This window comes from Stenella coeruleoalba, assembly GCF_951394435.1.
Source record: "Stenella coeruleoalba genome assembly, chromosome: 5".
Taxonomy (NCBI): domain Eukaryota; kingdom Metazoa; phylum Chordata; class Mammalia; order Artiodactyla; family Delphinidae; genus Stenella; species Stenella coeruleoalba.
Genome location: NC_137150.1, coordinates 41,772,071 through 41,916,249, shown reverse-complemented (window position 1 = coordinate 41,916,249; position 144,179 = coordinate 41,772,071). Strand labels below are relative to the sequence as shown.

General features: G+C 39.6%; 1 protein-coding gene across 1 annotated transcript; it reads right to left on the bottom strand.

Moving 5' to 3' along the window:
- Positions 1-26,047: 26,047 nt before the first annotated feature.
- Positions 26,048-90,320, bottom strand: OTOL1 (otolin 1). The gene is made up of 7 exons (XM_079922865.1): positions 89,989-90,320; positions 85,837-85,904; positions 84,566-84,685; positions 41,065-41,436; positions 37,862-37,951; positions 27,846-27,917; positions 26,048-27,181 (listed from the first exon to the last, which is right to left on the bottom strand). Exons 3-7 carry the CDS (start codon positions 84,648-84,650, stop codon positions 26,283-26,285), a joined length of 1,518 nt encoding a protein of 505 aa, XP_079778991.1. The 5' UTR covers positions 84,651-84,685; positions 85,837-85,904; positions 89,989-90,320; the 3' UTR covers positions 26,048-26,282.
- Positions 90,321-144,179: the final 53,859 nt, after the last annotated feature.

The following is a 144,179-nucleotide window of genomic DNA, read 5'->3' as shown; positions in this document are numbered from 1 at the left end:
TGGGAAGTTAGATTAGCAGAATTTGTGCTGAATCTATGGGGTGGGGGGAGAGAAAGAGAAAGAGATGTGGAAACCAGAGTACTGAAGTTTCCAGCAGAATCAAGAACAAGGTAGTGTCAGATTTTAGCCCCAAGAAAATGTCATAAAACGAACTCCAACCAAACTTGGACTTTTCAAAGTGGCTATAAAATTGCAGGGTTCTGCCCACTTATCAATTCCCCCCGCTCCTCCCCCCCCCCAACACACACACATTCTGAAGTGTGTGTAGCTGCCCAGGTGTGGTATTGGTGGAAGCGGTGATTGTTTGAGTGGGATTGGTTTATTCTGGTTTTGCTTTCATTTTATATCAAGAGTCAGAAATGTAAAACACCTTTAAGTTGCCCCTTACATTTTCACGGATAAGATATTTAGGTGGATATGTTACAAGTGTAATACAAATATATTGAGTGGCCATGAAAAATAAAATGTATGGATTCTGGGGATATATTCTGACAGTAGTAAATGTTTTCACATCATATGATTTTATGGTATGGTCAAAAATTCCCCTAAAAGTAATTAGCTGAATAAAATGTGACATCATGTAAAGGTAGCCCCTATTAGCAATTGTTCTGACAATCAGTATGAATAAAGCCAGAATAAAAACTTTATCAGATCAAGAGGATAAGATTACATTTCTGGAAGATGGCACGCATGAAACTACATGTGCTGAGACTGGGGAGACAGAGGACACCATCCCAGCCCAGGTTCCCTCTGCCTGGCTCCCCTCCACAATGATGTCCTGGATGAAGGCTGGTGTCTTCATTTGTACAATGACAGAGCAACCCAGTACAACTCCTGGGACTGTCATGAGGTTAAAAATAAAATAGTTTGGTAAGAAAGTATATAGAAATCTAGAAAACTATGTGTCACTATTTATTATGCATTAATATAATTATCAAAGATAAAACCATTCTTAAGATATGCGGGTAATTAAATACTGGGTGAGAAACTGAAATAAAGGAGCAAAGACTTATTAGAGGCTACATTTTGTCATATTATCATTTACAAAAAACTAGGACAATGCACTCTGTTTAGTAGAATGTTTCAGGAAACACAGTAATAACAACAGCAACAATAATAATAATAAGTTTTGCATCTGTATGCTAAACAACTAAAACCTCACTTCACCTTCCCAATGTGGATATTATTCCTGTTTGATAATCAAAAAAAACATTTAGCCACCTGCCCAAGGTAGCTCAGCTCTAAACTGCAGAGCCAAGACTGAAATCCAGTCTCCTGACATGTCCTCATATGCTCTTTCCAAAAAGTGCTATTTAACAAGCAAATTTGTTAATGAAGCTAGATGCTGCTATTAAATGACCAAAGTCAAGTAAAAAGTTTTTAAGAACAAATAACACAGAAAATAACAAGTGTTAGTGAGGATGAGGAAATTGGAATTCTTGTGCACTGCTGGTGCAAATATAATATGGTACAGCCACTATAGAAAACAGAATGGAGTTTCCTCAAAAAATTAAACATAGAATTACCATACAATCCAGCAATTCCACTTCGGGGTTGAAAAGTCCACTTCTGAATTGAAAGCAGGGTGCAAAAAGATCATTGCAACCCATACTCACAGTAGCATTATTCACAATAGCCAAAAGGTGGAAGCAATCCAAGTGTCCATCCACAGATGAATGGATAAACAAAATGTGGCATATAATTCAGCCTTAAAAAGAAGGAAATTATGACACATACTACAACATGAGTGAACCTTGAAGACATTTGGCTCAGTGAAACAAGCCAGTCACAAAAGACTAAATGTTGTATGATTCAACTTATGAGCTGCCTAGAGTGGTCCAATTCATGAAGACAGACAGTAGGATAGTGATAACCAGAGACTGCAGGGGAGGAGAACAAGGGAGTTATTGTTCAATGAATACAATTTCAGTTTTGCAAGATGAAAAGAGTCCTGGAGACCGTTGATGGTGACAGTTGTGCAACAGTGTGAAATACTTATGTGAACATACTTATGTCACTGAACTATCCATTTAAAACTGGTTAAAATGGCAAATATATTTTCCATAATTTTTAAATAAATAAATTGTACTAATAAAAAAGCATCCCTTCAATGAAAAGTATCTGTGATGGTTAATTGTATCCATCAATTTGGCTAGACTATGGTGGCTAGACTAGTTTGGTCAAATACTATCTAGATATTAATGTAAAGGTATTTTTTAGATGTGATTAACATTTACAATCAGTTGACTTTCAGTAAGGCAGATTACCCTCTGTAATGTGGGTGGGCCTCATCCAATCATTTAAAAGCCTTAAGAGCAAAACGGAGGTGTCCCAAAGGAGAAAATTCTGCCTCCATACTGCAACATAGAAATTCTACCTGAGTTTCCAGGCTTCAGACTCAAGACTACAACATCAGTTCTTACCTGAACCTGCAGATTGTCCTATAGATTTTACACTTGCCAGCCCCACACTTGCATAGCCAATTCCTTCAAGTAAACTAAATGCCTCTCTCCCTCTCTCTCATAGTCTACTGATTCTGTTCCTCTCCAAATCCTTGATTAATATAGTATCTAAAAATCTTAAAAAAAAAAAAAAAAAAGAAACTCATGTGTTTAACACTAGTAGCCAGCAGAAATGCAAATTAAAACCACAGTGAGATATCATTACAGACCTATCAGAATAGCTAACATGAAAAATGTCAAATGCTGGCAGGGATGCAGAGAAACTGGATCACTCACACATTACTGGTGAATGTAAAATGGCACAGCCACTCTGAGAAATAGTTTGGCAGTTCCTTTCCCAACTGAAAACGGAATTATTATATGATACAGTGATTGTACTATTGATCATTTATCCCAGAGAAATACACATTTATTTTCACAGAAGAACTTACATATAAATGTTCATAGCAGATTCATTTATCTTAACCAAAAACTACAAACTACCCAGATGCCTTTCAAAGGATGAATGGTTCAACAAACTGGTATATCCATGCCATGGCATACTACTCAGCCACAAAAACCAATGATCTACTACATGCAACCACCCAAATGGACCTCCAGAAATAAATGATGCTGAGTGAATAAAGTAAATCTCAAAAGGATTCGTACTGCAAGATTCTGTTTCTGTAACAATCATGAAATGACATAATTATAGAAATGGAGAACAGATTAACGGTTGCCAGAGGGTAGGAAAAGGGGAGGAGATGGGAATGCTATAAGGGGGGAACACAAAGGAGCTTTGTGGTGATGGTACAGTTGAGTATCTTTATTGTGGTGGTGTTTACAGAAGTTACACATGTGACAAAATTGCATAGAGCTACATACATACACACACACAACTTGTGCATATATAACTGATGAGGTTGGAATAATCTGTATGGATCGTGCCAATGTCATATTCTTGGCTGTGATATTATCCTGTAGTTGTGTGGGATATTGGCATTGGATGTTTAGAAGGGATACGTGGGACTTCCCTGTACATTTCTTTGTAACCTCCTATGAATCTATAATTACTTCAAATTAAAAGTTAAATAAACTAATAAAACACCTGTTTTTTAATATTCATGTAAACTTTCTCTCTTTAGGAAATTAGACCTTATTCTAAATAAATTCTTCGTTCTAGAGTTTCTTTAATAAACATGCATTTTTCCTGATCCACTCTAAGACCAATTTTTTTGTCCATTTAATCTGCCGGCAATTTATTTCCCAAACAATAACTGCCTATGTAATAAAATAAAATTACCAGGAGGCAAACTTACATCTATTAGGACTGTTTACAGGTTTGTGAAATGTAACTACACAAAAGATATCAAGAGCAATGAACAAAAGAGTAATTCTACTTATGCAAATAATGTGATTCTATTATTTTAATAGTTTATGACCCCCTTTAAGACAAATAAGCTTCAAGATTAGGAATGCCACAGACCATTCCACCACTAGACATTTCTATTGACTGGGTTAGTTCCCTTTCAATACCAAATTAATGAGCAATCATGGCAAACAATCTTAGTAAGGTAGTTTGCATATTTATGAAGACCCAGTAGCTTAATAAACTGTTATAGGGCAATGAAAGTTTATGGAGATCACTAGAAATGTCAGACTAGTACTCTAAAGATACAATAAAATTTAGTAATCCTCATTTAAATCCCAACCTATCTAAAATAGAAACTAGTAGGGGATTTTTTTTATTAGCCTTGTCTAACTCATAACAGAATCTAATTTTCTTATGTAGTGTTCTGTTTACTAATATTTAGTTGACCGTATGGAAGGGCTGCCATGAGCTAGATCGTATATAATAAATTTAAGGGATTTAGGTTTAATTTTATGAAAGATGATTTCTACTCTCTTTAGCTGTACATATAAAAGTTGATGGATAGTTAGAGAGAAGGGGTATGGTAGTTAAGATTATAAATAAAACATCATACCAATAAAACTACAACAACACTACCCCTAAAGCTAAAATATTATGCTACCATGTCACAGTAGGGTTTGGAACTAGGTAATGAATCAGATCTTCCAGTTTTAAGCAGAGCATTTATCAGCTTAGAGTTTATCTCCACATTGATGACTGTCACTGCTCAAAGTAAAATCATTGTTAAGGTTTTATGTATTATGTAACAACTAAAAGCCACTGACAAGTGTATAATGATAATAGCCTTTAAAGGCAGGATTCTGTAAGTTACTTGTCAAGCTCTAGTTAGTGGCTGGCCCTTTTCCTCCCAGCTGCAGCATCTACCAATCTTCCCCACCCCTGAGTCTGTTAGTCTCCTCCCTCTGTGGGGGGTCAAACACTGGGACAATCTGGACCCATTTTCATGTCTGGCTGAGAAGGAAGGAAAATATTAGCATCTAAAACTATACTATATATCCCAGCCCATCACAGCATATAGGATTATTAAAGTGATCTCTGCAAAAATCAAAGAAGAAATGTTTCTGAAAAGGTATTTCTTGTCATTTTAAGTAGCTCGCAGAGATAGCCCCTGAGAAAATCATAGTGGAATTAAAATCTCTGACTCAACAAGTTTAGATGGATACGTTTTTTTAATTAACTTGCTAAATATTTTTTCAAAGGGGCTTCTCTTTATAAATCCAGCCAAAACTGTTTGTACTTATAACCCAAATGCCTCAACAAATATGTTTTCTACATATTCTACCAGCCAATGGATAATGTTTGCAACAGCTAAGAGTAGAGGAAAAAAAATCTGGATCTAAACCAAACCAGAGGGAAAAGAGGTACTAGATTTTGCATCCTTTATTTTACAGTCAAATTAAATAATTTTTGAGAAGACTTAGAGTTTAAATATTAGAGTGGAAGCTTTTCTCCTCCACATCAAGAGTTAATACCTTTAATTTTTGAAGAGCACGTTTAAATGTATAAGAAAACAATTTCTAAAAAGAAAAAGAATATAAATGGAAATATTTCAGAAAAAAATGATTGAATAGCACGTTGTGTATGTTCAACTTCATTAGTGGTCAAAGCATGTTGGCCAGGTTGGGATGAAAGTATGGTAAAGGTGCTGCCAAAGGCACTGTGAACTGGAAAATCCATTTGAAAAGGACTATAAAAATATGTAGTAAGGAAGGTAAAAAAAACTTCATGGCACCTTGACCTGATCAGCCCACTCCTGGGACTGTATGTTAGATGTGGCAGACGCTGCAGAATCACTGACTCATCCTTAACCCTTTCCTGTGTGCCATCTTCTGGCCAGGTGTGGCCACATATCACAGTTCTAGTTAAGGAAAGTGAGAGCAAGTCTGCTGGGTGCACCTTTCTTTCTCCTTCCTCCTACTTTAAATGGGAAAGTGGTAGCTGAAGCTGTAGCAGCCATCTTCTGGACATAAAAGAAAGATCGTAGAAACGCTGGCCCTGAAATCAGTGAACCACCGAATCAATGCCAACAACCAGCACATAACCTCCAAATTTGCTGTGCAGGAGAAATAAACCTTGGTTTGTTTGAGTCACTTAATGATATACAAAGGAATAAATTCAATAAGAGAATTGCTTAACATGCTTCTGACTAATTCAAGATTTTTCTATAGGAGTGAAAAAAGGAAAGCAACCAATTGCTTCCTAACTGGGAGATGTTTAGGAATAGTGATGCAAACAAATCAGATGATCAATCTGAAGATCATGTGTTTGGTGGATTGATTGTATTAATGACCCCAATTTTTTATCCTTTCCTAGATTCACACCTTTTCCCATGAGACTTTGCAGTTACTCTCAAAAAAGAGACAAGATGACTCTCCTGCCCTTGATTCTGAGTTCAGCCAAGGCACTTGCCTTTGAACAATGGGATGTTAGCAACCATGGCAGAAGCTGTCTTGAAAAGCACTTCTGCAGCGTACTTGTCCTCACGCTAGCACCTCGGCCATCTTCATGAAAATCATTCCAGGCGAGCCTGCTGAAGGCCAAGACATGTGAGTAGTGCCAGGTCTCCCCAGTTGTCTGAGCTGAGGCCCTTCTAAGCCATCTGGCAGCCAGGCAACTCTCAGACAAATAAGAGAGCCCAGCCAAGATCAGCAGAGCTGCCCTAGATGGCCCATGGCTGCCACATAAGGAAGCCCAGATGAGATCAACTGAGCCCACCCCAGACCAGCTGAACTCTATAGACTCATGGAATATTTACTGCTGCATGTCACAAGAGGTTTTGTGGTCGTTACACAGTATTTACATGGCAATAGGTAATTGATATAATGCAAAAAACAAATTTTATTTAATATCTGATGCTCATCTACAATATACCAGGCCTTATGTTCAGCAAAAAAGAAACAGGATTGTATTATTCTGTGAGGACAAAGTTGTAAACTGTATGACATATATGGGAAAGGCTAGGAAGGATGCTAATGCCATTTATTGTCTTTATTTTGTTTGTTTTGTCTTTCCTTTAAAATGGCTTTCACCTGCCAAGTTTGTAGGTCGGTGGCATGCAAAGGATGAAGGAGTAAATGTGAATTGAAAAAAATGGAGAGAATGAATGACAAGAATGGTGTAGAAGTGGGTAAGGAGACATTAGAATGACCAATAAGTCCTTTTTGGGATGGAGAATACAGAAACATGTTCGTAAGCTCAAATGAAAGCACTGGAAAAGATGGAGCATTAGAAGAGATGAGAGACAGGAAAATTGATGTGTAAAGTCAGTGAGGAGAGTCAGGAAGACACAGGTTGCCCAGCACAAGTGAGGGCTGAGATGGAAGGAAAAGAAGCTACCTCTGTCTCTAAAACAGTGGAAAAGGATGGAAGAGTTTTATGTGCTTTTAACTGTAGAAGGTGATAAAGCTGCTACCTCAAGGGCTGTACTTTCTTAAGCCGCAATGCAGCAAAATTATGTACCAAGGGTGAAGAGAATGAGGTGGGAAGGGAGCAAAAAGCGTTTGAAAGAAATAGTGAAGGTCTGTGAAAGGAGGCTGAGTGTAGGTAACACCAAGGATTCCTGAATTGTGTTGCAACTTATTTCCTGTCTCAAAGAAGAAGTTATGTTTCAGAAGAATTTTTAAAAGCACTTTAAAGTGACAGCAGAGAAAAATCTATATAAAAATAATGCCTTCATTAATACCTTGCTTACTGGTATTGCTGAAGTTTCATTTTTAAAACTCCTTGATAGTTTATTTAGGGGTCAGCATAGATTCAATAAGATATGGAAATTTAGGTATAAGGTATAGTGAATTAAAATATAGACCAAAAATGCACAAATGAGAAAAAATTTTAAGTTATCTTCATGCACTCCACTTACAATTATAATTTTAATTAGAACATCTTAACTGCTCCATTACTTGATGAGGATTTTCTTTTCCTAATTCTATTGTTGCTGCCTTAATAGTTTCTGCCCTTAACTGCGTTAAAAGATTCTATGGTTGTAAATTCCTTAGTAGCAGTTTGGGAATAAAATAACCAAAAAAAAAAATGGGTATTACCAAAAATACACATGTAAGAGATAATGGTGTTTAGTGTAAAAAGTAGGATTTAATTTCCCTTCCCTACTGCCACCATGTTACTTTTTTTTTAAAGCAAGGGGAAAGAGGCTGATATTAACAATTTTAAAACTAGTTTAACTTTGACAACCAGGGAATTAAAAGTCATAAGTTTTGAGGAAAAGAATGGAGTAGGGTCCAAAGTTACTGACGTCCACAACCTCCTTGACTTCACTCAGTTACAGCATAACTTGAGTAAGCAGTCGAGTTATTCCTGTACTCCTGTATGGATATATCGACCCCCCAAAAAAGTACTTTATGTGCACAAACACTACCACATTTTTTCCCAGAGCTTTCTAACCTGTTTGGGGCCATAAACCCTCTAAAAACACACATTTGCACACATACATTGAAATTTTGCACATAGTTCCGGGAGGTTTATAGATCCCACAAAGCCCACCTAAGGGTCCTCCTTGAATCTCTTCTAGATCCTGTTTTCCAAGGTTCTACTAGATTAATGAATCTATGAAACTATTTTTGTTCTGTTCAGCGCTGCATCAGCCTTACCTAGAGGGACAGTTGAGTGTTACCAAATTGATGTTTCACCTGAGGCACTGAGATGCAATAAATCAAAATGAAGAATTTACAGAGAAAATTATGAAAACTAGTCCCCTGACTCTTGGACCAGTCAACCAGGTTAAAGATTCTTTTTAAAGGGGGTCGAAGGAAGGATTTTTTTTTTTGGACCCAACAACAGTCTCAGCCTCCACTACCCCTCTCCTAACTGCACCCTCACCTAAAGCCTAGTAAGCAGGGGCAGGGGTCTTCAGTGGGACAGTCGGAGAGCCCATTACATGTGATGTATGTCTCCCTTACTCTGCAGCAGAGTGGACCGGGGGCTGACTCCTAACCTGGGAGATCCAGAGGGGCAGAGAAGTGACCAACTACTACAGAGGGGAATTGCTGTGCACCACTAAGAACCAGTGTGGGGTCAGTAGGTGAGGAAAGACTCAGCAACAGAAAGCTCAGGTAAAAGTCAGAAGCCCTAGGGCTTACAGATGGAAGCTCAAACATCCACTGACATCAATTTGCATCCCCCCTCCTCCTTCCAAGGCAGCTGCAGGTGAGAAGTTCCTAGAGATGGGGATCACGGAGGGAGCTTTGAAAGAACCTCACAGAGAACGAACTTCAAGTCTGCCTGAGCCAGCTCACAGCAGCACCATTTCAGGTAAGAATTTTATTATAGTTTTCACACCCTTCACCTGCGAGTTGAGAGAAGAGGTGAAGACGAAGGGCGATGACACTCTCTCACAGAGCAAGGGACCAGCTGAGGGAAAAGAGAAGATGGTTGACAGATCAATTATGAAATTTTGATTATTGTGGAGGACTGAAGACTCTAATTTCTGAACTGAGAATGTTTATGCCTTAAATCCATTGTGGGCAGGTCTTTTACTTACCAAAAGTCCTTTGAACCTGCCTACAGTTTTCAGTGGAAAAGTCTCTTCCATTAAATGCAATTTTAGAGAAATCAGGGGAGACCGAAACAAAATTGCATTTTGATTGTGTCTCTCAAATTATTTGTTCAGTCTATAGCATGAAACAGCATTTCAGAGGTTGCAAACTCCTGGCATGCATGCTTGGTGAGTCTAGGAAATAAGTGTGTCTAGCTGCTGAAGCGATTTTTAATGATTTAATTTAACGTGAATGCCTTCAGGTGCCATTGGTACCCCCCAGTTCAGCCTCACGTCCCCTACCACCGACCATTCACAGTCACTCATTTATGTCCCTGGCTAGTCGGTGAACGCACTTGAGTTTGAGGCGGGAAGGTCTCCACCTTAGAGTAACAGCGATGGATTTTATGTAGATTCAAACAACTCTAAGTCAAAATCTTGGCTCAAGCATGTATTGGCTTATCCTGGACAAGATATTTAATGTTTCTGAAAGGTCTTGTCTATAAAATATGTTCAATATCTATCTCATCAGTTACTTAGAAGCTAATTAAGATACTGTGTGCAGTGCAAGTCACCTATCACAGAGTGATGGCCCGATGAATATTAGCTTCCTTCCTCCCCTTAATTTTTTATTGCTAAGTACATCAGATGAGAAAATAGCGTTGTATAAATAACTGTTCATTGCATATACTGCTAGCTTTTCATTTAGCTGTTTTGAAGTCTTTATAGCAAAATTACATTAAGAGAAAATTCCACCTAATTATAAATAATAACCAAAAATTGAGTTGGCCTCAATTAAAACAATTTCATCCAAGACTCTTCAAAACATTAAAGTTAAAATATGTGGCAACAATATAATTAAAAAGTCAAAAGTCTTGTAATTGCCTTGTTTTTGCAGTGAGTAAAGGTAAATGCATGAAATCTTTTAATTCTCTCCAAAGGACTGTTTACCTTTCACATGGCCTCATCAATTTTTATTTGTTTTTTGTCATATTAAGGTCCTTTTCAATTACTATTTTAATAACTATAGCTTCAGGGTGATTAAGCTTTGTCTTTGAATGAGTAGTTTTAACTGCTGGCTTTTCTGAGGAATTACACATTCTTGACTGGCATTGACAACTCACCAAGTGAAGAGTTACAATGGCCTGTTGATAGATCAAATTCTAAATGAAGGTCATATTTATGTTGACATGACTAGGAATTAAGACATAATCAAAGCAGCTCACATAAAAGCAGTTACCTAGTCTAACCATGCATTCTGTGTGTGAACCTCTCAATTATATTGCTGATAAATGATTGTCCCCCCTCTGCTTGGAAACCTCCAATAAAACAACTCACCACGACCATGAGCATCTGATTAAATTTTAAAACATGTGTAAGTTTTAGAGACTATTTCCTTATATCGAACTAAACCAACTGGCTCATTAGCAGAGATCCCTCCAGTCACTGCCACCTGATACCTATATACACAGCCATTCCAATTTTATCTGCCCAGAGACCTCAGCTAAAATGTCATCTAAGATGAATGCTGCCCAGATGGTGGCACGTTATAGTTAAGCCAGTTGATAATTGTTGCCAATGGCATCAAAATTGATCCCTTTTAAAGTTGCCTGTGTGCTTTAAAACTTTAAAAGTGCATGTGTGTGTGTGTGTGGGGGGGGGGGGGGTGTGTTTAATTTCTTTATGAGTAAAACCTGGGATAAAGAACATTCTTGATCAGCATTGCTGAGAGATGGTATCTAAAAAAATGATGTCCTCAACTTATGAGAAAAAATAAAATCCCTTTTTCTGTGTCACCTCTACATTCTTCAAAATGAAGACACTGCTGGAAAAGAAGCTGGGGACCCATGTGACCAGCAGTGACTTTTGTGATGTCAGCTCTGCTTTGTAACAGACCCTGAGCTAAATACCTTATTCTCATTTAAACCTCCAGTCACCCACATGGTAGGTGCTATCATCATTGCTCTTGAATGAAGAAACTGAGACAGAGAAAGATAAAGCAATTGTCCAAAGTCATACAACTAGTCAGTGAAAGAGGCAAAATTTTTACACCATGAGTTGGAACTCAGAGCCCAATCTCTTCACCTCTGCAATTAGTGTCTTAACCAATCATTGTAATCCCATCCCTCTTGCCAGTGATTGGTTCAGCAACCTAGGTTTAAGCCAATTAAAACACTCCATAGGTTCCCTTGGAGACAATTTCTGCCCCAAGGATGAGCTGGTGATCTAAAGTGATTCACAAAACCTGGAGAGTGAACTTTTTTCAGAAAACTTAAACCTAACTCACAAAAACTTTAGGTAAAACCGATAGTTTATTATTCTTTAATGTAAAATTCAAGCTGATAAGGTAGCTCTCCTCCACAAAACTGTCAGATGTCCCAGCTCCTTCTACCTTACTGCTCTGCCCTTTTCCATAACAGACCATCTCAAGGACTAAACCCATCAACAAACCCTCATTCCATCATGTATGTGTGTGTGTGTACACACACACACACACACACACACACACACACACACACACACACACGGACAGAGACAAGGAGAGAGAGAGATTGGAAGAGAAATGTTATTATAGGAATTGACTCACGTGATTATGGAAGCCACGAAGTCCCACAAGCTGGAGAACAGGAAAGCCAATGGCTTAATTCAGTCCAAGTCCAAAGGCTTCAGAACCAGGGGAGTCAATGGTGTAAGTCCCGTTAGGAGTCCCAAAGCCCAAGGTAGGGGGGTGGTCCAACTTTGTAAGTCCTGGTCCAAGTTTTAAAGCCCAAGAACCAGGAACACTGATGTCTGAGGGCGTTCAGCTCAACACAGTGAGCAAATCTACCCTCCCTCCCCCTTTTTGTTCTATTGAGGCCCTCAGCAGATGGAATGATGCCCACCTGCATGGGTGAGGATTATTTGCTTTGCTCAGTCTACTGATTCAAATGCTAATCTCTTCTAATGTGTGTTTCTAGAAGACACATTTTACCAGATATCTGAGCATCCCTTAGCCTTGTCAAGTTGACACATAAAATTAGCCATCACAAGGAAGAATAGATATTGGGTTATAACTAAGGTGTCTGACATATTCAAGAAGACATATTTTCTTCTGGACATGACCAAGGAAGCATGCTTCCTTGGATGTTGCTGGCAAGTATGTTAACACAATGGGAGAAGCCAGCCTGAGAATAAAGATAAGGCAGAGAAGAGGGAAGAGCCAAAAGAACAACAGAGAAACAGAGCAAGCATCCTGATTTCCTCATGCCTGAGGTCCATGCTACCTGTTAACCGCCTGTTAGGTGAGATAATAAATTTCTTTATTGGTTGAATTAGGTTGCCCATTAATTGCAGCTGAAAGGAATCTAACTACTACAATGGCCAAAAGACAAACAAGAGCAGGGAAGGAGAGAAGCAGCTGGATCCCAGTGACCTCATAATAATTAACGAGGGCTTTCATTTCTCTTTAGGTATAAGAACAAACTTCCCTACCGCTTTTTACTTTATCCTCTCAGTAAACTCTTAGTTTTCTACAGGAATGTTGTACATCATCTGTATTTGAAAACAGAACTAATTTGATACCCCTGACAGGATGGGCTGCCTTGTGCTGAATTGCAGGTCTCTCTAAGTGTGGTACACAGTGATACACCTTAATTAGAGAGGGTCATTGTAATCTCTAAGTCAATTAAAATTGCTCAGTGGCTTAGTTGTAAGTAGTGTTCAGTGAAGCTGCAGAATTGTGAATAACAATCTAAAATCATCATCATTGCACATTAAGAACAACACCTAATATCAGCATAAAGCATAAAAGTACAAGAAGGAATGAAAATGCAATGTTTTCATCATGCTATGTAATGCCCTGCAATTACTTAAATATCCACACAGCATACACTGCAGTTAAGCTGTTCTAAGTTTTAACCCCTAATTCTATAACCAAGTTTAACTCATAAGTTCATACCTCAGCCAGAGCCATATTTACAGTCCCATTACAAGGACTAACTTATGCTTTTGCCACACACCAGGAAAATGACTATTTCTGTCACTCGTTAAAACAGAAATCATACAATATACCACCTGGTCTTGCAGGGGAAATCAGTTGTAAGGCAAACAAAACATAAAGACTGTATCAGTAACATTGCAGTTATATGTAGCTTAGTCTACACTGTAAAATATTCACCATATCCCTCAGTCCACCCCAACCGCCCCCCTAAAAAAATGTGTTCCTATGTTTAAAGACCTGTGGATCACTCTAATCCTGACTGGATGATTAGTATTATTACATCAGTTCTAAATTAATGAATAACTGCTCAGATATTTCTCACACATGGATACCTCCAAATTATTACAGTCTAAATTTTAACTTTTCCCCCATAGCAATCTTACCCCAAGTCAAGCATTTCAGATCATGACAATGCATATTCTTCTAATATCAACTCATCTAATATAGCATGAAAGAAAATCTTAGAACATTTCCTTTGCACTGTAGTATTTTCTAATAACTTCTGATCACAACACTTCTGAAAGCGATTTCAGTTTATCTGTAGAAGTTATTTTATTTAAAAAAGTACATAAATACATATATACTTACATCATGGTAGCTTGTATTTATCAGCAAACATTCACGCTACCTACTCCCACCCTTGCTCTGTGGGAAGAGTATACTTCTCAGCCCAGTTATGGGTTTGGTCAGAAGACTTTCTTTGCAAATGGAATTTGAGTGAATATGATTTATGTCCAAGCAGAAACTTTTAGTACCAGTTTCTATCACTCATTGAGCTCCAGCCCTCCACCATGAAGAAAACTTTCCCTACATAATGGCTGCTCATTCCACTTAGGTCCCCAGAATGAAAGAATATATGAAACAGACTTGAACCCAGTCCACAGCCTGGAGCGCAGTCCAGAGCAGCCAAGCAGAGCTGAGCAAAACTACAACCAACCTGTAAACACATGAGTGAGAAATAAATATTATAAACCATGGAAATTTGGCGGTTGTTTGTTACTGCAGGAGAAGCTCACTAATATATACCCAATGCTTCTGAAGGGCATTTAAGAGGATATATAATAAATGTAACCCTAAATTAACCCCTTTGAATCAGATACTTAAAAGTTATTTGACCAGAACATAGTCAACTGGAAAACCAAAGGGCCATTTTCTTCTTCTCACTTTAATAGGCTTATTCTTTGTCTGCTCTGACACCTCTCAGTAGAGACAAATAGCCCAAAACTGCTATACAAGTCTTTGAACACTTGAGGGTAAAGGATGGGAAATCCCTATGAAAGAGTTTCAAATTCTATCTTGATTAGGATAGAATGGAGCCAGGTCAAACCCTGAATCTAGCTCCTTCCATTTTCATCTACCTCTCAGCTACTCTCACCTTCATATCATTGGGATATGACATTCCTACATTCTAAGAACTTTTAAGGATAAGATAGGGACCCTGTCATATTCATTGCTGTATGAATTCCCCCAGTGTTTATTAGTGCCATCCATAGAGTAGGCCTTACATAGATAGGATGATAAACAGAGAGACAGCTAGATGCATCTAGCTATCCCAGCCCCTGGTAGATTTAACTGCCACATTACTAGAAGCATCTACTTCACTGGATTCTCATCGCATGCATTCCACATGACGTCAGCCCACATCCCCCTGTTTGCAGTTCTGCAAATTCACCAATCTCTTTCCAAACTGTAATTCTATCTACAGGAGCCCCTTACAGGCATGGCTTTCCTCCCTTTTCACCAAAAAAATACTTCAAGACACGGTTTAAAGTCATCTCCTCTGTCTTTCCCACTAAAGTGCCAGCTCCATGAAAACAGACTCATCTTTCTTATTCAAAGCTGTATCTTCAGCATCTATCTTGATGCTGGTATGAGGTAGATGCTCAATGAACACTTCTTGAATGGGGAAAGAAATTAATGCAAAAGCTCCCCTAATCCTCACAGACTGCTTTGAACCTCTCTTCTGGTCTCCTATTATAGTTAATAAATACTTTAATTAAGGAATTGACAAAACTGTATGATGACTATCTATCACAGTACCCAACTGTTAATGACCAATAAATATTTGAGGAGTGAAATATTTATGGCAGAAACAGACTAAGATTCTCAAATCTGTGCCTGTGGGGGGTTTTTTTTTTAGCACACATAACTGAGAACTGGTTTTATAGTGAGAGATTAAATAATACAGTTTGCTTAGGTTGGTCATCTCCAAACCCTGTTTTCTTTTCTAGCAAACTCTCAGCTTGAGGATGACCAGAGACTGCTTTGGGTCTGGCTAGGCACACACACACACCTCTATTTTAATTTTTTTCACTATTTTTTGTCCTCTTTGTCATCACTAAAATTGCTTTCAATGATATTTCTTATTTTTTTCTGAGTTTTGCTTCCACTTTCAAATTATCTTAAATCATTTTCCTGCCTATAAGGTGTTAGACTCCACTTCCCAATGTAACACGGCTCATTAACTTAATAAGCATGCTTTGTTATCTCCTAACAAGTCATTATTGCAACATGAAGCCTGGTTTCTAGGACAACAAGCCTCCCTGGAACATCACACCATAAGGTTCCCAGGTTGGTGTTAACCACTGATGCCCAATCTTTGAAAATAGTCCTGAAACCAGTGATCCAGGTTTAGCCCTATATTCCTTAATCCTTTCTTTTTTTTTAATGAAGCAATCATTTGTTGATGAATAAGTGTCTTTTTCCTTTGTCCAACATTTAATTGGCCCACATTCAAAGAAAAGTTTAAGAAATGACAGCAATGTTGGATTTCAGAGATATAAAAAATACCTCTTGTTGGTCATTCTTGCCCCCCAATTTCCCTCAAAAAATTCTCCATCAGCTTCCCAGTTTCTGAAATTCCACCATCAGTATTCTGTTGATTTGTTTCGTTTCCTTTCAAAAGATAAATATCTAGGGGTTAAAGTAACAAAGAATTTTCATTAATATCTAAGCATTAATTCACTTATATCTAAGCATGAATTCACTTTGGGGAGCAATTTTAGTCCCACTAGGGGAGCTTACATTTGAGAGTTCTGGAAATCTAAGAGGAATGAATGAAAAGGAGGAGTGGGCTCAGGAAACAAACTGACCCACTTGTAGAAAAAGTGAAGTAGATTAAAACTCAAGAGTCTTGCATGCAGACAGTCTAAAGAACTCCTATAAATCAAAATGAAAAAGACAACCCACTAAAATTTGGCCAAAAAATTGAACAGGCACTTCACAAAAGAGGATATTCAAGTGCTCAATCAGTATACGAAAAGATGTCCAACACTTTAAGTACTACTGATACACGCAACACCATAGATGATATTCCAGACAGATGTTGAGGAAAGAAGACAGATATGAAAAACTCTAAACTGCATGATTCCATTTATATGAAGTTCAATAACATGCAAAATGAATCTATGGTAATAGACATTAGAGTCATGGTCATGTTTGTGGGATGGGGTGATTTGACTGGAAGTGGGCACAAGGAAGCCTTCCAAGTACTGGAAATTTTCCATATCATGACATGGTGGTGATTTCATGGGTATCACCGTCTGTTTAAAGCCACCAAGCTATACATTCAACACAGCTAAACTTTTCTGAAGGTATATAATATACCAATATTTTTTTTTCTTTTTCAAATCAGAAGCCTTTGGTTGCAATGTGAATGCTGCAATATTTGGGTCCTTGGGTCAACCATCTTGAGTTACAGAATCCAGGCTTTGGACTCTCTTCCCTCATGAGGAGTTGGTAAGGTGACTATAGAGATCCTTTCCAGGCCTGGGTGAAAGCTTCTGCCTCCTTTGGTTCTGGACTTTGCCAAGTCAACTTCTGATTTCCCCACAGAGTCTTTAGCCCTCTCCTGCTTGTCAGTCCAGGATCTTAGAAACAAGACTTAGGGTCCCAGATGGTAATACCCAAATATGAAAATGTCGTTCTTGGATTTTTGTTTAACATGTTTTTCCTACTGAGACTGAACTTTTGAAATAAATTGCTTATCTAGTACTCCATGGGGTAGTTAAATAAGAACATCAATCAACCAACTTGCTGGATTAAGTGTTTTCTCCAGTTCTCTTATAATAGCTATGGCATTTAAGTTCTTGGTCATCCCTGAGACAAAAGGATGGAACAACTCTTGTCTTTACTTAGTCACCTCTTCCATTCGACTGTGACTTCCTTGAAGACAAGAAATTATCTCATTCTTCTTTGTATCCCTGGCATCAAGCCCAGTGCCTGGTACATAGTAGGTGCTTATTAATTTTTCTTGAATTAAAATGAATGAGTAAGACCTTCACAAAACCTTTTGTCAGAGGCAATTTTAACTTGCGTTCAACATCCAAGGAGAGTGGGCGTGCTGCTTTGGCTCTGACATTGAATAATCTGGATGTTCCAAATTTCTTCTTGCTCATTTATCCTCAGGAAAAAAAGGGAAGCAGGGGAAGATCATGTTTGTGGGCCTGGCAGACACATCTCAGACTCATCACCCTGTGTGACAGATCAGATGAAGCAGGAGCAAGACCAAGGCCACCTGCCCTGCTGTCTTCTGACTGCTGATGTTGCCTTAATCACCGAGCCGATGCAATTTCCTGCTGCTAACCCTCGCTATGGTCCACTGGGAGGTCTCATTTGTCACTGTCATTACCTTTCAGATCAGCAAAACATCCGTCTTTAGTTGGGCCTTCCTTCAATGCCTTGTTCAGGTATATAGGAAGCTCATGGTCAGCAATGGCAATCCAGGACAGTGGTCCTCAGTGCCTCAATATGAAGGTGGATTCATGCACTTTGATATACTAACTCTATCAACAGTAATTTTGAGGAGAGGGTGAACCTCAGTCTCATTTCAAAGGAGTAACACTTTATTTTTATATATCCTTTAGAGAACATATTCTTTGTATTTTTTTAATAACTCGCATATTCTATGGAAAGACCTTGATTAAATGTATAGCTCCAGGGCTTCCCTGGTGGCGCAGTGGTTAAGAGTCCGCCTGCTGATGCAAGGGACGCGGGTTCGTGCCCCGGTCTGGGAAGATCCCACATGCCGCGGAGCGGCTGCGCTTGTGAGCCATGGACGCTGGGCCTGCGCGTCCGGAGCCTGTGCTCCACAACGGGAGAGGCCGCGACAGTGAGAGGTCCGCGTACCGCAAAAAAATGTATAGCTCCAATTCCACCAACGCTCTCACCTCTGTTACTACCCTGAACCCAAATCAGTCCTCTTCCCCCTCCACTCAGCTGAAAAACTGAAACATACCTGACCCCAAAAAGGAATCTGAACCATATGCAAAATGCACCCTCTCACATTTGACTTGAATAGAACTGGCTTTCTTATCTGACAAACGTCTGTCTAGCATTCACTATGTGCCAGACACAGTTCTAAGAGTTTTGCAAATATAAACTCATTCATGACACCAGAATCTCATTTTATGGATGAGGAAATGGAGGCACAGATAGACTAAGCATCTTGCCCAAGGTCACATGGCTAGTAAATGAAACTCTAACCCAGTGCATCCCATTCCTGAGTCCATGCACTTAATCAATCACTACAGTCAGACAATAGGAGGTCTTTGGACCTAAAGGCCAGGCCCAAAGCTTCCAGTAGTGTTCTGACAACATTACTTAATTACCTAATCAATTCTTTCAGCCCTGGCTCAGAACAAAGGAGAGGGGTATGTGTAGGTGTGGGTGTGGGTATGTGGCGGGGGGTGCACATGTGTGAGTGCACAGTGAACAAATAGTCCACAAAACTGTGCCTCTACCACTGTCTCTCACATTTTCCATCTCATGGTCACCAGTTGGGTCTCCAGAAGCAAATGTTCAGAGAGAATCTGAGGCACAAGATGTTTATCAACCCCTGTGAAGGGAAGGGAAAGGAGGCAGAACTGAGCAGGGAAGAGCCCAACTGTAAGGAAGGCCCAGCAAAGCCTCAGTCAGGCAGCAGAGAGTCTGGAGCACATATGGGTCATCCAGGTAACCACCAAGGGCTGAGGCAGCTGGGCCTTTGTTCACCCACCTTGCTCGGTTATCAGTCTGGGGCTGCCCCACGAAGGGCAGCCTCAAAAGAGGCAGCCAAGGCAGACCTTGAAGGAGCACAGTCCCTCAGGAGCGCATCTAGACTTTCCTTGAAGGAGGTCTGGGTGGCGCAACTCCACATGTACCAAACCAAAATCCTACACAATCTGTGACCCCATTGCCTCTCTGACCTCACCCTCCGCTTCCTACAGTCTCACTGGTCTTCTTGCCAAGCAAGCCCCTAACTGAGGGATTTTGTCCTTGTGTTCCCTCTGCTTGCTCTCATGTCCACATGATTCGCTCTTTTGGCTTCATATCTTAGCTCAAATATTACATCTCAGTGAAGCGTTTTCTGAACACTATTTTAAATCTCTCTCACCACCCCCCAACCCTACTCTGATACCCCCAATCCTTCTTCCTGCCATATTTCTCTCCATATCATTTATCATCTTCTGACATAATATATAGTTGGTGGCTTACATATTTTTAATTCTTTCTCTTCATAAGCACTATGAAGACAGAGGATGTTTTCCCCTGTTGTGCTCACTGATTTATCCTCAGTACCAAGAACAGTGCCTGGCACACAGTAACCCTAAGGCAATGAATGACTACACAGAGAGTAAAAGAAGGAAGCTTCTGTCTCCTCAGCGCCCTCCACAAGCTCAGGACAAGAGAGATGCCTTCCATGCATTTCCTACCTTAGAGGCAAGGAACCCTGAACATGCAAATCTCTCATGTCATCTCTATTAGACACAAGGTAATTCTTATACTTCAAGCAACAATAAATATGCTTTAATTCTAGTTCCTAGAACAATCAAGCACTCCTACTAAATTTTCCCACCAAACTCACATGGATTATTCACTAGGCTGATCCGAGCGCCCAACTACACACTCCATTATCAGTAAACCCCATCGGTTCCAACTGCAGTTTTCCATGAAACCCATTCTTGTATACCCTGCTGAAATATCAGTGGATTCTTGTCCCCTTCTCATCCCCTTTCCCACTTGGGGTGATAGCATTGAGAAACTGAGCTACTACCATTCTTTTTCCCATTATATCAATACCAGGTCTTACCAGTTAAGCTTTTTAGTAAACACTGCTTTGCTCCATTGGTTAAGAGGGCGGGTTCATGATATCTACAAAACAGAAACAGACACACAGACATAGAGAACAGATTTGTGGTTGCCAAGGGGGAGGGAGTGGGGGAGGGAAGGAGTGGGAGTTTGGCATTAGCAGATGCAAACTGTTATATATAGGGTGGATAAACAAGGTCCTACTGTATAGCACTGGGAAGTATATTCAGTATCCTGTGATAAACCCTAATGGAAAAGAATATGTATATGTGTAAGTGAATCACTTTGCTGTACAGAAGAAATTAACACAACATTGTAAATCAACTCTACTTCAATAAAATTTTTTAAAAAGAGTGTGGGTTCCTGGCTCCCCCACCTACCAGAACGGTGTCCTTTGGCACATTGCCTAATAACCCCATGCCTCATTCTCCTCACGTGATCTATCACTTAAGGCACTTTAGACACATAAAGCTCAGGGCCTGGCACATTGTTGGGACCTAGGAAATAGCAGTTTCTATGACTCCATAATTCTCTCTCTCCTGCCTGCCCCACCCCCATCTTTGTCACTGGTAACTGCGTTGCTCTCAATTCTTCCTTCTCCCTAAGTCCTTCTTCCAAGTTTTACAGCATCCTGAAATCTTAAAGTCTTACAGTCTTCTTGCCTTATTTTAAAATCTTTTTGTAAGTGGCTTCACAGATATAGAATATAGTAATTCCCAGGACTCAGGATGACCCATTTGGGGCTGGGTTAAGTGATAAAGATGGATTAGACGCCCACTCAAAAGGAGCATCATCGCCAGCAACAGGAGACACGTTCCCCTTCCATACTTGTACGTTCCTTATTGCAACCCCGTGGAACCGGCCAGTAGTCCCCTGTCCCCACAGGAAAAAAAAATTCTGTAGCTCTTTGAAACACAATGAAACATAAAACATGGCATTTCATGAAGCCAGTTTCTTAATTATGGAATCTAAGAAGTCACAGTTTTAGTTACTTTGCAACTAGACTAGTAGTTTGTCATTGTTGTTTTACATTAAGATGGAAACCAAAAGCAAGATAACCTGTGAGCATCACCTTGTAGAGAGATTTACAACCACCACAGCAGCTTGGACCCCATCAATCTTCATTCACTGAATTAATGTGCTGGTGCTGGGGAAAGGGCAATAAACAGATAAAAATCCTTGGAGTCCTGGAACTTACTTCCTAGTGGGAAGACAGAAAATAAAGATCAGTAAGGGAAATATATATTAGATGTGGTGAATGCTGTGGAGAAAAAAGCAAGGATGAGAGGATGAGAGGCAGGACATGGGAATGCAATTTAAAATTTAAAATCAAGTAGTCAAAGACCTTACTGAAGAGGTGATATTTAAATAAAGGCTCTAGAGAGAGGAAGGGGCCAGTCATGCAGTTACCTGGGATAAGAGCCATGTAGGTAGAATGGCACGTGCAAAGCCCTAGCCCTAAGTGGAAATATGTGAGTGAATTTGAGAAATAGCATTGAGGGCAATGCCCAGAGTGAGCGTGGAGGAGATGGCAGAGTCAGAGGGAAAGCAGGGGCCCGATCACACGGGGCCTTTCCGGTCATAGTAAGGATTGAGCTTCTACTCCCGATGAGATAGGAGCTTCAAGAGGCTTTGAGCAGAGGAGTAAGGTGATCTAACTTCCTTTCTAACAGGATTGCTTTGATTAAAGGAGTTGGAGACAGAAACAGGAGATACTGCCTTTAGACCCAAGCAAGAGGGGCCCCTGCCCTGGGCCCCATGTTGTACGGGGTCCTGCATAAAACAAACTCACAACATGTACATTTATGATAGTACCCAGGGCATCCTTCTTAGTGATCAGGCTCAATTCCAGCACAGAACAGCCTGCAGTCGTAAATATGTATTCCCATGACTACCACGTTTTAGACCCTTTTAGACTCTTCTCCACACCTCTTGCCACATGTGCAGCAAACAAAAGGTGACTGCCCCCAAATGCCATCAAGGCTGCAAACATGGGAGCTGGACACTGCTTAGGAATGTGGGGAGGATTTGAGAAATGGATGTGCCTAATTAAGAGAAGTACGACTTCACTTACTTACTTCCTCTTGGAGAGCATAAGTGCCATAGATAACAACATATTATGTCTCAGTTGTGCTGAGAGTCCATTTCCTTGCTTCTCTTTGTGTTCCAATTCAGCATTCTTGAGATATTCACGAATGGCCCAGGGTTTGCAATGGTTGCATACTTAATGGCTAGAAATATTAAACAATTCATCTCTCTCTAAATTTGTATTTATGCAGGTCCAAACAAAATTCATGCTGGAGCTAAATTCTAGAATATTGTTTCAAGAGATGACGAAAATGGCAATATAAGGGATCATAGTTTATAGGATGAAATTTAAATATTTTGAAATATTGTTTACAATAGTGGTAATATATCATCTGCAACCCCAGTTACAATACTTGAACATGATATGTAGAAGTTGTGGTTCTTATTGCTAGTTCAGATGAGCAAAGTTTCTCCAAACTGAATTGAAATTAATATGTTTAATTAATTTTTAAAATACAAGGACTCAACCAGAGTGGTCTAATTTGATAAAACTATCAATAGAACATCAATTACATGGAAATCTTGGTTATGTGGCATATATTTTACTGAAATTAAGTTTTAAAAATAACATCTACAGGATAGACATATAGTAATTCATAACTTAAACTCTTTCTGTACTCATCCAAATATCACCTACCCATTAAGAGAACACCCAGACGCACACAACAGTAATTCAGTCATCTGTTATGTTTTGCTTACTGTTGGTCATATAAAAATCATTAATTGTTTCTTACTTTTTCAACATAAGAGTATACGTTAAAGTAGGAGGATAGAACATATTTTAAATAACTTTGTTAGATTGACTCATAAAGTTCGAATATTTAGATATTTATTATGTTGGGTCCCATTTGTATTTTGGCCCCTTGTATCTTAGGGAAATCCAATTTGGAGGTTACTGTAATAAAAAAATCCTGGCAATAAATGATGGTGGTCTCATCAGGGTATGTCAATGGAGATGTGAGAAGTCATCAAATTCTGAATACTTTCTGAAAGAAGCACCAGAAGGATTCCTGACAGACTGGATTTAAGTGTGAAAGGGAAGAATCAAATGACACAATGTTTTCAGCCTGAGCATCTCCATAAAAAGTTGCCATTATGTGAGCTAGGGCAGGATGTAGGAAGAGCAGCTTGGGGAGACTTTCAGAAGCTTGTTTTGTCATGTTAAGCCTGAGATGTATTTTAACTCTCAGCAGTTTTTTTTTTTTAATACATTTATTTATTTACTTACTTTTGGCTGCATTGGGTCTTCATTGCTGTGCACAGGCTTTCTCTAGTTGCGGCAAGCGGGGGCTACTCTTCGTTGCGGTGCGTGGACTTCTCTTGCAGTAGCTTCTCTTGTTGCAGAGCATGGGCTCTACGTGCACGGGCTTCAGTAGTTGTAGCATGCGGGCTGAGTAGTTGTGGCTCACGGGCTCTAGAGCGCAGGCTCAGTAGTTGTGGCGCACAAGTTTAGTTGCTCCGCGGCATGTGGGATCTTCCCGGACCAGGGATCGAACCCGTGTCCCCTGTTTTGGCAGGCGGATTCTTAACTACTGTACCACCAGGGAAGTCCTCTCAGCAGTTTAATACTCTGGGGAGGCATTCAAGGGAGAGGTCAGGATATGCAACAGTCACTAGGGTAGGAGCAGGATATGGGTTGCATTCAAATCCTTGGGATGCAAGAGATCCACTTTTGTTTTTGGGCTTTCAACGAGACGGAAGACATGGTATAGTTTAAAGAAGGGACATTGTTGTGCCACTTCACCCTTGTAGCAGAGAGTGGCGTACAGAACCCAGAAGTCACCTCCCAAAGCCATCCCAAAGGCTAAGAACTTCCTTAGTTGGGATGCCCTGAGGAAAATTCATAACTAACCACCAACCCTGGATCCTAACCCTAAACTCTTAAGTTCAGACTTCCTATAAAGTGTTTACCACAAACACACATGTAAGACACCGCTGGATATCATAAATCCTCCATGTGAATTGTTCCTCTCTTACTGGCCCTCTGCCCAGCTACCTTTTGCATCACATCCTTTGATGTGGTTTCTCTTCCATCTTCCTAGGTTAGTTGGTCTCAGCCTCCCAAATCCCTCCGACCCAAAGATGGAAAAGGCATAAAGAAAGAAATATATCTATAAGAAAATACAGAGAGACAAAACTCTAAGTTCCTGGAATCTCTTCACTATCCCGTCCTCAAACTGGAAAAGAAAAGTCTAAGTGCAAATATCGCTGTCTTAATCATTTGTGAATTTTTACTCTCCCTGTGACAAATACAAGCAAAGCCACAATTAAAGCAATATTGCAATCTAAATAGAGAAGAATTGCTGAAGCAAGGGCTAAATGTCAAAAGTAAACTTTATCCCAGCCTGCTGGGTAATCTTTGGATGAGAAACTAATGCAACATTTCCAAAATTGGCATCTTACAGAACGCTGTTCCATGGGATGCTGCTTGATGAGTTCTATGCTCAAAATAAATATAGTATCACTGGACAAAACAAAATTAAACAAATTTCTTTTCTGTGGGAACATCAGGGACTACACTAACATGCTCTATGAATCTTTAAAAGGGAGATAGAATATAGCATTTCCAACATTTGTTTGACACAGAACCCACTCTTTGCAGTAGCTCATAATAACAACTTCCAGTAATGGTTTTCCTCTGAACACAGTTTGAGAAGTACTATTCTAATATATATATACATATATATGAAGATCAAAAATAAATTATGTTTTTCAGAGTTTGTTTATCTGGCAGAGCAAGGCCAAAATGTTTCCCATCACTCACTCCCTGACTTGACTCACCAAGATTTGCAAATCTGCATAACTATATGCCTTCATTAAACCAAATTCAATTTAGAGTCAACAAATTCACTTCTTAATAAATGAGGCTGTTGAGTTATTATATATTCACAGCTTTAAATATTCACATTGCAAGTGAATTCCCAAATACCCACCTGTTACAGCAATGTTATCACTGAATAACTAGAATTAATTATTTTAGAGATGATGATAATGAAGCCAAAGAATTTATCCAAATTAAGTGTTCTTCCATGAAGAAAGGGCTGAAACTTTAGATCAATAATGATTTAATTTTACTCTGAAATCTTTGGGGGACATTCAGTTCTTCTAAGCACAATAATTAGATGAATCGCTGGATCTTTGCTATGATGAAGCAATATCTATATCAACTTTCTTTTTACCTTTTACCCAACACACAAGTCCATATAATACAGGTTTTTTATGAGCAAACCCTTACACACTGATTGATCTTAAAAATACTTTAGCTAGTCTTTACTATTCTTTCTGTGTATTCTCCCTGAATTAAACTAACATGGGAATAGTTCTATTTTGTGGGAAGGCAATCCTCCCAACAGAATTAGAAACTTTTGAGAAATACCTACCCATCATATGTCAGCTGTTAGCCTCACATTCACACTGAAAAGAGTTACACACATTTTTATGAGACAGAAAATATTTAGTAAGAATATATTTATTTATTACAAATTTCATTCATATTTTTGTATACAAATATTATTTAAAGGGCTTGAGAAATGCCATTATAATGCTAAATGAAAAAAGCTAGCTACAAAATTAATAGACACATGCTCTCAAATACATATAAATATTTTTTAAAGGTGATGTTCTAAAATAGGAATTATTGACTCTAGGTGATATAATTTTTTCTTGATTTTTCTGTATTATTTTTATAATCATGAAAAGAAGTGAAGCTTACTTTTTTCAATAGCACTACCCAATGTTACCTGACTTATTCCACTAAACCCAAACTACAGTGTTGAAGATACAAGTTTATGGTGAAATGCCAGGGTTTTCCTCTGGGTACAAAAGGAACCCAGTAAAAATGCTATCATCCTCAGCACTGACATACACCCCATTCCAATCTTTTGAAACTTCCAGCCAGACTTGGTCCCCTGCTTTTAATTTCAAGATGATGAGGAGAGAGGCCTGGTCTATTTCATGACCATAGAGCGTTTCTCTGGACTTGAACTGCTTCCTATTCCAGGCCACCAGGCTGATCTGAGCAGGTCGGCCCCTCACGGTGACATGGTAGGAAAAAACATATGCCCCAGGAATACTACAGTTAAATTTCCCAGTGACAGGGCTGTAGTTCCCTTGGTCGTTATAGAGAACCTTGTCAAACTTGATAGGGGCATTTGGAGGGGGGAAAGGCTTGGATAAAGCAGCACTGAAAGCTGACTGTGGGACTCTGGCCACCTCCCCCTTGGAGCCCTTGAGGCCCCGAGAGCCCTTCTTCCCAATAGACCCTCGGACCCCTTTGCTCCCAAGTTCACCCTTTGGCCCTGCAGGTCCCACAAGACCAGGAGGACCCAACTCTCCCTTTTCTCCTTTAACTCCTGGATCACCTTGGGGCCCAGGCAGCCCGTCTGAACCACTTTTCCCTTCCATTCCAATATCTCCTTTGCTACCTTTTTCTCCTTTCATGCCCTCCTCGCCTTTTTCTCCTTTTCCCCCCCTCTCCCCAGAATCTCCACAGTAGCCCTTATCCCCCATCTCCCCCTTGTCTCCCTTGGCCCCAGGCTCTCCATTCAAGCCTGGTGCACCCACAGCCCCTCGGTCTCCTTTATCTCCTTTGGTACCATTGGCACACGTGTCCCCCTTCGAGCCTTTTTGTCCTTTCACTCCTGCCAGGCCAATATTTCCTCTATCCCCCTTAGGACCAAGTCCACCTGAAATGGAAAAATTAAAATAATGGTTAAGGTTCACATATGGTATGACCATTATGCTATTATTATGCTCACAAAATGAAACAAAACCTCTTAACTGGAGCTGGAAACCTGCTTCTTGCCTGAGCAATGGCCATGCAGAGGAGATTCTTACACTGAGCCATTCAAATCAAGCTACTCCCTCATAAAGGAAAGAGTTAATGCTACTGAGAAGCAACAGCTTATATTTAGATCTTATATATCTAGTTTGCCTGTTTGTTTGTTTGTTTGACTTTTAAGATGATGAAGAATATTAGAACTATAGTTGCCCATTGTGTTCCATTATACTTTGCATTTTGGCCCAACCCAGCTATTCTCCTAAATCTCCATATTGTCCATCCAAACCCAAAATCTTACAGGCAAAACACCTGCAACCCAGAAAGATTTAGAGATCTTTTTCCCAAGGACAGCGAGAAAGAGGTGCAGAGTTCAGATACTTTTACCACTTCCAGACTCCTACACTAGTGCTGATAACACTCCATCCAATCAGTACACTAAATTATTAGAAGATTATTACTAATTGATATTTCCATCTTACCTCCCTGATAACTTTAAATACAAACAGGAAGAAAATTAAGGGCCATACTGCACACGTGACTACACACAGTAGATATACTTTATACACTACCTGGTACTCCAGGTTTTCCTGGGTATCCTGGAACTCCATTTGTTCCTTGCTCCCCACGTTCTCCCTTAAGTCCTAAAATGATACCAAGATTAACTTTTTTCTAACTATATTAGCTATGATATAACAAACACCCATTTCACAACTGTGTCACATTCTAATGCTTCCTTTACCAAAATGTGTAAAGGTAAAACAATATGGAAAAAGAATTTATTGAGTAACATTAGGAATATTTTATTCCAATTGATGGTGAACCATTTAAAGTATATTTGGAGGTAGTGCCAAATCTCTTCAGATTTCAGCTTTTCCCTCAGCATTCTTGTAGCTCTTCAAATCTCTTACAAAACCTATGACATTCTGCCTTACATTATGTATGTCTGTGTTTGTGCTCTTCTTATTACAAATTCTGAACGACAGTTAAAAGGTCCTCTTTTTTTATATCCCTCACAATGTGTGAGAGATCGTACCGTGCACCATATAAGCTAAAACACAGAGCACAACACTCTGCAGTCAGCTAAAACTATTCATGATAAAAACCCACACAGGGGGCTTCCCTGGTGGCGCAGTGGTTGAGAGTCGGCCTGCCGATGCAGGGGACACGGGTTCGTGCCCCAGTCCAGGAGGATCCTACATGCCGCGGAGCGGCTGGGCCTGTGAGCCATGGCTGCTGAGCCTGCGCTCCACAACAAGAGAGGCCGCAGCAGTGGGAGGCCTGTGTACTGCAAAAAACAAACAAACAAACAAAAAAAAACTCACACAGGATAAAAAATATTGTCCTTGATATACATAAAGCACCAAGGAAAAGCTAATTTTCATTTTGTTTGGAAATTTTTTCATATACTCTTTGGGCAATTATAAAGCTGCTGTGAAAATTCATGTTTGAAAAAATAAAAATATCTGGGCTTTTAGATATTTGCCATATTACCACAAAATGGACTTTTACACTGGGCCTGGCCAAAGGCCCATCCTGTTACAGTACAGCCACTCTAGATTTATTTTAATTGTAACTAATAATAGCAAAAATAACAGTAACAATAATACCTAACTCTCATTGAGCACTTACTTTGCACCAGGTAATGTTCCAAGCTCTTAACATGAATTTTTAAATTTCAAACTTTTAGTTTAATATTAATTTTTATTTGATAATAAAACAGCCTCTCACATAACAGGGAGGCTCACATAACAGAGTACATTTCATCAATTGGAATATTTTTCATTTACAAAAGTTTGTAGCATCTCCCATCAAGAAAGGTAGAGCACATATTTTTGTCACCACTTTCATCACAAAAGAAACTGAGGTATGAAAAAGTTTAGCAATCTGTACAGAGTCAAACATAACTGTATATAATATTGGTTGGCATCAACTTACCAGCCATATTATTTATGATATAACCAACAAATTTTGTTTCATTTTTTCCAGGGAAAAAGAAACCCTAAGTCAAATTAAAAGTCATGAGAAGAGGGGACTTTTCAAGATGGCGGAGGAGTAGGAGGACATGGAGTTCATCTCTCTCCACAAATGCATCAAGAATACACCTACAGGGCTTCCCTGGTGGCGCAGTGGTTGAGAGTCCGCCTGCCGATGCAGGGGACGCGGGTTCGTGCCCCGGTCCGGGAAGATCCCACATGCCGCAGAGCAGCTGGGCCCATGAGCCATGGCCACTGAGCCTGCGCGTCCGGAGCCTGTGCTCCGCAATGGGAGAGGCCACAACAGTGAGAGGCCCGTGTACCGTGAAAAAAAAAAAAAAAAGAATACATCTACAGATGCAACAATTCTCACAGAACACGGGCTGAACACTAGTAGAAGACCTTGGACACCAGAAAGGACAATAAAGATGCCTGCATAACCAGGCAGGATGAAAGAAAGGGAGAAAGAAGAGGAGAGGAAATGGGATGGAACCTGCTCCCCAGTTGGGGAGCTGAAGCAGAAGAGAGGTTCCCACATCTGGGGAAGCCCCCTCACCGACAGAGAAATTGGTTGGGACAGAAGGGAAGCACCTGAGGCTGTCAGAGGAGGGTGGAGCAGCCAGTCTGTGGCAGAGAGCACAGAGTGAGACCTACACAGACAGTCCATGCAACAGCACTGCATGCCCCACACTGGGACATGTGTCCACTGGTGCACACAGTGGTGGGAGCTGGAGCATGGGGATTGGAGTACAAACCCAGGAGGAGTACTATTGTTGGCTGCAAGGAGACAGCCAATGGGGATGGGAGGGAGGAAATATGCAACTGGGAATGCCTGTAGAGGAAACCTGGACTGCCATGGAAGCAAGGCACCACTGTTGAGTGACATGCAGGGGATGCAGCCCCCGCTGCAGCCTCTCTCCCCACGCACCAGCCCCTGCCCATCCCCGCAGGTGCTAGGAGAGGGCCCTGACAGGGCTGGCCCTCGCACACCTGCCACTGGGCACTAGAAAATGCTCACACTAGGCCAGATCTCTTGTGCCTGTGGCTGCCACCTCCCTGCACATCTGTCGCCACTGGAGCTCCTGCGACCCAGGCAGCCATACCACCTCCACGCCCTGTCCTCACTGGGGCAGGCCCAAGTGCTCCAGGGCAGCCTAGGGAGCAGAATCCTGTGGGTGGCCCACATGCAGAAGTGGGGCTAAAATCACAGCTGAGCCCCAGGGGCAGGGTGACTAAGGAAGAGGAACAAAAATCTTTCCATCAGTTGCACAAGCTACATATTAAGGCCCTGTGATCAGCTTCGCAGACCCTGCATCTATGGATCTGAATGGACAATGAGTGTTCCCACAAATGAAACTGGTCTAGCTCTGGTAGCTGTGGACTTTGGGGGCAAGCACATGCATGAGCTGGGCCAGATCAGAGTCTGACCTGTCCTCACAGTGCCCACAGCAGGTCGAGAGACCAACCTAGAGGCACTAGAGGGCCTACTGGGGAGGTGGAGGTGGGCTGTGGCTCAGAGCAGGGGCTAGCACAATGACAGCTGAGACCCCAGGAAAATATTATTATTACTATTATTATTATTATGTTTTGATTTGTTCTGTTGCTGGCTTTGTTTTTTGTAATTATTATTTTTATTTAGTATTTTGGGGGGGTTTAGGTTTGTTTGGTTTTTCTCTGTTTTTTTTCTTTCTTTTTATAATTTTGTTCATTTTTTTGTTTCTATTTTTAATTGTTCTGTTTTTTTCCTTTTCTTTGTTCTATTTTGTTTTTATCTTTTTTTCCCTCTTTCTGTTTTTTCTTTTAATCCATTTTTTAATTGTTTTTGTGTGTCTGTTTTTGTTTGCTTTATTCTTCAGTTTGCATTCTGTTTTAGTTTTGTTTTTTGTTTTCTGTTTGTGTTAGTTTTGTTTTTAATTGTTTGATTTCATTTTGGGGTTCTGTTTGTCTGGTTGTTCTCTTGGGTTTTGTTTTCTTTGGTTTTGTTTTTGTTTCTTTTTGTGTGTGCATGAGTTTGTTTTCATTTTTGTTTGGTTGGTTTTGCTTTTACCATTTGGAGTTTTGTTTGTTTTTTGGTTTTATTGCTGTTGTTGCTATTTGTTTCTGTATTTGCTATTTCTCTTGGGTTTTGTTTCTCTTTTTGTTTTCTCCCCCCACTCCTTTTTTTCCCTTTATTGCTGTGATGTGTGGCTTGTGGGGTCTTGGTTCCCCAGCCGGGGGTCAGGCCGGAGCCTCGGGGAAGGGAGCACTGAGTCCAGGATGCTGGACTGCCAGAGAATTCCTGACCCCAAGGAATGTTAACTGATGAGACCTCTCCCAGAGGTCTGCATCTTGAATACAAGACATGGCTCTACCCAACTGCCTGCAGGCTCTAGTGCTAGATGCCTCACAGCAAACAACAAGCAAGACAGGAACACAAAACCACCTATCAGCAGACAGGCTGCCTAAAGTTGTGCTAAGCTCACAGACACCCCAAAACACACCACCTGACATGGCCCTGTTCATCAGAGGGACAAGATCCAGCTCCACCCACGAGAACACAGGCACCAGTCCCTCCCACCAGGAAGCCTACACAAGCCACTGGACCAACCTCACCCACCAAGGGCAGACACAAGAAGCAAGAGGAACTATGACACTTCAGCCTGTGGAAAGAAGACCTCAAACACAGTAAGTTAGACAAAATGAGAAGACTGAGAAATATGTTGCAGAAGAAGGAGCAAGGTAAAAACCCACAAGACCAAATAAATGAAGAGGAAATAGGCAGTCTACCTGAAAAAGAATTCAGAGTAATAACAGTAAAGATGATCCAATTCTGTTAAACAGAAATGTTTAACAAGGACCTAGAAGAACTAAAGAACAAACAAACTGTGATGAACAACACAATAACTGAAATTAAAAATAAACTCGAAGGAATCAATAGCAGAATTACTGAGGAAGAAGAACAGATAAGTGACCTGGAAGATACAATGGTGGAAATAACTGCCATAGAGCAAAATAAAGAAAAAAGAATGAAAAGAAATGAGAACAGTCTCAGAGACCTCTAGGACAACATTAAAGGCACCAATGTTCAAATTATAGGGATCCCAGAAGAAGTAGAGAAAGTGTCTGAGAAAATATTTGAAGAGATTATAGTAAAAAAACTTCTCTAACATGGGAAAGGAAACAGTCAATCAAGTCCAGAAAGCACAGACAGTCCCATACAGGATAAATCCAAGGAGACACATATCTCTAAGAGGGAAGTTTAAAGTAATACAATCCTACCTCAAGAAACAAGAAAAATCTCAAATAAACAACCTAACCTTACACTTAAAGCAACTAGAGAAAGAAGAACAAAAAAAAAGTTAGTAAAAGGAAATAAATGAAATAGAAACAAAGAAAACAACAGCAAAGATCAATGAAACTAAAAGATGGTTCTTTGAGAAGATAAACCAAATTGATAAAACTTTAGGCAGACTCATCAAGAAAAAAAGGGAGAGGACTCAAATCAATAAAATTAGAAATTGAAAAGGACGAGTTACAACTGACATTGCAGAAATACAAAGGATCATAAGAGATCCTTTGTAAGCAACTCTATGCCAATAAAATGGACAACTTGGAAGAAATGGACAAATTCTTAGAAAGGCATAACCTTCCAAGACTGAAACAGGAAGAAGTAGAAAATATAAACAGACCAATCACAAGTAATGAAATTGAAACTGTGATTAAAAATCTTCCAACAAACAAAAGTCCAAGACCAGATGACTTCACAGGCAAATTCTATCAAATTTTAGAGAAGAGCTAACACCTATCCTTCTCAAACTCTTCCCAAAAATTGCAGAGGGAGGAACACTCCCAAACTCATTCTATGAGGCCACCACCACCATGATATCAAAACCAGACAAAGATATCACACAAAAAAAGAAAATTACAGGCCAATATCACTGATGAACATTAAACGCAAAAATCCTCAACAAAATACTAGCAAACCGAATCCAACAACACATTAAAAGGACCACATGCCATGATCAAGTAGGATTTATCCCAGGGATGCAAGGAATCTTAAATACATGCAAATCAATCAATGTGATACACCATATTAACAAATTGAAGGACAAAAACCATATGATCATCTCAAGAGATGTAGAAAGAGCTTTTGACAAAATTCAACACCCATTTAAGATAAAAAAAAAAAACTCTCCAGAATGTGGGCATAGAGGGAACTTACCTCAACACAATAAAGGCCATATATGAAAAACCCACATCAAGCATTATTCTCAATGGTGAAAAACTGAAAGCATTTCCTCTAAGATCAGGAACAAGACAAGGGTGTCCACTCTCGTCACTATTAGACAACATAGTTTTGGAAGTCCTAGCCACAGCAATCAGAGAAGAAAAAGAAATAAAAGGAATACAAACTGGAAAAGAATATGTAAAACTGTAACTCTTTGCAGACTACATGATAATATACATAGAGAATCCTAAAGATGCCACTAGAAAACTACTAGAGCTAATCAATGAATTTAGTAAAGTTGCACGATACAAAATTAATACACAGAAATCTCTTGCATTCCTATACACTAACAATGAAAGATCAGAAAGAGAAATTAAGGAAACAATTTCATTCACCATTGCAAAAAAAAGAATAAAATATCTAGGAATAAACCTACCTAAGGAGGCAAAAGACCTGTACTCAGAAAACTATAAGATACTGATGAAAGAAATAAAAAAAGACACAAACAGAGATATACCATGTTCTTGAATTGGAAGAATCAATATTGTGAAAATGACTATAATACCCAAAGCAATCTACAGATTCAATGCAATCCCTATCAAATTACCAATGGCATTTTTCACAGAACTAGAACAAAAATTTTTTACAATTTGTATGGAAATACAAAGACCCCAAAGCCAAAGCAATCTTGAGAGAGAAAAACAGAGCTGGAGGAATCAGGCTCCCTGAGTTCAGACTACACCACAAAGCTACAGTAATCAAGACAGTATGGTACTGGCACAAAAACAGAAATAGAGATCAATGGAACAGGATAGAAAGCCCAAAGATAAACCCATGCACCTACAGTCACCTTATTTTTGATAAAGGAGGCAAGAATATACAGTGGAGAAAAGACAGTCTCTTCAATAAGTGGTGCTGGGAAAACTGGACAACTACATGTAAAAGAATGAAATTAGAACACTCCCTAACACCATACACAAAAATAAACTCAAAATGGATCAAATATCTAAATGTAAAGCCAGACACTATAAAACTCTTAGATGAAAACATAGGCAAAACATTCAATGACATAAATCACAGAAAGATCCTTTTTGACCCACCTCTTAGAGAAATGGAGATAAAAACAAAAATAAACAAATGGGAAGGACCTAATGAAACTTCAAAGCTTTTGCACAGCAAAGGAAACCATTAACAAGACCAAAAGACAATCCTCAGAATGGGAGAAAATATTTGCAAATGAAGCAACTGACAAAGGATTAACCTCCAAAATATACAAGCAACCCATGCAGCTCAATATGAAAAAAACAAACAACCCAATCAAAAATGGGCAGAAGACCTAAATAGACATTTCTCCAAAGAAGACATACAGATTGCCAACAAACATATGAAAGGATGCTCAACATCAGTAATTATTAGAGAAATGCAAATCAAAACTACAATAAGGTATCACCTCACACCAGTCAGAACGGCCGTCATCAAAAAATCTACAAACAATAAATGCTGGAGAGGATGTGGAGAAAAGGGAACCCTCTTGCACTGTTGATGGGAATGTAAATTGATAAAACCACTATGGAGAACAGTATGGAGGTTCCTTAAAAAACTAAAAATAGAACTGCCATATGACCCAGCAATCCCACTACTGGGCATATACTGAGAGAAACCATAATGCAAAAAGACACATGACATGCACCCCAATGTTCATTGCAGCACTATTTACAATAGGCAGGACATAGAAGCAACCTAAATGTCCATCAACAGAGGAATGTATAAAGAAGATGTGGTACATATATATAATGGAATATTACTCAGCCATAAAAAAGGAATGAAACTGGGTCATTTGTAGAGATGTGGATGGACCTAGAGACTGTCATACAGAGTGAAGTAAGGCAGAAAGAGAAAAACAAATATCATATATTATCCCATATATGTGGATTCTTAAAAAATGGTATAGATTATCTTATTTGCAAAGCAGAAATAGAGACACAGACATAGAGAACAAACGTATGGATACCAAAGAGGAAAAGGGTGTGGGTAGGATGAATTGTGAGATAGGGATTGACATATATACACTATTGATACTATATATAAAATAGATAACTAATGAGAACGTACTGTAAAGCACAGGGAACTCTACTCAATGCTCTGCGGTGACCTAAATGGGAAGGAAATCCAAAAATGAGGGCATATATGTATATGTATAGCTGATTCACTCTATAGCAACTATACCCCAATAAAAATTTTTCAAAGAAGAAACCAAAATAATTTTTTTAGTTTCTTAATCTCTTTTATTTTATTTTTAATTGAAGTATAGTTGATTTACAATGTTGTGTAAGAAACCAGAATATTATCAGTGTCCCAGAAGACTCTATTGTGTCCCCTTTTTGTCACAGCCTAACCTTTGAGAGTAACTACAGTTGACTTTTAGCATCATAGACTTTGGGGGGTTTGTACTAACCACTATATAATTGAAATTGTATAGTATGTAATCTTTTGTGTCTGAATTCTTTTGCTCAACATTATATTTGTAAAATTGATTTATACTGTTGCATATAGTTGTTTGTTGGTTCTCATTACCATTGTATAAATATGCCAGTATTTAATAATCTACTATAAAGAATTTATTAATTTTATAATAAAAGCACAATGGCTGTAAATAAATAAATAAATATATAAATAAAAGTCATGAAAAGCAATTCAGGCAAATTTCATAAGACTAGCTAGAGAAATCCCACCATAAGCTGCTCAACAGAGTTTTCTAAGTAGCTTGCTCCTCTTTATCATTCCATTTAAAATTTGGAAATTAGGGCTTCCCTGGTGACACAGTGGTTAAGAGTCCACCTGCCGATGCAGGAGTCACGGGTTCGTGCCCTGGTCCAGGAAGATCCCACATGCCGCGGAGTGGCTGGGCCCGTGAGCCACGGCCGCTGGGCCTGCGCGTCCGGAGCCTGTGCTCCGCAACGGAGAGGCCACAAGAGTTAGAGGCCCGCGTACCACAATAAAAAAAAAAAAAAAATTGGAAATTTACCCATAGGCCATCAGGAGAACATCTGTATACCTTTGAAGAGAAAGAACATAACTATGAATGGAAGTGAAGGAATAATTCTATTCCCAGTCCTTGTCAATATTCATATCCTGACCTTCACTGCAGTTATTCTGGTTCTCGAGTTCATTTAAAGAGTTTAACTGCTTATAATGAATTTACTCAATCAGATAATGATTGAGTAAAAAATACAGTCATTCTACTCATTTATTTTTTTAACTTTAAGTCTTAACTAAGAGTCCAAGTTAAGTGGAAGTAAAAGGAAAATACAATTGTCACTTTATAGAGACTGGCTAAATGATTTTATACTTTTGATCCTTCATCAAAGCATATTCTTAAGAACCTCATTTTATAATACTTCCCTGTTGTTTTCTTCTACTTCCAGAAGTCTAACTTTCAAAATGTATGAATCACTGAGGAGGTTCATCACTCATCTTTATTTCACAGGGCTTTCTGCTAACATAATTCAGCCACAAAAGGTGATGTATAGATGATATTATGTCTTTTGACACGTGACACTAAGGCTAAAACATTTAACTTGATGGATATATAGTATTTCTACAGGCTGGTGGTATTCCCTGAGGAATTTCTAAATGTCCCAGTGAATCTATAACCTTCCCTCAATACCTTGAAGCAATTATAGAACCAGGAATTTCCCAGAGCAGAGCACCCTCTTTGCTGATACATCTATGGAATTACAGAATTTCTGAGCTGGAAAAGATCTAGGAAAGCCCCCGTAATGACAAATCTTCTTTAAACAGGGTACAAATAAATATCTAGTCTAGTCCTCTCAATTTCCAGATGAGGTAAAGTGATGGGTCCAAGGTCACTGCAAATAGCTTGACTTCTTCCATTTTAATTCAGTTCTCTTCCCACCGTTGACACTGCCCCTGATTTGAGAGTAAGCCAAAGGATATGTCATACTCTCCTTAGTAGGTAGGCTATCCATCTATATGGAATATTCTAGAGGATTGCCTGCTCTGATTAGTTTTATGTAGTATGAAATTAATTTGTATCATAAAGAAGAATTCAAACAGGAGTATATAGGAAAGGACCCTTCCCCAGAGTCTATGCCCTGTGGCTCCCAGTCACTGAGTCAGCCAGGTGAACTACAAGGAACAGAAAAGGTATGTGTGGGGGGGGGGGGGAGTATATTACCAGGCAAGTTTAAAATTTCTCAATTGGCTATTTATAAAGTTCACATTTTTATATCAAATATAACTCACAATATGCTTTACCAAGTTTTTACATTTTAAAAAATAGATCCACCTGCAAGAATCTGGTATTTACTTAACAAGCTGCTCTTCTTAAAAATGATGCAGAACATCTCTTGAGTTTTGACATGAAATGGATATAATTACCTACCCTTCTCTCCTTTCTGGCCTTTTGGACCTTGGGGTCCAGTGACTCCTGGTGGCCCTAGGATCCCCATACCACCAGCTTCTCCCTTAAAACCTGGAAATGAGATTTAAAAACCATCAGGGTAGAAAAATTCTCTTTTGAAATTCATTACTTCCAAAAAAATCAGTCATTTTATTGAGGCCAGTGACTGTCAGTATCCTAATGATAAAATCTGGGTGAGAATAAACTATTACAGAGTTCTAAGGACAATATTTTTGTCTGATTTGCAATTTTGCACTACCTGAATAGATAAATTGAGCCCATTAGTACTTGTCACTGAATTCATGGCAGTGATCAAATGATTCAGAGAAGCAGTACTATATCAAACAACAAGAAAAGATGATTATCTGACTCTTAACCTCATGTGGACCACACTTTCAAATTGGAAGTAAAACCACAATACCTAACACTTTTGGTTTTCCCATTCCTTCACTTATATACTCATTCAGGAAAAATTGCTGAGTCCCCCTACACACCAAGCATCCTGATAGGTGTCAGGAATCAGCCATCAACATTCCAGCAGTCCCTTCCCTCATGGAGCTGAGAGTCCATGAAAGATAAACATGAACAAATAACCACACAAATAAATAGAAATGGCCACACTGTTGTTAGTTATGTAAAGAAAAGAGAAAGTTCCTATTGTAGATGGTGGTTTAAAAAAAAAACTGATTTATGGGATCAGAGGATACCTCCTGGAAAAAAATGTCATTAAGCTAAGACCCAATGAACAAATTAGAAATTTCTGAGACAAAGAAAAAAAAAAAAAAAAACATGGATGAGTATTTCAGGAAAAACAAGAGTAGAAAAGACCATGGTGTTTTTAAGAAACTGAAAGAAGAGCACCATGGGCGGAGCTAGCGATCAGGGTAAAAGAGGCTGAGGGGCAGGGGAGGGGCAGATGGTGCAGGACTCAGACCTCACTGGTGTCCTCGCTCATCCCAGCAGCCCAGGTCCACTTCCACTTACCTGGGCCACACAGACACCCAAGCCTAGGACAGTTATCATTCCTGCAACCCCAGCCCTGTTCAAGCTTGATTGGAATAATTTATGGCCAGGTTCTTTGAAAGTTAACCATATAAATAAGTACACTCAATTAAATTGTAATCTTTCATCTTAATTATTATAATTAAGTTGATGGGATGGAGAAAATTATTTTCAATCTGTTGAATTTCCTCTTTGAAAGAACGCTGTATTTGTTTAGATGAAAAGCTTTAATAAATTGCATGCAATGGAGGTTAAGGCTGAAGGCAAGCTTAAGAAGCCAAAGTGGTGGTTAAGCTCTTCTGTCTAAAAAAGAAGGAAGAGCAGAGAGGAAAGGAATGGAGAACAAAGAGCAGGGGAGGCAGAAGCAAGCAAAATGATCAATTACAGTTCACTGTGCAGTGACCCCCCTTCCTCACGACCCCCAAATGCCCAATGTGGTTATGAGGGAAACACACAGGGAGCACACAGCAACTGCCTGCAAGGGCACAAGGGGCAGGCAGGCTGCCCCTTCCATCTAGGCAGGGTGTACATCTTGGTTAGTTTAGTGTAAATATCGGAAGGCTGGACCTAATGGAAGAGCTGGGGCTGGAGGGTGCACACACCGAGTTTGACACCAGCTTCTATACTCTCAGGTGCTATAACCTCTAGAATTACCTGAAACTCTCTGAAATGCAATTAAATTATGCACTGAAATGTAATAATATTTTAATCATTTTCTACAAAGATGAGAAACAACATAAAGTGCTTAACAGTTATTGGCACATAGTAGGTAGCTATTATATAACTGAATTAATGAGAGAAGCTGGAGATAAAATTTCAAATGGAATTTTACCTTTACGAGCTATTAGATAGAGCTGAGCTGTATACTTCAAAACACTTTCATTCAGAAACTCTGTAAAATTAGGCTCATAACTTTTAAAGTCTACATTTATTATTCACATTACAGTAGATAACACAAATGTGATGTATGTACTATGTGTGTTAATTAATGTATGTAATAAGCTGAGCTCTAAGAACAGTGCAGCTAAATCCACACTGGGTAAGACAAAAGCCCTGATGCTATGACTTATAAGACAGTTTAGCAACCAGCTGTGTTTACATGACCCCCTCCCGCTCCCCGCTAGCAGCTTGCCAGACATGATACTAAGAGAAATCCTGGTAAATATAATTTTCTCAGTCTAATTAGATCTCCAGTAATGTTTTGGCAAGCCTGAAATCTTGGTTCCCCAGACCCCTGCCCAGCTTCTTTCCCATTCAATACCACCTCCACATAAACACTGATCACATTTCCCAAAAGCTTCCTGAAATGGGATGAAATAAATGAAAAGCTTAATGAGGATGCAGAATTCCTGATTTTATAACTTTAAATTCTTCAGGCAAGACACAACAAATATTTATATGTAATTCTTTCAGGGAAGAGTGGATTTGAAATTGACATTCTGATCTCACTTTTTCCTTGAATTCTCTGCTGTAGGACATGTGAAAGCTGAACTGTATTACAATAAAAGTGAGAGTATATTCATACTGTATACATGAAAGACATCTGAAATTTTGAAATATTTAACCGTGACGTTCAATGGAGAAAACTGCTGGGCAAGGAGACTGTGTTGCCTCAGAATTTCAATGAGAAGTGAACTGAATCCTGCCTTTATTCTCCACCTCACAGGCATTCCATTTCTAATCCTAACTACAAGTAGAACTCCAAAACCCCATCAGTCAGTATACATTCTTACCAGACCACAGAATTTTCACTTACCCTATTTACATCAGCCATTAATGAAAAGATTGTGTAACTGGAAGGACTACACACCAGTGCTAGGGTTGGTAGGCCAGTCTCTGCTCTAACCAGCACCATCCAGTAGAACTTTCTGCAATTATGGAAATGCTCTATATCTGTGCTGCCCACTGGCCACACGTGGCTACTGAGCACTTCAAATGGGACCCGTGTGACTGAGGAATTGAATTTTTAATCTCATTTAATTTTAATATTAATAGCCATACATGGGACTCTGGCTACCCCACTGGGCAACAGAACCCATTGCATTTGTCACAGTGTTACACCTAGGCTTGTCCCATTCGCATGACAATGTAGAAACCCTTGGGGCAATTCCACCACCAAACCACCACCTCTCAACTCAGGATGTACAAGTGAGAAATATAGGGCCTTGTATATTTTCAAATACCTGGTTTTCCAGTCTCTCCAGGTTCTCCTTTTTGCCCTGGTCCAGATGAACAACAATCACAGCAATTCAAGAAGAAATCAGCCGTGTCAAGAGTGAGGTTTTCAGAGGGGAAGAGGGTGGCAGCACCAAAGACAGAATTGAAAGCTGAGGGGTCAGGGGTTGGTTCTGCCATTTCAGCTGCTTCTGTGAAGGGAGTTTCTTCTTCTTCTGGAGGTTGGCCACTGGATGGCTTTGGACCCTTTGGCATCTCTTTTCCCTCAGACTTCTTCGTGAATTTGGTATATGGTGTGGTCTTTACTATTGTGTCCACACCAGCAACAGCCAAGATAATCAAAATGGCACAAAACCAAGAAAATATCCACATATTTGAGGCTGGAAGAAAGATATAATGGGAATATATACATATATTACAAACAAAAAGACAAAGTGATATAGATATATTCTTATATGAGAGGAATATATATACATATATGAACCATAAGAATGAACAGTATGCATAATACTAAATGATTTTTATACATTTCATATGTAAATGTATGCTTGATTCACAATGGAATATTTTATTTACTTAAAGTATTTGTTGTAAGGAACATTTTGCTTCAATTCTCCTTTCTGGTTGTTTTCCCAGTGTTACACGTACTAAAATACTGTTCTCAATCGTTAAAATTATCTTGCCAAAAAGCAAACATGATCTATAATAAATGCAACATGACTTAATAGCTCATATACCCTGTGGAAAACAAATATGAATAAAATCATGACTGACTTCACCCAGATTTATAGGAATCAAATACATCTGTATTAGAGGGAGATGAAAAATATTGAGCTGAATTGTTTATTTCAGCAAACTCAATTATTTCAAGAAAAAATACTGGTAAAAGAGTCCTTAAATCTACTCAGGATAATGGTCTTGTTATGAGAACAATCTTTTAGAATCTGTTGTAATAAATAGAGAGAATAAAAAATCATAAATTTAAATATGTGTTATGTCTTCAGATTCTTCACATGCCATTTAACTCTCCAATTCTTTGCTTTATAATTTAAGGGTTTTTCTGCAAACTCACATTTATCTTTGTATTATTTTAATGGGCCAAATAGTGGTTATTCTTATTAAGGCTTTTATCACTGTTCAAAGGGATATAAGGTTCCTGATGAAATGAAATTTTGAGAGTTCATAATATTCCATTCCCCAGACACTCCCAGTAGTCCAGTGGCTGCTAACAGGTAGCCAGGGTTAGAAATGCATGATTTCTCATTGGAAAAGGAAGGAGTGTTTAAGATAAACAGTAGGAGAGAAAAGAGAATGGAAATAAGGATAGTAACAACACCTACTATTTATAGAATCCCTACAAAGAGTAGGTGCCTTATATTCATCAATCCAATCTGTTCTCAAAACAGCTCTGCCAGGTAGACAACACTCTCACTCACCTTCACAGATGAGGAAAGAGGCACCAGGTGGTTACATACCTTGTTCAAGATCACACAACCCACAAGTTATTAAGTCAGAACTTAAATCCACGTCTGAATAATATCAAAGCCTCAACCATAGGACCTTCAAGGTGGCAGGGAAGTAAGATGTGGAGATCAACTTCCTCCCCACAAATACATCAAAAATACATCTACATGTGGAACAACTCCTACAGAACACCTACTGAATGCTGGCAGAAGCCCTCAGACTTCCCAAAAGGCAAGAAAATGCCCACGTATCTGGCTGTGGGGCTGACAGGGTCTTGGTGCTCTGGCCGGGTGCCAAGCCTGTGCCTCTGAGGTGGGAGAGCCGAGTTCAGGACACTTTTCCACCAGAGACCTCCTGGCCCCACATAATATCAATTGGTAAGAGCTCTCCCAGAGATCTCCATCTCAACACTAACACCCAGTTCCACTCAATGATCAGCAAGCTCAAGTGCTGGAAACCCCACGCCAAACAACTAGCAACACAGGAACACAACCCCACCTATTAGCACAGAGGCTGCCTAAAATCATACTAAGTTCACAGACACCCCAAAACACACAACTGGATGCAGTCCTGCCCACCAGAAAATTCCAGCCTCATCCACAAGAACACAGGCATTAGTCCCCTCCACCAGGAAGCCTACACAAATCACTGAACCAACCTTACCCACTGGGGCAGACACGAAAAACAATGGGAACTATGAACCTGCAGCCTACGAAAAGGAGGCCCCAAATGCAGTAACTTAAGCAAAATGAGAAGACAGAGAAATACACAACAGATAAAGGAGCAAGGTAAAAACCCACTAGACCAAAAAAAATGATGCGGAAATATGCAGTCTACCTGAAAAAGAATTCAGAGTAATGATAGTAAAGATGATCCAAAATCTTAGAAATAGAATGGAGAAAATACAGGAAACGTTTAACAAGGACCTAGAAGAACTAAAGAGCAAACAAACAATTATGAGCAACAAAATAAATGAAATTAAAAATTCTCCAGAAGAAATCAATAGCAGAATAACTGAGGCAGAAGAACAGATAAGTGACCTGGAAAATAACATAGTGGAAATAACTACCACAGAGCAGAAAAAAGAATGAAAAGAATTGAGGACAGTCTCAGAGACCTCTGGGGCAACATTAAACTCACCAACATTTGAATTATAGGGGTCCCAGAGGAAGAAAAGGAAAAGAAAGGGACTGAGAAAATATTTGAAGAAATTATAGTTGAAAACTTCCCTAATACGGGAAAGGAAATAGTAAATCAAGTCCAGGAAGTGCAGAGAGTCCCACACAGGATAAATCCAAGGAGAAACACACCAAGGCACATATTAATCAAACTATCAAAAATTAAATACAAATAAAAAATATTAAAAGCAGCAAGGGAAAAGCAACAAATAACATACAAAGGAATCCCCAGAAAGTTAACAGCTGATCTTTCAGCAGAAACTCTGTAAGCCAGAAGTGAGTGGCAGGATATACTTACAGTGATGAAAGGGAAAAACCTGCAACGAAGATTACGCTACACAACAAGGATCTCATTCTGATTCGACAAAGAAATTAAAACCTTTACAAACAAACAAAAGTTAAGAAAATTCATCACCATGAAACCAGCTTAACAACAAATGCTAAAGGAACTTCTGTAGGCAGAAAACACAAGAGAAGGAAAAGACCTACAATAACAAACACAAAAAAATTAAGAAAATGGTAATAGGAACATACGTATCGATAATTACCTTAAATGTAAATGGATTAAATGCTCCAACCAAAAAACAGAGACTGGCTGAATGGATACAAAAACAACATCCATATAAATGGTGTCTACAAGAGACCCATTTCAGACCCACTTCAGACACATACAGACTGAAAGTGAGGGGATGGAAAAAGATATTCCAGGAAAATGGAAATCAAAAGAAAGCTGGAGTAGCAATACTCATATCAGACAAAATAGACTTTAAAATAAAGACTATTAGAAGAGACAAAGAAGGACACTACACAATGATCAAGGGATCAATCCAAGAAGATATAAAAATTGTACATATTTACGCACCCAACATAGGAGCACCTCAATACATAAGGCAAATGCTAACAGCCATAAAAGGGGAAATTGACAGTAACACAGTAATAGTAGGGGACTTTAACACCTACTTTCACCAATGGACAGAAAAGCCAAAATGCAAATAAATAAGGAAACAAAAGCTTTAAATGATACATTAAACAAGATGGACTTAATTGATATTTATAAGACATTCCATCCAAAAACAACAGAATACACTTTCTTCTCAAGTGTTCATGGAACATTCTCCAGGATAGACCACATCTTGGGTCACAAACCAAGCCTTGGTAAATTTAAGAAAGTTGAAATCATATCAAGTATCTTTTCTGACCACAACACTATGAGACTAGTTATCAATTACAGGAAAAAAACTGTAAAACATACAAACACATGGAGCCTAAAAAATACACTACTAAAAAACCAAGAGATCACTGAAGAAATCAAAGAGGAAATCAAAAAATACCAAGAAACAAATGACAGTGAAAACACAACGACCCAAAACCTATGCGATGCAGCAAAAGCAGTTCTAAGAGGGAAGTTTACAGCAATACAATCCTACCTGAAGAAACAAGAAACATCTCAAATAAACAACCTAACCTTACACCTAACAATTACAGAAAGAAGAACAAAAAAACCCCAAAGTTAGCAGAAGGAAAGAAATCATAAAGATCAGATCAGAAATAAATAAAAAAGAAATGAAGGAAATGATAGCCAAGATCAATAAAACTAAAATCTGGTTCTTTGAGAAGATAAACAAATTTGATAAACCATTAGCCAGACTCATCAAGAAAAACAGGGAGAAGACTCATATCAACAGGATTAGAAATGAAAAAGGAGAAGTAACAACTGACACTGAAGAAATACAAAGGATCATGAGAGATTACTACAAGCAACTATATGCCAATAAAATGGACAACCTGGAAGAAATGGACAAATTCTTAAAAAACACAACCTTCTGAGACTGAACCAGGAAGAAATAGAAAATATAAACAGACTAATCACAAGCACTAAAATTTCAACTGTTATTAAAAATCTTCGAACAGACAAAAGCCCAGGACCACATGGCTTCACAGATGAATTCTGGCAAACATTTAGACAAGAGCTAAAACCTATCCTTCTCAAACTCTTCCAAAATATAGCAGAGGGTGGAACACTCCCAAACTCATTCTATGAGGCCACCATCACCCTGATACCAAAACCAGACAAAGATGTTTCAAAAAAAGAAAACTACAGGCCAATATCACAGTTGAACATAGATGCAAAAATCCTTGCCAAAATACTAGAAAACAGAATCCTGAAGCACATGAGAAGGATCATACACCATGATCAACTGGGGTTTACCCCAGGAATTCAAGGATTCTTCAGTATAGGCAAATCAATCAATGTGATAAACTATACTAACAAACTGAAGGAGAAAAACCATATGATCATCTCAATAGATGTAGAAAAAGCTTTTGACAAAATTCAACACCCATTTATGATAAAAACTCTCCTGAATGTAGGCACAGATGGAACTTGCTTCAACATAATAAAGGCCATATATGACAAACCCAAAGTCAACATCATTCTCAATGGTGAAAAACTGAAACCATTTCCACTAAGGTCAGGAACTAGACAAGGCCACTCTCACCACTATTATTCAACATAGTTTTGGAAGTTTTAGCCACAGAAATCAGAGAAGAAAAGGAAATAAAAGGAATCCAAATTGGAAAAGAAGAAGTAAAGCTGTCACTGTTTGCAGATGACATGATACTATACATAGAGAATCCTAAAGATGCTACCAGAAAACTACTAGAGCTAAACAATGAATTTGGTAAAGTAGCAGGATACAAAATTAATGCACAGAAATCTCTCACATTCCTATACACTAATGACGAAAAAACTGAAAGTGAAATCAAGAAAACACTCCCATTTACCATTGCAACAAGAAGAATAAAATATCTAGGAATAAACCTACCTAAGGAGACAAAAGACCTGTATGCAGAAAACTATAAGACACTTCTGAAAGAAATTAAAGATGATACAAACAGATGGAGAGACATACCATGTTCTTGGATTGGAAGGATCAACATTGTGAAAATGGCTATTCTACCCAAAGCAATCTACAGATTCAATGCAATGCCTATCAAACTACCAATGGCATTTTTCACAGAACAGGAACAAAAAATTTCACAATTTGTATGGAAACACAAAAGACTCCAAATAGCCAAAGCAATGTTGAGAAAGAAAAATGGAGCTGGAGGAATCAGGCTCCCTGACTTCAGACTATACTACAAAGCTACAGCAATCAAGACAGTATGGTATTGGTGCAAAAACAGAAATACAGATCAATGGAACAGGATAGGAAGCTCAGAGATAAACCCATGCTCATATGGTCACCTTATCTTTGATAAAGGAGGCTAGAGTATATGATTGAGAAAAGACAACCTCTTCAATAAGTGGTGTTGGGAAAACTGGATAGCTACATGTAAAAGAATGAAATAAGAACACTCCCTAACACCACACACAAAAATAAACTCAAAATGGATTAAAGACCTAAATGTAAGGCCAGACACTCTAAAACTCTTAGAGGAAAACATAGGCAGAACACTCTATGACATATATCACAGTAAGATCCTTTCTGACCCACCTCCTAGATAAACGGAAATAAAAGCAAAAATAAACAAATGGGACCTAATGAAACTTAAAAGCTTTTGTACAGCAAAGGAAACCATAAACAAGACAAAAAGACAACCCTCAAAATGGGAGAAAATATGCGCAAACAAAGCAACTAACAAAGGATTAATCTCCAAAATATACAAGCAGCTCATGCAGCTCAATATCAAAAAAACAAACAACCCAATCCAAAAATGGGCAGAAGACCTAAATAGACATTTCTCCAAAGAAGATATACAGAATGCCAACAAACACATGAGAGGATGCTCAACATCATTAATCATTAGAGAAATGCAGATCAAAACTACAATGAGATATCACCTCACACCAGTCAGAATAGTCATCATCAAAAAATCTATAAGCAATAAATGCTGTAGAGGGTGCAGAGAAAAGGGAATCCCTTTGCACTGTTGGTGGGAATGTAAATTGATACAGCCACTATGGAGAACAGTATGGAGGTTCCTTAAAAAAACAAAAATAGAACTACCATATGACCCAGCAATCCCACTATTTGGCATATACCCTGAGAAAATCATAATTCAAAAAGAGTCATGTACCACAATGTTCATTGCAGCTCTATTTACAATAGCCACGACATGGAAGCAACCTGAGTGTCCATCAACAGAAGAATGGATAAAGAAGATGTGGCACATATATACAATGGAATATTACTCAGTCATAAAAAGAAATGAAATTGAGCAATTTGTAGTTAGGTGGATGGACCTAGAGTCTGTCATACAGAGTGAAGTAAGTGAGAAAGAGAAAAACAAATACTGTATGATAACACATATATATGGAATCTAAAAAAAAAGTGGTTCTGAAGAACCTAGGGGCAGGACAGGAATAAAGACACAGATGTAGAGAATGGACTTGAGGACAAGGGAAATGGGAAGGGTAAGCTGGGACGAAGTGAGAGAGTGGCATGGACATATATACACTACAAAATATAAAATAGATAGCTAGTGGGAAGCTGCTGCATAGCACAGGGAGATCAGCTCAGTGTTTTGTGACCACATAGACGGGTGGGATAGGGAGGGTGGGAGGGAGATGCAAGAAGGGGGGGGGGATATGGGGATATATGTATATATATAGCTGATTCATTTTGTTACACAGCAGCAACTAACACAACAATGTAAAGCAATTATACTCCAATAAAGATGTCAAAAAAATAAATAATTAAGAAGGAAAAAAATTATAAAATAAATAGCCTCAACACTTTCCCACAAATCATGTGACATTTATAAGGGTGAGATTAAAGAATAATAAATCCAAGTGTAGGATCAATGAAACAGCTACGGAGGAGACAGATATAAATCAAAGCAGATGAGAAGGGATGAAGGATGCTGCATTTCCAAAACACTATAAAGATCCAAAAGTGCTAATCTTCTTTCAAGCTGTCTTTGCTACCATATTCATCCATTCAACCAATATTAACTGAGTACTGACAGTATTACAAGCACTGAGAAATTATATGTGGTAACATACAGTAATACAGAATAAGCCATGGCCTGTGCCCTCTGGGAGTTGACAATCTAGTAGGAAAGATGAGAAACAACAAAAGCAAAGAGCAAAGTGTGAAGGGCAGATGATAATAATGCATCTCTCCAAATACAGATCCCACAGCCCCACTCCCCCCATCTCTGCAACACTGGGCACATAAACAAGGTTACTGTGCATCGGTAAGCTAAATCCAGCCCCAGCCAAAAGCAGACAACACAAATATGCAGTTTAGATATAAAATAATTCAACTTTCATTAGTTCATACAATTGCATTCAATGAAACATTCATTTGTTCAACAAACATTTACTTAAGCATCGAAGAAGTGTCAGGTCCTGTGCTGGGTCATACAATATAAAGACAAATAAATCGAGCCCTATCCCTAAGGATCTTGTCTGCAGTAAACATTCAAATATGGCAAATATCCAAAGTGCAAAATATGCAAATTGAAATATTGGTAACTTTTAATTTTCTTACCACTTTGCTATAAAAATAATTTGAGCTTACAAAATGCTGAGTGTTAATGCTCTAAGGCATTGTTTATGTTCTCTTAAACAAAATGAGGTTATATGGGGAAAAAACAGCGTTTTTATTCCTTACTAAAACATATCTGTATTATTCTTCTAGGCACACAAAGTAGTTTTGATCCCGAAAACATGGTGTGATAGCCCCTTGGTAAACCAGTCATGAGGTGGCAAATAAGAGATAGCTATTGGGATGGAGAAGGGAAAGGAACTAACACTGAGATCATGACAGACATTTTCTAAGCACTTTGTAATTATTATTACAATTACCTCACACATGAACCATGCAAGGTAAGATTTACTACGCCCACATAATGGATTATAAAACTGAGGCACGGAGAGGTTAAGTAGCCTGCCCCAGATCACAGTATTAGTAAGCAGTGAAGCTGGAATTAAAACCTAAATCCATTTGACTCCAAAGTCAGCCCATGTGCTCCCCACTGTGCTGTGCTGCCTGGGGATTAATGAGTGATCAGAGATGCTGCAGAACAAACTGAGTTAGGCCCTTCAAGGAGCTCAGCTTGAGGCCCTTCAGTGGAAGAAAGTGGGACAAGAAACGGGAACCTAATGGGAGACATGAGGAAGAGGAAAGACAAGAAGTCTGGCTCTGACCGTGGAACATATTAGTGTGGGGCAAAGTTACAGAGGGGAACACAGCCCATCTGACAAGAGGCTAAAGGACCACAGAAAGGAATGAGCAGAACCAACCAATATTATGAAGGTGCTCAGTGTCCTATTGGAGGGTGTGACTTGTCCTCATAAATGTCTTCCTTGCATTGTAGCTTCCTGCTCCCCAATTTAAATACAGATATTAAAGGATAATGTAGTCAGTACCTTAAGACTATGATGAAGCTCCCCAAGAACTTGGAGATGAAGCCCTTTTTAAAACAGTAGAGGGCTTCCCCAGTGGCTCAGTGGTTGGGAATCCGCCTGCCAATGCAAGGGACACGGGTTCAAGCCCTGGTCTGGGAAGATCCCACATGCCGCGGAGCAACTGGGCCCGTGAGCCACAATTACTGAGCCTGTGCGTCCGGAGCCTGTGCTCCGCAACAAGAGAGGCCGCGATAGTGAGAGGCCCGTGCGCCGCGATGAAGAGTGGCCCCTGCTTGCCACAGCTGGAGAAAGCCCTCGCACAGAAACGAAGACCCAACACAGCCATAAATAAATAAATTAATTAATTAATTAAAACAGTAGAGCAAGAGTTGATAGCAACCCGATTGATGGTGCATATATATTATTTCTTTTCATTTGGATTTTTTCATGTTTGTGTAGAAACACAAAAACTTAGCCAAACAAAACCTCCACAATGAGTCAAGCAAGTAAGGGCTTTTGACCAAATTTTAAGTCACTAAAACAATAAGACATGACTCAAATGCTAACTCTGAAGTTTAACACAGGTATAAATCTTAACAGAGGGGTTAGAAGTAAAGATCTAAAAGGAGATTGAGGTCCCCAATAAACCTAAATACGGTAAAAGCCCTTTTACTCCTCCTGAAGTTCGCCTGGACTGTAGGCATTTCAAGAGCAGAAAGTTAGGTCTCTTTTGTTTCTGTGTTCCCAGTGTCTAGCATAATATGTATCTCATAAATGTTTGCTAAAATGAAATGAAGTAAATGTAGTAGATTGCATTATTGTCTCCAATTTTCCACCCTTCCCTGTACTCACACTCTTTGATGTATGAGTTTTGCACTGTCTCCCACAAAAGAAATGATGTCTATCCTCCAGCCCCTTGACTTTGAGTTCAGCCATGTGACTTTGGCCAGTAGAATGAGGTGGAAGTGACAGGATACCATTTCCAAGCCTAAGTCTCAAGAGGCCTTATGTGCTTCCACTTGCTCTTGCACTTTGGCCACTGCCATGAGATGGATATGCATGGCCAACCTTGCTTGTCACAGAAGGAGGATGAGAGACACATGGAGCAGAGCTTCCCCAGGTAAGCTGCCCCAGCCCAACTCAATCTAGATGAAAGTCCACAACTGATCCACAGATGTGAGTGAGCCCAGGTGAGACCAGTTGAGGCCAATCTAGATCAGATGACCCTCACTGATCCCACAGACATGTTCCAGTCATCTATTGCTGTGTAACAAAGTACCTCAAACTCACTGACTTAAAATAACCATTTTACCATAGCTCATAATGTCATGGGTCAGGAATTTGGGTCTAGATTATTCAGGTTGATTCTTCTGTTCCAGGAGGCATCAACTAAGGTCACTCAGCAGTATTCAGCTGGTGCATGGGCTAGTCTGGAGAGACTTCACTACAAATCCAATGCCTTGATAAAAATGGGGGAAAAAAAGCTGAGCTCATCAATCACAAGCATCTCCCTAGCACGTTAGTCTCAGGACTGTCAAATTTCTTCAATCAGACCTCAGAGTTCCCAAAGAGAGTGTTCTAAGAACATGGAAGCTACCAGTCTACTTAGGCTGTACCTGAGAAGTGGCACAGCAACACTTTTATTGAATTCTATTAGTTACAGAAGTCACAGAGGCCAGCCAGACTCTAAGGGAAGGGCCATAGACCCCATCTCTTAATGGAAGAAGAGACAAGTAATCTTTGGCCATCTTGAATCCACCGCCGACACTCAAACCATAATTTGTAAGCCATGGAGTGAGTTTGGGAAAGTTTAGGCAGCAAAAGATATTACCAATAGTTCCAGCCTCTAGCCTAACACTATATTTGCTACCATTGAGACAAAAATGACTAAGCAGCCTCCAGGCAGCACCATCTTTCCCTTTCCCAGCAGCAGGTATCCTATGTACTCCTCCCCCTTGTCAATCAGCCCCCATAGTCTTGGACATTGCCCCCATTGAAAGTTCTTAAGCAGAAGCTGGGCCATGTTTTGTTGAGATGCTACTATAAAGAATCTTGAAGACTCTTCAACCTTGAATGCCCTGTCTAACCTTAAATTCTATGATGTGGTTTTATAACAGTAGACATTTTATCAATATATGAAAATGAGTTCATACCATAAAATTGCATTCTAAATACAGGAGACATTACATTCCTTCTAATGGTGTACTCTTTCTTCTCTCTCATTAAGTTAGTGCCCATGCTTGGGAGGATGTTCTTTAAAGATTCATTAGTTTTTTTCCCCAAAATAAGTGAGGTATTTACACCAATTTAATAATGTATATTTGTAAGATGACTGGAAAATTTTATGTTGAGGCTAAGGCCATGGATTATAAATAAATTTAATAACTGACTAGTAAGTAATACAGTAAAAGGACTAAAAGCCATTGGCTTTGTAGACAGTGAGTCCTGAGTACAAGATTCAGATCTTCTATTTACGAGTTGTTTGACTGGGAGCAAGATATTATACCTCTCAAAGTCTTAGTTCCTTTTTTTTTTTTTTTTTTTTTTTTTTTTTGCAGTATGCGGCCTCTCACCGTTGTGGCCTCTCCCGTTGCGGAGCACAGGCTCCGGATGCGCAGGCTCAGCGGCCATGGCTCACGGGCCCAGCTGCTCCATGGCATGTGGGATCTTCCCGGACCGGGGCACGAACCCGTGTCCCCTGCATCGGCAGGCAGACTCTCAACCACTGCGCCACCAGGGAAGCCCTAGTTCCTTATTTTTTTAATAGAGATAATAATAGTAGAGACATATTTTACGGTTGTGAAACTTAATGATGTAATGCATGTAAAGCTCTTAACACAGTGCACCTGGTTGTTACTGTTGGCTATTATTTTTAGTGAGGATTAGAGCTAATGAAATTAGCCAGAAATAGTATTTTAAAGCAGTGACAAGTATTTCCTATTCTCATATTGTACCAGATTGGCATTTGGCCCCATTTCCATCCCTTTATATGCTCTCTCCTTTATCTCAGGAACTCAAAGCCTGAGAACTACTTGTCCCAGAATCTCTTGCCATCAGGGCTCCAGTTTAGTTTCTGCCAGCGAGAAAAAGTTGCATGGGATGTGGAAGACAGAAAGGAAGCAGAAGCCATTATACTTCTGCCGGCAGCAGCTAGTGACCGTATGGACTTTGGCAGAATCGAAGTTTTGCAGTGTTCTCTGGTACAACAACATGATTTCTTGCCCTGGTTGTGTAGCTGGCTGTGACCATCACTAGCAAAGTCTTAATTCTCTGAAGGCGGGTGACAAACCTGACAGCTAGTGGCAGCCCTTCCTGCCCTGTGCTCCTTCCCCTTCAATGACTGCATGAACACCTAATTACCTGTATCAAATCCCTTTCTGCCTTACACAGCTACAGGGGTCCCAGACTAAATCCTACTATAGTCTTCTTCTTCTCCCTTTACTTTTACTTCCACTTCTCTTATTATAAACTCCCAGCCTGCCTGCCTTAGCCTGTCTTATATCCAATCCTACATTCTCTTTTTTCTTAACCCAGTCACTCCTCATCCATCCACAACATCTTAATCTCTTAGAAATTAGCTGGATCCAATTATATCCCAAAAAATTTTGTCAAAAGATCCTCCCACAATGTTCTGAGCCTGCAAATACATCATCCACACCAGTGATGCATCCCAGTTGCATTCTTGAATGCTGACTCCAGTATAATTATAAAGACTTTTGAAATAATTTTAGGCACACAGATAGGTATGGATATGTTGTTGGGCTGTAACAGTGATGGCCTTTTTCGACCTTTTGTAGAGAATTCTTCCCTTCTGACACTTGTATCATTATATAAGATTATAAGATGGACGTTTATGTATATAGCATTCCTTTCCTATGTGAACAGTTACTTTTAATTTCTCACAACACTTCATTATGAACAATATTCCATGCTGTGTTCCTTCTCATACCCATGTTTCACATTCATTCATTCTTTCAGTCAACAAATGTTTATTAAACACCTATTTTGTGTAGACACATTATATGCAGGAGTCATAGAACAAAATATCTGCTCTCATAGAACTTACATTCCAATGAGAGTAATAAATATCTGATGGTAAAAAAAAATCCAATATTTCAGACTGTAATAGTGCTATGGAAGAAATAAATAGGGGTATTTGATAAAGAGTGACAAGGAAAGATCGTTTCAGACAAGTGGCTAGAGAAAGCGTATCTAAGGAAGTGATACTTAAGTTAGGAAGGCCTGAGGAAGGAGCATTGATGAATCAGAGCAGCCAGTCGCAGGAAGAGCAAGGAGAAGAACTTTCCAAGCAGCAGGAACCAGGTGTGCCCTTGGTACTGGAGGCCTGACCATATGGAGTGAGGAAGAGAGATTACTGTCATGGTCACCCAGGATGCACTTTGTAGGGTGCTGTAGACCATCATTAGGATTTGGGGTTTCTTCTACAAGCTCTAAGAAGTCACTGAAAATTAAAGCATGAGCGAGACCCTGGCTTCTGTGTAGAGGATGGTTGCAGGTGGATCAAAACAATAAGCAGTAAAAGCACATGGGAGCTGCTGCAGTCCAGGCAATAGGAGATGAGGGTGGCTTACAACAGTTTGTTGATGTTAATTCACAACTAATAGGTCAACCCATTCTGGAAAACAAGTGTTACTTTAATTTTTATCTGAAAAGTGCCTCTTTCCCCAATGTTCATCACAGTGCTGTTTACAATAGCCAAGACATGGAAGCAACCTAAATGTCCATCAACAGATGAATGGATAAAGAAGATGTGGTACACATATACAGTGGAATATTACTCAGCCATAATAAAGAATGAAATAATGCCATTTGCAGCAACATGGATGGACCTAGAGATGATCATACTAAGTGAAGTAAGTCAGATAGAGAGAAACAAATATCATATGACATCAGTTATATGTAGAATCCCCAAAAATGATACAAATGAACTTACTTACAAAACAGAAACAGACTCACAGACATAGAAAACAAATTTATGGTTACCAAACGGGAAATGTGGGAGAAAGGGATAAATTAAGAGGTTGGGATTAAGGTATACACACTACTATATATAAAAAAGGTAATCAACAAGAACCTACCATAGCACAAGGAACTATACTCAATACTCTGTAACAACCTATATGGGAAAAGAAGGTTATGAGGAAAAGAGGAAGTTTTATTAGAGGGCTGAGCCCTAGTCAAGAAATGGGATGACTTCAGGGCTTGTTCCTAGGATGTCGGCAGCCCCCTGTGACCTTTCCGCCTAAACAAGTAACCAAAAGTGGTGTTGAGAGTCAAGAGCTGCAGACAAGTGAGATCATTAACATCACACTCATTTCAGGCATGTTTACCCCAAGGAAGAAGGTCCCACAACAGAGCATATTATATAAGGATGTCAGGAAGAGGAAAACAGGGAGGGCCAGTTGCTGCCACTACTTCCTTCTCCTTCCCTGAGAGCCACATCCATCGAATAATCTCCTCTTTTCCTTTTTAAGGTGCCTGCTGTTGAGCTCTCAATGCTATGCAGCCATAAGGATGAATTAGGGAGAATTTCTGAGAAGCTGTTTTCTCTTGCCTGAATGCTTCCAGCAAACTCAGGCAGGCCTCCTTGAGCTCAGAGTTTGAGTTCACAAATAAAACACCATCAAAAGGAAGGAAGAGAAACTTTGCAACTAGAGATTCCTATTTCCCACTTTATTTTTTAAGGGCAGCTCCAGAGTGATTGTGATCAGCTCTAATAAGGCTTGCTCATCCCTTTGTGTCAAGAGATGCAGCAAAAGCATCATAATTTCCATTATCCAGTGGGAGACTATTTCTCCCAGGGTGTCAAAATAAGTGAATCCATTACAATTTTATTAAGTACATTGAATATAACATTATATATATATATATATATTCTATATATATATGTATATATATACATATATATATAGAATATATATATTCTACCCAGTTAAATGCTTCTTATATTTAACAAGTATGCAGTAAAATAAAAACATATTCTCATCATTTTTCAGTTAGATAAAAGGGATTAGCTTTGGTTCAGAGTCTAACACCATTTTAAAAAAAAAAAAAAAGTCCGGCAGCAAATGTGGATGCTTTTTCCCTTCTATGCATGCCACCACTTTTTCAGTTACACCTCTTCTCCGCCCACTTTGTGTTAAATCCAGGTAGTATGACAGGAAGCAAAATGTTCTAAGTGGCAGGCGAGGCCCATGGCACAGAATTGGGTGCAGAGAAGGAATCACATTCAGAAGAGCTGGGAGCAGTCAAGCTAAGGCAGGAGGAAATAATCATTCAGGTGACCGGCTGGTAGAAAAGCCAACTCGACCCACACGGATGAGCAGACAGGTTATAAATGTACTTTAATTTAGGCATGAAAATAAGCCCTGGCCCCAGATCTCCAAAAACCAAAAGAAACCTTTAAGAATGGAATTAGGCAAAGGCAAGAATGAAATTCTTACTACTCTGGTTCATCTTTGTTTATTTCCCTCACAGGGATTCTGAGTGTGTCTGCTGTAGTGGTTTTCCTATTTTATGGAGAGAGAGAGAGGAGGTGAGAAAAGGGATAGTGTGACTGGGTGGGTAGACAGTGAGCCACTGATTGTAAAAGGCAGTGGATAACTGCGTGTGAGGGGTGGGGGGATGGGCACATGGGACACTCTGTACTTTCTGCTCAATTTTCTGTAAACTTGAAACTGCTCTAAAAGATAAAGTCCACTGATTAATAAAAAGAAAAAAGCAATGGGGCCCAAACATGATTGATTTGTTCCCTTACTTGTTTATTAGTTGGTCCTGGTGGCAGTTAATAATCTATCGAAGTTGCTGCTAAAAAACTGAATTTAAAATTTACCTATGCCCATGATATATTTTTGTTAAGTTTTGGCATGTTAACAAAAATCTATGGTGGAGCCAAACTGGCTTCCATGTTAGAAACTTTCTTCACGAAGCAGGGATTTCACTGAAATTTTTCAACTTCCTTGACATAAATTATTTAGACACCCATTTAAATAAGTATAACCAAACCTAAGCAAACCACTTCATGTTTCTGTCGACCAAGCAGAAGGTCCGTCATGGGTGTTCCTCAGTAGGGAATTATTATGGAAAGGAGTGGAAGCCAGTTCACTCGTGCTCCATCAGGTCCACCGGAAAATTAGCCAGAGGTACCCTGATGGGGAGGTTCTGGACAACCTTGAGGATACAGAATCTAGCAGATTGGAGGGTTTAAAGAAAAGAAGTTTGTAATAACCTGTACTGGAAAAGGATCTAAAAAGTATATAGATGTATATATGTATATGTAACTAAATCACTTTGCTGTATACCTGAAACATCATAAATCAACTATACTTCAATTAAAAAATAAAAATAAAAAAGCAAGGACAAGGAGTTTGTCTTTGAAGCAAAAGGTATTTTTCAGATAACATGATGGATGAAAATTTTCATCACTAGTAGCTTACCTTCTGCTGGTAGCCTTGCTTCTCAGTGTTGAAAGATTAGTGTTGAACCTTTTGTCAGCTTACTCACATGCTCATATGTAGGGAACTCAAATATGAAATAAATCTACTAAAGATATGGCATGAAATAAATGCTTTATTATACAAAGATATTTCCAATTACCAAACTTCTATTTGTCTTCCATTTCTGCAGTGTTTAAGATCTCCCTTTTTCTAAAATCCAGTGTTCCAAACTTATTCCAGTGCTCTGAATGTCTTATAAACAAACATTAGGAAAGTAAAACGTTTGAGGATGCCAACAGACATTACATATATCCCAAAAGATATCAGTTCCTATCCTGCCCACTGGAATCCGAACTAGTAACAGCTGTTTAGCATCTTAGATCAAGGCAAGAGCAGGCCCCATAGAAACATTTTAATCATAAGTTACTAAGAGAAATCAATCTAGGCCTATAGGTAACGGAGTTGGTCCTTACCCTGCCTCTAAAACATTTCCAAAAGTTTTTGAAAAACCGTTAATTACTTCCCACCACTCATAAGGTCATTGTCACTGACCCATACCATTGACCAAAAAAAGGCAGGAAACAAGGATATTGGCCACACTGCATTTTTCTGGGTCGTACAGACATGCTGATTCTAGCACTTTCCTGCTTTGCTCTAACTCCATAATTTGGCATTAATTTCCAAGACTTCATCATGGATATGGATTCTGTTAACTCCATAAAATGAAGCCAAGAACCTGGGTCACTAACAGCTGTGAGAGGCCTGGGGCAAGTCAGTTTACCATTAAAAACAATGAGTTTGGACTAGATGAGCCAGAATGATAAACCCTTTTCTAATTCTAAAGTATTAAGACTCTTTTCCCAACAAACCCTGGCTAATCATATCGCTCGAGAATTAAATATTGTTACATCCTCATTTTGTCACCTGGTCCAGGGCCTATTATTCCAGGACTTGAGAGGCACGTCATGGAAAGCTCTGCCTGTGGCAGTGGCTCTGGAAGACCCTTTAGAGGTCAAGGGCTCTCCTGGAGAAAGCTGAGAATCCCAGAATAACAGGGATCTCTGATGAGCATCAGGTTTGGTATCAGCCCAGAGAAGAACAGAAGGGAGTCTGTACCTGAAAAAGCTACCAAGAGGTTAATGCTTCACAAGCAAACCAGTAGTCCATTTCCTCTTCCAGAACAGCCATGCTATTTAATACCCCAAAAGATCAAGGACAAAGAATAAGCACTGTAACTCAAGCAATTAGCCAGGTAATGGTCTATGGGGTTCATTATAGCAGAATGTCAATTAAAACACTTGGAAGGAGATTATACAAAGCCCTTAGATTTCAAATCTTATCAGCTACGCAGTAAGACTAAATTATAGTAAATGTCATATCACTACAGTAGGTATCACATAAATGAAATTAAGTTTCTTTTCTAGTATGGACCCTTGCTTAATATCTTATCAATTACAGAAATTGAAAAAAGCAGCCAAGTGTCTAGTTTTCATTCAACAATAAAAGATAAGGGATAAAGGATGTGATGTTTCAATTGAATATCTTCTTTCCTACCTTTGGCCTTATTAAGCACTATTTTGTATATCTCTAGTTAATTGTTTTTTAAAGATTAAAAAGTAAAGCAATTAGTTTCATTTTAGATTTCTGCCAAAGAACTTAAGGAGGAAGAAAAGAAGAGGAAGGAATAAAATGCGAATTTCAGAAGGAAAATTATTTCTTAGAAAGATCTTTAGATAAGATTTCTTCTGTTTAATGATCTGCCTGACTTCATTCTCACAGAAGCATAGCATTTCCTTTTTTTTTTAGTACAGATATGTTATTAGAAAAATTGGCTTCTTAAAAATAGAAAAATAAATGACAGAGTTCTTTATGAAATTTCAAAAATGCAAATAGCATTTAGGATCAAAAAGAGATGGCCACAATGATTTGCCTTAAAAACTGGTAGAAAGAACATAATACATAAAAATTAGTTTCTGTCCTGAAAACCCTCAAGTCAAGTTTAAGTCAGCAGTTAATTTTTTTTATCACTTTTATTGGAGTATAATTGCTTTACAATGGTGGGTAGCTTCTGCTTTATAACAAAGTGAATCAGCTATACATATACATATATCCCCATATCCAGCAGTTAATTTTTATTCATGAATTATAAATCCTTTACAGAGGGGGTGAAAATAAAACGACCATTAGATCTAGAAATGTAATGCTCCATTAATTCTATCATAAGAAGCTAAATGCATATTAAATTTTTATTATTGTTCATAATTGTTCCCTAAAATACCACAGGCATAACATATTTTTGAAAGCAAACTATCTTTTCTCCTCACCAGATAATTATTATGATAGAAACCACATTTTTGATACAACTACCTACATCATCTTAACTGAAGATATACCACAGTATTGTAATCTAAACAAAACCTGATTTTTAAGATCTTCATCTCTGAAAGGGAGTTAAATATTGCATGGAACCAAAAATATGTAGTTTGACCTCAGTAATATCAATATATTATAATCTCCCTTTAGAATTTATTTCTTCTACATGTCTCATGGATATTCACAAACTTAGAGACTTTAAAATTAAGAATGATTTTATACTCCATACCACAACCTTCCACATTTCAAAAATCAATACAAAAAATAGATTTAATACAACAGAGGAAAGACTGCCTTCTACCAATTGCATGCTTTTATCATGTCTATTCATATTCTTACTTCCTTGAGGCAAATTACATCAACACAACTTTTTTAAGCCTGGGATCTTATTGCAAAAGACCTGATAGAAGATAAAATAAATCCATGTTTGTAATCATCACCTACCTTATGGATGTTTCCTTATCAGTAATCCCTCTCCTGGATAGCACATTGGAAAATTCAATCTCATTCACCATCAGACAGGGGTCTGTTTTACTCCTTTCAAGATTTGCCCCTACCCAATGAGAGATGAGTACCCTATGATGAGGGGAGGGGTGACTTTTTTTGACTCTGAAGAAAGGCTCTGAAATCTGATGAAATGCAAATATCTTGGGAATATTAAAGCCTTAGCTCTTCACTGGCCTGAACTTCTCTGCCATTCCTCTTGGTTTACAGGATTATCTTTCATCCTAATACTTTAAGACCATGGCACCAATGTGTCAAACAATTCTCCTGTTTAGTAAATGTCACAGTTTTCTGGAGAATCTCCACTGGAATCTATTATTCAGGCAGCATTTGGGTATTTAAAGGCATCTGCTTCCGCTACTGATTGAGCCCTCACTGCAGGAGAACAATCACTTGGGTGACATTTCTGAACAAATACATTCCGCCCAACCTTCCCCTTTACTTCATAAGCCTGACACCCATTGAGGATTGACCAAGACTTGTAGATTCTTGGCCAGGTTCATTTCTAAGAAGATAACTTTGTCATATTGTTTGGGATTACAATAAGATGTTCCCAAGAACTTATACATTACAAAAGCACCATTGGTCTCTTGAAAGATCATTCATTCAGCAAACAAGTAAGCAAGCATTCATGAGAACCTATCAAGTGCCAGACTCTCTTCTAGGTGCTGGGAATAGAGAAGAAGAAAGGCTGACAAGGTTCTTACCTTCATGGATCTTATATCCTAATGGGAGAGACAACCAAAAATTAAAACACAAAGATGTAAATAGTAAATATCATTTACTAATAAGCCAATGAGCATTACACACAACCTAAAATAAAGTGAAGTGACAGAGAACGAGTGGCTTCTTTAGACTGACTGCTCAGGGAAGGTCCTTCTAACAAACTGACTTTAAGCTGCTTCAATTTGAATGTGGAGAAGGAGAAATCAGAGGATAATGCAAGAGCAGCCCAAGTGCAGAGACTCTGAGATGGCAACAAGCATTAGACTGTGAAAGCAACACAGAATAGATCAGAGGAGAGATACAAAGAAAACCAAATTAAATCCCAGATCAGCAAAATGGTGATATGATTAAATATATTAACATACCTAGGACTGGTGCTATAGAAGGGACTAATCAACCATCAGAACATAGAAAAAGGAATTTGTGAGGCACAAACAGGATTGGAACCCATCCAGACAGGCCCAAGGAACCTAAGGCAATGGGACTTCAATATTCTGGTCCCATTGGTAACCTGATCCCCATTATGAGCTGGATGCAGCTGGTTAGCTTAACCAGAAGCCATGAAATATTTGATTCATGTAAATCCTCTCGTTTTGATTCCACACTCACCAAGTCCTTCCTCATTCTGCCCTCAGAGAGAATGTGTTGATCATAATGCTTAAAATAATTTGACATAGTGATTACTCATGGTAAGTTACAAAGTGGGTTTCTAATTATCATTCGGCTTCCGCTGTAGCTTGCTGGCTTGGAGAGTATGCTGTGGTCAGGCTAATACAAACACAGCAGCCCATATGGTTATATTTCTCACTATAAATTAATAGACTATAAATTAATTAATTTAATTAATTAATTAATTAATTAATTCTCACTATAAATTAATTCTGAAAGCTATCTGTCTCCTCCTCATTTTAGTGTTTCTGGGGTCTTGATCACTGCTGGACATTGACAAATGCAAGTTTAATCAAGCCACTACCTAGAGAATCCCAGCCCAGTCCCAGCTGGCCTTTCCTTCATAACCACTGACTCCTGATGATAAGGATATATATATGTCTATGTCTACCACATCTTCATCTAAAATGCCTGATGTGGGCTTCCCTGGTGGCGCAGTGGTTGAGGGTCCGCCTGCCGATGCGGGGGGGTGCGGGTTCGTGCCCCGGTCCGGGAGGATCCCGCATGCCACAGAGCGGCTGGGCCCGTGGGCCATGGCCGCTGGGCCTGCGCGTCCAGAGCCTGTGCTCTGCAACGGGAGAGGCCACAACAGTGAGAGGCCCGCGTACTGCCAAAAAAACATAAAATAAAATAAAAAATAAAATGCCTGATGAGTTCAACTGGGAATGATGAAGAAAGTTACTGCCATGAAATAAACAATCAAGCACACTGAATTCTCCCTTTGGGTTTACCATGCTCTCTGAGAGCCCTGGCAAGCAAATATCTGTTTCCTCTATAAAATGGAAGCGTTGGTCTCCTCCAGGTCTTTTTTCATAGATTTTTAATTACACAAGTAATATATCAATACATTTGTCCTGTAAATGCATAAAACATTACAAACAACAACACCCCAATTGCTGTCTGCTATTCCCACTGTCCAAAGAGGAGCGCTGTTATCACATCTGAATCCTTCCAAACCTTTTTAAGCATTTACATCCTATGTCTACATACATATATTTATTCATGAAAAAATAGTATTGTTTGCTTTATGTTTAATAAATAGTTCCACATGGTACATCTTGCTCTGTAACTTGCTTTCACTAAGCAATATATCTTAGAATTGGACTCATCTTCATAGAAAGTGAATAACAGTGGAAGATGGTTTAAAGTTGAAGTAATGGCCCCATGACCTGCACAAAGTTCGCTTCTCAGGTTACTTACATTTCTTTTTCTCTGTAAATACCTAAAACCATTATACTGCTTGGAGTTAAAAACATCTTTACCTAACAAAATTGTAATAGCTTTGTTCAGATCTCCTGTATAGCAGTAGAAGTAGATATTTTCCTCACAAAGTATATGAAAGTAAATGTAGATCTTTCCACATCAGAACACAGCTCTCCCCTAGTCTCTTTAATTGTTGCCTAACATTCCATCATATGAATACACTACACTTTTGTGTACTATTTATCAATTGGAAGCTATTAGGCTTATTTCAACGTTTAACCTCTACCAAATGTCACAATAAATATCCTTGTACATTCTTTACTGTGCACATAAAAGAGAGTTTCTCTAGAATAGCTCCAGGAACTACCAAATGACAGCATCTGAGTCTAGGCTCAAGCTATAGTCTGTAGACCACCTGGATCATAGAAGTGTTTACTAAAGATAAAGAAATGCATAATACGAGATAAAAAGGGAGATTTCTTGGTCCCATCTCACACCTTCTGTGCCAGAATCCATAGGTATGGGGGCCAGGACCTACGTTTTATACAAACACTTTCACAGTGAAGTTAGAGAACTATTAGAGTAGGTGGCTCTCAGGTGCTGTCTGTCTCTAAAAATGTACTAAAATGTCCAGCTAGCAAACACTTGTATGTGCAAGGCTCTGCATTAGGAGTTTTGCACACGCTTCCTGTTGAATCACAACTCCCGTAGTCCAGAGCTGGGTTGCAGTTAAATCTGGATTCCAATCCAGACTTTGTCTACTAAAATATATGTGGGCCCATGGACACAGTGTTTCCCTCCCAGTGCACCCTTCGCTCCCACATCCCACCACTGTGACTGTCCTCATCCACCTCAACACTGTGTTTCCCAGTGCCTCAACACTGCTGTTTCCCAGAGTGTGCTCTGATGAGCCTGAGTCCCTGATGCGTGCTGTCCCTGTCAGAGTGCGATTGGCCTGCTGCTCTGACTGTCTGGTTTTCTATCATTTTCCCTCTGTTATTACCAAATCTGCCTGGATAGCCTTTCTCCTTAGACAGCAGGAGAAGAGACGCTAAATGAGCAAAGACCCACCCATCTTCACTGTGGTTAGAAGGTTACAGAGAAAGCTGTAAATATTAACATATTAATAATTGTATTTAATTATTAATTTACTAGTAAATGAAACCGTGTGCAGGAAGTACTGTTATCCCCATTTCATAGATGAGAAAACTGAACACAGAGAAGTTAAGAAATTTGCTCAAGAGAACCAGCCAGGGAGAGGTAGATCCAGCATTCAAACCCAGCTCTGTCTGGTGTCAAAGCCCAGCACATAAGCCTGTTTTGTACCATTTCTAGTCCACATGTACCTGTGAATTTTTTTTTTTTTTTTGCGGTACGTGGGCCACTTTTGTGGCCTCTCCCATTGCAGAGCACAGGCTCCAGACGCGCAGGCTCAGCGGCCATGGCTCACGGGCCCAGCCGCTCCGCGGCATGTGGGATCTTCCCGGACCGGGGCACGAACCCGTGTCCCCTGCATCGGCAGGCGGACTCTCAACCACTGCGCCATCAGGGAAGCCCGTACCTGTGAATTTTATCCTTTCTCTTTTCTGGGCATTTGTGTAGGACTTTATCATTGAAGTACAAGAAACAACCTTGAGCATGAAGTTTAAAGGAGCGTGGACCACAGAAATCTGCATCAATTCATCTGAGAGTGTTCAACAGGCATCACACACTAGGCTGAGTCACATTAGGAATCCATGCCAGCCTGTAATTCTTCACCCTCTCTGATGTGCTGGCACTGGATGGATTTATGTACCACTAAACTTAGATAGCTTAAAACACCTCATTGCCTAAGCCCTCAGTAGTGCTGATAAAATACATGTAGCTGCATTTATAAATCATTACATTTACTTACACTTAAAAAATTGAAAATAATCTTCTCCAAGAAGTTGTTGGACAGTTTCAACTCACTGTGGACTGGCTGTGATTGCTTTTTATGCACCATATCTTTATACTCTTATCACCTCTTATGTAGTTACTATGAACTGAATTATGCTCCTCCCCCCAAAATTCATATATTGAAGCCCTACCCCTCAATGTGATGATATTTGGAGATGGGACCTTTAGGAAATAATTAGGTTTAAATGAGATCGTGAGGGTGGGGCCCTCGTGATGGGACTAGTGCTCATGTAAGAAGAGATACCAGAGAGCTTACTCTCTCTCTGCCACGTGAAGACACAGCAAGAGAGCAGCTGTCTGCAAACGAGGAAAAGAGCTCTCACCAGAACCCTGCCATACTCTGGCACAGAATTAGCATTTTTAACTCATACAGTCCCTAAATATTAACTTTTCTTTAACGGCCATCACAATCACTTAAAGGAGTCTTTCCGTGTATTAAATTTTGAAAAAGAAAATGTGTTAGGGTGAAATTTAAATTATGAGCAGCAGAAAAACAAATACACAAATATATTTGTGTATTATAATACATACATATATGATATATATCATAATATATATTTATAATGTGTATTTTATAATATATGCATTATATATAGTTATAAATAAAACCAGATGACTTCATAAAATGTTTTATGTTCCTCTTCAGGGTACATTTGTACTCAAACTAATTTATTAGGAGGAAAACAATGAAGGCCCAGAATAAAGCTCTTTTTATAAAACAGCTACATCACCAAGCAGATTATATTCCTGACCCTGAGCTGAAGGAGCTTGTCAGCTTTCTTTCTTTCCAAGTAAATCTTCCCTGTTGGGCTTCAGTCCAGAAAACCTCTCTGCTTTAGCTCACTGCATCTCCCTCTGACCTTTACTTTTCAGATGTGTATCTCATGTAACAGGTCTGTACACTTGACCCTGACTCCTTTGAGCAAACATGAAAGAAGAAGGAGTTCAAGGAGAAAGCTTCCCTGAGTAAGAGGACTGCAGAAAGTCTTCATATATCAGAGCATTTTGATTTTAATAATATAATTTTCCCTTAAATGTACCTATTTAAAAATTAAAGTTTCATTAGTACCATGGAACTTGGAAAGTCCCAAACAGTTTGAAATTAATTTTATACTTTATAAGATTTTAATTGTATGAAGTTTTGTTTCATCCTCTCTCTAACTGAAAATCTCATTGCAAAAATACTCATTTGTTTTCAACTCTGGTAAAATTATAAACCTTATAGTGGAAAATTTAAATAGCAGAGAGCTTCCTTCTATTTTGTAATTTAATGTGTAAATAAAGTCAAATTTTCAACAGCTAGACATTTCACTATACTTGTTAATCATTCAGACTGACTACCAGAAAAAAAGAAAGATTATCTCTTTGGTTGCTTCAAACCTTTTTCTAAAACCATTTAGCTTCTTTCTCATTAATTCAAGCAATAAGAGACCTAATGTTCCTTGAACAACTTATATTTGAAAATGCTTTTTGCTTCCTGAAAATATTCAAGTTTTATAACATTGGGATTTTTTTCAATAAAGTAGAGTTCAAGAATATAGGCAAATCTCTCACCAGGGACCTTTGAAATATTGCAATATACCAGCAATTCAATTTAAACACTAAAAATATTTTCTTTTATATCATATATTTTCTTAAGGTCTGACAGATTTATAGTTTCCCTCCATAAAATCAATTAATTTTTGCTAATCTGCATCCCTCACTAATATACATTAATGTCTAAGTGTTTGTTTTAAATACATGGTAAGGTGCCAATTAAAATGAAAACCTTCTTCAGTTATTTGAATTCCATCAGAGCAGTTAGTCTGTGCATATGGAAACAATCCCAGTTGCCCACAAAACAACCCCAACAATATATTGATGGATCAAAAATGAAATATGTGTATAACCTGATTTTTCTCCAGCTTCCAGGTTGCCTAAAAAAGTTAATTACTCATATTTTACTTACTTTCATATCTATGTCCTAAGACCCCACCCCCAAGTATCTCTAAGACATCTCATGGGTGTCTTGCCAGGTGGCACCACAGGCCCCGCATGGTCCACTGTGCCCCACCTTCCCCAAGTCTCTACTGGACCCGCCCCTCTGCTCCCCCTCCAACAGTGGAGGTGACGGTGCACTGTGAATCCGGGGAAATACCACTGCCCGCTGTGTACAGCCACTTGGATGTCTGTTTATTCTCTGGATGCCTTAAAGAGATTTAAGTGTAAAATATTTTCTGTTTCTCTCTCCCACTCCACATAGAACTCAAACATGAGATGAAAGAGGGCTAGCCTGGGAGATAAATCTAATACATAGACAGGTTGCGTTAGAATTCTCCTTCCTCAGTGGCAACTTTTGTTTAATTGATATCTAGTTAATTTACAATGTTGTGTTAGTTTCAAGTGTATATAGCAAAGTGACTCGGCTATACACACACACACACACACACACATTGTTTTTCAGATTTTTTCCATTATGGGTTAGTACAAGATATTGAATATAGTTCCCTGTGCTATGTAGTAGGTCCTTGCTGTTTACCTATTTTATATATAGTAGTGTATATATGTTAATCCCCAAATCCTAATTTACTCTTCTCCCCACCCCACTATCTCCTTTGGTAACCATAAGTTTGTTTTCTGTCTGTGAGTCTATTTCTGTTTTGTAAATGAGTTCATTTGTATCATTTTGTTAGATTGTATATATAAGTGACATATGATATTTGTCTTTCTCTGTCTGACTTACTTCACTTAGTATGATAATCTCCAGATCTGTCCATGTTGCTGCAAATGGCATTATTTCATTCTTTTTTATGGCTGAGTAGTATTCCATTGTATATATGTACCACATCTTCTTTATCCATTCATCTGTCAGTGGACATTGAGGTTGCTTCCATGTCTTGGCTATTGTAAACAGCACTGCAATGAACATTGGGGTGCATGTATCCTTTCGAACCATGTTTTTCTCCAGATATATGCCCAGGAGTGGGATTGCTGGATCATATGGTAGCTCTATTTTTAGTTTCTTAAGGAACTTCCATACTGTTCTCTATAGTGGTTGCACCAATTTACCTCTCACCAAAAGTGCAGGGGGGTTCCCTTTTCTCCATACTCTCTCCTGCATTTATTATTTGTAGACTTTTTGATGCTGGCCATTCTGACCAGTGTGAGGTGATACCTCACTGTAGTTTTGATTTACTTTTATATGATAATTAGCGATGTTGAGCATCTTTTCATGTGCCTATTGGCCATCTGTATGTCTTCTTTGGAGAAATGTCTCTTTTCAAATTAGAGTTTTTGTCTTTTCTGGATATATGCCTAGCGGTGGGATTGCTGGATCATATGGTAGCCCTATTTTTAGTTTTTAAAGGAAGTTCCATACTGTTTTCCAGAACAATCATTTTAAATTCAATATCAGACATGCTCTGAGTAATATTCCATTGCATATATATATACCGTATCTTCTTTATCCATTCATCTATTGATGGACGCTTAGATTGTTTCCATGTCTTGGCTACTGTAAACAGTGCTGCTGTGAACATTGGGGTGCATGTATCTTTTTGAATTAGTTTTCCCTGGATATATGGTCAGTGGCAACTTTTATCTCAAAAATGAATTCCTCCCCCAGGAGAGTTCTTAGTCCTTATGCTTACCAGCTTTTCATTCCTTAACGCTAACTCAATATTTTCCATACAACCCCAGAAGTATCTGGATCCCACTTTAAATTTACGACCTCTGGTCCAGGTGATTATCCACATCTAAAGCAATGTGTAGATATCACAAAAACATTTTCAAAACTATTTCTATTTGCATATTAAAATAAGAATATCTAATTCTCATAAAAACTGTGGAGGTACATGCTGTAGTGGACACTTGTAAGTTTTCTGACAGGCGTCTCTTTGTTTTTTAATAATTTTTTTTTTTTTTTTTTTTTTGGCGGTACGCGGGCCTCTCTCACTGTTGTGGCCTCTCCCGTTGCGGAGCACAGGCTCCGGACGCGCAGGCTCAGCGGCCATGGCTCACGGGCCCAGCCGCTCCGCGGCATGTGGGATCTTCCCGCACTGGGGCACGAACCCATGTCCCCTGCATTGGCAGGCGGACTCTCAACCACTGCGCCACCAGGGAAGCCCTTTAATAATTTTTTTAAAAAATATTTTTACGCGTAAGAGTCCTGCATCTTCAAGGTGGAACCCAAAACACTCACTCACATGACCTAGTCTCTACCAATAAGTACTCAATGAGGCTTCAGTTTGGAAGTAAGCAACTTGAGGAAGGAGGCTCTGCACACAATCCAACATATTGGTGAGGCTTAGAGCAGAGCTGCCCGGCTTCCTCAGAGACTTCATGCAAGGCTCTAAGGCAAAGTAGGACAGAAACAGTCTCTCCTTGCTCTTTGCCTTTGTTAGCAGCATTCCAAATCACTCCTGGGATTGGCCTCAATATTTTATGAAACTTTCACTGAAACCGCTCTTCCTAGGTTTCTCACAGCCTTTCTGAATTACACGGGACTCAAACATGAATCCAATGGCAACTACATACAATGCAGAGTATGTCCTCCTAAGTTTGGTTCACTGAGTGTTTTCAGCAAAACTGACTCATTCTTCCCCAAATAAGATTCCTCAAGCCTCCTGCAAACAAGTATCTGGCAGGCCCAACCCTCAATTTCACTCTAGGTAAATCCCACTTAGACCCAAGCTGGAGTTCCTACTGTATCAATATCGCCAATGATTAAATTACTAAAGATTGAGCAGATAGCCAACAAGCACCTACTGTATAGCACAGGGAACTCTGATCAATATTCTCTAATAACATAAATGGGAAAAGAATTTGAAAGAGAGTATATATATATATATATATATATATATATATATATGTATGTATAACTGAATCACCTTGCTGTATACCTGAAGTTAACACAACATTGTAAATCAACTATAATCCAATATAAAGTTAAAAAAATAGTCTATTTTGTCTGAAAAAAATTTAAAAAAAATATTGAGCATATTTAAACAAATTTAAACATGTTTAAGTCAGTAATCAAATCAAAAAACTCCATTTCAACATTTCGGAGTAACAAAGAAGGTCTTTTCACTACTAGTATAATTCCAAGTGCTATTCTACAATTGCAGGAGGTCCCATCTTTACCCCAGGGGTCTGTTCCTGAGATATATCTAAGGACCTCAGCATTATTTACTTAATCTAAAGAGTTCATTCTCAGTTATAACTATCTGAGCCTCCTCAAACATCCCAGCAGCCCCTGCAGTTAATACTAATGGCAGTGGAGCCACCCAGACAAATGCCCCATTTGCTGTTCCTATTACAGTTCTCCTGCTGGTACTGGGCCAGAGAAGTTCAAGCACGAGCCACACTTTGTGGTCAACAACAGCCTCTCTCACAATTGCTGCAAGCTTGGCTGGAATACACCCTCTTGACTTCCCAGAAGCACAACTAAAAAGCAAGCTCTATGCTCCTGAAGAGACCGTCTCGAATTCATAGTTATTCAATCCTTAATAAACCGAAATAGAGGTCACTAATAGTCCTGATTGAATATCTTTTAGGAAAACTACTTCTGTTCCCTCTTTTAGAAGTAAAATATGTACATCTAATTGACATTACCAAATAGAACACAATGCACGTATTCTCAGATTCAAGGTAACCTCATACCTCTACTCGATAGCAATAGGTGGCTATTTTTTTTCTTACAAACCTGGAATGAAAGAGCCTATTCTGAAGAATTTCCTTAACAAAAGTAGTGTTCCAAAGGTAAAGACTTTTTTTATCTCCATGAAACCAAAAAAACTGTTTCCTCAGTAAATCTTTTAAAAGATAAAGTACCTGCTGTGTTTTTTGGTTTTTTAGTCTCAAAACAATTCGTGCCTTCTTACCTAAAAAATCATTTAAAAGCTTTTCAAATTAAATTTTATACATGTATTTTTTGAATAAGTACTACCTGAAGATGGTACAAAATTCAAAATATACAAAGTAGATCTCTCTCCCACCATATTCACCCTTTCAGAAACAACCACTCAGTGATATTTTTTTTCTTTCCAGAGATTGCAGAAGAATTGATGCCTGCATAATGACATAACATTTCTTCGGGAGCTTCCTGAATCAACTTCTCCTTAATTTTCAACTTTCCATGTGTTACGATTCTATTGTTTTCCAATTTCTGTATTTTCTTCTGGTCCCTATAATTGTTTTGACATTACCATCAATTAGCTCTTTCACTTATTCTTCCCCAATGCAAGATGATGGCTATTTTGCCTCTTAATAGTAGCTCTGTTCTGCGAAGTGGGGAAGTTGTATTTTTGGTTAGATTTTACTTACTTCTTTGTTTTCCTTATCCAATATAAGGCTACTTATCCTGTTTTTTTTTTTAAGCTTTCCTGAGATTATGCACTTTAGTGCAAAAAGCATGTATAGCGTCAAGAACTGTGAAGGGCCTGAGATTTTAACCTACTTGCAAACTAAAGCTTAGCCTCCCACAGTCTGATGGATGTTGGTAGAAGATGTGAGACTTCTGGGCCAAAGACAAAGGGCAGTTTATTGTTCAGAGCGATAGCAACAACCTGAGTACCATCATTTGTGCCAGTTCCCAAGCCTCAATTCCCACAACGTGACATCCAGAAGATGAAATGATACCTACATGTGAAATACAGTGCATTACAGGAGAGGAACCCTCAGCATAAGGATCCCAAATCTTTTATAATGGGAAGTAAACTTGTGTGACTTTTGCTCCAAAAAGGAACATCTTTATTATACTGAACAGTAAGCAAACCTGCCCATTGCTTTGGAGGGAGATACTATCTCTATCTTCCAAGGCTGATTACTACATAAATATCCTCAAAAAGATAGTTCATAACAAAGGTAGTCAGTTCCTCTGCCCACAAGATGTACAGATGTGAGAGGTTATGCAGAATTATCTCCAAATATACAGCACCTACAATCTGCTAGACACTGCTAGGAATTTCAATCTATTCATTTGTCAAGCTTTTATTGATCACTTGCTTTGTTCCAGGGACCACGACTAGTGTCCATTAAAGGAAATAATGCATGTAAAGGAATTTTTTAAACTGTAGTGAGACAAGCATTACCTATTTTTCCTACTACCTTAGTTGATTTATCTTTTTAGTATTTGCCAATAGTAGGTATTTTGTCCATTGCTGTTGCTGGTTATCTTCCAATGTCTGTATTGGTATTTTACTTCCACAACTGGGATTTAGGGGAAGAGTCAGAGTACTAAAGTCCCAGAGCCTGTTTTCCTCTGCACAAAACAGACTGGCTTCTCTCTGCTCATAGCCAGCTTTCCTGGGGCTTTCAATTTCCTCCTTTCATAAAGGGATGAAGGGAGAAACTGATTAGGCTGAAACTCAAAAATGTAAAAATTCTCAGTTGTGAAATCAGACAATATTAAGCACATTTAAAAATGTTAAGCCAAAGATTGTTCCATTGGATTAATTTCTAATTTGAGCTAATCCATTTTACTTACCCAGAATTTGGCATGGTATATATTTAATTATGGTGTGTTATATAATGAATAAGAAAGTACTGGTAACTCTGAATATTTTTAATACATATTCATGTAAAAAAAATTTCAAGATGAAGAAATCAACTGTTCTGTAAGATTATACATAATATATAAATTGTTTATGTAATTACAAACAAAAAAAACTTTAGGTAAGTGAATGTAAATTTCTGGGGTTGATGAGGTTCTCTTACTTTTGTTTACTATTTTCTTTTTTTTAAACAACTCATTGAAATATAATTAACATGCAGCAGACTGCACAAATTTAAAGTACATAATTTGAGGAGTTTTAACATATGGATATACCCGTGAAATCATCACAACACTCAAGATAATAAACGTTCACTCCAAAAAGTTTCCTTGTGCCCCTTTGTAATTCCTCCCTCCAACAGGGTAAAAAGGCAACTTATGGAATGGGAGAAGACATTTGCAAACTATATATCTGATAATGAGTTAAAATCTAAAATATATAAGTCCTAAAACTCAGTTGCAAAACTAAATAAATAGCCCAATTAAGAAATGGGCAAAGGACTTGAATAGACATTTCTCCAAAGACATACAAATGGTCAACAAATATATTAAGATGCTCAACTTCACTACTCATCAGGGAAATGCAAATCAAAACCACAATGGGATATCACCTCATATCTGTTAGGATGGCCATTATCAAAAAAATAAATAAAATCAGAAAAAGCAAATGATGCAGAGGATGTGGAGAAACTGGAACCATTGTGCACTGTCGGTGGGAATGTAAAATGGAGCAACCGCTATGGAAAACAGTATGCAGATTCCAAAAAGAAAATTAAAAAATAGAATTGCCATATGATCCAGCAATTTCTCTTTTGAGTATTTATTTAAAAGAATTGAAATCAGGATCTTGAAGAGATATTTGCACACCTATGTTCATCACAGCATTATTCACAATAGCCAAGAGGTAGAAGCAACCTATGTATGCATCAATGAATTAATAAAGTAAATGTGGTACATGCTTCCAGTGGAATATTGTTCAACCATAAAAAAGGAAGAAATCCTGTCATATGCTACTATGACGAACCTTGAGGGCCTCACACTAAATGAAACAAGCCAGTCACAAAAGGACAAATGCTGTATGATTCCACTTATAGGAGGTATCTAAAGTAGTCGAACTCACGGAACAGAAAGTAGAATGATGGTTGCCAGAGGCTGGGGGGCAGGGGAAATGGGGAATTGCTGTTCAATGGGTATAGAGTGCAGGTCATGCAAGATGGAAAAGTTCTAGAGATCTACTATACAACATTGTGCTTAGAGTTAACAATACTGTGCTGTACACTTAAAATTTTGTGAAGAAGAGAGATTTCATGTTGTATGATTTTTACCACAATAAAAATAAATCCAGTTGAGAGAGACAGATAATTATCAAATAAACAACTGAATTGTCGGGCAAGGATGAATGCTATGAAGAAGAATAAAAAGTGGGGTAAAAGGATAAAGAAAAAAATCCAATTGTATCAATACATGTATGGGTGGATTTATTTCTGGACTCTCCATTTTGTTCCATTGATCTGGGTAACTATTATTATGCCAATTATGACAATTTTTTAGCCATTTTATTGAGGTATGATTGACATTAAAAAATCTATACATATTTCACTTTAAATATCTTAACAATTTTATTTATCAATTTTACCTCAGTAAAGTTGGGGGAAAAAATCAGTAATTGGAGACAGTGAAAAATAAAAAAGGAAAAAATCTGTATATATTTAATGTATACAGCTTGATGAACTTAGAGAGAAGTATTCATCCATAAAACCGTCACCACAATCTGTGCAATAAACATATCTGTCTATATATAATTTTAAAAAACATATTCATCACCTATAAAAGTTTCCTCCCACACTCTTTATTTATTTTGTGTGTGTGTAATAAGAACTCTTAATATAAGATCTATTCTCTCAGCACATTTTTAAGTATATAAAAATGTGCTGTTTACTATGAAGAATATGAAATAGTCAAACTCATAGAAGTAGAGCATAGATTGGTGGTTGCCAGGGCCTGGAAGGAGGGGAAAACAAGAGGTATTTGTGAAAAAACACAGTTTCCGTTATGCAAGCTGAATAAATCCTTGAGATCTTCTGTACAATATAGTGGCTATAGTTAGCAAGGCAGTATTGGACACTATCTGATTATTGTAGCCATATAAAAACTCTTGAAATCCAGTAGTATAAAAAAGCTTCATTCAGAATTGTTTTGGATATCTAGGTCCATTGCATTTCCACATAAATTTTAGAATCAGCCTATCAATTTCTACTAAAAATTTCTTCAGGGATTTTGATTGGGACTGAGTTAAAAATAAATCAATTTGGGGACTTCCCTGGTGGGGCAATGGTTAAGACTCCACACTTCCAATGTAGGGGGCGTGAGTTCGATGCCTGGTCAGGCAATTAATATTTTACATGCCTCGTGGCAGTGCAAAAACTATATGTATATATATATGAATTTGGGTAGAATTGACATCTTAATAATATTGACTCTTCCCATACATGAGCCTGGTATATCCCTCCATTTATTCACGTCTCCTTTAAATTTTCTTAACAATGTTTCCTAGTATTTAGTATACAGTTTTTAAACATCTTTTGTCAAATATATTCCTAAATATCTCATATACTGATGCTAATGTAAAGATACTGTTTATTTAATTTTGTATTTTGTATATTGACTTAGTATCCTGCAACCTTGCTAAACTCACTTATTACTTCTAATTGCTTTTTATAGATTCCTTGGGATTTTCTACATAAAATGTCATGTTTTCTGTGAATACAGTTTTACCTTTTCTTTCCAGTCTGTATGACTTTTATTTATTTTACTTGCCTTTTTGTGCTGGCTAGGACATTTATTATACTGCCAAATGGAATTAGGGAGAGTAAACACTCTTGCCTTGTTGCCAGTGTTAAAGGGAAATCATTCAGTCTTTCATCACTAAATATTGGATTGGCCAAAAAGTGCCTTCGGTTTTTAAGTAAAACAAAAGATACATTTTTCATTTTCAGCAAGAACTTTATTAAACAATGTATTCACCGTTTTGTTCCACTACCTTCTGCCATTTTTCAGGCAACTTCATAATTCCATCTTCCCAAAACTTTTTATTTTTTTGAGCAAAGAACCGTTCCAGGTGCCTTTTACAGTCTTCCAGGGAATTGAAATTTTTTCCATTAAGAGAATTTTGTAAAGACCGAAATAAATGGAAATCCGAAGGTGCAATGTCTGGTGAATATGGTGGATGAATCAGAACTTCCCAGCCAAGCTGTAACAGTTTTTGCTTAGTCGTCAAAGAAACATGCGTTCTTGCATTATCCTGATAGAATATTATGCATTTTCTACTGACTAATTCCAGACGCTTTTCATCGAGTGTTGCTTTTGGTTGGTCTAACTGGGACCAGGACTTGTTGGAATTAATTGTTTCATTTTCCAGAAGGAGCTCATAATAGAGGACTCCCTTCCAATCCTACCACATACACAACATCACCTTCTTTGGATGAAGACCAGCCTTTGGTGTGCTTGGTGGTTGTTTATTTCTCTTGCCCCACGATCTCTTCTGTTCCACATTATTGTATAGTATCCACTTTTCATCGCCCATCACAATTTGTTTTAAAAATGGAACGTTTTCATTACGTTTAAGTAGAGAATTTCAGGCAGAAATACCGTCAAGAAGGTGTTTTTTTCACTTAACTGGAACCAAATCATCAAAGCGATGAACATAACCAAGCTGGTACTAATGATTTTCAACACTTGATTTGGATATTTTGAGTGTGTCAGCTCTCTCCCACATGGTATAACGTTTAATGTCTCAATTTGATCACTATCAACTTCAACTGGTCTACCCGACCATGGAGCGTCATCCAGCGAGAAACCTCCAGCATGAAACTTCGCAAACCACTTTTGGCATGTTCAGTCACAGCACCTTCTCCATACACTGCACAAATCTTTTCTTGCGTTTCAGTTGCTTTCTTACCTTTCTTGAAATAATAAAGCATAATATGCTGAAAATGTTGCTTTTTTTCTTCCATCTTCCATATTAAAACAGCTACACAAAAATTCACCAATTTTGATATCTTTTTTTTATTTTCTAAAGAATTTATTTATTTATTTGTTTATTTATTGGCTGCGTTGGGTCTTCAGTACTGCGTGCGGGCTTTCTCTAGTTGCGGCGAGTGGGGGCTACTCTTGTTGCGGTGCGCTGGCTTCTCATTGCGGTGGCTTCTGTTGTTGCGGAGCACGGGATCTAGGCGCGCCGGCTTCAGTAGCTGTGGCTCGCGGGCTCTAGAGCGCAGGCTCAGTAGTTGTGGTGCACAGGCTTAGTTGCTCCACGGCACGTGGGATATTCCCGGGCCAGGGCTCGAACCCGTGTCCCCTGCATTGGCAGGAGGATTCTTAACCACTGTGCCACCAAGGAAGCCCCAGATAAGTCTTTTTTTTAATGCACGCTGATATGACAGCTGTCACATACAATCTAACAAAATTGTTTTGAATGAAGTTAATGACAACTCAGTGCTACTAGAGCCATCTTACAGAAAAAACCAAACGAAACTTCTGGCCAACCCAATATAGTGCTGGTTGTAAGTTTTTCATAGATGCTCTTTATCAGGTTGGGGAAATTCCCTTGTATTTCTACTTTTATCAGGAAGCAGTGTTGAATTTTTTCAAATGCTTTGTCGGTATCTTACAAGAAAATCATATGTTTTTCTTTTTTCATTCTGTTAATATTAAAATTACATGATTACTTTTTTCAATGTTAAACCAGCTTTGCATTTCTGGGATAAACACCATTTGGTTGTGATATATTATTCTTTTACCATATTGCTAGATTCAATTTGTTAATTCTCAAATGATTTTTTGCATTCATGTTTGTGAGAGATATTGGTCTCTAGTTTCTTGCCATGTCTTTGTCTAATTTTGGTATCAGGATTATTCTGTAGTCATAAATGAGTTGGAAATTTCCCTATCCTATTCCGTTTTTTGGGGAAAAAAATGTGTAAAATTGGTATTTCTTCCTCAAATATGTGGTAGAACTCACCATGAAATCTTCTGGGCCTAGGGTTTTCTTTGTGAGAAGATTTTTTAACTACAAATTCAATTTGTTTAATAGATATAGGGCTACTCAGTCCATCTATTTCTTTTTATTTGAGCTTCAGCAGTTTGTATCTTTTCAAGAAATTTTTGTTTATCAAAGTTATTGAATTAATTAGCATAAAGTTGTTCATAATATATTCATAATAAACATCTTTTTAATATATGTAGGATTTGCTCTAGGATTACAGTATACATATTTAAGTTATTACAGTCTATGTTCAACTAATATTACACCACTTTACAGACAGCAGTAGACCCCTATCTACTTACATTTCCCCCATCCTGGACCTTATGCCACTACTGTCATACAGTTTACCCATACTGTCATACAATTATGTTATAAACTGTACAATACATTGTTACTATGTTTGCTTTAAAGAGTCAATTATCTTTTAATGAATTTTTTTAAATAAGGAAAAAACTTTTATATTTACATAAATAGTTTTTACTTCTGATTCTCTTCATTTCTTTAAGTAGGTATAAATTTCTATCTGACATCCTTTTCCTTGAAGGACTTTCTATGGCATTTCTTGTTGTACTACTCTGCTGGTAATAAATTCTATCAGCTTTTGTATGTCTTTTAAAAAATCTTTATTTTACCTTCATTTTATGAATATATTCTAGTTGGGTAAAGATTTCTAGAATGATGGGGTATTATGTCTTCTGGTACTTAAAATGTGTTGCTCTACCATCTTCTAGTTTGCGTTCTTTATTTGTCATGCTTATCTTTGTGCCTCTGTATGGAATATGTTATTTTCCTTTGACTAATTTAATTATTTTTTCTTTATTCCTGCTTTTAAGCAATTTGATTATCTGCCTCGTGTTGCTTTCTTCATGTGTCTTCTGACTGAGGTTTGCTGAGCTTTTGCTGTCTATGGGATTTGGTAATACTCTGTCATTATTTCTCCAGACATTTTTTCTACCCTCCTTGCGTCTCTCTCCACCCCTTCTGAGACTCCTATGGCATATATATGAGGATACATGAAGGTTTCCCACAGTGCACTGATGCTGCATTCACTTTTCCATCTTCTTTTCTCTGTTTCATTTATGATAGTCTCCATTACTATGTCTTCAAGTTCACTAATCTTTCCTCCTAATCGTGTCTAATAATCTAATAATTTCATTCAGTATATTTTTATCTAAAACATCATATATTTCATCTCTACAAATTTAGTTTAGGTGTTATTTATACTTTCCATTTCTCTCTTCATCATGCTCATGTTTTTCTCCACCTTTTTCAATTTACACTGTGTATTTATAATAGCTGATTTATTGTCCTTTCCTAAAAATTCTATTATCAATGCCATTTTTGTTTCTATTAATTGACATCTGTCTTCATTATGGGTCATCTTTTACTGCCCCTTTGAATACGTGGTTATTTTTTATTAGATGCCAGACATTGTGATTTTTACATTGTCAGATACTAGATGCTTTGTATTCCTTTAAATATTTATGGACATTGTTCAGGGATGCAGAAATTTTCTTGGAAATGGATACTAGTTTTTTCCCTTTAAGTATTTTTAGGTTATGTTTTAGGATGTGGTTAATTTACTTGGAAATGGATACTTTTGAGATTTGCTTTTAACCCTTATTAGGCAGGTTTAGAACAGCCTTTAGTCTAGGATAGGGTTCAGCAAACTTTTTGTAAAGGACCACATGGTTACTAGTTAGGTTTTATGGGCCACATATAATCTGTGGCATACTCTTCATTTGCTTTCAATAACCCTTTAAAAATGTAAAAACCATTCCTAGCTTGTGAACTGTACATAAAAGGCCAGATTTGACCCACATGTCATAGTTGTCTACCCCTCATCCAGGGTTATTTGCCTCTCTTATCAATCCCTGGGAATAAAGAAGCTTTTCACTCTGGCTGGTACAAACACAAACTATTCCTGGAACTGTGTGAGCTCCATGGACTATTCTGACTAGTCTGAACCTTTCTGTATAAACATTTGAAAGCCAGATCTCTAGAACTCTCTAGCTGTGCAGCTCTTTCCTCTCGAGTACTCTGCTCTTTCCATTATAAGTGGCTTGGCCACCATGAACTCTGCACTCTGTCTCCTCAACTAAGGGAGTCTGCCAGGTTCTGTATGGACTCCCGCACCCTGCAGTGAAGCCCAGAAACTCTCTTTAGCCTGTAGCTTGAGCAATCATAGGGCTCACCTTGTTTGTTCCCTTCTCTCAGAGATCGCTCTCATGTACTGCCTGTTGTCCAATATCTGAAAGCCATTGTTTCATATATTTTGTCTGCTTATTTCGTTGTTTAAGATAAATCCTGCGCTTGCTAATCCATCCTGGACAGAAATGGCAGTAAACAATACAATTTTTTTTTTCTGACCACGAGGTGCATTTTACAGGATCTTAGTTCCCCAACCAGGGATTGAACCCCAGCCCTCAGCAGTGGAAGTGCGGACTCCTAACCGCTGGACTGCCAGGGAATTCCCAAGATTACAATTTTTAAGTATTTGTTTACTTAAAATTAAATATTGATTCAAGCTCAAGTGAAAGCATCTCAGTTTATTTTCTTCCTATAACTTACGTAAATCAAATTATGTTCCTATATTACATGAACCACAGGAAGAAAACATTTTCTTAGGACTTTTTTGGAAAAGAAATTTCATATGTAAGTATAAATAAGAAAATGTCTATTATTATTGAAATGACAAATTTTCATTTAATTCTAATATTTCCTAAGAATGAGAAAGTTGTTAAAAATTATCATTAGCTAAAGAGAGGAAGCTATAGGACATGCCTCACCTAGATATTACAACTAGGACATATTCATATTTGTTTAAAATTTTTGAAATGTGGGACTGACATCATACTTGGTTAGTAAGTAAGCTTTATATTCAGAACAGCAATAGATATTTTTAGGGTTCTAACAATTTGGTTTTTAGAAAAAATAAAAGAGTTTCACTTATTTAAAAACTAGGACAGCAATTTTGGTATTATATATGTAAAGCCTTTAAATGTATAAAGTAAACAAATTCAAATTACATGGGTCTTTTAAAAACCATCAACTAATTGCTCTGAATAACTCTAATGACTTCTTTCAGACTTTGTTTAGAATGCAAATTACTTCAAATGACATGTTCACTATAATTTTATATCTTTTTCTATTTTTAAACTATTTAACTTGTGGTGGTATTGCTTTCCAGCAATTAAGCTAAAAATGTGCCTTAAATATTCAACATTAGAACCTAAATTACATGAGCAATAACATCTCATCCATGAATTTCCAAGAAAAAAAATTTTATAATTTAACTCATGCTTCTTCCACTAACTGAAAAAAACAATAATACACCTGAGAAGAGACTTCCATTTAAAAAAATTAAAAAATAAAAATAGGGACTTCCCTGGTGGCACAGTGGTTGGGAGTCTGCCTGCCAGTGCGGGGGACACGGGTTCAAGCCCTGGTCCGGGAGGATCCCACATGCTGCGGAGCAGCTAAGCCCAGGCGCCACAGCTATGGAGCCTGCGCTCTGCAGCCCACGAGCTCACAGCTACTGAGCCCACATGCCACAACTAAAGCCCGCGCGCGCCTAGGGCCTGTGCTCCGCAACAAGAGGGGCCCCCACTCTCTGCAACTAGAGAAAGCCTGCGCGTAGCAACGAAGACCCAATGCAGCCAAAGTTAAAAATAAATAAATAAATAAAGTTATTTTTTTAAAAAAATAAATTAAAAAAAATAAAAATAAATGCTACTTCTAACTTGAGATAAATTCACAGAAAACAAGTCTACCTTCACTGGAAGATATTAAGGTCATTCTAGTTCTATGATCAAATAATACATTTTCATGTTCTTATTTATCAATGAAGAATATCTTTTTTACAGAAATTAACTAAGATCATGCTAGACCCTCTGGAAAGCAAGGAAGTATAATATGCATGTTTCCTGCCCTCATGGAACTGACAATGTGTTTGTAAGACAGGGCATATAAACATAGGAAATAAAATAATAATGTATAAAACATAAGCAATTTGTGATTTAGTTTTAAAAAACAACATTTGTTGAAAGTCTGCTATGTCAGCAATTTTATACGTATTATGTCTAATCCTTTCAAAAATCTTTTAAGATGACCATATTAAATGGAATTCTTTGGTTGGAAATAAATCTCTCCAATCCCCTCCATTCTCTCTCTCCCTCTCTGTCTCTCTCTCCCTGTCTCTCTGTCTCTCTGTCTGTCTGTCTCTCTCTCTCTCTCTCTCTCTCTCTCTCTCTCTCTCTCACACACACACACACACACACACACACATATACACTTTTCCTTCTCCTTTCAGATTGGTTTCATTCTAAAGATCAAAGGCTACCGAAACCTGAAACTGACTAGAGCTGTCTTGGGGCTTGCATTCTTATATTCTCACAACCAGAGAGAAAATATAGCTTTTCTATCCCAGCTTCACCTTGAAAAAATAAAGGTTGAAGGGAAAATTCTGATTGGTCTGCCTTAGATAAATGTTCACATCTTGGTGAGATTATTGTCACCATAGGGATGAAGAATTATAATTGGTCCAAACAGAGGGGTCTTTTACCATTAGGAGAAGTAGCAGCACAATAAGGTCACTGAAAGATACGTCGTAAGCCACTATGTTCCTTCAGATACACCCAAGCTTCTTTTTATTACTCACTCAAGAAACACACAGCATGAGATTAAAAAAAAAAGAGAGCATTTATGGAAAAAACAGAATGTAAGTCATTTTCATGCCAGTAATGTTTTTTTGAAAAAACCATGTCACTTGTCTCACTTTCCAAGTTTGGCTGATTTAATGTGTTTCTGTCTCCGCCAGGTTTTCTATAAAATCTCAAACAAGGATTATGACTTGTGGGCCATATAAGACCTGCTGCCTGCTCTGAAATAAAGTTTTATTGGGGCAAAGCAATGTCTTCTATTTACACATTGTCTGTACCTCCTTTCATGCTTCTCAGTAGAGTTTAGAAGTTGTGACAGAGACTGTATGGTCCACAAAGCCTAAAATATTTACTGTCTTGCCCTTTACAGAAAAGTTTACATAGTCCTGATCTACATGCTTGATTATATTCAGATTCAGTTGCTTAGATCAGAATACTTTGTATGTATGCTGTATATTTTTTTACATCATATTATGAAGCGCATAATACTTTACCATCCTACTTTTAGTGATAAGATGGAATCACCTCAAAAAGTTAAACATAAGTGACCATATGACCCACCAATTTCAATTCTAGGTATATAACAAAAGAAACTAAAAACATATGTCCACACAAAGACTTGTACACAGATGCTCTTAGCAGTGTTACAATAGCCAAAAATAGAAAGAACCTAATTTCCATCAACTAATGAATGGATAAACAAAATGTGGTATATCTATACAATGGAATATTATTCAACCATTAAAAGGAACAAAATACTGATACATGCTACTACACAGATGACCATAAAAACATTATGGTAAGTGAAAGAAGCCATATCATTTGATTCTGTTTAAATGAAATGTCCAGAATAAGCAAATCCACAGAGAGAGGAGATAGATTAATTGTTGCCAAAAACTGGTGGGAAGGAGGAATGGAGACTTACTGCTAATAGGGATCAAGTTTCTTTTTGAAGTGTTAACAAAATGTTCTGGAATTAGATAGTGGTGATGGTTGCACCACTCTGTGATTATACTCAAAACCACTGAATTGTATACTTTAAAGGGTGAATTTTTATTGTATGTGGATTATTTCTCGATAAAGCTGTTATTTTTTAAAAGGATGAAATCAGAGGGTTCAAATTATATGACCCTGATCCCTCCATTATAAGATTTTCCCATCAAATTTTACCTCATACTTTTATTATTTATACATGATTGTTGCCCAGAAGCATTATTTCCTTAGAAGTTGCAAAACAGTGATTTTCTTATTCTACCATTCTCTCTGTACCTTTAGGCTGAACTTCTTCTATAAAGAATTTTCTTTCATCAGCTCTTCAGTTATATAAATATACAATTCATACAGGTAAGGCAGGATAAGCTTGGTTCTTTTCCTCTTTCAGTTTTTCACAGAAATGATTGGTGGTCTGGCAACCTCCAGTGGTGAATGGTGAGATATTTGTTTTGTTGTCTTTACAAACTAAAACTCACTATATATATATATATATATACTGTGTGTATATATATATAGTGTATATATATATACACTATATATATATATATATATATATATATATATATATATATATACTGTGTTTCAATTCAATGCAGTCAGTCTTTTTGATGCTCAAATTGCCCTGTGCACTGGGAGCTCCTTTCCAGTTGGCTGCTATGCACTGTTGGCATGATTTCATTAGACTTTTTTTTAACAGCATTATTAAGATATAATTCACATACTATTCACCCATTTAAGGTATACAATTCACTTGTTTTTAGTTTGTTCACAGAATTGCACAATTATCACCATAATGGATTTTTAGAACATTTCATTCCCCTACAAAGAAACCCCATGTCCATCAGTAGTAACTCCGCATTTCTCCTACCCCCAATCTATCCCCTGCCCTAGGTAACTACTAATCTACTTTCTGAATCTATAGATTTGCCTATAAAGGACATTTCATATAAATGGAATCATACAGTATGAAGTCTTTTCTGTCTACCTTCTTTCGCTTAGCATGTTTTCAAGATTCACCCCTATTGTAGCATTTATCAGTACTTTATTCCTTTTAATGGCTGGATAATATTCCATTGTACAGATATAGCACATTTTGTTTGTCCATTCACTAGCTGATGGACATTTGAGTTGATTCCAAGTTTTGGATATTATGATATAATGCTGCTATGAACATTTGTGTACAAGTCTTTGTGTGGACATATGTTTTCAATTTTCTTGGGTATAGCTCTATTCCCTTTTTCTCCTTTTTGAGCTGTGATTGTTATGCATTGTACATGTATATATGTTACAAACCCAACAATAGGTTATTCTACTTATTATCTTATATATTTTTTTATTTTAAAGAAGTTGAGAGAATAAAGGAGAGGAAGTATATAAACTAGAGTTGGTTAAATTAATCTCCTTACTTACTATTTTTGGTTCTCTTCCTTTGTCGCCATACATTCACGTCGCCATCTGGCATCGTTTCCTTACTCCAACATAGCCTTGCTCCCATCCACTTCCTTTGTGCTGTTCAAATATGTTGCATTCCTATGTGTTATAGGACCAATAATTCATTTATATATGTAATTTCACAGAATTGCTTTTAAATTGTAGTTCAAAGAAATAAGCATCTTTTATGATTATATAATTACCTTTACCATTACTTTTTGGGTTTTGGTGTGCAGTTGAATTACAATCCAGGTGTCACTTGCTTTTAGCCTGAAGAAGTCTTTAGTATTTCAGATAAAGTGATCTCCTAGCAACTAATTGTCTCCACTTTTGTTTATCTGGGAATGTCTTTATTTCACCTTTTTTGCAGAATCTAAGATTCTTAGTTGACAATTTTTTTCTTTCAGTTCTTTGAAAATGTCATCACACTACCTTCTGTCCTTCATTGTTTCTGAGAAGAAGTCATCTGTTAATCTTATGGAAGTTCCCTTGTATGTAAAGAGTCCATTTTCCCCCCACTCCTTTTGAGATTTCCTTTTTGTCGTTGGCTTTTACTCTTTTCACTACAACATGTCTGGGTATGGACCCCTTGCATTTACCCTGCTTGGACTAGGTGAGTAGTTTCCCAGGGCACATATATAAATCTATGCTTACATTCCTTATATATATACACTCCACCAGGAAGCAACAGTCAAAACACTGTGCTTTAGAGTTACTTTAAATAATTCATTTATGTGTGTGATTAATGCTATCAAATTGATATACAGCTAGATTTGTTTTATTTCCATTAGTTTTTAATATTTAATAGTTCCTTTTTATTCTTTAATTTTGTTTTTAATTATGTAAGCCAAAGTACCAAAGTCAAAAGACAATAAGGTGTATCACAAAAGTCTCACATGAGTCCCATCTCCTCCTTGGTCCCTGACTGCCCCTCTAAGTAACCGTATTTGTTTATTTTGGTTAATCATTACACTGTTTCTTTTTGAAAATGTAAGCATTGGTGTGTATGTACTCTTATCCCCCTTTTCTTATACAAAAGATTGCATGTAAAAACACCATTCCCCACCTAGATCTTTTTATCCTTTCTACAACTACAAAGTACTCAGTTGTGTGGATATACCATAGTCTATTCAATCTGTCCCCTATTGATGGACATTTGGTAGTATTTTGTTTGTCAGTGTATTCATTTTCTACTGTTGCATAACAAATTACCACAAATTTAGTAACTTAAAACAACACAAATTTATTACCTCACAGTTCTCTGGGTCAGGAGTCTACACACAGGTTGTCTGGGTCCTCTGCTTAGCATCCCACCAGGCTGAAATCAAAATGTTGGCCAAGGCTGTGATCTCATGTGAAGTTTGCAGTTCTCTTCCTCCTTCACTAGTATTTGCAGAATTCAGTTCCTTATGGTTGTAAAGTGAAATCCCTATTTTTTTTTCACTAGCTGTCATCTGGGATGACTTTCAGAAACTAGAAGCCTCTCTCAGGTTCTAACCACAGAACCCCCTCCAGAGGTCCTCTCACATGTGGAGCTTACTCCTCCAAAGCCATCAAGAGAATCTCTGCTTCGAGAAAGAAATATCGTATGATATCACTTATATGCAGAATCTAAAAAGAAGTGATACAAATGAACGTATTTACAAAACAGAAATGGACTCAAAGACTTAAAGAATGATCTTATGGTTACCGTGGGGGAAAGGTGGAGGGAAGGGATAATTAGGGAATTTGAGATTGACATGTACACACTGCTATATTTAAAAAGGATAACCAACAAAGACCTACTGTATAGCACAGAGAACTCTGCTCAATGTTATGTGCAGCCTGGATAGGAGGGGAATCTGGGGGAGAATGGATACATGTATACGTACAGCTGAGTCGCTTTGCTATGCACCTGAAACTATCACAACATTGTTAATCGGCTATACTTCAATATAAAATAAAAAGTTAAAAAAAAAGGGTACAAGGAAATGTTGAGAAAAAAAAAGAGAGAGAGAATCTGTTTCAAGGACCCACCTGATTAGGTCAGGTCCACTCAGTATAATCCTCCTTTTGTTTAACTCAAAGTCAACAGTTTAGGGACCTTAACTACATCTGAAAGATGCCTTTACATTTGCCATATAATATAGCCTAATCCTGAGAGGGATATCCTATGATATTCACAGATTCTGCTTGCCCTGAAGAGGAGGGAGCTATGCAAGACATATGTTGGGGGGAGAGAATGGGTGGGTCTAAGTATTCTGCCTACTACATTTAGAATTACAAATAATGCCTCAATGAAAAGCTCTGTGCGTTTGTTATTTTGTATTTTTTGCCAGTGTATCTTTGAGATGGATTCCTAAAAAAAAGATTATGCCTATGTAGTTGCTCTATATTGCCAAAGTTTCCTCCAGAGAGGTCAGACAATTTTACATTTCCATCAGCAATGTAAGAAAGAGTCAGTTTCCCAACAGCTTCACTAACAGAATATGATGTCAGACTTTTTGGTTTTTCCAATATAATTGATAATAAATGGTATCACTGTAATTTAAATTTGTATTTTTCTTATTATGAGAGGATTTAAGCATTTTTTTCATATGTTTAAGAGACATTCTGAGCTTTGAGTGTAATGTGTTCAAACTCTCTAGGTGATGGAGATGAGAAAGAAAATCTGGCATTGGGGAAAGTATAAAAAGACAATGACTTTTTGAAAAGCTCATGAAACCTATGCATCTGCTCCCCAAAATAATTTTATCTAAAAATACCCATGGGCATCTTTATACACAATTTATATTATTGCCTTGAATGTTTCTTGCTTTCACATAGGCAACGTAGAAAAACACTTTATTAAAAAATTTTTCTCCATATTGTATATGATTGTAATTTCTATCTTTCTTTTGATTTCCTCACATATTATACCCATATTAACCTCATTCACTGCTCAAGCTTACTTCCCACCATGGGAGCCACAAAACACAGATGCTTATTCCCCAGCACCCCTGACATTTAGGGCATGGACTACTGGCACAGATTTGGCCAGTTAAATGCAGCAGCCTGGCATTCTCAATTTGGACAAAGAAGCAGGAACAGCACAACATCCGTTATGGTGGCTGGGCCAGCAGCTGCTGGGTGTGATATTCAGCGCCGTTAGCAACAGTGGTGAAAACTGAGGCATCCAGAGCCCTCTAGAGGCAGCAACGTGCTTCCCTGACTTTGATTCTGTTGTGCAACCTTGGCTGTGGCTGTGGCTGCCTGGTTAGTCTGCCACTGTTCCTGTTGGCTTCACAAGGCTCATCTGCCAGCCCTCCCAGAAACTCTGGGAGCAGCCCCATATTCTTTCAGTAAAACCCTTTTCTGCTTTATCAACCCTGACTGGTATATTTCTTTTTTTTTTTTTTTCTTGCAGAAATTAGTGGCAACTTCCTGAAAATGTGAAATAAATCAAGTCGTTCCAGTGAAATGAAAATTAGCTTGATGACTGCTCAGAAATGAGAATCCTGAAGTTATTTTGCAAGAATAAGAAGTTACATTACAGTGATCTTTGACATTACACACTTGTCAGCTTTAATATCCAACTTATTTCCACTTCTGGTTTCTAATAAGTGCTTAATCACAAAGATGTGAATTATTGTAACCTTCAAGACAGCTGGAGGCCTCGCTGCCCCCATGATCTTTAGGTAAAATTTTCTTGTACTCAATAATTTCATGGCTCATGAAATCCAAAGCTCAATCTCAAGGTTTCTACTAGTTCTGCGCCAACTGGCATTTGCCTGGCCTCACCTCTAAGCTCTGATGTCCTTACATCCTACCTTATCCATCCAACAATAACTCCATCTCGGCCCCCTTTTCACACACAAGCTTTTGTGTTATTTATAGATGTGACCGAACCTTTCTTTTGGTTGGGGGAAAGCACAGAAAGGTCACATCAAGTAATGTTGTACCATTTTACTGACTCTAAATTTTTCTTTCTATTAGACAAAGCAGTGGTGGTCATTCTTTGAAGCTTTGGGACTCATCAATATCCAGACACCAAGAGGGCTCCCCTTTTACCCAGTGATAATCTTGTACCTTGTCTTTGTTGTTTCTATACCACTTCTTTGTACCGACCCTCCCCAATCTGCAAGAGGCAGCCACGATGCCTTGAAAAGGATTCAAATTATAAAAGCAGGCATACAAAAAGCAAAACACACAGTGTAGAGTTTTGGGGGTTTTGTTGGATCTCTGGATTTTGTTCAACTTTTGATTTCTGTTTTACATCTACAACGGGCTGTTACGTGGAAAACAGGAAAGTCCTGAGGAAATTTAATCAGAATACTTTATTAGAAAGAAAGTTGAAGGAGAGGCAGACAGGTCCCTCAAGGGAACTAAATGAGGATTACTGGGTAAGGAGGTGACAGGGAAAAGAGCATGTACTAGAGCACATGAGAGGAAGTAGGAGGAAGAGCTGAATCACAAAGATGGGGTGGGGGAGGGATGGCAAGTGAACGAACAGAGTCATCATCAAGGGCAGCCAGATTCCTAAAGCATCTTCTGCAAGGAGGCTGATGGAAGCTGAGCCAATGCCCAGTCACCACCCGTGGCCATTGCAGTGAGAGCCAGACAGCTCAGTTACTACTGATACACTGAGGGGCTATGGCGACTTTCTTTTCATTGCTGATGGGGGAGGGCTTGTCACCCATGGGTCATCCACCAGAAGGACATTTATCTGGACTCTACCACATCCAAAATGTGTCCTATAGACACTTCATTTTTCAAACGCCCAGGATTTGCAAAAGTCCCCCAGAGAGGGAGTTGGAAGACAAAGGGGCAAGTCACCAGTTCCAGCATTGGGCACAACTGAGCAGTGACAAAATCTATCCTAGTTACACATTTATCAACAAATGATTTCCAACAGACAGTTCTCTCAAAGAGGAATTTGGGGGTCAGCCCTTAAATGTTACAATAATTTCTCTGCAGTAAATGAAATAAAAAACTACCATCGGGCTTCCCTGGTGGCGCGGTGGTTGGGAGTCCGCCTGCCGATGCGGGGGACAAGGGTTCATGCCCCGGTCCGGGAAGATCCCACATGCCACGGAGCGGTTGGGCCCATGAGCCATGGCCGATGACCCTGCGCTTCCAGAGCCTGTGCTCCGCAATGGGAGAGGCCACAACTGTGAGAGGCCCACGTACCGCAAAAAAAAAAAAAAAAAAAAAATACCACCACTTGATTTGCAAAATTAAAATAATCTTGTGTCAAGGAACACTAGGAGTCTCCAGGTCTCTGAACTGACCACAAGTCATGTTATCTCTTTTGGCTTCACATCAGTGGTGGTATCTGTAATTGTCAGGGTTCTCCAGAGAATTGTACCAAGAGGATATAGATAAAGATATAGATATAGATATATAGATATAGATGATATAGAGATAATAAGAAATTGGCTCACATGATTATGGAGGCCGGCAAGTCCCAGGAGGTCCAACAGCACAGTTTCAGTCCAAAGGCTGGCAGGTTGGAGACTCAGGAAGCAACAATGTTTCAATTTGAGTTCAAAGGCAGGAAAAAAAAATCAATATCCCAGTTCAAAGGCAGTTAGGCAGGAAGAATTCTGTCTTACTCAGAAGAGGGTCAGACTTCTCGTCCTATTCAGACTTTCAACTGATTAGATGAGGCTTACCCACATTAGGGAAGACAACCTCCTTTACTCAACCTATCAATTTAAATGTGAAGCTCATCCAAAAACACAGAAACACCCAGAATATTTAACCAAATATCTGGGCACACATAAAATTAACCATCACAGTATCTTTAGCAAAGTCTGAATCTTTGGTGCTGTCTTTGTCAGCAAGGAAGGAATTTCAAATCCAAACTCCTATTTTAAGGTTATCTCAGCAAAATAACTTCTAAACAAACTCTACCATATTGCCAGGAGTCTACATACAATGCTATCTTCTCAGTATCTCCATTTCCAGACTACAAAAGTACTTCTTCCAGCACCAGAAAATTCACACATTTGGCCACCTTCAGTAGCAGCTTGGTCAAAGAGCTTGTCATTTTTCAGTGGCACCCACAATTATCACTGCAGAAACTTGAATCAAAAGATTTACTCAAGTGTGTGACCAAAACTATTTGCCAGGAAAGTCAGGCCATGAATGAGCTGCTCCCATGCCAAAACTGAGAGTAAATTTACTTTCTTTTTCTCTCAAAAGAGAAGAAATTACCGTCTGATATCCAACCACTAGTTTCAAGGTTTGATCTTGGGAAACCATAAATTGTGTAATACAGAAGAACTTTGTATCTGGCTCCCATTTCTTGACAAAACCTCTTGAAAGATGCTAGTTGTGAATTTAATGCTTCTCCTAGCAGTAAGCATGGCTTCTTTCAGGACTTTTGACAGGGTTTTGATGCCAACATATGCCTGTGTCAAAGACAGTGAATCACTGCAACATGTCACAAGGCAGGAAAGCCTAGTGCAGCGCCAAGCATCCAGGGACCCCATCTGTACACAGGGTATCACGATTTTTCTTTCAGACAAAGTTTTGCTTGGCTAAGATACACTGCACCATTTTGAAACTGTTGACAACCCTTCCAGTTTCCAGAAGAGAAGTTGGACTTTTTCTCTGATGGCATCAGTATGCACGTAACAGACGGAAAAGAGGAGCTGCCTGCGCTGAAAAACATCATTCATTTGGTTGAAGAAACTAGTGGTGGAAGCTCCACGATCAGCTGTGAAATATCAGGAGAAATGTCAACAGTTACATAGGGAGTCACATAATTTAGGACAGATGCTACTTCAATTACCCTCCCCTGCTCCAACCTCCTCCCAATTTAACCATTCTCAGGGCACATGGTTTCAAGTCCTCTCTGGATGTATGTAGCTTCTTTCCTTTCTGGTGAAACTAGAATTCTAGTAGGATCCAAGGTTTTTGTTTGAGGTCAAATCCAAGTGTTCATAAAATCCTAACCTTTTCAAATCAAGGATTTTCCCAGAGATGTTCCAATGAGCTTCAGAATGAACAGACACAAAGTGTCCACTGGTTTTGCTGGATTAAGAATCTCATTGGCAAGAACTCAGCCACACTAAGAAGCACACCAGCTTTTGTGTTGGAGATAAAAAAGGGAAGCAAGTGAAATAGACATCTCATCATTTTACCCAGGTGAGTATCTCAGTTACAGGCCTGTCCTTCTCATTCCTGCTTGGCTGACAGAGTGAGCTGAATTTTCTGTCATGGAGCAGGTTTCCACCACAGCTGCTAGAGCAGCAGACATGTCCAGCTCCCCATGCACTTTGGGTGCTTCAACTACTCCCCTCACTCCTTCCTCCCATAAGGAAGGGAAGAGAATTAAGGATTGGTCATTAGCCCACATTTTATCAGCAGATGAAGCAGCTTTTTCTTTAAGCCTTGCAGCCATGTTCCAGTTGCTTCTCTTCCATTTTGTTTCTTTAATCTAATTAGTACATTTATGTGGTCCTGGTTTTTTGGAGCAAGTTCACAACATTCTTTGTGTTCTAGCAGCTCCTCCTGAGGCTGGGAAGATAAGTCTGGTCAAAATCTTCTCCACGGAGCCACTCATCTTAATTTCTGAAAAAGCTTATTGAAGCCTTCTGGCCTTGATAGGGACGCTGTCCTCCAACCAACTTTGCCAAAGAGCCTTAAATGGGCGGGGGAGGGGGGGAGATCAGACAAGGTTCAGTCAGAAAAACAGGAAGCACTCTGTCATTTAAAACAGAAAAGAAATGAATGCTGGGGGTTAGGCTACAACATCGCTGGAGAGCCTAGAGGAGACCAGAGGGGAAGGAGGTGTCCAGAGATCAGGACCTACAAGAAGCCATGCTGGTCTTCCTCACGCAGTGGGACCACATTCTCTGTGGCTGCTGCTGCCACTGATGCCCTGCAGGTCACCACAGCTGCTGGAGCCAGAAGTCAAAGGGCCTCTGCTTATTTCCATCTTCGTATCACATGGGAGTCCCTTCCATGGAAGAACCTAACGAAACCAGCCGTCAAGCTGGGAGATGTAGCTCCCAGGCTTTCTCCTCAATGGGACGAGACAAGTATGGGGCTGAGTACACCCAGATAATAAGATGTGATTAGTCTTGTGGATCAAAGATAAAGGACTTTATTACTCAAGAGCACAGCAGGCAGCGTGAAGTTCATGTTCACATCTGTTCTCCTTACCACCCAGCTCAAGTTCTGCAGGGCAAGGTCCAGTGGCCAACATTGAGTATCACACACACAATAGGTTTGTATCCCAGTTTAGGAGCCCCAAGCTTAGGAAATCCCTAAGGGGACTTTTAAAGGGGACTGCTAGCAAACCTGCACAACCATTGCTCCAGAGAGATTATCTTTATTATCCTGAAAAGCAAACAAATCTGCCCTCTACCCTATAAATAAACACTATTGCTATCTTCCAAGACTATTTGCCATACAAACATCCTCCCAAAGATAGTTGAGAACGAATTCTGATACAAATTGTGCAGGAATACAAGAAACCCATGAAGAATTATCTCCCACAAAGGCAGCCAATAGATTTTTGAAGCAACACTAGGGAAAGTATTAGAAAACCTCTACCTGTAACCAAGGAAAGGATTCCCTTCACCTGTGAAAGTTGCTCCCTTACTAAGTGAGCATCTACCCTCCATCTAGTCAAATCAAGAGCTCAACATGAATAATCACTGGGGTGAGAGATGTTAAAACAGACTACCATCTTTTTTAAGTCATTAGCAAGTAGTCAAGGAGGAAGGACAATGAAAAAATGTCTGGACAAGGCTTCCCTGGTGGCGCAGTGGTTAAGAGTCCACCTGCCAATGCAGGGGACAGGGGTTTGAGCCCTGGTCCAGGGGATCCCACATGCCGCAGAGCAACTAAGCCTATGCACCACAACTACTGAGCCTGCGCTCTGGAGCCCGCGAGCCACAACTACTGAAGCCCGCATGCCACAGCTACTGAAGCCCACATGCCACAGCTACTGAAGCCCGTGCACCTAGAGCCCGTGCTCCACAATGGGAGGGGTCACCATTTTGAGAGGTCCATGCACCACAACAAAAAGTGGTCACCACTCACCGCAGCTAGAGAGAGCCCGCATGCAATGGCGAAGACCCAACACAGCCAAAAAAAAAAAAAAAAAAAGTCTGGACATAAATGAGGTTTCTTCTGTTGATCAATTCATTTGGAAAGGAAGTACACCAGAAGAATGACTTGAGAAGCTCTCTAACAATTTTGTATTAAGAGGTGTGTTTCTTGAAACGACTGAGGCAATGATAACTTTTCAAGAATTTCTTGCCAACATTTACAACACAACTAAATGTATAAACATACCAGATTTACATTTGCTCACCAATTGACAACTTTTTCTTTTCATAAATTCCAAGTACCAAACACTGTGCTAAGTACCAAAAACAAAGTTGAACAAGACAGACAAGATCCCTGCACTCATAAGGGTTATATTCCAATGAGATAGAAAGATAGGAAGCAAGAAAAGAAATGTAAAAATACAAAAATTACAGGTTTTGAGAGATGCTGGAAAGGAGATAAACAGGGAACTACAAGAGAGGCAAAGGTTTAATCAGATAAGGTGAAGATACACCATTTAAATTCAGGACAATGGGAAGACGGTGGAGTAGAAAGACCCTGAGCTCACCTCCTCTCACAGGCACACCAAAATCACAACAATATACAGAACAACCATCAATGAAAAAGATCGGAACCTACCAGAAAAGATCTTCTTCAACTAAAAATATAAAGATGGAACCACAAAGAGATGAATAAGAGGGACAGAGTCATAGTAGAGTCAAGCCTACACTTTTGGGTAGGCAGCCCACAAACGGGAGATAATTACAATTGCAGAAGTTCTCCCCAAGGAGCAAAGGATCTGAACCCCACGCGGGGCTCCCCAACCCAGTCTTGTGCTAGGAACGTTTGGCTTTGAATGCCAGTGGGGCTTTCAGGAGTCCCAGAGGCCTGAAGAAAATAGAGCCTCTATTCTTAAAGGGTACACACAAAATCTCACATGCTCCAGAACCCAAGGCAGAAGCAGTATTTTGAAAGGATCCTGGATCAGACCCACCTGCTGATCTTGGAGGGACTTCCAGAGAGACAGGAGACAACGGGAGCTTACCCTGGGGACACAGACAGTGGTGGCAAGCATTTTGGGGAGCTCATTCTACCACATGGACACTGGTGCTGGCAGTCACTATTTTGGAATTCTCCCTCTAGCTTATTAGCCTCAGGACCCAGCCCTGCCCCTACCCACCAGCCTGCAGGCACTAGTACTGGGATGCCTCTGGCCAAGCAACTAACGGGGCAGTGACACAGCCCCATCCACAAGCAGACAGGCTGCATTAAGAACCCCTGAGCCCACAGCTGCCCCCTGGACACAGCCATGCCCACCAGAGGGCCCAGCACCCAGCCCCACACACCTGTGCACAGGCACTAGACCCAAAACCCCCAGCAGAGACCTGCAGCCACAGATCCCAGGGCCGAGCTTCATCCACCAGTGAGCAAGCACCAGCCCCAGAATCCCCTGGACCCAGACGTCACCCACCAGTGAGCCTGCTGTAGCCTCAGGACCAGCCTGACCCACCAGCAGGCAGACACCAAACCCAGGACAAATGTAGCCCCACAGCCTGCCATGGCTAGCAGCAGTTTGGGGACTGGCTGGGCCACAGCCCTGTCTACCAGCAGGCCAATATAAGCTTTAGGACAACCCAAACCCCACAGTCCTGTGTCAGAAACTGGCCCAACCTGCCAGCAGTCTGACACCAGCTCTGGGACCCCTGGACCATAGAGCCACATCCCAGAACACGGCTCTGCCCACCAGTAGGCCAGCACTAGCCCTAGGTCCTAGCCTCACCCATCAGGGGACAGGCACCAGCCCCAGGATCTCCTGGACCCCACTCTGTCCACAGTGAGCCAGTACTAGCCCCAGGGCCCTCCGGGGTTCTGCAGCCAGCTGCCCCATGACCCAGCCCCAACAACCAGAGGCTTTCAACCTCCACACAAGGCCAGGCCTGGCAACCAACCAGACCAGAGCCAGCCATGCCTACCAGACTGCCCACAATAGTCAGCTGACCAAAACAGAAGGACCCATGCAGCCCACATATTGGACATCCCAAGAGCATATAACTCTGGTGACCAGAGGGGAGAGCATTGCTGGGATGCACAGGATGTCTTCTACAAAAGGCTACTTCTCCAAGGTCGGGAAATGTAACCAACCTACCAGATACATAAAAATAAAAACACCAAGTTAGGCAAAATGAGGTGATAGAGGAATACATTCCAAACAAAGGAGCAAGATAAAAAACTAAGTGAAGTGGAGATAGGCAATCTACCTGAGGAAGAGTTCAAGGTAATAATCATAAAGATGATCAAAGAATTTAGAAGACAGAAGAATGGATGAACAGAGTGAGGAGTTAGAAGTTTTTAACAAAGAGTTAAAAAATATTAAAAAAAACAAACAGAGATGAAGAATACAATAACTGAATGAAAAATACACTAGAAGGAATCAACAGTAGACTGAATGATACAGAGGAATGGATCAATAAGCTGGAAGACAGAGTAATGGAAATTACTGAAGATGAACAGAAAGAAGAATAAAAAGAAATGAGGACAGTTTAAGAGACCTCTGCGACAACATCAAGCATACTAACATTCACATTATAGGGGTCCCAGAAGGAGAAGAGAGAGAAAGGAGCAGAGAAGATATTTGAAAATATGATAGCTGAAAACTTCCCTAACTTCTCTGGTAAAGAAAGCAGATATCCAAGTCCAGGAAGCACAGAGAGTCCTCAACAGGATCAACTCAAAGAGGACCACACCAAGACACACTGTAGTTTAAATGGTAAAAATTAAAAATAAAGAGAGAATACTGAAGCCAGCAAGGGAAAAACAGTAAATTACATACAGGGAACTCCCAAATGCTATCAGCTGAATTTTCAGCAGAAATGCTGCAGGCCAGAAGGGAGTGGCACAATATATTTCAAATGATGAAAGGGAAAAACTTACAACAAAGAATATTCTACCTAGCAAGAGTCTCATTCAGATTTGACGGAGAGATTAAAAGTTTTACAGACAAGCAAAAGCTAAAAGAGTTCAGCACCACCAAACCAACTTTACAAGAAATGTCAAAGGGACCTCCCTAATAGAAAAAGAAGAGGCCACAACTAAAACATGGAAATTATGAAAGGAAAAAGTTCATCGGTAAAGGCAAATATACAGTAAATGTAGTTAATCAACCAATTACTAAGCTGGTAGGAAGGTTAAAAGACAAAAGTAGCAAAATTATCTATATCCACAATAAGCAGTTAAGGGATACACAAAACAAATAGATGTAAAATATGATGTCAAAAACAGCAATTGTGAGGGGAGGACAGTAAATTGCAGGGTTGTGAAAATGCATTTGAATTTAAGTGACCAGCCACTTAAAATAATCATGTGTAGATAGATAGACAGATAGATTGCTATATATAAACTTCATGGTAACCACAAATCAAAAATCTATAATAGATACACACACAAAAAAAGAGAAAGGAATCCAAACATAACACTAAAGAGAGTCATCAAATCAGAAGAGAACAAAAAAGAACTACAAAACAAGTAACAAAATGGCAATAAGTAATACCCATAAATAATTACTTTAAATGTAAATAGACTAAATGCTTCAATCAAAAGACATAGAGGGGGCTTCCCTGGTGGCGCAGTGGTTGCAAGTCCACCGGCCGATGCAGGGGACACGGGTTCGTGCCCTGGTCCGGGAAGATCCCACATGCCGCGGAGTGGCTAGGCCCATGAGCCATGGCCACTGAGCCTGCGCGTCCGGAGCCTGTGCTCTGCAACAGGAGAGGCCACAACAGTGAGAGGCCCACGTACTGCAAAAAAAAAAAATAAAAAGACAGAGGGGCTGAATGGAAACAAATATAAGACCTGTGTATATGCTTCCTACAAGAGACTCATTTCAGATCTAAAGACATATACAAACTGAAAATGAGAAGATGGAAAAAAGTATTTAATGCAAATGGAAATCCAAAGAAAGCTGGGGTAGCGATGCTTATACCAGACAAAATATACTTTAAAACAAAGACTGTTCCAAGAGACAAAGAAGGACACTACATAATGATCAAGGGATCAATCCAAGAAGAAGATAAACAATTGTAAATATATATGTACCCAGCATAGGATCACCTAAATACATAAAGCAAATTAACAGACATAAAGGGAGAAATTGACAGTAACACAATAGTAATAGGGGACTTTAACACCCCACTGACACCAACGGACAGGTCATTCTGACAGAAAAATTAATAACAAAACACTGGCCTTCAATGGCCACATGTACTTAATAGACATATAGAGAACATTCCATCCAAAAGCAGCAGAATACACATTCTTTTCAAGTGGACATAGAACATTCTCTAGGATAGGTCACATGCTAGGCTACAAAACAAGCCTTGGTAAATTTAAGAAAATTGAAATCATATCAAGCATCTTCTGCAGACACAATGCCATGAGACTAGAAATCAACTACAAGAAAAAAAATTGCAAAGAACTCAAACGGGGCTTCCCTGGTAGCGCAGAGGTTGAGAGTCCGCCTGCTGATACAGGGGACACGGGTTCATGGCCTGGTCCGTGAAGATCCCACATGCCATGGAGCGGCTGGGCCCGTGAGCCATGGCCGCTGAGCCTGTGCGTCCAGAGCCTGTGCTCCGCAACGGGAGAGGCCACAACAGTGAGAGGCCCGCGTACCGCAAAAAAAAAAAAAAAAAAAAAAAAGAACTCAAACATGTGGGGGCTAAACAATACGATATTAACAAATGGATCACTAAAAAAATCAAAGAAGAAACCAATATATACCTGGAGACAAATGAAAATGAAAACACAACAACCCAAAATCTATGAGACACAGCAAAAGGAGTTCTAAGAGGGAAGTTTACAGCAATACAAGCTTACCTGAGGAAACAAGAAAAATAAACAACTTAACCTTACACGTAAAGGAACTAGAGGAAGAAGAACAAACAAAACCCAAAATTGGTAGAAGGAAAGAGATCATAAAGATCAGAGAAGAAAAAAATGAAATAGAAACTAAAAAACAAAAGAAAAGATCAATGAAACTAAGAGCTGATTCTTCGAAAAGATAAAATAAAACTGATAAAACTTTAGCCAGACTTACTAAGAAAAAAAGAGAGGAGGCCCAAATCAGAAAAGAAAAAGGAGAGGTTACAACTGACAACACAGATATACAAAGGATCATAAGAGATAACTATGAACAACTATATGCCAATAAAGTAGACAACTTAGAAGAAATGGATGAATTCCTAGAAATGTACAATCTCCCAAGACTGAACCAGGAAGAAACAGAAAATATGAACAGACCAATTATAAGTACTGAAGTTGAATCAGTAATTAAAAAACAAACACAACAACAACAAACAAAAAGCCAGGACCAGATGGCTTCACAGATAAATTCTACCAAACATTTAGAAAAAAGTTAACACCTATCCTTTTCAAATTATTCCAAAAACTTGCTGAGGAAGGAATGTTTCTGAACTTGTTCTAAGAAGACAGCATCACCTTGATACCAAAAACAGACAAAGATATCACAGAAAAAGAAACTTACAGGCCAATATCACTGATAAACATAGATGCAAAAATCCTCAATAAAATATTAGCAAACCAAATTCAACAATATATTTAAAAGACCATACACCACAATCAAGTTGGATTTATCCCAGGGATGAAAGAATGATTCAATATCCACAAATTGATCAATGTGATACACCACATTAACACACTGAAGAGTAAAAACCACACGATCCCCTCAATATAGGCAGAAAAACATTTGACAAAATTCAACATTCATTTACGATAAAAACTCTGTAGAAAGTGCGTTAGAGAGAACATACCTCAATGTAATAAAAGCCATATATGACAGTCCCACAGCTAACATCATACTCAAAGGTGAAAAACTGAAAGAACTTCTTCTAAGATCAGGAACAAGACAAGGCCGCCCACTCTTGCCACTTCTATTCAACAGTTTTGAAACCCCTAGCCACAGCAATCAGACAAGAAATAAAAAGAATCCAAATTGAAAAGGAAGAAGTAAAATTGTCACTGTTGGCAGATTGCATGACACTATACACAGAAAATCCTAAAGATGCCACCAAAACCTACTAGAGCTCATCAATGAATTCAGTAAAGATTCAGGATATAAAATTAATATGAGAAATCTGTTGCATTTCTATACACTAACAATGAACCATCAGAAAGAGAAATTAAGGAAATAATCCCATTCATCACTGCATAAAAAAAAATAAAATACCTAGGAGGTAAAAGACCTGTACTCAGAAAACTGTAAGACACTGATGAAAGAAATGGAAGATGACACAAACAGATGGAATCCAGTCCATGTTCATTGATTGGAAAAATTAATAATGTTAAAATGACCAAACTACCCAAGGCAATCTACAGATTTGATGCAATTCCTATCAAAATATCAATGGCATTTTTAACAGAACTATTTAGAACAAATAATTTTTAAAAGTGTATAGAAGCACAAAAGACTCCTAATAGCCAAAACAACCTTGAGAAAGAAGAACAGAGTTGGAGGTATCACACTCCCTGACTTCAGACTATACTGCAAAGCTACAGTAATCAAAACAGCATTGTACTGGTATAAAAACTTACACATAGACCAATGGAACAGAATAGACAGCCCAGAAATAAACCCATGTGCTTATTGTCAATTAGTCTACAACAAAACAGGCAAAAGTATACAGTGCAGAAAAGATGGTCTCTTAAAAAAATGGTGCTGGGAAAACTGGACAACTACAAGTAAAAAATGAAATTAGAATATTTTCTCACATCACATACAAAAATAAACTCAAAATGGATTAAAAACCTAAATTTAAGACTGGAAACCATAAAACTCCTAGAAGAAAACATAGGCAATAAACTGTAGCAATATTTTTTGGATCTGTCTCCTAAGGCAAAGGAAACAAAAGCAAAAATAAACAAATGGGACCCAATGAAACTGAAAAACTTTTGCACAGCAAAGGAAACCATTGACAAAACAAAAAGACAACCTACTGAATGGGAGAAAATATTTGCAAATTATAGACCGACGAGGAGTTAATATCCAAATATATAAACAGTTCATACAACTTAATATGAAAAAAATTAAAAACCCCATTAAAAAATGGGCAAGAGACCTGAATAGAAATTTTTCCAAAGGAGATATATAGATGGCCAACAGGCACATGAAAAGATTTTCAGCATCACTAATCATCAGAGAAATACAAATCAAAACAACAAGGTATCACCTCACACTTATCAGAATGGCTATTATCAAAAAGACCAATGTTGACAAGGATGTGGAAAAAAGGGAAACCTTGTATACTGTTGGTGAGAAAAATGGGTGCATTCACTGTGGAAAATAGTATAGAGGTGCCTCAAAAAACTAAAAATAGAAGTACCATATGACCCAGCAATTCCACTCCTTGGTATATATTCAAAGAAAACAAAAACACTAATTCAAAAAGATACATGCACCCCAATGTTCACAGTAACATTATTTACAACTGCCAAGATATGGAAGAAACCTAAGTATCCATCAGTAGATGAATGGATAAAGAAGATGTGGTGTGTATACACACACACACACACACACACACACACACACACACACACACTGGAATACTACTCAGCCATAAAAAATATGAGATTATGCAACAACATGAATGGACATGGAGGGCATTATGCTTAGTGAAGTAAGACAGAGAAAGACAAATACTGTGTGTTATCACTTACATGTGGAATCTAAAAAATAAAACAAACCAGTTAATTTAACAAAAAAGAAACAGACTCACAGTTATGGAGAACAAACTACTAATTACCAGTGGGGAGAAGGAAGGAGAGAGAGGCAAAGTAAAGGTAGGTAATTAAGAGGTAAAAACTACTATGTATAAAATAAATAAACTACAAGGATATATCGTACAGCACAGGGAATATAACAAATACTTTATAATAACTATAAAGGGAGTATAATTATATAAAAATTTTGAATCACTATGTTATATACCTGAAACTAATATAATTTTGTAAATCAACTATACCTCAATTTTTAAAAATGATCATAATGTGTGAAAAAGAGCCAGTTCCACAAAAAGCCAGAGGAAGAGTGTTCCTAGCAGAGCATACAGCCTAAGCAAAGATCTTCAGTCAGGAAAGTTGTAGGAACTGACAAAAGGCCTATGTGACTGCAGCCTATGAAAAAAAGACTGTAAAATCTAAATTGAAAAACACTTATCACCATTTCGTTTAAGAATCCTTTGTTTCCACTTATAAAATACTAACAGACCTTGATCATCAGTAGCAGACGAAATTCTGAACTTTCTAAAGATTTTGGGAAGACTATGGTTGTACATACTCCTAGTCTCTTTTGTATTGCCTCCCCCTCTTCTTCCCTTACTAAAGCCATACAGGAGTTTGCACTGCCCCTTTGCCCCTCTAGATGTCACCAGGGTTACCAAAAATTTCCTTGTTAATGACATCTCTCGTCATCCTCTCCAGACTGCTCCTCCAGCATCATGGGAGGGTCTGCCACTGCCTGCTGTGGCTTTGGGGTGGGATCTCCCTGGCTCTTGTAATTCCCACCACCACCACCACCACCCCAACAAAACTGTGACACAATCCCCTTGAAAGGGTGCAGCCCTCTCTCCCCTGGAGACTGGGAGGAGTTGGAAGAACAGGCTTCCCTTCTCCTTTACCACTATTAAGTGACCCAGGACTAGCTCACCAGGCAGTGCAGGCATGTTCAGACACTTTTCAGAAAGGGATCACTTCTTGGGAGGAGAGACATTACCATCCAGCTGGTGTCGATGTTTCCTCAAGCCTCTTCATTCCAAAAATCTTCCTTCCCACTGGAAGAATTCTCATCTCCTAGTTCTTCTTCTGTATCCCCTTACAATGTCCCAAGTCAGGGCTTCATAGTCTTGAGTATCTTCTACCTAGGAGATGGTTATGCATCTCACCTCCCAAGATTATGCATCTCACCTCCCAAGATCTTAGAAGAGGAGAGTTTCAGTCTTGTAGATAAATGAGCATCCATCTTCTAATTCAAAGTCTCTTTTTAAGTCTCACCAGTGAGAGCTGTGGTCCTGCTGGTTCCTTTCTCAGTTGACCTATAAAATAGCCTACCCACTGACTTCTGGCAAGACTGTCATAAGGTGCCCTGAGACATTGCTTAGTTCAAACCTAAATAACCCCTTAGGGCAGCCTCACTTTCAGCATCCCAGGATACTCATGAGCCCCTCAGTGAAGTGGACTTTAGACTCCCTGGGACAAGTTGGAACTGTGGTAAAATACCCTAGTTATGGTGCTCTAAGAAGCTACAAGTGGAAAAAAGAAAAGGTATGTGTAATAAAACCCTACTCGAACTCCTCTTGATAGGTCCATAATTCATTTGTATTCAAAAGAATAGACAGCGTGCCTAGGACGGGGAAATTCCTATGGCTTCGTTATCTATCTTCTTGGAAAAAATCACTAAAGATTCTGCAAAAGTTAATTCCTAAATATACTCCACTCAATAGTTTTATGGAATAAACTTGGGGAAAATTATGTGATAAACCCCTGGCAACAGAAAACAAAAATGAGATGATGGATTTTTTTTAGCAATCCCATGGTGCCTTTTCTATTGTAGAGACTGAAGCCACTCGTTGAAAAGATATTGGACATATGTACCTACTTTGGCCCAGAAGGATTCTTTTAGTTAATTTACCAAAAACTTGCATTCAGGTTTAAGTCTGCTGGGCACAGCTTTTATCATTTGCTGTAGGAAATTTAGAAATTGTTCATAGAGTCAATTTAATAATTTTCTCCCAGTTTTTATTTTTATTGAAGTATATAATTCAGTAATAGTAACCTGCTTTAGTAAAGAAAGCTGAGAGTTAAGCAATGAATGACAACCATCTAAAGGGAAAAGGACCTTGAGACTGGTTTTCTCCTGGCTTCTCTGTGTGTGCAGGCACAGTACAGTTTGGCGATGTTTGTAAAACACAAGCCACTTAATAACCCAACACAGTGCCTTTGTTGGAATCAGCCAGTTCAATCATTAGAAAACAGAATTCTTCTGTTCTACTTCATGTTTCTCTAAAATGGCATCCAGCTTGCAGTGGTAAATTGTTTGTAAATGATTGGTTCTCTGAAACCAAGAATGCATGAAAGAACCATTCTCTTGAAGATGAGTATTATTTTCCACTCCATCTATCTCACTGTGGAAAATGGTGGCAGTGGTGGAAGTTACAGCCGGCTGGGAACACTGGTGACACCCGGCCATCTGCACCTGGATTGGTTTCAGAGCTCTTTTAAAGTGAGTCTGGATGAACAGAGGAGGTTTGTTTAAAACGCTTTGTTGCACTGCAAGGCAAATAACTCGTTGGGCGATGCCAAAGACAGAACAGGGTTATAGGCCCCTAGATAGCTCATCAGAGAACTTGTATGAGTGAACTGGAAACTCTACACCTGAAAAAAACAGGGCAGTAAATACTATTGTAAAAGTGATTTAAAGACACTCTCTAGTCCTCAAAGAGAAGGCGTTTAATGGGTTTTGATACTTATTCACATATGCCTTTAACAGAAATAAAGAAAAAAAAATAATGCTCCGAAGTGATGTCTTTGGGACCAACATACTTTAAAAATCTCTCAAAATATGTGAGAGAACATTGTGAGTAAATACACCACTGTTAAAGGGTGTTAACATACAACAAATTTGCTAGGTCTTAATTTATGTAGAAATGACAATTTTTAATGAAGTTAACTACCCACAAATAAGGGAAAGGGGCCAATAGATGGCAAAATTAAATTAGAAAGTATAACAGAAGATAAAAGCAAATGAGATTTCATGTCATATTTTAAATAACAATGTTTTGCATTTAAATGAAACTCTACCTTAAAATAACAGCATATGTTAAAAGAAGAAAAACAAGTTTTCTCTCATTTTGTGGAGGGAAGCAGATGTACTCAGATGGAGAACTATTTATTCTACTCCACAAAACATTCACTAAGTATTATAATGTATATATCATTTTCCCATAGTCAAATGTCATATATGGATTCAATTAAATTATAAATTTTAACATTATGTAAGAATTTTGTGAAAAACTATAGGGTTTTTAATTTAACTGCTATCATAAAAAATTGTAGAAATTTCAAGTAAACCAGCGATTCTGTACAACAAGTGAACAAAAAGAAAATAATTTTACCCAGGAAAGTTCACTCGAGCTGATAAACTGACTTCAGGTTACAAAATCACCAGATGTCACTGAGGCTGTCCTAGAGCAGAACCTTCCCTCCATCCTTAAAATGATGAAAAAATAGATTAAAGAACTTTGGTCATATTCTTTAGTCTCATAGAAAATGCCAGTTTTATTAGGGGCACTTCTCCCTGTTACCATAAGCTCAGACTACCACAATCTACTACTACACACACACACACACACACACACTCACATGCACTCACACACAATCAATAGCCCCTTTCAATCAATAGATCCTTTGCTGAGGTTCTAGAGACTGGACCACCATTCAGCCTGTCCCCAGTGCCATCTTTGCCTCTCCACATTTTATCTAAAACAATGGATAAATCCTGCATACTTTAAAAAGGTTGGAATAAGCATCTCAAAATTACAGTTGATGAAGTGACAGTCTAGCAATTCTGAAACTAGCAACGTCTATCAAACCTGGGTTCAAATCTTGAACTCAGGACTTACTGCCTATGCTGCCTTGCAATCATCACTTATTCCTCTAAGGTTTAGTTTCCTTCTCGGTAAATGGAATTATATAACTTTGTGCATTGTTGAGAGAATTAAAGATAATTTAAGTAAAGCATCCAGCACCAGGGCAGGAATGTGTAGTTGCTGCTCAATTGGTTACACCTGTTAAGCTATTGCCACTTTGGGAATGGGATTCTCTCATTTTTGCTGTTTGCACGTAGAGTCTTCTTTTGTCATTTAAAAAGTTATAAATTTTAAAAGCGGGGGAGGAGGATACTCTGGCCACTCTAGAGTGGGCTGCCTTCTCTTTTGCAGGTTTATTTTCCTGCTTCATTTCATTTGGATTGGGAGGTATACTCGCTTGCTAGAATGGCTAAAATAGAACTTATTGTTCTTCCAGAACTCACAATTCTGGAGGCTAGAAGTTCAAGATCAAGGTGTTGGCAGGGTTTGTTCCTTCTAAGGGCTGTGAGGAAGAATCTGTTTCATGCCTCTCCCCCAGCTTCTGGTGTTTGGTTGGCAATCTTTGTCCTTGGCTTGCAGAACCATTACCCCAGTCTCTGCTTTTATATTTACATGGTGTTCTTCCTGTGTGCATGTCTGTGTCCAAATTTCCCCTTTTCATAAGGACACTAGTAATATTGGATTAAAGCCTATCCTACTCCAGTATGACCTCATCTTAACTAATTACATCTGCAAGGACACTTTTTCCAAATAAGATCACATTCTGAGATGGGGAGGTGGTGGTTAGGACTTCAACATATGAATGGCAGATGAAGGGGGGGGGCACAATTCAACCCATAAGAGGTTATAAGACTCTCATTTCCATCTCCAAAGGAAATAAGCAGAACCTAATTATAACTCTTGTTGCCAACCTTTTTATATTGCAAGCCACCTGCCCTGGAGCATGAATGTGTAACTTTATGTATATAAGAGAAAGGATCTTAGTTTCCTATAAAACAGTAGATCTTTCTAGGATTTTTATCTGATTTTTTAAAAAGTAGGAACACCGCAATTAATGTCTTAAATTTATTATTTACTTTCATCTATTGCAGTTATTAGTTCAGCCAAAAATCACTTCATTGACCAGATGGGATTTCAGAAATCTTGCAATAGGAAATTAAAAAAACATGACAGCACTTGACCAAAATCCTGAGGATGGGTTTCAACTAAATCCATAAACATTTGGATGTTACTCAAAACAAGGGAGCCAAACTTTGAGGCCTGGAAGCGTTTTTGCCATGACAAGATTTCCTTTGGGTAGATTTTTTTTGTATTGTGGTTTTCTGTTTCTGTAATTTGATGAAATGATCCTCAGATGGAGCTTTTTAATGGGGGAGGTCAGAATGCACAAAAGCTTTGCACTAAAAATAAAGGAAGTCTCCTTCTGTGCCTCCCAGCCCCCCAGCTCCCCTCCCCGGAGACAACCACTGCTACCAGGGTCTTTGGTCTCCACAATTTAAAGCAAAGATGCATGTAGGGGCTTCCCAGGTGGCGCAGTGGTTGAGAAAATCCACCTGCCAATGCAGGGGATGCGGGTTCAATCCCTGGTCCGGGAAGATACCACATGCCATGGAGCAACTAAGCCCGTGTGCCACAACTACTGAGCCTGCACTCTACAGCCCGCGAGCCACAACTACTGAGCCTGTGCGCCTAGAGCCTGTGCTCCACAGCAAGAGAAGGAACCGCAGTGAGAGGCCCGTGCACCACAACGAAGAGTAGCCCCCACTCACTGCAACTAGAGAAAACCTGCGCACAGCAACAAAGACCCAATGCAGCCAAAAAATTTTTTAAATAAATTTTTAAAAATAGGGCTTCCCTGGTGGCGCAGTGGTTGAGGGTCCACCTGCCGATGGAGGGGACACGAGTTCGTGCCCCGGTCTGGGAGGATCTCGCATGCCGCGGAGCAGCTGGGCCCGTGAGCCATGGCCGCTGGGCCTGCGCATCCGGAGCCTGTGCTCTGCAACAGGAGAGGCCACAGCGGTGAGAGGCCTGCGTACCGCAAAAAAAAAAGAATAAATTTTAAAAATAAAAGCAAAATATCTTGTTTAAAAAAAAAGATGCATGTAAACTCACAGCAAAGATAGCAGGACTGTCCAGCTCCTGGCTTATTTTCTCTTTATCTTGTATCTTGAAGATCCTGCCCTGTTAGTAGCTGTTTCATTTGTTGTAACTGCTGCGCTCACTGTGTTCCAGAGACACAATTCCTCTTTGGTAGGAATATTATCTATATAAGCAATGCCGTGTTCTCACAGTACTATAATGTGCCCCTCCCCATCCACACCTCTGCTGAGGACCGAGAAGGAAGGTTCATGCCTAGCACACAATAGCAAATGAAAGACAGATTTAATCAAGACTTTCAATGGTGCCATTGTACTGGAGAAGTTCTGTTTGGCGACTTGCAGTTAAAAAAAAAAAAAATCATGTTCAGGAATTTTTGCTTCCCTACCCAGCCTCCTTCACTCGTTCCTTTGCTAATAAAATTTACAAGTGAAAGAATCATTCATTCTATAGCACTATTGGTAATAGCCATAGTGACTCCCTCCTAGGGTTTGAACGTGATTTACTTGAAACTTCCCTATTGTTGAACATTTAGGTGGTTTGTACTTGTTAAACATCAAAACAATGCCATAATGCACATACCATACCGGTGAACATTTTTTGGTACAAATTGCCAACTTCCCCCATCCCCTCCAGAAATAATTTAAACATTTATTCTTAACATTTGGGAGCATGGGCTTTGAGAATCTGATGGAACGTTCATCTCTCCTCAGAAAAAAAAGACAAATACACACAAAACTCTTTATACAATTTTAGGGAACTTCCCCCTCAAAAAAGGACTCCAGGTTAAGAACTCAATACCAACTATGCTCCTACCAACAATGTAAATACCTCTTTGCTCACACCTTCACTTTCTTTTCAACCCTCTTACTGATTTGATAGATGAAAAGGTATACCTCTCTTTTCTTAATTTGTATTTTTTGATTGCTTATGAAATGTGAATACTTTTTAAAAAGTTGATTGGTTATATATGTTTTTTGGGTTTTTTTGTGGTACGCGGGCCTCTCACTGTTGTGGCCTCTCCCGTTGCGGAGCACAGGCTCCGGACGCGCAGGCTCAGCGGCCATGGCTCACGGGCCCAGCCGCTCCGTGGCATGTGGGATCCCCCCAGACCGGGGCACGAACCCGTGTCCCCTGCATCGGCAGGCGGACTCTCAACCACTGCGCCTCCAGGGAAGCCCTATATATGTTTTTTTGTACCTTGATTATTCAAGTCTTTTATATAATTGAGATTTTAAATATCAAATTAAATTTTTTATTTCAACACTATAAAAGCAGATGATAAATTGGAAACATCCAATCCCTAGGCATTCCCTGGACTGGAATGGAGTCTTTTATGATTATCAGATGCCAATGTTGCAAGTCTCACGTTTTCCACTAGAGGGCAATATTAACTCATCTATTATTCTCTGGCTTCTACAGCATACAGACGGCTCAATTTATGGTCCCTAGAAAGTATTCTACTGAAAAACACTTGCAAAGAGTAAAGAGTTATAAATACTTCATTATGCATATAACACATTATTATGTTAAAATGATTATTTAAAATTTTTCTATTTAATTTATTTCAACACAAAAAAATGTACAAATGGAATTTCAATCATTATCTTAATCAGATGAAAACTATGCTTTTATTATCATTCACTATTACATAGATTTACTAAAACTATCATTACTTATAGAATTGTATTTACAGTATGATTTATAATTGAAACTTCATAAACCATTAGAGTAAACTTAGGAAAAGCAATTGACTCCTGAAAAGCTTCTTGAAAGGCAAACAGATTAATTCTTGATTCCAAATATTTGATCCCATTGGCTGATCATGTACTAAATGATAAAGCATGATTTTTTTCATTTTATAAATATTTGCTGATCACCTGAATTTGCAGGGCATTCTTCTGGTGCCTGCAAATACAGTGATGAAGAAAACATAAATCCCTGACCTCGAAGAGCTTACATGCTAGAGAGGTAGGGCAAGGAGCATATACAGACATGTGTGTCTTATATACACGTTAGAAGGTTACAGGTGATGAGAAGAAGGTAAAGCTGGGAAGGGAGATAGCACGCTGGGGACATGAGGATACTATTTTAAGTAGAGTGGCCAGTGGAGACTTCACACATGATTTGACATCTGAGCAGAGAGCTTAAAGGGCTCAGAGTCACAAAGATCTGAAGAAAGATCACTCTGTGAAGAAAGGGAACACGGGCACAAGGGTCTTGAGTTGGGAGTGGATCTGATTGGTGAGAAACAGCAAGGAAGCAAGGTAGGTGGAGAGAAAGTGAGCCAGGGGAGAGAGAAGGGGCCAGAGAGCGGGAAGCCTTGGCAGCCAGCATCAGTACTTGGGCTTTTCCTCTGAAGTAAAGAAAAGTTGGGGCATTAAGCATAGGGAGGATATGATCTATATGCATAAAAAGGGTCATTCCGACTACCATTTCAAGAATAGACCGTAGAGGAACAAGGGTAGAAACAGGAAGACTAGTTAGGAAGCTGCTGCAGTTAATCAGGTGAGAGACAGTGGTGATGAGGACCATGGTGATAGCAGCCCAGGAAAGATTCGGAGGCAGACGACGTTTGAGGTGCCTGTGAGCAGTTGAAAAAGTAGTTGCATACGGCAGATTGGCATTCAAGGAAGAGGTCCGGGTTGGAAATATAAACCTGAGACACATAAGTGTAGAGATGGAATAAAATCACAGAGAGGACACGTGTAGAAAGAAAAGTCTGAAAACCAAACCCTGGAACATCCAACATTTAGAAGTTGGGGCAATGAGGACACACCAGCAAAGGACGCTGAGAAAGTTTCAAATGAGACAGGAGAAGAACCAGGGATGAGGGGCCTGGACTCCAACTGCTTCCAGGAGCAGAAAGTGATCCATCCTCAAAAACCGAGGGCAAAGCCTGACCCTTGACGTCAGCAGAGTGGATCACGGGGCCTTGACAAGAGCAGTGTTCCTGGAGTGGTAGGACCCGAAGCCTGATCAGAGAGGGTTACAGAAAGGAAGCATGATAGAGGAGCCAGCAAGCATAACACTTATTTCAAGGACTCTTGATAGAAAGGGGACCCAGAAATGAAGCAATAGCTGGAGAAAGATACAAGGTCAAGAGAGGGTTTTCAAAAGATGGGAGAAATGAGAGCATGACTTTATGCTATTAGCAGCAGAGAGGGAAACTGAAGGTTGCAAGAAAGAGACTTTCCAGAGCAATGCCACTGAGTAGATAAGGGGACGGGATCTAATGCAAAAGCTAGGGCTTTAGCTCCCTTTAGCATGTGGCCAACCATATGGGCCCACACGCCAGGATGTGGGAGCATTTTTCATTAAGAAACTAAGGTCAGTATTCCCCATGGCCCTTTATCCTGCATTTTATTGGGGAAATGTGCCTTATAGGAGCTGTTTACATGATTAAGCTAGTACCTTGTCTAACTGATTAAGTTAAACCGTAAAGCAGCCTGATTACTCTGCTCTCTGTTGTTCAAAGGCCTATTGGGTGGATGACATCTGCTGCACAAGATGCTGCCTCTCATTATCAAGGGGGGGCTTTCTCAGAAAAAAATTCCCCACGAGAACAAACAGCATTTTGCCCATAGTATCTCCTGCTGCAGCAGAGAAGCCCTGTCAGCCAGTTCCTTTGTGTCCTCTGCTGATTTGATACAGAAAATGGACAATTAAAAATAATTGCTATTTTATAGCAGGGAGATCAGCTCGGTGCTTTGTGACCACCTAGAAGGGTGGGATAGGGAGGGTGGGAGGGAGGGAGACACAAGAGGGAGGAGATATGGGCATATATGTATACGTATAGCTGATTCACTTTGTTATAAAGCAGAAACTAACACACCATTGTAAAGCAATTATACTCCAATAAAGATGTTAAAAAATATAATAATAATAATAGTTGCTGGGGGTGGGAGTGGGGAATAGAGTATTGCTAAAAATGAACAATTTTTAAATCGTTTTAAATTGTTTTAGATTTCTGGCATATTTGCTGTCCTCTCTGGCTGGACAGTTTTGTCCCAGATCTCCATGTGACTCACATTTTCATTCCCTCCTCAAATCAGATGTCACCATCTCAGAGATGTCTTTCCTGGATGGGGACTTAACCACAGTCTCCATTCTTCATGTGCACCACCCATCATTCCCTTTCCTTGGCTTTGATGCCCTTGCCATTTCTGAAAGTCCGTGAGGTATTTCTTTACCTGGTTTACTTCCCCACTCCACGAGGGCAGCAAACTTGTCAGTTTTGTTGCCTCTTCTCCCCACATCCAGAACACAGCACAGAGAAGCTGCCCATTAAAGTATGTGTTGAGTGAATGAATTGATGATAATCAAGACAGAAGAGAAAGAATGGAGTGCTGGATCCAGCAGGAACCACATAATAATATTTGGGACATCTTTACACTAAAAAAAATTGATGTTTATCTGAAATTCAAATTTAACTGGGAAGCCTGTATTTATTTCATTTGGCAACTCTTCCCCCAGATATTTTCATTGTTGGCAACTCACACCAAACCACGATACAGTTGTCCCCTGATATCTACTGGGGATTGGTTCCAGGACCCCCACTGACGCCGAAATCCACGGATGCTCAAGTCCCTTATATAAAATAGTGTAGTATTGATATTTGCATATAACCTCCCATATACTTTACATATCCTCCTGTATACTTTAAATCATCACTAGATCACTTAAAATACCTAATGCAATGTAATACTATAGATATATACAAATTTATATACAAATAGATATAAATTCAATGTCAATGCTGTGTAAATATAGTTGTCGGCTCACAGCAAATTCAAGTTTTGCTTTTTAGAACTTTCTGAAATTTTTTCTGAATATGTTCAATCTGCAGTTGGTTGAATCCATGGATGCAGAACTCAAGGAGGCAGAATCAACAGGTACAGAGAGCTGACCGTACGTCCAATGTAGGTGCTAAAGGTAATCAGAAGGTGGCATGACATAGTGGATACCATGGAATTAGGGTCAGTTAGATAGCCCTGGGATCATGTGGCTGTCGAATGTTGGTTTTAGGAAACTTACTTTCTTGTATGCTATAAATATGACTCAATTATTTGTTCAGTAAATACTATGTGCTAGGCACTTGGCTAGCACATAAAAATTATTCCACAATGGGAGAAAAGGGAACCCTCTTACACTGTTGGTGGGAATGTAAATTGATGCAGCCACTGTGGAGAACGGTATGGAGGTTTCTCCAAAGACTACAAATAGAAGAACTACCATATGACCCAGCAATTCCATTCCTGGGTATATATCTGAAAGAAACAAAAACACTAATTTGAAAAGATACAGGCCCCCCAGTGTTCATAGCAGCATTATTTACAATTGCCAAGATATGGAAGCAAACCTAAGTGTCCATCAACAGATGAATGGGTAAAGACGTGATATATATACACAATGGAATACTACTCGGCCACAAAGAAGAGTGAAATTTTGCCATTTGTAGCAACATGGATGGACTTGGAGGGCACTTGGCTAAGTGAAGTAAGTCAGACAGAGAAAGACAAATACTGTATGATATCATTTATATGTGGAATCTAAAAAATACAGCAAACTAGTGAATATAACAAAAAAAGCCGCAGACTCGCAGATATAGAGAACAAACTAGCAGTTACCAGTGGGGAGAGGGAAGGGGGAGGGACGAGACGGGAGGGGGCAAGATAAGGGTAGGGGATCAGCAGGTACAAATTATTAGGTATAAAATAAACTGCAAGGATATATTGTACAACATGGGGAATATGGCCAATATTTTATAATAACTATAAATGGAGTATAAACTTTAAAAATTGTGAATCACTATATTGTACACCTGTAACTTATATAATATTGCACAGCAACTATACTTCAATTTTTAAAAATGCCCACACCAACTACAAGAAAAATAAATTATTCCACAATGGAGGAAACTTTCCTACATCTTACTTTTTCCTCTTACTTTATTGACAACATCTTGCAAATTAATTACCTTCCTCAAAATTTTATCCACTCTGGGGCTTCCCTGGTGGCGCAGTGGTTGAGAATCTGCCTGCTAATGCAGGGGACACGTGTTCGAGCCCTGGTCTGGGAGGATCCCACATGCCACGGAGCAACTAGGCCCATGAGCCAGAACTACTGAGCCTGCGTGTCTGGAGCCTGTGCTCCGAAACAAGAGAGGCCGCGATAGTGAGAGGCCCGCGCACTACGATGAAGAGTGGCCCCTGCTTGCCACAACTAGGGAAAGCCCTCGCACAGAAACGAAGACCCAACACAGCAAAAATAAATTAATTAATTAATAAAATCCTACCCCCAATATCTTAAAAAAAAAAAAAAATGATCCACTCATTCTTGCCCGGAATCATGAAAGAAGACAGTTCTTGCATTTTTGCTGAAGGACAGATGATTCTATGGGCAGGAATTGCTTACACAAAATGAGTCTCCCAGTCTAACTGTGCCTGAAGGATTTTTCTCCACCATCTTTATAGCCCCCTCACACTAATGTAAGATCACGGTCTCAAGAACTTGTATTGTTTCTATGTATTCCATTATCTTCATCAATAACATGTTATTTTAAATGCATATTAAAAATACATTTATTTCCACTGCCATCAGTTCCCCTGGCAAACATTAGTGATTGCTTTTCTCTTGAGTTCTCAAAGGGGCATTTTTTAACATGGCTGCCTTTTCTTTCTTGTCAGATCTTTTTTTTCAGTCTGTTCAATTAGCAGCATTTAATTAACAAAGTGGGTTACTTCGGGCTCTGCAAACCACCCACTGCACATCACGTGTCTTTTATGGGGAAAAAGGAAGGGTGTGACATTTGAATAGCAAGAATTCATGAATAATCTGCCACAAGATTCATACAATTTGAAATCTCTCAATGGAGGTCTGTACATTTGTTCTCATACTTGACAGTGAAGATAAGATTAGTAAAAATCACTTACAAGGAGGGAGAAGGGACAGTTCCCTCAAAAACTAGGAATGTTGCCCTCTAGTGTGGCGTCAAAGAGCAAACTGAAATGGAACAAACCAGAACTGCTTGGCCAGACTTTGATTACCCTATGGTTCTGATTCTTGGGGCAGGCATTATGGAAGAAATGAACTCTCCTCACAGGAAATGGCTTTGTGCTCTCTTCAGTGGTGGCTGCAGTTACTTGAGTGTTAGAAAGCTTATCTGAGAGGCCCTTGCTCTGGGTCCCTGGGCCCAACCTGCCCATCAGGCGGTTCCAACCAGGGACAAAGGACCCACTGAAAATGAAAGAAGAGGAAGAGTCATCCTGGAGGTGGGGAGAGGAAGATGGACAGCTAGAGCACTGCAGAAGAACGGGAAGCCAGTGCAGGCTTCTCCAGCGCTTCTCCTTAAGACTCTGTGCATTAAACACTGAATCCCACCCCCCAGCATCCCCTCTCCTCACAGGGGGTTGCACTCCCCAAGGTCACAGAGCAGACCTTCTCACTGCCAAAAGCTCAAACGCTGCACTAATACCAACATCATGGTCTTGCCTACCACCCAAAGTTTACTGCATAGTTTTACAACTTAGAAATTCTTGAAGCTCTGAGAAAAACTCAAGTAACATAAATTACATTAATAGGCCCCAGGATTCGGGGGCCAGACCTGTCTGGCAGCCTTGTAAATGTTATCATCCTGCACTCGGTGTGCTCAGAAACCCCTCTGCTTATTGATGTGCTAGAATTGTTGACATTCCTTATGGGCCCCCACCCTGCTAAGAGAGAGAAACACAAATATAATTCAGTTGGTAAACTCCATTAAATAAAGAGCATCTTTAGGTATCAGGCTTGCGGAGAAGCCTGAGCATATTATAAACTTCCTCCACTTCCCCGGCTCCTCCAGGATGGCAGCTCAGTGAATGGCGGTGGGACCCCAGATACATACTCACCATCCCCTGCCTTCCATCGCCTATTCCAGGCATGGGAACCCCACCGCAACTACTGGGCCTGATCTGTCTCAGTTCTCTCTCAGCTGGGTCTGATGAGGTCTGGTCTTCAACTTCCAGTCTACCTTCAGCCCAGGTGGGCCAGCCTACCCTTGCTTAGTGTCACTTTGCCCCAACACATTAATACCCCTCCCTTTAAGTTCACATATCAGTGCCTTTAGCTATCTAGATAGTTCTCTGTAGCATTCTTAGGAACTTCTAGAAAGGGATATTCAGGGGAATCAGGCCCTCACTCCACCTACCTGACCCTGTAGTTGCCCACCCTGTTATGGGAAGAATCACCCTGTGAGATTTCTTTCTCTCAAGAAGAAATAGTGCAAAAGCCATTCTTCTTTCATCCCTGCCCTCCCTGTACCTAAAATGTCTCCCCATTTAGCACTTTAGCCTAGACAAGGTCACCCAGACACTTGGTCACCATGTTCTCCCTCTGCCTCTGTTACCTCCTTCCTCCCACGAGGATGGGATCTCCTCTTTATCTTCTCTTCTGACCAGGACGTACCCGGCAGAATATTGGTGATGCACTTAGTCCAAAGGACGTCCCGATGGGGGCCCGCCCTCCCCTTCTCTGAAGCTTTTGATGTCATGGTTCAGGCTTGAAGGTGAAAGACTGAAAGAAAAGAAATGATTATAAGACTAAACAAAAGTACATCTGTTCAATATTGTACAAAATGTGATGCCTTTATATCTATTTTCTCAGAAGCAGGATTTCTGAATTCCTTTCAAAAGTTTCTTCACGAGGGCTTCCGGGAAGATGACGGAAGAGTAAGATGCGGAGATCACCTTCCTCCCCACAGATACACCAGAAATACATCTACTCGTGGAGCTGCTCCTATAGAACATCCACTGAGTGCTGGCAGAAGACCTCAGACCTCCCAAAAGGCAAGAAACTCCCCACGTACCGGAGTAGGGCAAAAGAAAAAAGAATAAACAGAGACAAAAGGATAGGGATGGGACCTGCACCAGGGGGAGGGAGCTGTGAAGGAGGAAAGGTTTCCACACACTAGGAAGCCCCTTCCTTCGCGGGCGGAGACTGCGGGTGGCGGAGGGAGAAAACTTCGGCGCCGCAGTGGAGAGCGCAGCAACGGGGGTGCGGTGTAAAGCCAAGACATTCCCGCACAGAAGAGCGGTGCCGACCGACCGGCACTCACCAGCTCGAGAAGCTTGTCTGCTCACCCGCCAGGGCGGGCGGGGCTGGGAGCTGAGGTTCGGGCTTCGGTTGGAGCGCAGGGAGATGACTGGGGTTGGCGGCGTGAACACAGCCTGCAGGGGGTTAGTGCAACACGGCTAGCCGGGAGGGAGTCCGGGAAAAAGTCTGGACCTGCCGAAGAGGCAAGAGACTTTTTCTTCCCTCTTTGTTTCCTGGTGCACGAGGAGAGGGGATTAAGAGCGCTGCTTAAAGGAGCTCCAGAGATGGGCGTGAGCCGCGGCTAAAAGCGCGGACCCCAGAGACAGGCAGGAGATGCTAAGGCTGCTGCTGCTGCCACCAAGAAGCCTGTGTGCGAGCACAGGTCACTATCCACACCCCCCTTCCAGGGAGCCTGTGCAGCCCACCACTGCCAGGGTCCCGTGATCCAGGGACAACTCCCCCGGGAGAACGCACGGCGTGCCTCAGGCTGGTGCTACGTCAGGCCGGCCTCTGCAGCCGCAGGCTCGCCCCTCACTCTGTGCCCCTCCCTCCCCACGGCCTGAGTGAGCCAGAGCCCCCGAATCACCTGCTCCTTTAACCCCCTCCTGTCTGAGCGAAGAACAGACGCCCTCCAGCGACCTACACACAGAGGCGGGGCCAAATCCAAAGCTGAGCCCCTGGGAGCTGTGAGAACAAAGAAGAGAAAGGGAAATCTCTCCCAGCAGCCTCAGAAGCAGCGGATTAAAGCTCCACAATCAACTTGATGTACCTGCATCTGTGGAATACCTGAATAGACAACGAATCATCCCAAATTGAGGAGGTGGACTTTGAGAGGAAGATTTATGATTTTTTCCCCTTTTCCTCTTTTTGTGAGTGTGTATTGTGTATGCTTCTGTGTGAGATTTTGTCTGTATAGCTTTGCTTCCACCATTTGTCCTAGAGTTCCACCCTTCTGTTCTTTTTTTTGTTTTGTTTTGTTTTTCTTAATTATCTTTTATTTTAATAACTTTATTTTATTTTACTTTATCTCTTTCTTTCCTTCCTTCCTTCCCTCCTTTAGACAACGAATCATCCCAAATTGAGGAGGTGGACTTTGAGAGAAAGATTTATGATTTTTTCGCCTTTTCCTCTTTTTGTGAATGTGTATGTGTATGCTTCTGTGTGAGACTTTCTCTGTATAGTTTTACTTCCACCATTTGTCCTAGGGTTCTATCAGTCTGTTTTTTTGTTTGTTTGTTTGTTTTTGTTTTTCTTAATAATTATTTTTTATTTTAACAACTTTATTGTATTTTATCTTACTTTATTTTATTTATCTTCTTTCTTTCTTTCCTTCCTTCCTTCCTCCCTCCCTCCCTCCGTTCTTTCTTTCTTTCTTTCTTTCTACTCCTATTAATTCTTTCTTTCTACGTTTTCTCCCTTTTATTCTGAGCCGTGTGGATGAAAGGCTCTTGGTGCTGCAGCCAGGAGTCAGTGATGTGCCTCTGAGGTGGGAGAGCCAACTTCAGGACACTGGTCCACAAGAGACCTCCCAGCTCCACATAATATCAAATGGTGAAAATCTCCCAGAGATCTCCATCTCAACACCAGCACCCAGCTTCGCTCAATGACCAGCAAGGCACAGTGATGGACATCCTATGCCAAACAACTAGCAAGACAGGAACACAACCCCACCGATTAGCACAGAGGCTGCCTAAAATCATAATAAGTCCACAGACACCACAAAACACACCAACAGACGTGGACCTAACCACCAGAAAGACAAGATTCAGCCTCATCCCCCAGAACACAGGCACTAGTCCCCTCCACCAGGAAGCCTACACAACCCACTGAACCAACCTTAGCCACTGGGGACAGACACCAAAAATAACGGGAACTACGAACCTGTAGCCTGCATAAAGGAGACCCCAAACACAGTAAGATAAGCAAAATGAGAAGACAGAAAAACACACAGCAAATGAAGAAGCAAGATAAAAACCCACCAGACCTAACAAATGAAGAGGAAATAGGCAGTCTACCAGAAAAAGAATTCAGAATAATGATAGTAAAGATGATCCAAAATCTTGGAAATAGAATAGACAAAATGCAAGAAACATTTAACAAGGACCTAGAAGAACTAAAGATGAAACAAACAACGATGAACAACACAATAAATGAAATTAAAAATACTCTAGATGGCATCAACAGCAGAATAACTGAGGCAGAAGAACGGATAAGTGACCTGGGAGATAAAATAGTGGAAATAACTACTGCAGAGCAGAATAAAGAAAAAAGAATGAAAAGAACTGAGGACGGTCTCAGAGACCTCTGGGACAACATTAAACACACCAACATTCGAATTATAGGGGTTCCAGAAGAATAAGAGAAAAAGAAAGGGACTGAGAAAATATTTGAAGAGATTATAGTTGAAAACTTCCCTAATATGGGAAAGGAAACAGTTAATCAAGTCCAGGAAGAACAGAGAGTCACATACAGGATAAATCCAAGGAGAAATACGCCAAGACACATATTAATCAAACTGTCAAGAATTAAATACAAAGAAAACATATTAAAAACAGCAAGGAAAAAACAACAAATAACACACAAGGGAATCCCCATAAGGTTAACAGCTGATCTTTCAGCAGAAACTCTGCAAGCCAGAAGGGACTGGCAGGACATACTGAGAGTGATGAAGGAGAAAAACCTGCAGCCAAGACTACTCTACCCAGCAAGGATCTCATTCAGATTTGATGGAGAAATTAAAACCTCTACAGACAAGCAAAAGCTGAGAGAGTTCAGCACCACCAAACCAGCTTTACAACAAATGCTAAAGGAACTTCTCTAGGCAAGAAACACAAGAGAAGGAAAAGACCTACAATAACAAACACAAAACAATTTAAAAAATGGGAATAGGAACATACATATCGATAATTACCTTAAATGTAAATGGACTAAATGCTCCCAGCAAAACACACAGATTGACTGAATGGATATAAAAACAAGACCCATATATATGCTGTCTACAAGAGACCCACTTCAGACCTAGAGACACATACACACTGAAAGTAAGGGGATGGAAAAACATATTTCAAGCAAATGGAAACCAAAAGAAAGCTGGAGTAGCATTTCTCATATCACACAAAATAGACTTTAAAATAAAGACTACTAGAAGAGACAAAGAAGGACCCTACATAATGATCAAGGGATCGATCCAAGAAGATATAACAATTGTAAATATTTATGCACCCAACATAGGACCACCTCAATACATAAGGCAAATACTACCAGCCATAAAAGGGGAAATTGACAGTAACACATTCATAGTAGGGGACTTTAACAACCCACTTTCACCAATGGACAGATCATCCAAAATGAAAATAAATAAGGAAACACAAGCTTTAAATGATACATTAAACAAGATGGACCTAATTGCTATTTATAGGACATTCCATACAAAAACAACACAATACATATTTTTCTCAAGTGCTCATGGAACATTGTCCAGGATAGATCATATCTTAGGGTCACAAATCAAGCCTTGGTAAATTTAAGAAAATTGAGATTGTATCAAGTATCTTTTCCGACCACAACGCTATGAGACTAGATATCAATTACAGGAAAAGATCTGTAAAAAATACAAACACATGGAGGCTAAACAATACACTACTTAATAACGAAGCGATCACTGAAGAAATCAAAGAGGAAATAAAAAAATACCTAGAAACAAATGACAATGGAGATACGACAACCCAAAATCTGTGGGATGCAGCAAAAGCAGTTCTAAGAGGGAAGTTTATAGCAATACAATCCTACCTTAAGAAACAGGAAACATCTCGAATAAACAACTAACCTTGCACCTAAAGCAATTAGAGAAACAAGAACAAAAAACCCCCAAAGTTAGCAGTAGGAAAGAAATCATAAAGATCAGATCAGAAATAAATGAAAAAGAAATGAAGGAAACGATAGCAAAGATCCATAAAATTAAAAGCTGCTTCTTTGAGAAGATAAACAAAATTGCTAAACAGCCAGACGCATCAAGAAAAAAAGGGAGAAGACTCAAATCAATAGAATTAGAAATGAAAAAGGAGAGGTAACAACTGACACTGCAGAAATACAAAAGATCATGAGACATTACTACAAGGAACTCTATACCAATAAAATGGACAACCTAGAAGAGATGGACAAATTCTTTGAAATGCACAACCTGCCAAGACTGAGTCAGGAAGAAACAGAAAATAGGAACAGACCAATCACAAGCACTGAAATTGAAACTGTGATTAAAAATCTTCCAACAAACAAAAGCCCAGGACCAGATGGCTTCACAGGCGAATTCTATCAATCATTTAGTGAAGAGCTAACACCTATCCTTCTCAAACTCTTCCAAAATATAGCAGAGGGAGGAACACTCCCAAACTCATTCGATGAGGCCAGCACCACCTTGATACCAAAACCAGACAAGGATGTCACAAAGAAAGAAAACTACAGGCCAATATCACTGATAAACATACATGCAAAAATCCTCAATAAAATACTAGCAAACAGAATCCAACAGCACATTAAAAGGATCACACACCATGATCAAGTGGGGTTTATTCCAGGAATGCAAGGATTCTTCAATGTGCGCAAATCAATCAATGTGATAAGCCATATAAATAAATTGAAGGAGGAAAACCATATGATCATCTCAATAGATGCAGAGAAAGCTTTTGACAAAATTCAACACCCATTTATGATAAAAACCCTGCAGAAAGTAGGCATAGAGAGAACTTTCCTCAATATAATAAAGGCCATATATGACAAACCCACAGCCAACATCATCCTCAATGGTGAAAAACTGAAAGCATTTCCACTAAGATCAGGAACAAGACAAGGTTGCCCACTCTCACCACTCTTATTCAACATAGTTTTGGAAGTTTTAGCCACAGCAATCAGAGAAGAAAAGGAAATAAAAGGAATCCAAATCGGAAAAGAAGAAGTAAAGCTGTCACTCTTTGCAGTTGACATGATACTATACAGAGAGAATCCTAAAGATGCTACCAGAAAACTACTAGAGCTAATCAATGAATTTGGTAAAGTAGCAGGATACAAAATTAATGCACAGAAATCTCTGGCATTCCTATACACTAAGGATGAAAAATCTGAAAGTGAAATCAAGAAAACACTCCCATTTACTATTGCAACATAAAGAATAAAATATCTAGGAATAAACCTACCTAAGGAGACAAAAGACCTGTATGCAGAAAATTATAAGACAATGATGAAAGAAAATAAACATGATACAAATAGATGGAGAGATATACCATGTTCTTGGATTGGAAGAATCAACATTGTGAAAATGACTCTACTACCCAAAGCAATCTACAGATTCAATGCAATCCCTATCAAATTACCACTGGTATTTTTCACAGAACTAGAACAAAATATGTCACAATTTGTATGGAAAAACAAAAGACCCCGAATAGCCAAAGCAATTTGAGAACAAAAAACGGAGCTGGAGGAATCAGGTTCCCTGTCTTCAGACTATACTACAAAGCTACAGTAATCAAGACAGTATGGTACTGGCACAAAAACAGAAAGATAGAGCAATGGAATAGGATAGAAATCCCAGAGATAAACCCATGCACATATGGCCACCTTATCTTTGATAAAGGAGGCAGGAATGTGCAGTGGAGAAAGGACAGCCACTTCAATAAGTGGTGCTGGGAAAACTGGACAGGTACATGTAAAAGTATGAGATTAGATCACTCCCTAACACCATACACAAAAATAAGCTCAAAATGGATTAAAGACCTAAATGTAAGGCCAGACACTATAAAACTCTTAGAGGAAAACATAGGCAGAACACTCTATGACATATATCACAGTAAGATCCTTTCTGACCCACCTCCTAGATAAACGGAAATAAAAACAAAAATAAACAAATGGGACCCAATGAAACTTCAAAGCTTTTGCACAGCAAAGGAAACCATAAACAAGACCAAAAGACAACCCTCAGAATGGGAGAAAATATTTGCAAATGAAGCAACAGACAAAGGATTAATCTCCAAAATTTACAAGCAGCTCATGCAGCTCAATAACAAAAAAGCAAACAACCCAATCCAAAAATGGGCAGAAGACCTAAATAGACATTTCTCCAAAGAAGATATACAGACTGCCAACAACCACATGATAGAATGCTCAACATCATTAATCTTTAGAGAAATGCAAATCAAAACTACAGTGAGATATCATCTCACACCAGTCAGAATGGCCATCATCAAAAAATCTAGAAACAATAAATGCTGGAGAGGGTGTGGAGAAAACGGAACACTTTTGCACTGTTGGTGGGAATGTAAATTGATACAGCCACTGTGGAGAACAGTATGGAGGTTCCTTAAAAAACTACAAATAGAACTACCAAATGACCCAGCAATCCCACTACTGGGCATATACCCTGAGAAAACCATAATTCAAAAAGAGTCATGTACCAAAATGTTCACTGCAGCTCTATTTACAATAACCCAGAGATGGAAACAACCTAAGTGTCCATCATCGTATGAATGGATAAAGAAGATGTGGCACATATATACAATGGAATAATACTCAGCCATAAAAAGAAATAAAATTGAGCTATTTGTAATGAGATGGATAGACCTAGAGTCTGTCATACATAGTGAAGTAAATCAGAAAGAGAAAGACAAATACCGTATGCTAACACATATATATGGAATTTAAGGGGAAAAAATGTCATGAATAACCTAGGGGTACGACAGGAATAAAGACACAGACCTACTAGGGAATGGACTTGAGGATATGGGGAGAAGGAAGGGTAAGCTATGACAAAGCGAGAGAGAGGTATGGACATATATACACTACCAAACGTAAGGTAGATAGCTAGTGGGAAGCAGCCGCATAGCACAGGGAGATCAGCTCAGTGCTTTGTGACAGCCTGGAGGGGTGGGATAGGGAGGGTGGGAGGGAGGGAGACGCAAGAGGGAAGTGATATGGGAACATATGTATATGTATAATTGATTCACTTTGTTATAAAGCAGAAACTAACACACCATTGTAAAGCAATTATACTCTAATAAAGATGTAAAAAAAAAAAACTTTCTTCACTAGTTTTTAGCTTTCTAACTTGCCAGTGCACCTTTAGTGCACCTTTATTCGAAGAAGAACTTTTTCATTATCTCATTTAAAAAACAAAACAAGAGAAAACAAACCCACCTAACTAGTTCTCCAAGATTTGCTCTCAAGTGAAAGGCAGTCAGCAGTATGAGAATGGAGGCTGCAGAAAAGCCGTGGGTAAGGAATTAAACACAGGATTCAATCCACAGAGAAAATAACTCACAGAATTTGGGGCAAATAATAGTTTCTGAAAAATTCAACACCAGCATTATTAATGAAGTAGACTTGTTTTATATGATGGTGAACATATACTCATAATTGCTTTAATAATCTTCAATATCACACAATGAGGACACACCTGCCAGTTTCCAAAGGTGAGCACTGCCCTATGAAACTTAGAAACTCTTTAAGCTCTGGGAAAAACTCAAGTAATAAAATTACATTAATATAAGACCACTTTTTCTAGCTTGTTTTAAAAATTAATCTTCCAATGTGCTTGCCTTAGTGTGACTCAACGTCATTTGATTTACTTTAGGAATTCAGTCCAAATATTGCTGTAATTTTTGGCACAAAGAGTCATTTGTAAGGTCATGGGGTACGAGTAAAAGACTAATTTTCTCATTACTTGTCATTTCCAAATAGTATTTATATGTCCTTTTGAATAGTAATTACAACTCAGGGAGAAGTTAGAGATCACTTCTAGAGCCTCACTATTAAAGTCTCAAATAGATGCCAGGTGAAAAAATTTGCATAGTGACTATTATGGGCATTATTTTTAAAAGTCATTCCTAAGCAAGATACGTTTTCTTTTGTTTTGTTTTTTTGTTTTTTGTGGTACACGGGCCTCTCACTGCTGTGGCCTCTCCCGTTGCGGAGCACAGGCTCCGGACGCGCAGGCTCAGCGGCCATGGCTCACGGGCCCAGCCGCTCCGCGGCATGTGGGATTCTCCCAGACCAGGGCACGAACCCGTGTCCCCTGCATCGGCAGGCGGACTCTCAACCACTGCGCCACCAGGGAAGCCCAAGATAAGTTTTATTCAATTAAATTGACTAAAAAATCCATTACAGATTGCTTCTAGTAGGTTCTCTTCAATATTTACATAACAGTGTCATTGTCTTCCATGGATGACTTAGATTCACAATCAAAAAAGAATAAGCCTCTTTTTGGTACCACTAGTTTTTAAAAGGGGGGGAAATGATGAGATGTGTTGAAAAATATAGCTATGAAGAAATTCTGGGGAAAACAGGCCGAAATAGGAATAATAATTTTCTGAGAATATCAAGTCTACTTAAGCTCCTTAGTTAAACTTCCCTGAAACTTAATTGTTAAGCAGGATATAAAATGTCACTGAGAAAAACCACAGTTTTTTAGGAACTGGAATCTCTTCTGTCCTATTTTTCATTTTTTAAATGTCAAAATCCACTTTTCAAGAGCAAAGAAAGAGCAGGCATGGATATTTCTCTATGAACTCTTACAGCTCTTGGTTAATTTGTGTATTAACATACTTACCATGAACAAACTTCTGCATATGTTTATCCACCCCAACACACACACATACACACACACACACACACACACCCCCCAGATTATAAACTAGGGCAGGGATTGTATCTTAATCTTTTTTAATCTTCCATAATTCTTATTTCAGTTCTTGTAGAGAGTAGGTGCTTAGAAAATGTTTATCAAGTTGAACTGAAGTTTGCTTTAATGGTTTAAAATTTCAGCTCCTGTTTTCTATAGAGAAACATGGAGCTAATAGATGGTGAACTTGACACAGGCAAACGCTTAAAAAGAGAGAGAGAATTTCTAAATAAATTATCTAAAAACCTCCATAATTTTATGGTACACTGGCATGGTGTGCAGACTAAATTTTATTTTTTTATCAGTCCTATTATTATACCTAGATTCAGCAGAAATTTTGCTGATAAGTCAATATGGTAAATTTCCAGGGTTTTAGATTGTCTATTCAAAACCTAAAGCTGCATTGACAAAAAGTATATCAAAGAGACTGATTGCACTGACTTCTGATTAAATTAGTACTGGATAAGCTTTACTGCCTTCCTTTTTAATATCTCACCACTGAAGGCTCAGTGCAGGAAGGCTGAATTTAATTGTGTTATATCAGGTTTCAGAAAGTATGCCTGTCTTTCCAGATTCTACCCACTTTTCCCTCTAGGATAATTTTCTTTAATTAAAGAGATAACTGTCTGCCTCTGTGTGTGTGTGTGTGTGTGTGTGTGTGTGTGTGTGTGTGTGTGTGTGTGTGTGTGTCAAGAGTGGCTCAGAATTACAGACCTAGAAAAAGCAATGCACGCACAAATGAATACAGCTCTGATGAAGCAGAGTAACCAGAGGAGGAAGGAAGGAAGGAGCTAAGAAAGGAAGTAAAAGGAGAAAAGAAGTGAAAGATATTTAAATGAAAAACAAAAATAGATGGAGAAGTGAGTTTTTGTGGATTTAAAGACACTACTCAGGCACAGCCAGGACTCTGCCTCTTCCTGACTCAGTTACCTCAAGGCACTTATCACCCTGCTTTTCTCTCTGTAGTTCTCACAGAGTGTTGGTCCATGCTTCTCAAAGTTGAGCGTGTGTATGAATCACCTGGGGACCTTATGAAAAAGTGCAGATTCTAATCCCATGAGTCTAGAGTGGATCCTGGGAGTCTGCATTTCTCACAAACTTCCAAGTGATGCTGATGTCATCTGGGGACCACACTCTGAGTAGGAAGGTGTTAACTGACACACTTAAGCAAGAAACTGGTTTTCTTGTCTTAAAATATAGAAGGGGGTTTCTCCATGTTAGCACTCTGGATTTCTGGGTTGGATGAGTCTTTGTTGTGGGGAGATGTTCTGTGCACTGTAGGGCGTTTAGCAGCATCCCTGTCCTCTACCTACTAGATCCCAGAAGCAAATCCCCCAATTGTGACTATCAAAAATGTCTCCAGGGGCTTCCCTGGTGGCGCAGTGGTTGGGGGTCCGCCTGCTGATGCAGGGGATGCGGGTTCGTGCCCCGGTCCGGGAAGATCCCACATGCCACGGAGCGGCTGGGCCCATGAGCCATGGCCACTGAGCCTGCGTGTCCGGAGCCTGTGCTCCGCAACGGGAGAGGCCACAGCAGTGAGAGGCCCGCGTACCGCAAAAAAAAAAAAAAAAAAAAAAAAAAAAGTCTCCAGATACTGCTAAATGTCCCCTGGGAGGCAGAATCACCCTAGCTGAGACCACTGAAATAGAAGATATTTGGGGCTATAACTGGGGGAAAGGCCGCTGGATAAAATGCATGCATCTTTCAGTTCTGTGCTAGCCCTGACCCTTACCCAACCTTTAGAAACAGTGTTAGAAGCCTTCATGCCAACACCTCAGATGAAAACATTACAACTCGGCCAAGTGCAGCCTGGCCTCCCTCCAGGGAGACCTGCCATCCAAGAGCCATCTCCTCCATTTGCTGCAGAGCTGGCAAGATCTGAGAGTATTCTTAGCATCTAGAAGGAGTAAAATTCTTTGTACCTATTCTTAGGGTTTAGATAAATGTTAAACTAGCAGACATTTTTACTATTTTCTACAATGTTAAGTCAGACGCCCACAAAAATGTAGTTTTAATATCACCTACACAGTGTATCTCAGAGATCCATTCCTTCCTTGTAATTATGGAAGGAAATAGCACATATTTTTTATAATATTTCAGAAAAATAAGAGAAGTTAGTGTGGCCTTTAGGGTGAATTTGAGTTTCTTCTTCACGTCAAAAAGGGTAGTAAAAGGGCTTCCCTGGTGGCACAGTGGTTGAGAGTCCGCCTGCCAATGCAGGGGACACGGGTTCGTGCCCCGGCCCAGGAAGATCCCACGTGCTGCAGAGCGGCTGGGCTCGTGAGCCATGGCCGCTGAGCCTGTGCGTCCGGAGCCTGTGCTCCGCAACGGGAGAGGCCGCGACAGTGAGAGGCCCGCGTACCGCAAAAAAAAAAAAAAAAAAGGGTAGTAAAAGAATCTCTTTTATTTTGATGTTGTCATTTTCTTTTTCTTCTACACTTAACAACCAGATTACTCAAATTCTTCCCAAAGTATTTTCCTTTACCTTCTTCATTTATTCTGTAGTTCAATTATATTGTATAAATTCAATTGAATATTTACTAGGCTCTACTAAATTACAAACCGAGTGGAGGACAGAAGAATAAGGCAGTGTCTATAATCTCAAAGATGTTCACCATCTATGTAGTTAAGGTAAAACTAACACAAAGCAACCAGAGAAAAATGCAAACAGTTCTAAGACTCCTGACTCTTGAACGCTGCCCCTCATGCAGAAGGCTCCCAACTAATCCTTGTGGAGTGAATGGACCAACCACTAGTGCTCCAGTTTCCAAATGCCACCAAGGCTGACAGATGGAGACCCACGAGGGGTTACACTGGTCAGAGAATGCCCCCTGGTGAGCACTGCACTGAAACCTCTGCGCTACTGCTACCTCGGCAGAGCCTGGCTTCTAGCACACGAGGCTGTGTCCCTGGGATGACCCCAGCCCCCTATCAAAATGCCTGCCTGAGAAACCACAGTGCTGCCGGCAAATTTACTGCTTCCCTACCGACACCTGAGGACGGCCAGAACTCACTTTCTTAGAGCATTTCCTTAAAAGGGCCCACCATTGTGAATCCTTCCTCTGTCCCTGGGAGATGTATACTATCTCCTACAACTCAAGAGTGTCTTTCTAAAGGACCTGAGAGCCATTCCTTTGAAGTGTAACCATCAGAGGATGGGGTCCCTCTCTCCCAGTCTCTGCAGGAGAACAGAACCCTGACTTCGTCATTGCCAGCTGGCGCCCAGAGCTACCTCAGCACATTTCCCCTTGTCAACCAACCCTCGGTCAGGTTTCACTGGATGCCCCACTCCCTCCCCTCCCTACTCTTCCCTTTAAAACGCCTGGTCAGGGCTTCCCTGGCGGCGCAGTGGTTGAGAGTCCGCCTGCCGATGCAGGGGACACGGGTTCATGCCGCGGAGCGGCTGGGCCCGTGAGCCATGGCCGCTGAGCCTGTGCGTCCGGATCCTGTGCTCCCCAACAGGAGAGGCCACAACAGTGAGAGGCCCGCGCACCGCAAAAAAAAAAAAAAGCCCGGTCAAAAAGCATGATATATAACTGTGTGATCTTAATTACATAAAAATGGATGCTTAGTTGTGTAGATACACAAACGAGACCTAGAAGGACACATCAAGTGGTAAACTGCTTGTGATTGTGGATGACTTTGTTATTTGCTTCTTGTGCTTTTTGGTTTCCTATTACGCACGTGTTAACTTTTAAGAAATAAATGTTATTTTTAAAACCTTAAAAAAAAAAGAAAAATGCCCTGTCAACCTCTACACAAATCAAAATGGAGCTCAGCTCTTTCCCCCACTGCCAGTAGTTACAGAATCAAATCTGTTTTCACCACTTTAACTCCTGTCCGGGTTTGTTTATCTTTGACAGCGGTGAAGGGAAGACTTCGGGACAACAGGCAGAATTTTCCTGTCATCGGTCCCTTCGGTGTGCCTTCTACACTCCATTTCTAGACATTAATTAATACCCCACGTTCCAAGCTCCCTGCAACCCCTGCCACTGCCTACCACCATCTCCCACGTACCTGCTGAGTCTTTCCCCAATCAGTCATCCGAGGAGTGTGGTCCTGGGGGCATGTGGTTGTATACGCCTGGAGGGGGCTGGTATCAGAAGTAACACCCCCCCACCCCCCTCCACCCCCCACCCCCGCTGCATCTAACTCCCTTAAGTGCTCAGAAACAGTGGCCCTCACCAGGAGCCCCTACGGGCAAATGAACTGAAATCCCTGCTCCGTCCAGGTGTGGTGGAGAGGGACCAGCCTTCCCTGGTGGGAGGAAATGAAAACACTGATCTTGGTGCCTCCTCCTTCCCCATTTATCCTGCATCCCTAAGATCAGAGATGTAAGAACTCGAGAGGGCTTGGAGCTCCTCAGTACAAGCTCCCCATGTAATAATAGAGGAGATGAAGACCCAGGGGTTACAGCTACTACAACCACCACCACGAGTTTTACTCTTGCAAGCACACTCTGCCCCAGGAATTGTTTCAAATGCTTCATAAATGGCACCATTCTCCCCATTTTACAGAGGAAAACACTGAGGCTCAAGGAAATTAAGTCTTACTTGAGGCTATGCAGCCAACAAGGGGCAGGGCTGGAATTCAAACTCACTTTTTAAAAAAGCTAAACTTCCAAACATTTCACAAATATGAAACGTAAACCATCTTGTCCCCCAAGTTTAGTAAAATATTAAGACCACCACCCCATTTTGTTAGATACATTTTTTTAAATGTGTACAAGATGATTCGTCCTGAGGATGTGCGTGAAAGGGGCTATGACATACAGTTAGACATTTTCACAAGGTTTTCTGTTGACTTACCCATAATCACATTTTCCTTAAATTTGACAAAATTTCAGCAACAGTTGATTTGAAAGATGAAAATATTAAGATAACATGTTACCCTGAGAAAAGCTAACGCTTGTAAATCATGTGTTATTTGCCTCAGTTCAGTAAAAGACTAATTCAGTAAACTATTTTGCAAACATCAAAAGTTCCATAAGGGGGCAACATGGGGCCATAATATATTTCAAAACAAAAACAAAAAACAAAACCCTCTTTAACCTCAAAAATTTCCAGAGCCACAGCTTACTCCAAAAATAATATTCCAGGAATTGTTTTTAAGAATTACTGCCAGGAATTCCATGTTCTATGAAATCTTCCCAATGGCAATCAGAGCTACGTAACAGAAGAATTAAGGAGTATTAAGAACTGAAGTTACACCTTGGGCAAGTCCCTTACCCTCTTCGAGTTCGTATGTTCTTATTTGTAAAATGGGGCTAATCCCACCTGCACTGCTTACTAGAGAGAGCTGGTACCAATTCCCAATTTAACACTCTGCTGCTCATGTAAGATTTGATTAAAAATACGGTTAATTCAAATAGATGGTGGCATCACCTGTTTGCTTCCAAGATCCTCAAGATGACATAAGCCCAGAAGCATAAAGCGGGAGATAACCTCCTACAACCAGAAATTTTCTTGATGTAAAGGAAATCAAGGCCCTTCCTCAAATGCAGTTTTCTCCTGTCAGGGATTAGGGGCCATGTGGAGACATGGCTCAGAACCAGTGGCACCTGGGTGGGCAAGCTCCATCAGGGCTCGGGGAGTTTCCAGTGGGTCTCAAGAAACTGGTCACCAATAACTGTAGATATGTAACAGATTAAACTTATGCATTTAAAAATGCCTCTTGAGCTTATCATACTAAATGAGGTCAGAAAGCGAAAGACAAATACCATACGATATCACCTATATGTGGAATCTAAAATATGGCACAAATGAACCTATCTACAAAACAAAAACAGACTCACAGACATAGAGAACAGATTTGTAGTTGCCAAGGGGAAGGTTGGGTGGGGGAGGGATAGAGTGGGAGTTTGGGATTAGCAGATGCAAACTAGTATATATAGAATGGATAAACAACAAGGTCCTACTGTATAGTACAGGGAAATATATTCAGTATCCTGTGATAAGCCATAATGGAAAAGAATATTAAAAATGTATATATATGTATAACTGAATCACTTAGCTATATAGCAGATATTAATACAACATTGTAAATCAACTATACATCAGTTAAAATTTTTTTAATTAAAAACAAAGAATAAAAATGTCTCTTGATTAACTTTTTTGAATATGATTTTACAGACTTTCATGAAATGATGTCGTGCCCGGTAGGTTGCCTAATGATTTATTTGCCTGCTCTTCACCTTAAAGGTAGAAATTTTAGGTGTTGTTGAATCATTGCACGCTGTGACAGTACTGGTTGATGTTAATGATTCAACCATGAGGACCTTGTTTTGCACATCATGTTTAAGAAAACTAACTTTGTATACTGCCTTACAGTTTGTGATTTTATGTAAGTATACTGCTTTACAGTTTAGGATTTTATGTACATGTTTATCTCCAGAACTAATTCTGAAAGCATTTTGAAACTCATATCACTCAAGGTGCTTTGCTTACGTGAGGGCAGTTTTTTCACCAGTCTCAAAATGAGAGTACTAAAAATCAAATGAGTCAAACAACTTTGAGATTCCCATCAAATCCCCTGGTGACCTGATGTAAGTCATCAGCTGGGGTCCCTGAAGAAATGATGGGGTAAGACCAGGTTATTTAGCCTAAACTATAATATGAATTTTCAAAGGGGGTCCCTGGGAGATAAAAATCTGTTTAGCATTTTCCACAGATGTTATATATTATAAAGACAGGGATGGGAAACCATCCCATTCCAGAAAATTCATCAGTTGGGGAGGAAAAAATATATAATGCTTAGTCAGAATCATAATAGGCCCAACCCTTGAGGAAAAAAACAGAGCATGGCTTCATCCATCTACTGAGTCAATATTTGCACATTCAAAACTTGCAGGTATAAAATGTACATATTTGCTTTGAAAAGAATTTTAGAGTTGGAAGATATTCTATGCTTGGTGTCAACCTTTGCCATCTCCTGGCTTTTTTTCTACTGTGTATGAAAATTTCTCACAAGGAATTTTACTTCTTACAATTTTAAGGGTTCTTCCTATTGTGCTGAAAAATCCACGGCTAGAAACAAAAAAGTTCTATGCCTCTGGGTCCCACCCTCCTCTGCAAAGCTTTACTTCGGATTTGATTGTGAGTGCTGACCTTCTGGCAAGGTGCAAAAGAAAGTTCTCAAGAAGCAGTGAGAGAAGGCAGAGCAAAAGAGGGGAAGCAGGAGAAGCCAAAGGGGAAATGTTCTATTTGTATTCAAAGAAAATTCTGTGACTGTGGTGTTGTGACGGAAAAGAGCCATGCTTTGGGCGCAAGAAATAAAGGCACAGGATGTAATAAATATAAGTGCTACTTTGGGAGGAGTTCAGAGAATATTTGAAATCAGAGTTGTCCTAGACTCAGGTTTTATCTCTGGAGTTAACAGACCCTTTCACTAGGCTCTTTGGTAAGTGGCTTCAGGAAGTCTTAGCACCATCTGCAGCCTTCTTCTCTTAGGCGCCACACGCACACACACGTGAAAACAATGGCTAGATTTCCTCAAACACTAGGGTATTTTAACTTAATACATACCGAAATTTTCAGACCAGTTTTTGCATTTAGATGAGGGCTTTGCCCCTGTAATCCCTGCTGAGCCAGTCTTGCCCTAAAAAATGCATTCTGGTTCCCTGTCCGGGAAAGCTGGTCATCATCCTGGTGCATGCCTCCCAGCTCTCAACCTAGGGACCCACATGCTAGGTTTCACTGGGGTTTCCACCCACCTGAGTCCTCTCCATGACATTAATTTGAACCCTTCTGAGGCTGCTTCTTTCTCATCACCTGCCATTCTGCAAGCCTGCTGTTTCACCACAGCAGAGAATGCCAGGATTGCCCACAGTGATCCAACTCTTCCAGGAAGTTCAAACAGGTAAAAGGCACCATCAGCACCACCTCTCCCAACCTTGCCCATCGCTTTCAGGAGCTTTTGCTCCCTTTTTCACATCCCCTTACCCTGTGGGGGCACAGGGACAGCTCTCCACGTCCAAGACCCACCTACTGACTCCTGCTGTAGGACCCACAGAGAAGCTGAACTTAGCATCTCTGGTGGGCATCTCCACCATGGTATTTGCTGTGTTGGGAAATATATTCAAAGATGCACAAGACACATCCCCCCCATCCTCAAGCCAATAACCATCAAGTGTCAAAGGTAACCTCACAAGTTAACAAGATGTTCTAGTACCATGTCCTCAGGCATGAGGAAATGTTGTAAAATAACTAGATTGTCAAGGATGTAGGTTTTATGTCAGTGGCCTTGTAGATAAGCCCCAAAAGTAGGTTAGGTGAGAGCGGGAAGTTTTTCAACACCAAGGAAAGAAGTTCAGCTGAACTCCATGGGTCTTTCACAGGCCATTGATAAAGGTTTTTAGGCAAGGGGTAGCACGAATGATGTGTGAGTTGGTAATACTACCCTATAGACACCCTACCAGGATATTTGCAAGGGAAGTGTCTGAAAGCAGAAAGGCCAGCTGGAAGACTATTTTAATTCTCCAGCAGGGAAAGCACCAGGGCCTGAGCCAGAGAAGGGCAGAAAAAAATTAAGAAATAAGAAGGCTTTACAAAGGAAGAAGCCACAGGACAGAACACAGAATGGATAAATGCAGTAAAGGTGAAATTTCAATCCCTAGTTCCAGGTAGAGGAGTGGTACTATGAGCAGAAATCCTCTTTGAGTTAAAGTAAATCTGTCCCTAAGGCCCCAAGAACCTCTGGTTCCCCCAAATGGAAATCACAGTGGCCTCAAGATTGAATCCTACTTTCTTCAGTTGTCCATTTAACGAGCATTTATTTAGTACTTTCTACGTGCTAGGCATTAAGAAGCCAAAAATAATGAAACGAGGTCCAGACTCCCTAGGAGTTCATCAACTAGTTCCATGACTTACAGGTAATTATTTTGGTTTCCCCACCTCTAACATAGAGAGCTGCCACTCAATTTTCATTCATGATTCCCCCCCGTAACCAATTATTATACAGCTGTCATTATTTAAATGCATGTTCTCTTTGAACTATCACTAGCCACGGCTAGTGAGTAATAAGGTGTGAATTATTTATTATGCTCCCCTTTCTAGCTGCATTGTCAAGGAGAACACACAGCTTAAAGAACACCATTTCAAATGCAGTATCAAACAACACAGAGAGCCAGAGGCACTGATCCTTCACAGTTTTTAGCAAAAAGTGTCCTTCCCCACTATTTCCCAGATGGAATTTTGTGTACCACTAAGAGGATGGGCCATACACTCCACTGTACTCAGAGCCACGGGTAGCAGGGCACATTATTCTGGAGCATCTATTTTATTTGAAGATTTGGGGTAATTTATTGATTTGAAATGGTTTATATTAAAACACACCAAAACGTTATGCAGTAGAACATAAATCTGGCACAAGATTTTCACTTAAACAGGGGACTAAACATAAATTTAGTGCTGGGCTGCTTGGGTGCACGTGAAAGAGATTGAGGGAGCAGGGAGAGGAAGGTAAGTATATTGGCTCTTGAATGCTCTCTAGGGAAAAGCTTTGGAACCTCAATGGATACATCTGGGCCAGCCTAATGACTCACATGCCTCAGGATGAAAAAAACAATCCAGGACCACTCAGTGAGACCCAAAACTCCGACTTGCTGGGTATCAGTACCATTTTAAAATACCCTTCCTTTTCCCCTACATTTACTTTCAGTGGCGCTTATATGTGCTTTATAATTCTGAGGCTATAGGCTACCCGTTATCAAATCAATAATTCTCTGAAATCAAAGAGCAAGCTATGAATCGAGTGACCACATCAGAGCTGACAGTGGTATATGTGAGGTTACATACTTGTGAAGATGAACACCATTCTCTGCGGGACATGGTCCACCCCCCTCACCATCTCTGAATCAGTGACGTGTCCCAACTAAAACATCAGCAGCTCAGATTCAAGGTTGGTACACACCGTCTGTTTTCGGTTTCCCCCACCTCTCAAGGCCCTTAAAGAACACAGTAGCCCAAATGTTTTTTCCCTCTAAAATGTCTGTGTAAATCTGGACACCAGGGAAATTGTCTCCATAGTAACCATAGATAAATCTAGATGGAAGAGTGGTTTTGTATCTCTTCACCTGAAATGAGAATATCTGCTTCAAACTGTATGGCTTTTTGATGCTAGAGATGATGGATTCAAAAGATTAAACATAACATTATTCAAACCTGTCCTGTGCGGCATTTAAGTAAAGTGGGCATACAATTTTCCCAGAGTTTAGCAGTTCTTGTGACTGATTTCTGGGCCTTTTTGCAGCTGGCCGAGCTTGGGTATAATAGCAGGGTGTCTTCAGCAGGAAACAGCTATAGAATCACACAGCTTAGAAAGACCCTTAATGAGGTCCAGAGCAGAGCAGGCCTCCATCCCCCAGGCAGAAGTGTTCACAGGGCAGGGGCAGCTCTGGGATGACTGGGAAGAGAGAGGGAGGAGAGCCAACAGCCAACAGTGCCCACACTGAACAGAAAAAGAGCAGAGCGTTGACAGAAGTGGTGGTCTCAGCAGACTGGTTTCCCCAGACTACTGTGCTCCCACCACCCCTCTACTTGAAGGCATAATTTTGGGAGGTGTTTAAAGTGCCTGGAAATCCTGAGTTGGAGGAGCTTGGTTGGGAAAGGGTAACCTGCTCCCTTGGCTCCCTGGGGAATTTGACCCACTTAGTCCACACTCAGGTGCAGGTGGATTCAGCCTCCGCCAGGAGCTGCAACCCCAGTGTACCTGACTCCACCCTGCCCTGCGCCAGCAGATCCTGGCAGCCACCCTGGTGCTTACAGGGCAAGCTGGACCCCAGGAACACGAGGCTCCTTCAGCTCCAGGAGCAGAGGAACCGTGGGTGGGAATGGCTAGCTGATTTCGTTTATAACTTAGTTTATAACTCTAAACTTTGGCTTAGTTTATGACTTTAAATATTGAGCTATGTGGTATATGGCCTGCTTTCATACTGCTGAATTTTATCAAGCATGAGTAATCAATTTCCAAGAAACATCAAGTCGGGGAAGCACGTTAAACCAAAGCCTACTGGTGGAATCAGCAAAAGCCAGAATGTGGAAACTCTATGGGACAAATAACAAACAGATTACAAGGGGGAGGAAAGAGGAGGCTGTAGAAACAGAGACTTCAGAAACCATTCAACCAGTGACACTGTACAGCCCTTGCTTGGATGGAGTAAGCTGACTGTGACATCATTCATGAGACAGTTGGGGTGATTTGAATACTGACTGCATATTTGACAAATCTAAGGAATTACTGTTAATTTTTTTAACATGTGGTAATGGCACTGAAGTCACTTTCTTTTTGGGGGGGGGGTGGTACGCGGGCCTCTCACTGCTGTGGCCTCTCCCGTTGCGGAGCACAGGCTCCGGACGCGCAGGCTCAGTGGCCATGGCTCACGGGCCCAGCCGCTCCGCGGCATGTGGGATCTTCCCGGACCGGGGCACGAACCCGTGTCCCGTGCATTGGCAGGTGGACTCCCAACCACTGCACCACCAGGGAAGCCCTGAAGTCACATTTTAAAAATTACCTTTTAGAAATATACAGTGAAATACTAATGAATGACATGATGTGACGTCTGGGATTTGCTTCAAAACAACTTAGTGTCGGGGGAGAGAAAATATGATTAGATAGAGATGAAACAAGATTGCCCAGGAGTCAACCCCCGTTGAAGCTGGAACATGGGATATGAGGGTTCATGATGCTACTCTCTCTGGTTTTACATAGATTTTCCTCCTTCTTGCCTGCCTGCCTTTCTTCCTTCCTTCCTTTTAGCCATATCTATACACCAGACTAGAAGAACAATAGGAGTATTTGGAGCCTAATGTTTTTCCCATGTTAAACAGGGAGTATTACCTATATCAAAACATTCACTATATCAAGGCAGTGTATGAGGGAGAGCAACTCTGAATCCAGAATGAGCTTTAATTTAAATCTCGCCTTACCAGCTGGGTGACCTTGAGCAAATCATTAAACCCTGCAGAACCTCACTGGCAGTATTCTCACTTGTCAAACCATAATGAAACCACTTTGCTTCGTTGTACAAACCAGCAAGAATGTTTGAAAAGTGCCAGGAATAGGATAGGTTCTCAGTACACAGAAGTTACAATTGATCATAGACACCAGTGTCCCCATTATTTATACAAAGATTTAAATTCTTTGAGCAAAAACAGAAGACATGATTCTTGATTTGAAAACTTTCACATTTTATCATTTAATTATGATTTTGTTGCCTTTACTTTTACAGTGGATTTCTTCCTTTCATCTGAGACAACAGCCCTAGAAAATAGCAAGCAGTTTAAAGTTCAATATTAAATGTAGGTCTGATAATGAAATCGCCTTTGACTGTTAAATTTTACCTGATTCTCACACCAGCTTCTGACTGAATACTTTCTGTGTATATATTTATCCGTAAGAATACACTTACATCAGTTAGCATTTGTGAAATCCACCAGCTCTTGAGAGTCTAATAATATGAAGGTAAAGGAGGAATGTTACCATCAGCACTGCGTATCCTGCCTTCCCTCCTGGAATATGGGAGACGCTCCGTTGGAGCTCTGCTTCCCTCGCCTCTATGCTTCCTCATCACTCCAGTGATTCTCCCCTCTCTCTCCTGCATCTTCAGTTTCTCCCTCACTACTAGGTCATTTCCTTGAGCATAAAATAGACCTTAATACTCACCTATTCTTTTTGAAAATCTCTCCCTTGACCTTATGTCCCCATTCAGCTTTTGCCCCATCCCTCAGCTTTTTATAGTAAAACTTTAAAGAATTGACTAATCCTTGCTTTCCATTCTCTCTCCAACCACTCTACCCATCTTTCATCCCCGCCATGCCCATGAAACAACTCTTATCAAGGACTTTCAGCCACGCCAAACCCAATGGTCACTTCTTTGTCCTCATCCAACCGTATTGTGACACAGCTGTCCACGCTCATCTTCCCAGATCACTTTCTTCTCTTAGCATCCATGACTCCTCACTCCTAGTTTTCCCATTCCAACTCAGTTTTCCTTCTTCTATACCCAGCTGCTAATTATAGAAGCCCAGGACTAAGTCTTCAGTCCTCTTCTCTTCTCTTGCACACCACCCGCCACACCATAAATCTCATCTAAGCCCATGGTGGGGTTTTTGTTTGTTTCTTTTTGTGGTTTGTTTGGCCATGCCACACGGCTTGCAGGATCTTAGTTCCCAGACCAGGGATTGAACCCACGCCCCCTGCAGTGGAAGCACTGAGTCCTAACCACTGGACACCAGGAAATTCCCAGGCCCATGATTTTAGATGCTATCTATTCACTGAAGAAAACCATATTTTCATCTTCAGCCCTGATTTCTCCCCTATGCTCTGGCCCCATAAATACTACTATTTAACCAACATTCGCATTTGGATGTCTAATTGGCAACTCAAAGCTACCATTTCCGAAAGGGATTCCAAATTTTCCCTTAATAATCTCCACCTCTTCAATGTTCACGGTGGGAAAAAAGATCTAAGGATACCCGTCGTTTTGCAAATGTCCCTTTAAAGATGTTTGGGTTCTGTAAATCATTCAACAAACATTGTATTACAGACACAGCTGCGTGCTGAAGATATCAAGAGGGATGAGATGGGACTCCCACCATCAAGAGGTTCAATACAGTATAAAACCATAGTTAAAGGCTCTGGCTTTGACATGTGCTACTTACAATTGCCTAAACTTGGCAACTCTTCTTGCCTTTGGTTTCCTCATCTCTAATGTGATAGTAATAAAAATAATAATTATACTTTTCTCATATGATTGTTATGAGAATCATATAAAGCAATACATACACAAGTGATTATTTCAGTGCCTGGTACATTAAAAAAGCACTCAATAAATGTTACCTTTTAAATAAGTGGCTAAATTGTATGCCTATCGTCACCTGAAATTCAAAGTGTCTTTTCCTTTATGCCTAGAAGGGAGACAGATATATAAATAAATAGGAAATTATGCAGTACACTTGAAAGTAACGCATAAAATAGTATAAATTCTGAAAGGAAATGTTCTCCAACGAAAAGCCCAAACCAAACAATTGCCACAGAAACATCCACCTCATGGGATGTCTTTTTCTCTATCCTATTCTTACCCCTTTTTAACTTATTTCATCTCTCAAGTATTCTTCATGAAAAAAGGCACCCCATTTTTAGAGGCATATTCATTCTTGCTTCCTCCTACACACAAGGGATCTGTTACATGATAAAGCTGAGCCAGCAGAATGACTGTGTTTAAATGCCAATTATGGAAAGCCATAAATGAAGCATATCATTCAGTTTCCTGCATAAATGCTTTGCAAGCGCTCTGATTTCCAGACTATTAGGACTGTTTTTCCTCTCCAGGCACAAGCCCTGAGCCTTTAGAAGAGGGTCCTTTCCTTGGGAATATGGAGGGAAACAAAGGTAAGCACTGGGAAGCAAGGGCGCTCTGCAGAGCAGCAAGGCCTCGCTGGATCACTTGAGACCAGCTTTTTTCCATCTTGGTTGAAAACAAGTTCAGTATGTCACAGACTGTTTGAAATTCCCTCAGACACTCATAATAACCAAGCTAATTGTCCAACCGTAGGTCCTCCTCCCAATTTTTGCTATGACCAAAGTTTAATATATCCTGCTATTAAGGGATCACATATCAAATTTTCTCATAGCTTGTAAGGTTTTCTTGGACAGCACACTTAAGCTCAAATTACGTAGTATACAGATAAATTTTTTTTACCAAAATCTTTGCATCCACGTAAATTATTGGAAAACTGAACCCATCAAATTTCACATCAATCCTGAGGTGTGTATCAGAGTGCACTTTAAGGGTCATATGTGGAGAGATGGAGACCCAGAGACATTGCTGAATCCATAACAGGGCAGGAATGGGGTCATGGAGCCTGAGAGTAAAATGCTTTCTCCTTTTGTTTTTCCTACAGGCCTTCTTTACCCATGCAGCCTAATCAGCTCCTGAAGAAGGGGCATCCTCCTGAAGATGTTTGCATCCTTCTTGAGAAGGAATGAGAGAAGACTGTCTTCATGGCACGCATTTTGCTGTATTCATTTTCCCAGATCTCTTAAAGCAAACGAGTCCCTCTGTACCCCTCCCTTGCTTTATTTTTGTGAGGACTTTATTGACAAGTAAACTTTCTTGTCTCTATTCAGAGTCTCTAAATTATGAATTAGTGTCTTCAGAGATAAAGGGGAGGATTCGTTCTTCCATACATGGAAATCCCACAGCAAGGTCAACAGCGCACTGTAACGCTCCCTTAAGCTTAATACAGCACAGAAAGAGCAGGTTCTATGTCACAAACTGCCTCACTGGGACCCGGGAGGGAAGCATTAAAATACCTCTTTCCAGATGGAGAAACAGACTCAGATGGAGGAACTTTACAGATGGAGTTGCCTGAGCTCCCACAGCTAGCGTGTGTGGCAGAGCTGGCGTTTAACAGAGGCCTGTCCTACTCCATGCCCATCCTTTTTCCCTTCTACACTCCGGAAGACAAAGCTTCTCTCCTAGAGCACCTTCAGAACATCTGAACAGATCTGAAGATCTGTAATCTAACCCAATGCCATCCAGATCCCCTGCTCTGCTTCACCCCTTGGGCCAGCCTCAGAAATCCATTCGCTCCACCTGAGAAACTAAAGCTTTGCCAAGGGCTACCTCAGAGTAGGGCTGAATTCCTGAATGTTGACATTCTGAGTCTTTCTCAAAGATGAGGCAGAGTGGGCTTCCCTAGTGGCGCAGTGGTTGAGAGTCCGCCTGCCGATGCAGGGAACATGGGTTCGTGCCCTGGTCCGGGAAGATCCCACATGCCGCGGAGTGGCTGGGCCCATGAGCCATGGCTGCTGAGCCTGCGCGTCCGAAGCCTGCGCTCCGCAACGGGAGAGGCCACAGCAGTGAGAGGCCCGCGTAATGCAAAAAAAAAAAAAAGATGAGGCAGAGTTAGACAGAATCCTGGAGTCAGATAGGGCAGAACTCCAGGTAAAGGCCAGAAACAAACTGGCCTTGGAAAATGGAAAGAAAACAGAGGCACTGGAACCAGAAGACCAGATTCTCCTCCTGGATTCAGCATTTGCCAGCAGTGAGAACTTACATTGCCTCATTTCTCTGAGCTCCAGCTTTCTGGTCTGGAAAATGGAGATATCAGAACCTTCTGCTTATTCAACATCATTACATTGATGATGAAAAGAAGTAGTGGGAGCAGCCTAGGTGTTCCTCAACAGGAAAATGGATAAACAGAGACATAGCCACACAATAGAATATTATTCAGCAACAAAAAAGAACAAATTATTTACACATGCAACAACACAGATGACTCTCAAAAACATTATACTAAAGGAAAAAAAAGACAGACGTAAAAGACTGCATGATTCAATTTATATGAAGTTTTCCAGCAAAAAAAGCTAACCAATAAGGATAGAAATTAAGATAGTGGTTGCATGGGGAATTGACCGAGAAGAGGCAGGAGGAGATGGGGTGATGGAAATGTTCTATACATTTGATAGAAGAAGCGTATGCATTCGTCAAGAATGATTGAATGCAGACTTAAGATCTACACCTGTCACCATATGTAAAGTGTACCTCAATAGAAAACATAATACAATTTTAAAAGCTTTGTAAATAAAAGAGCTTTGTACAAATGGAGAATTCCACAGTTGCTTTACCAGAATACTGGTCCTCTTTACGTGACGGCTTGGTCGGACAACCTCATATGAGTGACGCGCGGCGGCTCCAAAAAAATGCACTTAACTGAGGTTACTCTCTTTTATTATCCAAAGTTTATGATTGGATCTGAACATAGGGATTTCTGAGAAAAGCAAATAGCATACAAATAAAGCAACACTAAGTTTAGAAATAATGAGTCATATTCTAATAGCGAAGTGGCATATGGGCCATTCCACAGCACATACACATTTCCTCTAAATCAGACTCCCTACATTTCCATAGGAAAGGGAAGTTGCTATTTAAAATTTAGCTCGAGAAAAGCAAGCAGCAATAAAAAGAATAATGCCATTTGTATTGAGTACACCAGCCTCTTCCAAAATGTTCTTGTTTCTGCTCACAACTGCCCTGCAAAGCAGAAAGCATTATCTCCATTTCAGAGATAAGAAAATCCAGGCTCGGGTGTGACTAAATTACTTGCCAGAAGACACATACCAAGAAATCAAACCTGACAGATTATATATATTTTCCTGACAGATTATATATATTTTCCAGTCACACTTATTGCTCTAATTAGTTATCTATTATCTATTGCTCTAATTAGTTATCTTCTCAGTTGTAGGTAATTTTCTCATTACACAATAGTCATAGAAGTAATATCTAATGTTTATTGAGTATTTATCAAGTGTCAGGAAGTTAACATGTATTAAGGCATTAAATGCTTAAAATTTAGTAAAAGGGAGACATTATTCCCAGCCTGATTTACAAATGAAGAAACTGACCAAGAGGAGGATAAGGGCTTTCCCAAGGTCACACATGGAGCAAGTAGCAGAGCCAGCATTTGTGCCCAAGCAGCCTGGATTCAAAGGCCACGTGATCAGCCCAACCATTGCACTGTCTTTTCTCAATGGGTGAGAAACCCAAAGTGCAAGGCATTATACAATAGTACTCAAACCTTTATTTCAGAAAAGAGTAGAACATTTTCAACTTTTCTAGGAAAGGTCGGCGAGCAGAAGCAAGTTCAAGATTGTAAAACAACGTACATCTACTATTTCTGTCTAACTCATAGTAGCAGTTGGGGCTATCAGTGTATCTATAGTAAATGCAAAGACAACAGAACTTTATAAATCCTAAAAAGGTCACAAGGTCAGGACATGACACCATCATGATTGAGCATCGCCTAGAAAATTTCATTCTGGTCCAAAGATTCACCCCAAAGCCTCCAAAGAGTGTGTCAGATTCTCAGAGTAACAGCTCACTGTGCAACAATGGGAGTAGAAGGAGGGGCAGAGGAAGAGAGACTGTGAGCTTGAGAAAAGAAGAAACCCAGGGGCTTCTGATACTCTCCTTCCTCTTCTTCTTCCTACAGAAGTACTGATCTAAGGCTCATATTCCTATTACAGGGTTCTCAAATTTTAGCACGCATCAGAACCACCTGGAGCAGGGGGAATTTCTAACAAGTCCCCACGTGAGGCTAATGCTCCCGGTCTAAAGACCACACTTTGAAAATCACTGCCCTAGGGACTTCCCAGGTGGCGCAGTGGTTAAGAATCCACCTGACAATGCAGGGGACACGGGTTCGATCCCTGGCCCGGGAAAATCCCACATGCCGCAGAGCAACTAAGCCCGTGTGCCACAACTACTGAGCCTGTGCTCTAGAGCCCACGAGCCACAACTACTGAGCTCACGTGCCACAACTACTGATGCCCACACGACTAGAGCCCATGCTCTGCAACAAGGGAAGCCACTGCAATGAGAAGACTGCATACCACAACGAAGAGTAGCCCCCGCTCACCGCAACTAGAGAAAGCCCGCACACAGCAACGAAGACCAACGCAGCCAAAAATAAACACATTTATAAAAAAAAAAAAAAAAATCACTGCTCTGTAATATTAATCCCTCCCAAGCCTCTGCTTAAGTATCTCCAACCACAAAGGACACTGAAGTGAGATTAACACTGCCCACTCAACAAAGCACGAGGTTATAATTTTACTTACTAACCATGAGGAAATGCTACCAAATGTTAAAGTAGAAAAACACTTTATAATAATAAATTCTAAACATATCTATTTCTGAAATACACACAACAAAAGTTGCTATATTTCACTAAAAAATAAAAGGTCATACTTTATTTTTCTTAATGACTACCAGAAATCCCAGGTCAAAATTTTCCACGTGCAATGTTTATGCCTGATCAGAAGAAAACCCCTGCAGACCCAGAGGCTAACGCACAGGTTCTGTGTAAACGTTGACAGCCAGAGTCTCAGTTGAGCTCATTTAGCTTAACAAGTCTCTAGCTCCAGTTCACAGTGAGCAGCAGAGATCAATAAAAGCTCTATAATGCTTTTCCATTAGTCTCCAGACTCTCTTTGCTCAAAATGATAAAGGATGAGTAAGGGTCAATAGTGCGATAGACATAACCTAGAGCTGCTCGTTAGAGCTTACTACATT

What these genes read in the sequence shown, in the direction of transcription:
- OTOL1 (XM_079922865.1), bottom strand. Translation starts at nt 84,650, where the DNA reads ATGGGAGCAAGGCTATGTTGGAGTAAGGAAACGATGCCAGATGGCGAC. An exon ending in AGGCCAGAAAGGAGAGAAGG is followed by an intron (nt 27,918 to 37,861) that starts GTAGGTAATTAT and finishes GTATCATTTTAG; the next exon opens with GACTTAAGGGAGAACGTGGG. An exon ending in AGGAAAACCTGGAGTACCAG is followed by an intron (nt 27,182 to 27,845) that starts GTAGTGTATAAA and finishes TTTCCATTTCAG; the next exon opens with GTGGACTTGGTCCTAAGGGG.